At 45.8% G+C, this 144,179-nt stretch overlaps 1 long non-coding RNA gene across 1 annotated transcript; it reads left to right on the top strand.

Annotated features, from left to right (window-relative positions):
- The first annotated feature begins 14,474 nt into the window (after nt 1-14,474).
- Nucleotides 14,475-58,839, top strand: LOC146784248 (uncharacterized). The gene is made up of 3 exons (XR_014970646.1): nt 14,475-14,954; nt 50,403-50,585; nt 58,419-58,839. It is a non-coding gene; the product is annotated as an uncharacterized LOC146784248 (long non-coding RNA).
- The last annotated feature ends 85,340 nt before the right edge of the window (nt 58,840-144,179 follow it).

Raw genomic sequence — 144,179 nt, forward strand, 5'->3', positions numbered from 1 at the left:
TTTCACTGTTTCTTTTGAGGGAAAGACCGCATTTTGGGGGTCGTCCCAAAGGTCTCTTAGTCCCAAACGATAAAGTAGCAATTTTATAGACCTCAACCAGTCTATCTTATGAAAGGAATCTTTTTCAATAATTTCCTTTAGACCCAGAGCATAGTGATTAAGCTCCTCGGTTGACCATACCCTACACCAGTACAGCAATGGACGCAGATAGGCTGTATCTTGTAGAGATTTCAAACCGAGGTCCCAGAAAGGGGTAGTAAGGGAGTGCTTTGCAGGACACCAACGACTTTCCGAATAAACTCGTTCTCTATGGCATTCAGGCGTTGTGGATTTTTGCCATACCCCCATAGCTCAGACCCATATAGAGACGAGCTACGGATCTTCATCGAGTAAATCTCGAGGAGTGGCCCAATTGGTTGGGTCTGCGAGGTTTTAAATCGTTTCAAAAGGAAGCCTGTCTGGTGTTGGAACTTCAATAATGACAAATCTATTTGGCTGTTCCAACGCATGTTTTTCTGTAGTGTTACTCCCAAATATGTAAATGCATCGACCTGTTCTAAAGGAGATCCATTCATAAGGATTGCACCTTTAAAAGATCTACAAGATTTGCTAGGTTTAGGGCCATTAAGCACCATAAACTTAGTCTTGGCAACGTTTATTTCCAGTCCACGCAATAGGCAGAACTCTTCAAAGCGCCGCAGGGTGAGCTGGAGGCCACTCGGGGTTTTTTAAATCAGCAGAGTGTCGTCCGCGAACATGAGGACTGGGACACGAGTACCAGCCATGGCCGGGGCATCCGAAGGGACCCGGGAGAGGAACTCGGCCACCCCGTTTACGAAGAGCGAGAACAGGGTTGGTGCCAAAACGCAACCCTGCCGCACTCCCCGCTCCACGGGGAAGGTATCTGTAATCTCTCCCTGCCGTCCCCACCGAACCCGGGCAAAGTTGTCCTCATGCAAGCGAACAACCAATGCCAGCAACTCCGGTGCCATCCCCAGCCCCTGAAGCACTCGCCACAGCCTACCACGCGGGACTAGATCGAAAGCTGCCCGCAAGTCGACAAACACTGCATACAAAACCCCTTTTTCTAAGACCACTGTCCTCCAATAGAGAACCAAAAACCTGAAAACCTGGTCTATGGTACTGGTTTTAGGGCGAAACCCAGCCTGGAGAGGACTCAGAATGTTAATGGCCTCCATCCAGGATTGGATTTTGCCCAAGACCAGCCGGCCCATAACTTTTTGTATAGCATCAATCAAGCTAATGGGCCTGTAATTGCTAGCCAATGATTTATCCCCTTTTTTATATATTGGGACAATTTCTGGGCCTTTCCAAGATTGGGCAATGGCCATGCCTTGGGCAATAGCATTAGCTAAGTGGGTGATATATAAGCGCCATCTTTGTCTATCATACACAAATACATCAGCAGGAATGCAATCCATTCCAGGTGCGCGACCCTGGGTTACCATATCAAGCGCCCTGTCGACCTCCTCAGCGCTAAAGACAGGCTTGTTATAAAAGACCCATTCCTGATGAGACAGGCTAATATCCTCAGCGTCTTTTGCATATTGGGTCTTAAAAAACTCTATCCAAGAGTTCTGGGGAACATAATTATGCGGACTATCAGTTATTTCTCCCCTTTTCCATTTAAAAATATCCCAAAACTTTTTCTGATTTTTGTCGGTACATGCTGCCTTGAGATCTTGCCACTCACTCTCTTCCCATTCCTTTTTGGCTTTCCATTGGGCCTTCCTGTAATTATTACGGGCTATCCTGGTCTTGTTCAAGTCTTTGGATTTAAGTGCAAATCCTAGCTCTTCCCGAGCTTGCTTGCAGGAGGCATTAAACCAACTCTCCTGTTTTCTTCTAGACACTTGTTTTGCTAAAAGTGGTCTGCAAAAGTAGGTTTTAAGTTTAGCAAAAAGTTTGCCGTGTATATTCCCGACTACTGTATGAGACTGACTTTTGGTGCAACCTACCATCATTAGTGCCAGCGCCTCTTCGAGATTAGACTTTATGCTATCTATAAGGTCAGGATGCTCTACTACTTTATTCCACTTGAGGTGGCGTTCATCATTTGATAAAGCAGCAATCGGGCCTTTCATAACAAATGCCCCATCCAGTCTATCTCCCAAACCCAGTTTGAAAAGAGCTACTAGTGGATTGTGATCGCTTTCTATCCGAGGTTTTATCACCATATCCACAAGGGTATGCCACATCCTTAAGTAGACCAAAAGGTAATCTATGGTGCTAGCCCTGATACCGTTATCGTATGTTTTACTCCTCGTCCTGTCTGACACGGTTCTGCCATTAGCTGCCCTCAGTTGGTTGACCAAGCAGAGCCCTTTCAGGTACAGGGCCGCCTCTGTCCACTTGCTGACTGGAGTTATCTCAAGCTGTGAGACACCCCATCTAAGGTCCTCCTCCTCCGTTAGGGACAAGTCATGGTGCCCTAATGGCTCAAAAATCGTGTTGAAATCACCCGCTATCAGCGGGAGCACATCAGTGGGTCTGGATTCAACGAGGGAGTTTAATGTTGATAACACCTCCGATTTTTTCCCACCTGGTAGACCCCTAGCATAAACATATATATCAATATGCAAGTTCGATGGGAAATTTAATCTAATTCCCAAAATGTCAATGTTCTGAGTTGGGATAAGTTGGATGTTACAATTTAAACATTGTTTAATCCAGATGACCAGGCCTCCTACTGGCCGACCCTTAGGCCTTTTGTCTGCTGGGACAAAGAGATTCAGATAACCTAACCTGAATACAGGCTCTATTGACCATGTCTCCTGAAAGAGACAGATGTCATGCTTGCCAATAAAATCTGACCATAGGGATGATGCTAATTTGAGTCCCACACCCGCCACATTCCAAGATAAAAACGTTGTGTGACCTACAGTATTAGACACCCCATCGACACTCCCTGCATTTAGTGTAGGAGGAGTAACAATACCATGCGGGGAAGGTAAATTACCATCATTGCTTAATATTTTTTGTCCGAGCTCGGGACGAAGGCCCTGCTCCGCAACCCTAATAATGTTTGTTAGGGCGAGCAGCGCGTTGTCATCACTGTTGCTATCTGTTACGGACAGCTCTCCCTGCTTTTTATCCTCCTCTAACTCAAAAACTACATGTGCCTTTCGGGATTGGGATAACCACTTCTATCTTTCTGTCAATCGCAATCCATTAACACAGATTACACATCAAATCGATTGATAGACCTTATGTCCCCAATAGGGCGACCCTTAATCAGAAATCCCCCACGTGTTATCCCAGACTGAGGCAAAGGTGCGGGAGCATAAAAATAAGACAATGGCATGGTACAAATTAAAGATGAGGGATCATCATCATGGGGCCAACCGCAAATATGTTCCACACAGCGTCTATCCCTAAAATTAATGATAATACAGTCCCCCTTTGTTGTCTTAGGTTTTCTGCCCACCCAATTTACTCTCCTGGCGTACAAGATTTCAGCACACGTATTGGCCGGCAAGGGACGCTTAGCATTAAGCCAAAATGTACACTTGTTCTTAAGATCCCAATACGTTTCCCTAGTCCCAATCGCCAAGGGTGGAACCCCAGTTAGGACCACCACATAGGGGGCAGCCTCTGGGGGGAGATGTATATCAATAAGACCCGACGAAGCCTGCGCTAAAGACTGTACAAATATAGGCTGCTTATCACTTCTGACTGCACCAGGCCCAGCACTATGGGGTCCGTCACGAACTGGATGATGTTCTTCTCTTGACAGATAGTCGATCGCCGGGGTAACCTGCGGCTCCTGGGGAACTGCCAGGTTAGTGTTTACGGCAGCACTAACTTGGTCATTAGTAGTGGGTTTGGTCTTACTACGTTGACCTATCTCACTAGAGCATTCCCTGTGAGAGCTGGATCCCCGTCTGCCACCCCGTGGCTGGGCCGAGGCGAGTGAAAGTTCCATACACACAAGCCTGCTTTCTATAGAACCCAGCCTTTCGTAGATAGGATCACATACGTTTTTTAAGATACATTCCAATTTTTTCCAAAACACTGGGTCCGTATCTTTCATGTAGCCATTCCCCACAGATGGTGATGGATTTACCCTCTCTTCGATTGTTACGAATTGGGGACATGGAGCTTTATCCTTACTTGGGACGGGAGCGGGACCAGACTTAGCATTTTTCCCCACCACAGTCTGTTGGTTTCCCCTGCGTGTTTTTTTCGAAGTTAGACCTGAATGCTGTTGAGCAAGACCCGCTTTGATGTTACTAGCAGAACGGGTCTTAATGCTTGATAAGGGCTTAGGTTTTGGGACCGAATTACCAGCAAGCGAAATATCGGCAATTGCACCCAGCATTTCAGACAAAGGTGAAGTACATGTTATTATGTCACCGTTGGACTCCTCTACCAAGGAAGATATTGAGCCTGAAGAATCCAACATAACAGTCTGTTGGCACGGTGGTGATCTTACATTAGCCATATTTCCCAGGGAAGACCTCTTATCGCATAGAATGTCTAGTGATAGTCTTTTTTCGGTTAGTTCTATATCCTTGGCTAGCACTGATTGGACTCGCACAAGGAAATTATCTAGGGTTCCCATTAGGGCGCCCCCAGAAGATTGCATAGTTGTCCCATCCCTTTTTGCAGGCTTATCCATTGGTAAATGTGTACTTGCAAACTCAAGGGACAAATGACCCTATTTCTTACAACGTACGACCACGCCTTTACCTAGATTTTCCACACACTGACCTCAAGCGACAAATGTTAGAAGAAGGTCCCGTTCCGTTCTCTGGCGTTCTCGGACGGGCTCAGACGGGCCCGCCCTTGGCCCGGGCTTCGCCCGCGCGTGTCCCGCGAAGCGGGGGCGGTGAGGAGTTTTATAGCGTCTGGGCGTGACGGGAAGAGGACACAGCTGATTGCAGTTGCGGGGCTGCTGGTCCTCGCAGTCCCGTGCTTGGTTCCTTCCCACCGGCAACTTGCAAAGTTCTCCCGTGGCAAATAAATCAGCTACTCCAATGCCAGGACTCAGGATAGTTCGTTGATTAAAATATTGAAAAGCGCTCTGGCTCTCCCTTCACGAACGGCTCCCGCGAAGCGGGGGCCGTGAGGAGCTTTATAGCGTCTGGGCGTGACGGGAAGAGGACACAGCTGATTGCAGTTGCGGGGCTGCTGGTCCTCGCAGTCCCGTGCTTGTTTCCTTCCCACCGGCAAATTGCAAAGTTCTCCTGTGGCAAATAAATCAGCTACTCCAGTGCCAGGACTCAGGATAGTTCGTTGATTAAAATATTAAAAAGCGCTCTGGCTCTCCCTTCACAAACGGCACTATCATTAGGACTACACATTTGTTATTTTACACGTAACCATTATATATTTTCCATATTTCACGGTTCCTTGTAATACATACGTTTTATACCCTGATTTTTGTGCAATACTATTTGCAAAACATGAAGTACATGCTTTTTTACTCGAAAATGTAATGCCTTCCCAATAAACTTAAAATGGTTATGCACTGCTGTGAGAGAAATGGGGCAATATCATAATTTACAACTTTACAGCCAGTTCCCATTTTGTTAACTCTAGGTTAATTTTCTTATGTAAAACTACACACTTACGTCGAAGTCAAACTTGTTTCTTTCTCTCCAAATGAAAGAAGGTTGGGCAAAGATGCACTCTGCAGCTGAAATTCATCATGGGAATTAGCGCTGGCAGCCACATTAGTGAAGGAGCTGAAGCCACATAAAAATTAAATTCTCTTCTAGTAATGGTGAGCATTGGCAGCATAAGACACTTCTGCAGGATTAGATAGAGATAGCCAGGAGACCTGGGAGTCGACCCATGCATTTGTGAAACTGGGTGCATGCCCATAACCCTGCTGCACTCATTTAAATGGGCTCCAGTAGCTCCCGCAGGTGAACAACACCTGCAACCTCAGCCAGTGTGGAGCTCATGTTCCTTCACCTGAGCAGATGCCTGGTGCTCTCTCACAGGAAGGTAGAAGGTACAGCTAGCAGTATAGGGGAGTATGCAGAGCTTTTGCCCACTGAGGGGACCATGATTTGAGGGTATCATGATTGGAGTCTTTCCTTTTCTTAGTGGTGATACCAAACCATACATTTTTATTAGCACACATGCACTAACAGAGGATCCTGCAGGAAATCTCTCCTAATGCACCACTTAAGTTAAGCTGCTCTCACAAGCTTTATGCTTTACTCCTCCATCCACTCACTTTGGAATTTGTCTACTTCAGATAAGCCAGGGAAGTGAATATATAAAACACCAAACTCCTTCAGTATCGGAAGGGTTTACCTTTGGTGTTCCACGTAAAACACAATTTTGAATAGGACTAGGTTACCTTTTCCAATTCTAAAACATAGATGCCAAGTGGATCTGTCATATGTACGACACCTTCACTCTAACCCAGTGCTTAATTTACCTTAAAACAAAAGTGTGCTAGTGACCAACATGTTTCTTTGGAGCTTGGTATCTGCACCATTCATAGCCAGCACTACCCAGTGACACAGTGAAAGGCAGACTTCTGATGAAGGGAGCAAAAGAATGGGGGAAATGTGCTGTAAAGTTCACTTTAGTCACAATAGTCACACCTTCTTGCACACCTTCAAAATGGTCACCCAGGCCCTCATTAGCAGCAAGCTGGACTACGGCAACACACTCAATCAGAATTACTGTCTAACTGCTAGAAGACTTCAGACTATACAAAACCCAGTGGCAAGACACACTCAGGTTTTCTCTCATGCTCACATCATTCCGCACCTCAAAGGTCTTCACTGGTTTCACATTCACTAACCCACAAACCTAAAACTACTCTCACCCGCATACAAAGAGCTGTACAACCCCATCCCACCTACCTCGATATCAGCAGCAACATCAGTACACCCACCAGACACCTCTGCTCAGCCGGACTCCTGCTCGCACACATCCCCTGCATACACAGAACCAGCCTTGGTACTTTCACCTGCCTCATGCCCAAAGCCTGGAGTTACCTGCCCCTACGCATTAGACCTGCCTTCTCATACTTGAGCTCCACAAGAAACTGAAAACTTGGCTGTTTCTGAGGCATCTCCTGTGTCACTTGTTGTCTGTGGTCTTTTCCATCTCCGTCACACTCTCCTCTCATTTGTTTCTCACTTTTCTGTCCATATTCTCAGACATGTTTAATTTTCTTTCACTGCTCTCAACCTTCTCTCGCTGTCTCTCTTTTTTCGCTTCTCTCAATCCCTTCTCCCTCACTGACATCCTCACTCCCTCCTTCTCCTCCTCACTCCCTATCAGAAACAGGCCATGTGCAAGATTAACCCAGATGAGTGGCGTGATACTCCCAGAGAAATTAAGCTGGTCCTGGTTTCTCAGTCCCCACAGAACCAGGGGCTTTACATTATAGGAATGAATGCTGAAAGTGCTCATACCTTCCTGTGAACTGGCTCACCTCAGGGCTAAACACTGTCTGCAGTAGAGCTGAGCTGCATACTTGGAAGAGCTCAGCTCTGTCTGCCCAGGGCTGCAGCATTATGTATGCAGGAACTCATCTCCAGCTCAATGAAAGAAATTACCTGTGGATTCAAGGTCTCCTCTCTAGATGCTCATGGGTTCATTACTATGTATGCAGGGACTTGACTGCATCTGGGCTGGAGCTCTGCTCTATCTGCAGAAGAATCAGTCAATCAGGGGTTTATAAAGTGCTCTACTCACCCAAGAGGGTCTCAAGGCGCTGGAGAGGTGGGGGGGGTGCAGCTCCGGGTCAGTCGAAGAGACAGGTCTTGAGGCACTTCCTGAAGGTTTGCAGAGTGGGGGAGTGTCTGATGTTGACTGGGAGCTCGTTACAGGTCTTTGCTGTGACGTAGGAGAAGGCTCTTCTGCCTGCTCTGGTTCTGCAGATGCGTGTGGTCTCTGCCAGGGCGAGGTCGGCGGAGCGGAGGTTCCTTTTGGGTATGTGGAAGGAGACTCTTTCATTGAGGTAGTTGGGTCCGATGTTGTGGAGGGTTTTGTAGGCATGGGTGAGTAGCTTGAAGGTTACTCTCATCTCGATGGGGAGCCAGTGGAGGTCTCGTAGGTGCTGGGTCATGTGCTTGTGTTGTGGGGTTCCGAGAACGAGTCTGGCTGCGGTGTTCTGTAGGGTTTGGAGCTTGTGTAGCAGGGTTTTGTTGATTCTGGCGTAGAAGGTGTTGCCGTAGTCCAATCTGCTGGTTATGAGTGCGTGGGTGACGGTCTTTCTGCATTCAGGGGGATCCACTTGAAAGTCTTGCGGAGGATGTGGAGGGAGTTGAAACAGGTGGAGGCGACGGCGTTGATCTGGCGGGTTGAGGTGAGGCAGGAGTCTAGGATGATGCCGAGGTTCTGGGCATGGTCAGTCGGGGTGGGTGGCTGTCTGAGGGCAGGGGCCACCAGGAGCTGTCCCACGCAGTGGGGGAGTGTTAGAATCCGGGTTCTCTGGTTGGCACAGGTAGGTACTTGTGTCAAGCAGGGAACCTTTCCTCTAGTCGGAGTAAGGGGGTACACTCCAACAATAACCCCTGCTCACCCTCTAGGTAGCTTGGCGCGAGCAGACAAGGCCTATCTCAGAGCGTTTAGGTTAAGCATTTGTGAACACACACACAGTAACTCAGTGATAACCCCACAAATGGACTCCACACTGGGATATATAAAAATAGCACTTTATATATATAGATTAGGCTTAGCACAAGACCAGATAACGTTTAAACGGCTCACAATACTTTTTACAAAAAGAGTTTTTTACTTTAGCGTAATGTTAATGTTCTGTGCGCTTCGTTCCTTTCAGTATGCTTCGTACGCGTCAAAAATAGGCCTGGGGAACGGGTCTTACACGCACTGTAGGCGCTTCGGGATGAAGCGTACACCCTACGGTGCGAACAGGCACAGTACCTTTGTCTTTGGTGAGTTCGTCACGAATGCTGCGTGACATCAAGCGCGATGTACGGTGCGTTGTCCTCCTGGTGCGGTGCGTACTACGGTACGTTGGACCTTGGGTGTGCAGAGCTTCAGGGGACGGTGCGTAGGTACGGTGCTTTTAATGTTTGTCACGGCGTTCGCGCCATACCGTGAGATCGGCAATCTTGAGTTGAAGTGCTAGACACAAGCGAACAGTACGCTCTGCTCAGGGGAGACGTACGCGACTACCGTACGCACCGCAGCCTTCCCAAAGCAGTGGAAAGGAGTGTACGCTGGGCAGTACGGTTCGTAGGGGATAGAAGCAAGTACGGTTCACAGTCCTTCCGTTACGGTGCGAGCTACGGCTCGTAGGGGCCTGTTAGTCGTGTTGCTCAGGCCGGACGATACCTTCCTTTGCGGTGCGAGCTACAGCTCGTAGAGGGGCCTTAGTCACTTTGTTCGGGCTGGACAGCTTGGTGCAGGCTTCCAGGGGGGGTACGCTTCGATCGTCGGGGCATACACAGCAGTTCGCTTCAGGATTACGGGGAAAACAGTCAGTTTTCTGGTGCGCTCTCACGGCGGTGAAGTCCACTGGTCCTGGGACTTCGTTCAGGGGGCAAGCTCACTCACAAGCCCTTGGAGATCTTTAGCACAAGTAAAATAAAAGTTTCTTTGGTCTTTTCTTCCTCTTCTTCAGCAGCAAGGCAACCACTGCAGGCCAATCCCCCAGGTCAGGGACAGTACTTCTCCATGCAGCTTTCCCGGTTCCTCCTCGTCGGACAGAGGTTTCTTCTTGGCAGGACAGGATCTGATTTCTTAGGAGCAGGGCTCCTACATTTACACACCATTTCTTTTGTTCTTGCAGGCCAGTGGGGCCCTTGCCTAGTTCGGTCCGGTTTCTGAGCACTTTGTTGACATGATGCAGGCTTCTTCTTTCAGCGTGCAGGGCAGAGTCATCAGACGCTCCACAGGGGGTGGAGCCAGCATTGTGGTGGCAGAGCACATCCCTATTCAGAGTCCAGGTGTAATCCTCCCACCCATCTATATGTCAATCTCTCTATTCACCACCAGGCTACCTAGCCCTGCCCCTCTGGGATTCCCCAGCCCTGTCACTCACACAAGCCAGACAGCAGATACACATCAGCGCAGAGGCGGGCTGAAATGGTTAGGCAAGCAAGTTAAGGGAAGGTTTAGGGACTGGCAAGTGGGTGCACTTGCCAGTCAGCATGACAGTACCAGACTGGACGCAGGTTCTGCAATGGCAGACCTAGACACATTTTACCAGGCCGCTTCTGTGGGTGGCACAACTAGTGCTGCAAGCCCACCAGCGGCATTTGTATTTACAAGCCCTGGGCACTCCTGGTGCACTTTACTGGGGTCTGACAGTAAACCAAATAAGCCAATCATGGAATCCAATCAATATAGCAATTTACAATAGGGAGAGCATATGCACTTTAGCACTGATCAGCAGTGGTAAAGTGCCCAGAGTCATAAAACAGCCAACAGGTCAGAAAAAATATAGGAGGAAGGCAAACAAAAAAAGTTCAGGGATGACCCTGCAGAAAGGGCCAAGTCCAACAGGGAGGGTCCGAGGACGATGACCTCTGTCTTCTCCGAGTTCAATTTTAGGCAGCTGTTGCTCATCCAGGCTGCAACATCTTTCATTCCTTTTTGGAAGCTGAGTCTGGTGTCGTTGGGGTTCTTTGTGAGAGAGAGGATGAGCTGGGTGTCGTCGGCGTAGGATACTATGCAGAGCCCATACTGTCTGACGATGGCGGTGAGGGGGGCCATGTAGATGTTGAAGAATGTGGGGCTGAGCGAGGATCCTTGGGGTACTCCGCAGTTGATCTCAGTAGGTTCGGAGAGGAAGGGAGGCAGTCTGATCCTTTGGGTTCTTCCGGAGAGAAAGGAGCAGATCCAATCGAGGGCGTTACCCTGTATGTATACCGGCGTCGTGGAGTCTGGCTGCAAGAGTCCAGTGGGAGACCGTGTGGAAGACTGCGTAGAGGTCTAGTAGGATGATGACTGCAGTGTGGCCCTGGTCGAGTAGCATGCGGATGTCATCGGTGACGGCAAGGAGGGCGGTCTCGGGCTGTGATTGCTGCGAAATCCGGACTGGGAGGGGTCAAGGATGGTGTTTTCTTCAGTGAAGGTGGTCAGTTGGGTGTTGATGAATCTCTGTGTGACTTTGGATGCAAAGGGAAGGAGAGAGATGCGCTGGTAGTTTTTCAGGTCCGTCGGGTCGGCCGAGGGCCGAGATTGAGTTCAACTCTACAAGATGGTGAGGTCTGTTGAGCAGTTGGCAGAGCTCCCCTGTCTCTGTATGCACAAGAACCTACTTCTCTCTGTGTAAGAACTCGTTTCAATGAGAGTGAAAGTGAGACTGTGTTTGAGAGTGTGTTTGAATAAGTGAAAGTGAGTATGATGGGGTGAGTGAAGGAAAATGAGTGTGTTAGAACGAGTGACTGATTGGAGGTTGTGAGAGGGTGGGGAAGTGAGAAGTGAGTGTAGCTGTCAATGGTGCAGCAGTTGCAGTTGTACTAGGGACCAGCGTTAGTGAGTGTGTGAAAGTGTGTTAGCAAGTGAAAATGAGAACCAGTGAGTATCAGTACATTTGTGTATGAGTAACAGTGAGTGGGAATAAATATGAATGAGAATGTGCAAGTGAAAGAATGTGAATTAGAGTCAGTGAGGGCAAAGAGACTAAGACCGAGATTATCAAAACTTTCACACAATGCAGAACAGCACCCAAAGTTGCTGCTTTGCGCGAGAGGGAGAGAGACGGAAAGCGCCATATGTACAAAGATTTGGCACTATCCTGCCCTCTCCTTATAGCTGGCACACAATTAGGCGGCCAACCACCACACAGACATCTGTTTGAGTCTTAGCATAGGTTTTGTACAAGAAGGGTGCCGTCCCAGCACAAAATACTATGCTTTGTCTAACTTTAAAACTATTCCTACTTCACATGTGTGCTGTACAGTGTAGTACTCATGCAAAGTGGGAAAAGTTATGAGAAATAAAAGCATTTCTCCTTTTTAATGCCTGTTTTCAAGTAGTGGCGTTTATTTTTGGTGCAATGCCCTGTCTACTGTTGTTAGTAGATAGAATTTTGCATCAAGAACCATGGGTGTTACCACCCATATAACACTCCCTTGACACAAAGTAAAGAAAATCAGCGATTTGCACTGCTTTTCATTACTTTCAGGCAACTTTCCAGTTTTGCATTGGAAAGTAAATAAAAAAACACATTTTGTGCAGGTTTGTGTCCCTTTTAAGATGCAAAACCAGCACAAAATGTTTGGTAATCTGGCGCTAAATGTGATAGGAAGTGAGTATGAGTGAGGCAATATTTTTTTTTGAGGCCATTACGCCCTATCACTTTCAAAGGTTACCAGCAGCCACTGACGCCAATAATAATCTACGAGATGTGGCATTATAGCCTGAGTTGCTGACTTTGGAACTGGGGAGTTTGAATCCCAGCGTCAGCCCAATATCCTGTGATCATGGGCAAATCACTAAGGGCCTCATGTAGGTAGCCAAATACCGGTCGGTAACGGCCGATTTTCGGTAATTATACCGTTACCGACCGGTATTTTGGCTTTTGAGATGTAGGGGGACTATTTCTGTATTCGGAATTTACCGAATCGGTAAAATTACCGATTCGGTAATTTTACCGATTCGGGAAATTCCGAATACAGAAATGAGATGTAGGGGGACTGTGTGGTGTGTGTGGGGATTCGTTATTTACCACCACTAATAGTTGGTGGTAAATGACGAATATGTGTGTAAATGCAATATTTTGCCCGTAGATGTGTGTTTGCTATTTCTGCCTTGTTTGCTTGAAAGCACAGGAAGATGGCAGAGATTGCCTGTGAAGTGCAGACGCAGTCTCTTACAGCAGGGTTGGTGGACATGCATTATCTCTCTTTCAAACAACGGTGATCAGTAAAGCTCACCACCTGGCAGAATTAGAACCCCCACTGTGAGGTCTTGGTCCTGGATGTTGTCAGGGCCGGACTGGGAGCGAAAACCGGCCCTGGCAAAGTGTTCATCTGGGACCTCCTTCGCCTCCTTTGAGGACATTGCAGAAGCACGATAAGATGAAGGGGGAAACAGCCTTTACCACGAAGCATTTTCTACGCATTACGTTTACAACGATACACTTACCTCGTAAACGTCTTCACAACGCGTAATGCTTCAACGACCATCTTCACCACGCAAGCAACGTCAACACGGAACAACGTAATCGTAATCCGAAAAAAAACATCAGTCCGTTTTCAGTGTCGGCGGAGATCTGCGTAAAAAAGAAAAAAAAGAAGAAAGGGGGCTTGGGGGGGTCTCCCCCCCAAAAAAAGAAAAAGCGGAGTAAAGGTAAAATCGAGGTAACGGCAAAGCGTGGAAAACACATTCCGTTGTAACGCATGCGTGGTAAAGGCATGCGTTGCAACGGAATGCGTAGTAACGACATATATTCGATCAAGGTGTCGGAAAAAGAAAATGTTTGTTCTGATGCCCTCTTCTCCAGCCGTACTTCGCCCAGGCTTTCCCTGGGACAGACACCCACACAGGGGCGTTGCGCGCCTACCTCCATGTAGGAGCCAGGTTTATGTGATGAAAAGGAGATTTAGAATATGAGGGTATGGATATGGACCACGTTCCTCTCTAATGATCGGACATTGATTAGGATGCATGATAGATAATTGTGTGAGCAGCTAGGAGGTAGGATACTCCCTGAGGGAACCTGTGAAATTGATGCTCGATCCGGCTGAAAGAGCAGCAGCAGAAATTTAGGATGGGCTTGGAGAGACACCAGGAGGCAAGGAATTGTTTAATCGGGTCTTGGGTGACAATTCTTATAAGTGCTGCAGTCAGGTTGTCAGCAGAGTGTGTATGAGGGGGATGTCGCCGAAGTTTCATCAACTTGCACCAGAAGGCAGGTTAGTAATTTACAAGAGTTAGGCTGCGTAGGAGATAGATGGAGAGAGAGGGTTAGAGTACTTAGCAGGACATTGACAAGTGAGTGAATGCATGTAGAGGAATAGATTGGTTAAACGAGATTGTGCAGTTATTGATGGGAAGCACTTGCACACAAAAATAGAAATTCAATTTTGGGCGCGTGCATGAGCTGAAGTGATGTTTTGTTATGTTATGGTATGTGATGGTATGTGATGTGTATTTGTATAGTGCACAACTCACCCAGCAGTATATCCTGGTGCTGAGATCCAACACTTGTTTCATTACTTGCAATTGCCCAAAATGTCTTTATTCTGCTTTTAGGGCCACGAACATTATTGGAAGTCTGGGCTTCAATCTATTCTAATGAATGCTACACTAAAGCCCATCCCATTGTATTCAGTGCCCCTGTGGAAACAGACACAACTAAGCAAAACGTGGCCCCTCACCCTCAGCAGACATACAAAAAGAAGAGAGAGTTGCCAATTGTCCACCAACAGGAGATTGAACAAATGGCATCAGCAAAGCTGCGCCCTTTACTATCCACAGAATTACATGTGTGAATTTCACCATAGGTTCTCCAGGTGAGCAGATAGCATTTTCTCAATGAATAGAGTCAATAGCCGGGTGATGAAGCGGGCGGCAGAGTTCCACGCCTCCGCTTAGCCCCACGTGATTGCAACCCGGCACCCAGCAATGGCGAATTCTAGCGATCCCTGAGGGCGGAGTGGAGCTGCTTGATTCTCGGCAGATCTGCCGAGCAGGATTTTCGGCGTTTTTCCGGCCGTTTTCCGGCGAAATCTACACTGGCGGTACCGGCGGTGAGATTCCTTTGATCCGCGGAGATACACGGGGGCTTCAATAATGGCGTGTATACCGCTGTGGATGTGGCAGCGATAGAACGGCAGAGCTGTGGCCTGATTGTTGGGAAAGAATGGGTGTTTTTGCGAGCAGACTCATTTGACGAAGTTCCTTTGGCTGCAGTGACTGGGATTGGAGTGGCTGGACAGGAGATCACCAAGGGGAAGGCTACAAGGATGTAGAGAGCAGTACATCTAGAGGATTTCTGGCCACAACGGAGGACACCCCCCCCCCCATCTTGATATAAGGTAGCCCTTTTTTTTTTTTTTTTTTTTTGGGGGGGGGGGGGGGGGGAAACTGACTTTGTTTGACATTGGTCTCAGGACCATTGTTATTTTTAAGTGCCAAGATGGGAAAATTACTAAATGCACGTTTAAAGGCCAAAACACGTCGAGCTCTTGCTAAAGAGGCGACTCGAATGGTCAACAAGGAGAAAGCCCGTAATTAGGCAGGCTCAGATATTTCAAGCTCTGATGAGGAGTCACTCCTTGATGTAACATCTACACCAGAAGCCCTGGTAGAGACAGTTAAAGAGACAAAATTGACAGTAAATAATGGTGTATCTCAGCAGATTGCGATACCTCCAGAAAGCTCAAAAACGCTAGGCGAAGCAAAAGAACCAAAGCAGTTTGCGCTGTTCTCTAAAAAAGCCATCTTGCAGCCCTCCCTGGTATGTTCAAAAGCACCACAAAAATCTTATGGTATGGAGGGACCAAGTTCAGCACCAGTATTGACAGTAGGAGCTATTTCAAGGGGGCAAAGAGATGTACAAGCCACCCCGCGGGGGAACTCTTCTCCAATGGAAAGACCATCTGTGGATGGATGTAAGATCCCAACAACCTCTGCGCTGGGGCTAAATGAGAGAGGCTCGGGGGGAACCCTAGAAGAAACAGCAAAAATATTTGAAGCACTGGATCAGACCGCCAATACCCCCGTTTTTCTTGGTAATCCAGTTCTTCCGGATGACAGTACCACTGAAACACTGTGGCATGATCCTCAAACAAACCCTGAGGTTAATAGGAATGATACCATAGCGGATGATAGCATCACTGAAACATTGTGGCAAGATCCTCAAACAAATTCTGAGGTTAATAGGAATAATACCGTAGCCCACGACCTATCTCCTCTGACTGGTAATAGTCCTAGACGGCAATTCATCGGAGAAGGTAAGATGGATATTAAGGATATGCTAAACTTGATATTAGAAGAACTCCGCGAGCTGAAAACATCACAGAAAACCGAGTTAAATATCGTCCATGCCCGTCTGGAAAAAATTGAAGATGCAATGTTAGGTTTTCCAATCAGACTTCAAGAGGCGGAGGCAAGGATTTCGGTACTGGAAGATCAAATGACGATTGTAATGAAAGAAGCAAACGCTGCAGTGAAGAGCAAAAACTTCCTCGAGAATAAAATGGAAGAATTAGAAAACCATTCACGGAGATCTAATCTACGATTAGTCGGGATTCCAGAAGGAATGGAGGGCTCTCAAACTCTGCAGTGGGTTGACGCATTTATAAAACAAAAAGTTATTCCAGAGTTTGAGGGCGACCTCACTATTACAAGAGCCCATCGAGTCCCAGCTCGCCCTTTCCCCAATTCCACGATGCCGCGTACAATACTGCTAAATTTTGCTGATTTTCGAATCAAGGAAAAAATATTGACTAAAGCAATACAACAGAGGCAGTTTTCAGTAAACGAAAATGTAAAATGTCGTATTTTTTCTGATATGACTGCGACCGCGGCTCGGAGAAGGAAAGAATTTGTTAAGATGCTGTGTTTGTTTAAAGCCAGAGGAGCTCAAGCAACCATTGCTCAGCAATCCAAATTGAGAGTATTGATAAGGGGCAAGTTTTATATGTTCTCTGATTTGGGGGAAGCACAGAAATTATTGAATGAAATCTCAGAAGGTCCGGCATCTTAGGCTTGATCGGTCTAAGATTAAGACTTTCTCTTTGATTCAAGAAAGAAGGGAGAAGGATAGGAGGGAAGAAAGGAGGAAAGAAGGGGAAAAAAAGAAAATGATGAAAAATAAATTTGCTGGGATTGCCGGGATGTGTGATCACTCGGGTGTAACAACAGGACACCCAGAGAAGAGGAGGGTGGGGGATGTGGTCAGCGTGGTTGGTGGGGAGGATTCCACATTCAGAGGGGGTTATAAGGGAAGGGTTAAAGGGTGTGGGGTATAAAACAGGAAAAATAGAGCAAGTGCAAGTGCAAAGTGGCAGTTTTTATTACAATCAGATGTTTGAGATAAATATAGAAATACAGAATTTCAATGGCAATTAATAAATGCAAAATCTTATCAGTCAATATCAACGGGATGTTGAACAAACCAAAGTATGGGGCCCTGATGAAGTGGTTGATATCCTGCAATCCTCAAGTAATATTTTTTCAGGAAACCCATCTAAAATCAAACTCTCCCAAAGTATATATACCCAGATACTTCTCATATGCATTTTTTGCATCAGCTGGCTTGGCCCAGAGAGGTGTAGCAATCTATTTTTCAAGAAAACTACCCTGGAAAATATTAGAAGTCCAAAGAGATATACTGGTGAGATGGATAGAGGTCTCAGTTAAGATACAAGGGCAGATTATTAATTTTGTAAATTATTATGGACCAGTGTCAGACGATACGATCAGTCTGGTCAAAATAAATGGGCTTTTAAGAGGAGCTTCGGGGCAGCTTATATTGGGAGGGGATTTTAATTTTATACAAGACTTAAAGAGAGATACATCTAACAAAAACAAAAAACAACTAAAACCAAAAACTTTGAAAATCATCGAAGCCTTGAAACAAGAATATCAGTTAATAGACCCCTGGCGTGCTAAAAATCCAGAAAAGACAAAATTTACTTGTCATTCATATCGTTTTCAAACCGCTTCTCGGATCGATTTCTTTTTGATATCGAGATCCCTCCAAATAGTTAAAGTAGATAATGGCTGTAATCCCTTTTCAGACCATGCAAAGGTCGAGCTTGAGATTCTGTTGGAGACCGGGAGCAGAGAGCGACCCAGGTGACAACTGGACCGCACTCTGCTCCAGGATCAAAAATGGGTCGAAAGTTTGAGGAAATGGATTGTAGATTATTTTAAAATCAACGAAGGAACTGCGGAACCTTTCTCTATATGGGGTGGATTTAAGGCAGCTGTACATGGACAGAATATTGCCTATACAGCTGCTCAGGCAAGGAATCAGAGATCAAGGATAGATACATTAGAAAAAGCAGTTGAACAGGAATATGCTCTACATCTACAACAGCTTCCTAATAAATTTGAGCAGGTGAGAGCTGCTCTTAGAGATTTTTTTTTATTAGAGGAAATCAACAGCTCAAATATGTATCAGCAAAGGGTATATGAAGAGAGTCAGCTGGTAGGAAAGCTTCTGGCTAACGCTACTAGGAATAAACAGGAGGCAGCAAAAATAGTGAAGATTTGGAATCCCCACAATGGCAGAGTAGAAGAGGATAGAGATGAGATTTCACAGATTTTTCTACAACACTTTAAAGATATATATTCCACAGAGTATTTAGTGGGGGAGGAGATAATCCGAGAATATTTTGCAAACATAGATCTTTGTAAACTTACAGAAAATCGAATAGAGCAACTCGGAATGGATATAAAGCTAGATGAAATCTCAATATCGATAAAAAAAACAGCGGGCGCAAAAGCATGTGGGAATGATGGATTCCCTATCGAATTCTATAAAAGTTTTTCAACAGAACTATTAAAACCCCTGCAAAGGCTATTTAATTTTATTTAACAGGGAGGGTTAATACCCACAAGCTTTAAAGAATCAATAATTGTGTCTTTTGTAAAAAAAGATACAAATCCCGAAGATGTAAACTCCTATCGGCCAATAAGTCTTTTAAACTCGGACTATAAGATTTTTATGAAAATATGGGCCGAGCGTTTTTCCTTCGCTGCTCAGGAAACCATTCACAAAGACCAGACAGGATTTATAACTGGACGATTTATGGCAGCCAATACGGAATACCTAATACAAGCCCTGGATTATTTTAATACTACTCTAACTCCAGCATGTATCATAATGGTAGATGCTGAAAAAGCATTTGATTTAGTTAATTGGTCCACTTTGTTTTTAGCCCTTCGATATTTTGGCTTTCCAGTCCAGATAGTAAATATGTTACGAAATATTTATAAGGGGGCGACGGCCCAGATTTTAATAAATGCAAAACAAGCGGGATCAATATCAATAAATCGTTGGACAAGACAAGGCTGTCCCCTCTCGCCATTACTTTTTACGTTTTTCATCGAGCCTCTTGCAGTCAAAATAAGAAATAACACTGGAATTTTACCCCCCATCCTTCAAATGACTAAACTGAAGTTATTTGCAGACGATATAGTTTTATATCTGAAGCCCAATAAGGAAAATATAGAGAAGGTTTTAAGAGAATTTAATAAATATGAGCAAATTGGGGGGTATAAAATAAACTCAAATAAGACCGAAGTTTTGGCTGTGAATATAGATATTGATTCCCTTCCTCCAGGCTTGAGGCTACAAGCAGCCAAACCAGATCCAATTAGATATCTCGGGATCTTCGTAACCACTCAATATCATCAATTATTCCATCTAAATTATATTAAAATGAAAAATAAAATCAAGAAGCTATTAGATCAGTGGCTGCTAATCCCCCTTTCGATTATAGGCAGGGTTTCACTAATCAAAATGTCTATTGTTCCGCTATTAGTGTTTTTATTCAGCAATCTTCCTATTAGAATTAATATATCTTTTTTTAAAGAAATAGAGATGATGTTTAGGAGTTTTATCTGGTGAAATAAGGTATCTAGGGTTATACGAGCAGTGGTTCAACTCCCAATCGCCCAGGGGGGGCTTGCCCTACCGGATATAAAAACATATTATGAGGCAGCCTTCCTAGATATAGTGGCAGGACTGATAAGACCAAAATCCAATAGAGATACTTTTTTTTTTGGATAAAATGATGTTGGAAGCCGGCTCTCAACTTTGTGTATTTTTAAAAACCTCTAAATGTCCAAAGAAAGTTAGATATAAGACAATAGGAACTTATTCATTTAGACTTCAGTCCTTTTTTTAAAAAGAGGGCTCCTCGGGGCTGCAATATTTAAGTATAGGGGAATGCTCATGCTTAGGTCTTCGAATTAGATACAATCATTTAATAAATTAGGCAAACTATGGATTTAAGGAGCTAAGACACTTTATTACCCAAAATAGATTAGTTTCATGGCAGGAAGTTACAGCAAGAGCTAAAAGTCCCAATCTACCTATTTTCTTCATATATTTGCAGATTGTTTATTTTTTGAGTAGTATGGAAGGCTTTATTAACCCAGTAAGCAATCGAATGGCAGCCCTGTATGGGGCAGGAACGAAGGGTATGGGAAAATGGTATAAACTAATGCACAATCAAGGTCATATACAATTAATCGATAAACATTTAGCTAAAATAGCTAATGAAACACAATGTGTTTTGTCAACCAGAGAGTGGGAAAAAATATGCCATCTTGGAAATAAAACCCTGCGTGCAGCTAATTTTAAAAAGATGGCCTTTTTATCTCGATGGCTGGCCTATATGACTCCAGAAGCTTTGGGGAAACGGTATGTGGAAGTCGAAAATCGCTGCTTTAGGTGTCATATTAATGGTCAGGGAGGTTGGCATCACATATTTTATACATGTTCCCAAATCCAACCCTTCTGGGAGGCAGTCTTTTTAGATATAAATTTGGCAATTGGAAAGAGACTACAGCCTGAAAGAGAATCAGCCTTGTTTGGTATATCCAAGGAAAATATGTTAATGACCAAGGCTGAAGAAGTATTTTTATATATCTCTTGTACTGTAGCTCGATCATTAATATTGCAGAACTGGAAGTCTAGAGATGTACCCTCCCCATTGAAATGGTATAATAAAATGAAAAGGATTTACAAATTCGAAAAAGCATATGGTAGCAGAGTAGGAGCTCTCAAAAAATTTGAAGTGAATTGGAGATATTTTGAAAATTTAGAAAAGGATAAAGGGGATTAAAACGAAAATGTTTTATATGATTATTTAAATGGACTCAGTCAGCATATTTATAAGTATTTGCACTTTACTTGTGGAAATAGTATTCATTAGATATGAAGAGTTAATAAGCATCTTGCACTTTCTATGGCTATTGCACTTTAGTTGAAATTTCTGTACACTTTTGTCAAAAAGGAAAATTGAATATGGCAGTATAGAGGTTATTGAATACTACTGAGAGTCCCTCTTCTTCATTGTTTTTTCTGTATTGTTAATTGTACTTCAAACATCTAATTGTATTTTAACATCTGATTGTAAAAAGAAATATTTTATTGTATGCCATGCTCAATAAAAACATATAAAAAAATAAAAAAGAATAGAGTCAATAGCCAGTGGGGTCACAAGGTGTGTGTTTAAATACTAGGTGCCCACTTTTATGTGTAAAACAGCTCAGCTGCACCAGCCAATCCGACATGCACATGTGTGTGTGTGAATCCTCCCGTCCACCCACCCAGGATCAAAAGTGAGCACAGGATCCTCTCATCCAGCTCTCCTACTCTCAAGATCCCCTCCACACACACAACTCTGTTATCAAGCCCCTCTCTGGAAGCTGACAGAACTCCTTACAGGAAGCTGTGCATCCCACACCCTGGAGATACAAATACATGCACAACAGAGGCCTTCTCACTGAAGGCTGGGGCGCCAGTTCACAGTTGTTGAGAGAACTTTTGAATCTGGTCTGCTGGACCTCCTCGCTGGAGAAGGACAGACCACCTCAATGAGGACTTGTGCGACCTGTTGAATGCGTGTCGAGAACCTGCTCACCATAAACTACAAGATCTCTTCACTGAAGAGCTCATTACTGAAGGCTCCCTTGTTAAAATGAATAAAATCGCATAATTGATACTGAAAATATTCCTCAGAAAAAGTGCAGCAGGCTTTTAGGTAGGCCTGGGAGTCATTTTAATTAAACTGGAGTAATCGGAGTAGTTTCAGTAATTCCACGTTACTCTCTGACGCGTTACCAATAATAACGTGATTACACCCCTCGTGTAATTAAGAGTAATGTAGGGCGGAATAGAGAGTGTTAGTGGCTACTTGCTCTTCTGTTTGTGCTCTGTTGCATTTAGCACAATTTTCATAGCGCAAAATGCCAGAAGTAAGATGGGAGAAAATCTTACCTCAAGTGCACATTTAGCGAGCACAACTGGCTGCTCATGTTCGCTATATATGGTGGGGTGTATGCTGCATTCTTTATCAGCGCAAAGTGCATCCACATGTTTATTTTGGATATGAGGGGGCATTTTTGCGCTACGGAAATAGCACTAAATGCAGAATTACTTTTTCGCAGAATTCTGCATAATCTGGCTGAATATTTAGGTAATTCCATGTGATTACGCTACATGGAATTATGTGTGATAATGCCCCCCCCCTACTTTTAAGAAAACAGTACTGCACTGTATTTAAGAAGAGTGTTCTGCAAAACAATTCTGATAGCATTGCGGCATATTTTACTACATTTAGTCAACCAAATGCCTGCAGGGGCCTGCATGCTACAGTATATGATGTGGTAAACACTCAATAATTGTAAAGAGAGAATATGTGAAAAGACGCTTAACACTGTTTGCGATTCCCAATGGGGTCGCAAATTGCGAGGCTCATGAATATTAATGAGCCTCTCACAATTTGCGAGCCCATTGGAAATGACAGGCCCTCCCAGAGATGGTGGCCTGCTGGGCTCAGCAGACCACCATGTCTGGTACTGCTTTTAAATAAAGCCGTTTGTTTAAAATGCAGCCCGATTTCCTTAAAGGAAAATGGGATGCATTTAAAATAAAATAATGAAATGTTTTTGTTTCATTATTTAAGGGTAGGTAGTGGTCCCTGGGACCACTGCCTGCCCTTAGAAAATATTTTTAAAGACAGTCACAAAGTGGAAGGGGTCTCCTGGGGACCCCTTCCAAATTGCGACTAGATTACCCCCCCCCTTGAAGAGAGTGGTAATCTGCAAGTGTTTTGCGACCACAATTGCTGTCACAAAACATTCATACATTGCTTTGCGCACGCAATTAGGAAGGGAACGCCCCGTCCTAATAGCGACTCGCAATTCCTAAATAGCGAGTCGCAAATAAATTGCGACTCGCTATTTAGGAATTGTACATGGCCCTGGGCCTCTTTGCATGCGCAAACGGGTCGCAAATCCATTTGCGCATGCAATTTAGGGTGGTACACCTGGCCCAGAGACACTCTGAGAATGATCGGCCTTACCTTTGGTTACTTGGAAAGCTCCGTACACTTGAATAACATCAAGAGAAAAAACAACCATCGAGTCCCATCCGCTCAAACAACTTCAGCCTCATTACACTTCCAAAACAAACAGAACATTCTCTGTGACTGCTCCTTCGCATGTGGGTCAATCAACTCCCGCACATACACGACTGGTTTGCAGTAAAAATACTGTGGGGAAAAAGGTTGTGTGAAAAATGTAATCTACTGGAAAAAAATTAAAAAGGCTGTGGCTACAAAAAAAAGAAAAATGTCCTGCTCATGGGGCAAAGGTATGTATACTGGGAATAGCAACGAGGGGGTGAACTCCTGCAATAGTAGAGAGGACTATTTAGAGTTGGGAAGGGACCTTGGGACTAGTAAGAGTTGGTAGGGTTAGGGCATTGGTAGTGTTAAGGGGTAGTTGGGTGCTTTTAGAGTTCAGGGGAGGGTAATGTTACAGGGTAATAAGGGTTTTTTTAGGGTTCAAGGAAGGGTAGCATTAAGGGGTGATTTGGTGTTTTTAGGTTCCAGGGATGAGAACGGTCAAAGGGTAGTATGGGATTTTTTGGGAAGGGTAGTGTTTAGGGGCAGTACTAGTTTTAGGGTTCAGGGAAGGGTGGCAGAAAGGAGAAGTACGTTTTTAAGTTCCAGTAAGGGAAGCATTAGGGGATAGTAAGGCAATTCTGTTTCAAAAACAGAAGTCAAAGCCACATTATCTTCCATATTTTTTGAAAAATGATTTCCTACACCATCTTTAATCCCAGTTCTTCTACCAGCATCTACTGTGGGGGAGCATACAAGAGTTGAAGTTGCTGAGGATTCTGGACCTTTTCCATAGGTAGATGAAACACCTGAACTGAAGCCAGAAGGACATAGATTAAGAAATGCATTCTGAAAGGGGGTGTTTGCCATTTCTGTTCTAATATGAGGTTTCCTGGCTCATACCTTCCTTCCTCCTCATTACTGACAATGTTTCATTCGCTCTCTGCTCACTGAATCACAAGGACCACATGTGCACTGTGATATTCATTAAGTTCTTCTCTGTAATGGAGGACCCCTACAAGGCAGCAGTGCCTCACTTCTGGGCAAAAAAGTATTTGAAGAATTTAATTGAGAATTTCCTGACTTCTTCAAGATTGGCTCTTTCCTCCTTTATTTCACTGACCAATTTTCCATATGTTCCTGTTGGCAAGAGGGGTGAATTCTCCCTAAGGAGACAGCATCCAGCAGCTACTCTTACCCATCCTATCCAGACATATGCAGCAAAATACTCCTCTGTCCTTGATTAAGGATCTTCAATACTTAATAACTGCTTTGAAACACAGATTCGATTGTGCTGGACTGCTGTACATCATTAAAATGCAGATTTAGTTTATATCTGATATTCCCTTAAATATTCTTAAAGCAACGTCTACATGAGTTCTATCTTCAGTCATGTTTGGCTCTGTATTAGGCATGCAGAATGAGCTCAGAAGTCATTTTATCTTAAACACTCTTTTTTGGTCAATGTCGTTTCAGTTCCTGCCTGAGGGATTCAGTCAAACAAGGAACTTAGGGTCTCCTTAAATCCTATTTGTGAATTGATATCCCTCTTCTGTCAAACATTCTCCTCTTTGTCCAGCCTCAGGGAGAAAGTACTTTAATGGCAGGGATAGAGGATGTAGTACTGGATCTGACACAAAGTGCAATAATCCTCCCTCTTGAGAATTATGACTGATAGCTATGCATCAGTGACTCACTGGCCCCCTTCATCCTCTCTGGTGTGGAACGGACTGAAGTTTGTCTACAACTCTTGAATGCAGGACACTTCAAACCAATGGTTCCTGGACATTGTGAGAAATTATCACTCAATCAAGCTTCTCCAGATCCTCCTCCTCACTGATTTCTGTCCACCCTTTGGCCCCAGAGCCGGGGTTCAAGATCTCATCCAAAATGGACAATCCCTGCAGTCCCTCCAGAGGAGAAAGGGGCTAGGGGTCTATTCCATCCAGTTTTGTGTCCCCAAACCATCAGGGGAGTTTCTGTGATGATCAGAGTAAAGAATAGTGCATATTATCCACAAGTCTACCAATTTCCTAACGCCCCCAATCCTGTTTGTTCTGTAGACATTGGTGATGTAGGATAAGGGGAAGCAAGGTTAGGGTAGGCAGTGATCAAAGTTGGTCCGGCACCTTGAATAAGAAAGTAAGGAGTACAACACTTCCTGTAAATTAATGAACTCATTTATATCACAATAAACACTTAAAACTATTCAAGGTAACTCCAAAAGCAGATACTCTTCCCATCATTACTCCTGAAGGCAACTTGGCCCAGGTGGACACTGGAGATTGGCTCTTACTGGTGAAACTGCAAGAATAACTGGGGTGAGTTAAGTAGTCATCAGTTACACAAGTGCCTGAATGAGGAGGACAAAACACAAAAAATACACACGAATGAAGGTGGCGGTGAGGAAACTAGTTGGTAGTGGAAGAACTCAGTACTTACGATGCTGGCAGGCATAGCTTAGAATGCAGCGCTGACTCATAAAATGTTAGAACCCCTTTTAACCCAGAAGTGAATGACAACCATTTGCATTGGGAAATTAGTCATTTACGAAATGGAGGCCACAAATAGATGGGAACAATTCTGAATCAGGATGAACTCTATCCATGCACAAGACAGACAGCGCGATGGGCAAACAATCTCCATCGCTGACCTAGTGCCCCTTGCCAACATCCCCCAAATAACTGAGATGCATAACATGTTGGGGTGAAGATGGGAAGCAGCTTCCAACTTTCTGCCAACTTTGAAGTCCCCATGAGCCCTGGTTGGTTCTGACACTCTTGTACCGTTACAGACCTGAAGGAGGTAACTAAGTTTGTTCGAACAATCTCTTTCAGAATAATGCTCTTCAATACATCAATGCAGTTGTCCAGTGGCGGTCAGTGCAGGTAAGTGCGGTGGGCGGTGAGGTGTAGCCGGGGGGATGAAAGTGACTTACGACGGGACAAGGAATATAAAATTAATGAATAAGTAAAACCACTTACCTTGTGCTCGGCGATGGGGCGAGTGCAAGGTAAGTGGTTTTAATTATTTATTAATATTATATTCCTTATCCTGATGTATTTCACTTTCAAACACCCACCCCCGCTCCACCACGCTTACCTGCATGGACTGCCACTGCAGTTATCTCTTCAGGTGATACCATGACATCCATACATCTTTAGGATGCTTTCTTCAGTTCCTGACTAAAAAAGATCCATCAACACCTCCTACAGTTTGCTATGCAAGAGGATCGTTTCCCATTTCAGGTCTTTATGGGTGGCCTAAAATGTGCCCCTTGAGTGTTCACAAAGGCTCTCACTCCTTTAGTGGCAATCCTACACATGAAGGCACCCATATATATCATTATCTGACTGACTGGTGGATCCACTCTTATTCCATCTGCTTGTCTAGACAATTTTTGGGTATATGTCCTCCTCCAGGAACATGGGTTGCTACTTAACATAGACAAGTTTCATCTCCAGCCCAGCCAATGACTAGAGTTCATTGCTGGGTGTTTGACTGGTTCATTGGCAATGATTTCCTTCCTCCTCATTGGATTCAAAAGTTACAATCTCATTTTTTCAGTCTGCTGCTATCCCCAACCGCAACAGCTTGCCTGTAGTTATAGTTTTAGGGAGATATGGCACCATCACTATTTGTAGTGCCATGGGCACATTTCCATATGAAACCTTTGACTCGTCATTTCCTTCTTCACTGGCAAGTAGAAACCCTGGGCTAGATACTCTGGTCCCTGTATTCAGGACCATCACTCAATCTCTTCATTGGAGGCTTCAAAAAGGAAATCTGTGTGGGGTGGTGGTGACTGACTCCCTTTTGCTCCTCTCATTGTGAGAACTGACGCCAGCTTAACTAGTTGGAAAGTGAGTCATTTTTTCATTTTCATTTTCATAAGGCTTTATTCGGAGCTTAAACACAAAGTCCATAAAAGCAAAACAAATACACAACAAATACATTAATCATAAAACCATAATGGAAAGATTACAAAACAGATTGCATAGTTAAAACATTTAAAAATGATTAAAAAAGCATACTGGGCCTTGCTTTGATAGCTTGTAGGAGGAAAGTAGCAGTAAAAAAGCAAACATCAGGGTAAGGTTTAAAAAGCAACTTCATAGCATCTTGTACACTCCTGATCGCTGATTAAGTTGTCCACAACCACAGGGGCCCAACACCATGGGCTAATACCGGACGACATACAAATAAAATCAATTACTGTATTAGCATTCCTTCCCGTGAAAGTGGGAATAATTACACCTGAGGAGTTAACCTGGTTAACCAGTATCTCCATGTCATAAGTAGTTAGAATTTTATTCAAAGAAATACCATAGGAGTTATGAGGAAAGTGGGGGACACCATCCCCACAGTGGTTAATAAAACCACACACCCTTTGAGCAGCAAAGGGGCACACCACTGTGTTAAAATCCCCTAACCAAATGATATCAAAGTCAATATCAAATTTGGTTATGATGTCTTCCATGGCAGACTCCAAAGCAAGTACAACCTGATACCTCGAACAGTCAAAAATATTATTATAAAAATTAATTAAAAGGATATTTCTACCCTGCTCCTGTTGAAGCCATAAAATCTGGGAGTGTGCACCAACCAAAACATGTTTCTTAACTTTGATGGGTATTTCTACAGAAATCAGAACCAATAACCCACCCTTTCCCCTGCCCGACTGTGAGGCCACGGCAGGTAGATGAAAAGAAACAAAACCATTATAATTGATTGGGTCCACACACCAGGTTTCCTGAAAGCATACAATATTAAAAGTATTAATGAACTCTGTCCATCCCAGACAGATGTCCTTTGATGAAAGTCCCGCAATGTTCCAGCATACAATCGAACAGGCACTCTGTCTACAGGATTTGGATAAGGGTATGGGGCTAGTAGGAACAGGGGGGACGTGATTACAAGACTGGACCCCAGTCTTGCCAGCCAAATGGACCCAATTCTCACTATCACAACAACTAGGCTTCCTGTTGGTATTATCCGAGGGGTTATCGTTACCACTGGTATCTACTGTATCTAACACCCTCAGAATGACGTCCCCTCCCGTGCCTCCTACGGCATCAACAACATCCTCTGTTTTAGACAGGGCTGGCTCCAGTCAATCATTACAATCCAGTCCACTCAGGGCTTGAAATCGGTTTGACGTGGTAATTTTAGAACCAGGGAAGACATTCGTATCTCCTTCTCTTGTCCCAGTATGTTCGACATTAGGATGATAGTTAAAATGCCTATAAAAATACCCTAAGGGCCGAAGAGATATCCCTTGATCCTGAGAGGAGGATGATTGTGCTCTTAACAGGGCAGTTGAGGCAAGATGGGGGTTTCTAAAATTAACCACAATACAATCACCCCCACAAGTCTTACGCGAGCTACCAATCCAGTTAACTCTTCTTGTGCTTAATATATCCTTTGCTAAAACAACTGGGAAACCGCATTCCCGATGCAGCCAATCCACAGTTTTGTTCTTCAGAGAAGCATGGGATTCACTATAATTACGGCCAGTCTCACTTACTGGGGGGACATTGGTGAGGACTGCCACAAATGGGGCACAAGCTGGGGGCAAATCGGGCCTGGGGATACCAGAGTTTTTAGCACTAGGTCCTAACTGGTTCTCGGGGGCTGGGATACGTAAAGAGCTATATTGTCCTGAAGTCTGCAAGGGGTCTGGAGCATTTCTCCTCTCCTCACAATGTTCTCCAGATGGGATCTTGGGAGGGTTGGTCTTAGCCATTGGTATGACTACCTTAGAAACCCGCGGGGGAACATGACTACTTTCTAGAACCTCATGAGTAGCTTTAGTACCAATACTGGCATGAAGGTGCGATTCTAACAGGCCTCCTAGTCTGACCACTTCGTTAGCTACCATGTCAAGTTTGTTCAATAATGGTTTAACTAATAGATCAAACTTAGCGTCTATCATGCTGATTAAAAGGTCCAACTGCTTACTATCTAAGGTGACCGGATTACTATCCTGCACTACGCTGGGATCACGAACAGAATTAGTGGGTAAAGGATCAGCTCTCTTAAATGATCGCACCCCCCCCGGGATAGATTTCGCTTTTGACATGGATTAATAACTGGTGCAGCCCTACAATACTTTAATCAAAATTAACAGGCGATTACCAGCCCTTACGTATTACCCACTTGGGAGATGTATTCTCACGGCAAAACACTATATACTCAGCCCGCTGGTACCTCTGTACAGATCAAGATGTCCACGGCCCCCACCAGCCCCCTCCTGTCCCGGACTGTCACAGACTGTCCGCCCTTTGTCCGGGCTTCGTCCTGGGCGTCCCGCGTCGCGTCCCGCGCCGGAGAGTCCAGTGATATTTAGCGGAAACGGAAACCAATAGGCGGATAGGCGGGCCGCTGCACAGCTGCGGACCTCACGGACTCCTGGGACCTGCAGTCCCGTCTGGCAGCTCCTCACCAGCCACAGCAACACAGCGGGTTCACAGCACAGCCCCACCAAGGGCGACAGGCACGGTAGGTCAAAGCCCCCACCAGCGATGCGGGACCCGCGCTAGCGGGTTCCGCGAGGTCTTTTATTTGCTTTGATGGCGGATGGGCGGGCCGCTGCACAGCTGCGGACCTCACGGACTCCTGGGACCTGCAGTCCCGTCCGGCAGCTCCTCACCAGCCACAGCAACACAGTGGGTTCACAGCACAGCCCCACCAAGGGCGACAGGCACGGTAGGTCAAAGCCCCCACCAGCGATGCGGGACCCGCGCCAGCGGGTTCCGCGAGGTCTTTTATTTGCTTTGATGGCGGATGGGCGGGCCGCTGCACAGCTGCGGACCTCACGGACTCCTGGGACCTGCAGTCCCGTCCGGCAGCTCCTCACCAGCCACAGCAACACAGCGGGTTCACAGCACAGCCCCACCAAGGGCGACAGGCACGGTAGGGCAAAGCCCCCACCAGCGATGGAAAGTGAGTCAAGGTGAAGCTTCCTGCCACGGTCTCTTTGTTCCAGAATGGAGGCCTCACACTCCTTGAATTTTTAACCATCCTAAAAACACTCCTGCAGTTTTCCCTCTTCCTGAGAGGACTTGCTGTTCTGATTCAAACAGACAATCCGGTGGCAAAATGTTACAAAACAGAGAGAGGGTGGGGGGTTATGTTTCCATTCCATATCCGTGATTGCTCACAGGATTTTCTCTTGGGCTTAGAGTTATCTTCTTGCTCGAACAGCTAGCTACGTTCCAGGGTGGAGAATGTGAAGGTAGACTTTCTGAGCAGAATATTTCCATCCTCAATAGATTTTCACAGAGAGGGGACCTATTTGGGAGGACGACTCTCTGCTTCTGGGTTCCCTAAATATACCTTGTTTTGCAAGCTCAACCAACTCTTCACTTCTCCTACTCTTCTCACGTGGTATCTAAAGGCCTTCAGGATATGTGCTCCATTCTCTCCCAAGCCTTGGGGTCTTCTATATGCATTCATTCTTTTTCCCTTGCTCCAGAGGATTCTATTTCGAATCAGGAGCGAAAGAGCTTGGGTAATCCTGGTGGCTCCAGCTCGGCCAATAAAGAGGATTGGCTTCTTAATGGGAGTTTGTGGCTTGGTTATATCACCTTTATCCATTCCACAATCAATACAGCATTGTACTTAATGCTCCTAAAATTAGCATTAGAACTCTTTTCCAGATTGTATTCTGTTAAATCTTTAGATCATCTGCTTCCCACAGGCTTGGTTTTGGGAGCTGGACGGCACAGCCACCAAATTCCACTGGGAGGGTCGGAGACCTCGCATAGCACTAACCTGCTGCCAGATCCCGCCCTTTGATGGGCACATGGGGATGACCAATTTATATTTATATTACTTTGCGACCCGCATCCTCACATTGCATGATTTTGTTCAAGGGGATGGTCTGACTCGGCCTACAGGCTCGAGCTGAGCGAGCTGGGCCTACCCCAAATTCAATCTATGATATACGGAGGGTCCATATCTTACACTTTACCGGGGGTGACACGCACCGTGCTTCTGGCCTTGCGGGCATCATTTTGCCAGACCCAATGGACACATAAATTAACATAACACACGCCTCTCTGGCACGGTACTTGGCTCAGGGAGGTTAGTGGGCTGAAGGGATTTCGGTCTTGGGACCCTATAGGGATCTCCCAGCTCGGGGATGTGTGGGCCAGAGGCCACATACGCTCCTTCCAGGACTTACAAACCAGGTATTCCCTACACCTGTCACAATTCTACAGGTACCTGCAGCTGCATCATGCTCTCCACTCGCAAATATTAGACGGCACAGCAATACCAGAAAACAACCCACCCGAGGTGCAGATTATGCTTGGGAACCTGGGGAAGGTGGGAATCTCCCAAATTGACTGTACATTAACCAAAAACACCCCAACCACACTAGACAGGCTCAGAACCCAGTGGGAGGGATGGGTGGGTCCACTGGAGGAGGAGCATTGGAGGGATGCACTAATGGCGCCTAAGATGGTCACTGCATCGGCTAGACTCCGCCTGATTCAATTGTACTACCTGCACTCCACCTACTTAACCCCTGCATGCCTTCACAGGGCAGGCCTATTTCCAACTGCCTCCTGTATGCGCTGCGGCCAAGACCAGGCGGATTTCTTCCATATGGTCTGGGCATGTCCCCAGCTCGCACGATTCTGGGGGGGCATTGAAGAGGAGCTCACAGAAGTCTTGGGTTGGAAAGTCCCCCATGACCCATGGCAGACGCTCCTGGGGATCACAGATGGGCTGGATGGGTCCAGAAATGAGAAGCTGTTTTTTAACATGGCTATGGTTGTAGCTAAGCGGGACATAGCCGCCAACTGGAAACGTCCTACTCCGCCTAGCCTCAAGAAATGGCGGGAGGGGGTAGACTGGTGTGCTACACAGGAAAAACCTAAGTATAAAGCGCGGGGATGCCCGAAGAAATACTGCAGGGTGTGGGGCAAATGGTTGGGTACTGTGGCTTAAACTTGTGTAGCCTGATAAATGTCTGAACCATGTAAGACTTTACGGGGTCATGCGGAACAATGTTAAGCATTCAATCGAGTGGGAATTGTTGATCCTATTGTACTGTGCTATATTGCTGGTTTTTGTTACCATGTCTAAAAATCAATAAAATTGTTTATCAAAAAAATCTTTAGATCAATTGAAATGTGACCTTGTGGTGTTCTGTACTTACGTAATGATGCCATGTTCTGGAATTTGTAGATGGCTGCTATGAAAGAATTATAGGGCTGGGGATTTTTACTCCGTTGGCTGTTGGGTGTGGCTGTGGCTGGGGTCTCTGTTACCTATCTCCTAATAAAAAAGTTTACTACAACCTATTTGAAGACCTGCCAGCTTTCTTCAGGGAATTTAACATTGGCGACGAGCGACGTTCTGCCTGCAAGCTTTTATGCCAAAGAAGCTGAAAAGTTACATCTGAGACCCCTCCACTATGATTTACACAATGCTAAATTTTTGGGTGAGTGGTACCCGAAATTCAAGTCTTAAGGAGGTGATCCTACCGGTCAGGAGATATTTTTAATAATTTTGGGCAGCTTTTGTCTGTGTGGCCCCTTGTGATAACCAATGGTTGTCTGGTGGCTCAAGCATCTGGGAATTTCGAGAACACACCATATGATGCTGCAGAGAGGCGTGAATGGTGTCTCCAGGCAACAGAGCTAAACAAAATATGCTGTGATGGAACGAGACAGCACAAGGAGGCTTTTACACGCTGCAGCAACAAGGTCTATGTGGAATGCCTCAACGTTGCTAGGCAATGCCCCGTCAGCGCACATAAAGCATCGGCATTGCTGGGCCATGTCATCTCTGCACCAGGAACCAATCAGACGTGCTGTAGATGTGTCATGCAGTGCACCAGGTCACGCACCCTCAGCAGTGCGTCAGCGGCACACAGATACAGCATCATTGTTTGAAACGTCACCTCGTGCACCAGGAAGTGGTCGCCCTTTTTCACAGCGTTTCCGCAATGGTGAATAGAGTGGTAGCCACAGTTTGCTGAGAAAACAGAGCATATGAGAAGCTTGCTGACGAAGTGCAGAGAGTTTATCTGGTGCCAGTAGTGTGAGAATTAATCTGAAAGTGCGAAGTCCTGTCTAGATAGGGCTCCAAATCTGGGATGTTTTGAGCCCAGGGATGAAACCTATGTGATGACTGATGCCAGCTCAAAAGGACTGGGAGCAGTTCTAATGCAGAGATCTGATGCAGCCGGATTCTTGTCTACCTTACCATTATCAAAAATCCTCTCAGGTTGCCAGGATCTTTTTATCTGCTAAATAGTGTAGAGGGGAGAAAATCCAATTCTTAGTACATAATCAACAGGATCAAATCTCAGTTCAAAAGGACCACTGACTCCAAATCAACATTTTTAGGATTTTAGTACAACCAAGAATAACTGCACATAAAAAACACCTCAATACAAGGTGAAGAAAATAAATGGGCACTAAAACAAAAGACAAGCTACGCAAGAGTCTCATTCAACTCAGACTAAGAAGAATAATCAATTCTAATAACATCAAAAATGAGATGATTAGTCCAGTCTCTACATTAGAAGTCATTAGCCTAAAAGGAAAACAGTTAGTCTATCCCTACTCCATTTCTAAGGTGACATCCCTATTTAGCATTTCCCCTCCCAGGCAAGAGAATAAAAGGTGTCAGAAGTGAAGACTTCCTTAGAAGTACACTCACTTAATCAGAGCTCGCTCTATGATGCTCATTCTAGCTTCCCATCCAAACCTCAACTGCTCAACCCACGGGGCACTGTCCCTAATACAAAATCCCAAAAACATAGAACACGCCCTTTGGCACACCTCTTCAGCCAGGTCTTCTTCCAGTCCTTTTCCAGTGGAACTTGTACTCCATCCAACGACGGTTAGTTTGACCTTGGGTCCCAGGCACCTTCTCCGCTGAAAGTATCATCCTTAAATTCCAGCGTACTCCCCTATTGGCTTTTCGTACCATTCTAACTCCTAAAACAAAGACCTAGTCTCTCTAACGAGCTAAATGTCCTTGCACCTGCAACATAAACATGAGAATGAGAAACTTTTCACTTCTCTAAGATTTTCCATCATCCTGAAACCCAAAAGCCTTAACCAAGGGAAATCATTTTCGGCCTACAACATGTAGCTAACTTAAGAAACAAACAGGCCTTTCACTTTAAACATATATGCAATCAGGCCTTTACATTGTTAAACACAATCCTAATTCACACTTTAAGCATTAGTTTCATTACTCTTTATACGTGAATAAGCAAACTACACGTGCAAACTTTAATATGGTGCACGTTAAACCTAATTCATTGCATTACATGAAAACCAATTATCATGCATTGACTAAAATCCATTGCAGTGAACTACGACATTACTCTTCATAAAAAGCATGGTTATATTTCTAATCACACCTATGTTAAACAGACTCTAGTGATACATTTTTTGTCACACCTAAATACTACTTTGATTAATACGTGGGTGCGGACTAACAGTGAATATAATGCACCCCTACAAATTTCAGAGTAACGTGGCGCTCTATCAGATCCAAGGGGCAGCACAGGACCATATTGTTAATATCAAGAGGGTTGAGAGGAGTGGAGCCTAACTACTCAGTAATAGAGAAAGAGGTATTGGGAATCTTTTGGCCGGTAAACAAGTTAAAGAAATGTCTTTGGGGGTGCTGGTTCAAGATTAAGACAGATCATAAGCCCCTCAGGGAGGTATTCCTAAAGAAGGGAGTGGATTGTGTGTCCCATAGGATTTACAAGATGGTATCTGCCCTCCAAGAATTTGAATTTGACATATTGTATGTGCCCGGTGCCAATAATTTAATGGCAGATTGCTTTTCAAGGATGTGTGACACCAAGGATGAGGTTACAGAGGAGGGAGGTTTCTTTGGTGGTGAGAAGTGTGAAGAGGAGGTGAATGTTTGTCTAAATACTGATGGGATTATATAGGAAGAAGAGCAGAGGAAAGACTTAATGGATGATATGGTGTTGTAGAAAATTATCAGGATGATTTCTGGTGGTTGGTGTGGTAAGAATGAGTGTGAGGAGGGTCTTAGAGGATTTTGGCAGGATGATTTGGTTGTTGTTGAAAGTTTGTTGGCGAGAGTAAGTAAACTGGTAGCCACAAACAATTTAAGGAAGATATAGGTGGATAATGTACATGCCAGTCATATGGGTTAGTCAAATCCAATGAAAGGGTCATAGAGGGCTATTGGTGGCCGGAGATGGATTTCATGATTGAGAGGTAGGCGAGGAACTGCATACAGCGTGTGTGCAGTGATAGGGAGTTAAAGGGCAGAACACAACCCATGGTCTTGCGACAACAAGCTTCTGGTCCGTGGGTAGATATAGTGTTGGACATTCTTGCCCCCATGAAGATCAAAACATGTGCTAGGTAGATCCTGGTCTGCATTGACATGTTCTCACATTAGCCTGAAATCAAAATGGTGAACTCTGTGGAGTCTGGGGTAGTGATAAATTTTCTCGAGGAGTTATTTGAGAGGGGGCATATTCTTTTGATGCTCCTTACAGATAATGGAGTGCAGTTCACTTCTGGTGTGGTGGAGGAGTACTTGAAGGTAAAAGGCATAAAGCACAAAAAAGCACTGCAGTACCACCCAGAAAGTAATGGTGTTGTGGAACGGTTTATAAAAGTGTTAAAGGAGAGTTTGCAACATGCTGGGGTGAGTGGTGTGAATTGAGAGTGTGAGCTCAGGAAGAAGGTGCGTGGATATTGCCTCTCCCCACACTCTTCTACGGGTGTCACACCTTTTCAGCTGTTCTGGGGTAGGTTTGCTAAAAGTGAGATGGTCCCAGTGTGGGTGAATGAGAAAAGAGCAGAGGTTGATGATCAAGTAGGCAAGGTGGAAGGGTAGAAGGAGGGAGAAAAAGAGAAAACGGTGAGAAGGAAAAATGTTTATGATGCACGGAAAGCGGTCAAAAGAACGACTGTGCAGGTTGATGACTGGATAAAGAAAAAATCTCCAAGAAAGGAAAGTAAAATCTCCAAGTTTAGCCAGCCCTTGAAAGTTATCAAATTGTTTAATAATGCTGTGAAAACGAGTGATCACAGAATCTGGAACCTGAACAGAGTGGGCAATTATCATATGGCCGATGGTGGGTCTTTTTGTCCTCGAAAGGCATCTCCTCTATGTTCTTGTGGTGCACAATCAAGGGAAAGTCATGTGGTGAGAACACAACACATCAAGAGGGTGCCTCTTCGGCCAAAAGACTGTGTTCAAAGCTTTGACTCAGCTTGTTGTTGAGCGTGCATTCTAAAGGTGTACATTCTTTTTGCAGTATTGTTAGATTTACTTTTTGACTTTGTTTCCATTCTTTTGTTAAATAAATGTTGGGTGAGGGAGGTGATGTGGTGTTCTGTGCTTATGTAATGATGCCATGTTCTGGAATGTGTGGATGGCTGCTATGATGGAATTACTGGACTCGGAATTCTTAGTCAGTTGGCTTTGGCTGTGGCTGGGGTCTCTGTTACCTATATCCTAATAAAGAAGTTTACTACAACCTATTTGAAAACCTGCAAGCTTTCTTCAGGGAACTTAACAGACCTGCTTTGTTCTCTTGAATTTATGGAGGTTGTTTTTCTGCTATGTTTGTTGGTCTTTTCATTGTGATACCAATTGGCTGCATTTAGAGCTTCCATTTCACATCAAGTAACCTAAGTACTTTGGCTAAACAGCTGTCTAGATTCTTCTAAAGCTTTGCTCTATCTCACCCAAGGATATGACCCCTGGTCCTTCTGAGTAGCTTCCTGTTGTTCTTCAGTCTGCTTTATATTGAACCTTTATAGGAGGTTCCACTTAAGATTTAATCTGCAAAAACTGTGGGGCATATTCACAAGGAGCTATCGCCGAATCAATGGCACTTTATCGCAGCCAAAGTCGTGATAAAAATACCTACCCATTTACAAGCTGGTGTAAACAGCCCAGAGCACCAGTTTACCCGTGATAGCAGCCGCAAAAAACATCGCCACAGAGGACCCCTGCAACTATCGCTAATGAGATGCAGAGTGGGTGTTCCCGTGCCAAAGACCACGACAACACCACACCTCAACATTCTCAACGACCAGCCAGATCTGCTATAAAAACACAAAACAGGCGATAAGCCGCGTTAGCACCAGGAAATCTACACCTGCTCTGACCTAGTGTAAAGTCGGATGGCAGCCTGCACCACAAAAGGCAGCAAAGCCCAGGGCCACATCGAAAGGGCAACAGATGCCATGGAGCCACTCACCAAGTGGTCCGGACACCCAAGAGGGCCACAACACCCACCACCACCACCCCAGGACCCCAACCCCCACCCGGAACACCCCCCCCCCCTCCCCGGACCACCACAGACGCAGCGCATACAAAGATAGAGGACCCCCAGGAAGCATACCAGCCGCACAGACCCAACATCTGACAATGTCACCGTCCACCACAGGCTGAAAGGGACAACCATCCTACGCATCCTGACCATCATCGCCTAACAGGCCTACAGCACCAACACAGCGGACAACCAACATCCCACCCCACACCAAGCTGCTGGCTTGGCTGCACCTGTTGGCCCCTGGCACCCCCCAACCAACACCCGCCAGAGTCGGAGGAGTCTCACAGCCAGCCACACCCAAGTCCCCCACACCTGTCCTGGACATCACCATCACCCAGGTACCCCAGTTTCCATACGTCCAACACAATGCGCAGGTCACGCTGGAGACCAAGCAAGGACCATGCGCCCCAGCAGGATGCACGCACGTGTTGGCGCAACCCACAGCACACATGTCCTACCTGTGCCCCCAGGTGACACAGCACACAATCACCGCAACAGAAAGCACACGTCCCACCCCAATGTGCAGGCAACAACAGAACCCTGTGGAACCCCCAACAATGTCGCCTTCAAATACACAGCCAGTGTACATGATTCCTTCATCCTCCGACCGTCCATCATCAACCAGCGTACCCAGGATGGCAACAAGGGAAATGCACAGCCCCTTGGCAAGTTCCAAATGAACACCCCACTCACCTCAACTCCACAATGATGCAAATCACAACTCTGGCAATGCACACATCACAATATCACAACCAACATGCGCAACAATATGCCCACCCACCAAACACGACAGAACAACTCACAATGGTTACCTGGCCAAGCAGTGAACATGAGTCATCAACGGCATGGCACCTCAACCACACAACAGCCGAATGTGGGGAGAGGTGGCAACCAGGCATGTGTGAAGGATGCAGTAGTACCATGATTGGGAAAGTACACAATGCCAAGAGTGGCAGAGATGTGCTGGACAGACCGCAGTATGCAGCACACACCCATATCCATGGCGACATACACCTCTGGTGTATGGAGTGTAGTGGACAGTGGACGCAACCATGTCAGCACAGCGAGTGGGTGACATCGCGGAAATCTTGCCTGTTACGCCCCCCCCCAAGCGTAACCGGAGTGGGATGGCCCGGCCTATGCCACGCCAGCATAGGGTTGTGAATAAAAAGCACGTAGCCCTGGGCGTGTTCCTCTTCCGGAAAGCCCAACATCTGCCAGGGCGGCACCTCTCACCCTGCCACGAGGCCGACATCATCCTCATGAGCGGAGTTGCCTGCGACGCAGTGCGCCTGCCGGACCCTGGCACGCTGGACCACGAACCCGTCAGGGCTGCCCCTGCGCAGCCAGGCCTCACTGATCACCTGCCGACACCGGTGTGTGCTAAGGAGGGCCCACCACGTGCCAGCGCAAGCTCCAGGCCCGAGTCCCGCGACCTTGGCAGCCTCCTCAGACCATCACGGCCTCCACGACACAGGCCCGCTTTAGTCCTTTTTCGTTGATGTACTCTACTGCTGCCTCAGGCCTACTCCTCGGCCCAGTAAGTCACATATGTGAAACTGTGTACTGAGTCATGAATGGCAGTGGCCCCAAATCCGGCCCAGCGGCAACAGCACCAGGCCCCACCCGATCAGTGAGGCATAGTTCCATATGGGCTACTGGCGACACATGGTGCCACTAACCCTGTTTAACGCCAACCGGCGACACGTGGTGCCAATAAACCTGTTCAACGCCAGCCGGCGACACATGGTGCCACTAACCCTGTTCAACGCCAGCCAGTGACACGTGGTGCCACTAACCCTGTTCAACGCCAGCCGGCGATACGTGGATGAGGGACCAGGACTACCCTGCCGACCAGTAGGTCCCACATCCAGCACCTAGGCGCAAATCACGAAGGGCAGAGTACACACCAGTGGTCGCACGGAGAGGAGTAAGAGGAAGATGCGGCTCAGTCCGTATGAAACCGGGGTCACATACACGGAGGTGTTCGAACACATGGTGCAACTGAACCTGAACTACGCAGGCCGGTGGGGTCATCCAACCTATGCCGGCGACACTCGGTGAATGGCCCGAGCTGACCACTGCCTCAGGCCTACACCACGGTCAGATAGGTCACACATATGAAAGTGAGTCTTGATTACACCATGGCAGTGAACACCATTTAAGGCATAGGACAAGTCACTATACTCACTTCGATGTGGTGCCAACAAGTCTGTGCATGGCATCACAACCACATGTGGCTGTGGGCCTATGCGGACTGCTGCCCTCGGCCCACACTGCATGCAAGTGGGTCACAGATTTGGAACTGAACATCGGTTATTCAAAAGGCAGAATACATATCATCGCACGCACGGAGAGGCGTAAGAGGATGCCGCGTTGCAGTCCGGAGGGAACAAGATTATCGTTACGGAGGTGATCGAACACTACCGACAACTGCCCTTGTGTCACTAACTCTGTGCCTCGCCAGCCAACCACACGTGGCTGTGGGCCACTGCTGACCGCTGCCTCCGGCCTACACTGCGTTTCAGTAGGTCACAGAGTCTTGATCTGGCAATGGTGGAGTTCATGTCAGTGTACCGGCATCATCGCAGACTGCATCCCCGCTCAGCACCTGTGCCATTAAGTCTGTTCCCCGACATTCATGGACACTCCATGGTCGTACATTGGTGGCGTTTGTGTCTATGGACTAGGGGCTAGTTTACATCCTCATGTAGCTGATACTGAATTGTTGGTGAAAATGAGGGTTGCGCTTTCCACTCCCCCATTTGCTGCTTCCAGATAGCATCAAACCTCTGCATCATGCCCTGGAGGACACCTTCCACTGTCCCCCGCAACATACACCTCGTACATTGATGGGGACACGCCCAGGTCGCATGGACCATCTGACTGCACCGCAAGTCACCGTCCCGTGGCTGGGTGCCTGTGCTGGCCGCAGTGTATCCAGGGCCACTAACTCTGTGCTGGTCAGGTCTGGGACCCCTTCTTCTGATATATTGGATGACCTCTGTGACGGTGGTCTTGGGGTCATCAACGCCATGTGTCTGTGGCCCTGCGCTGTCCGCAGCCTCCAGCCTCAACTGCGGGCCAGCAGGGCCCACAAATAGATATGTGTCCTGACCGGCCCAGACGTCGCATCACTGCAGGAGGCACACGCCACCACCGCAAGGACTACCTCCAAACGTCATCTGCCAGAGCTGAACCGGTGGTCCAGACAGACCTTCGGAGTTGCTCAGGCCTGTCGTGGATGCCATCATCAGCCAGATACTCTGCTCAGCACTCAAGGTGCCAGTGACTCAGTGCACCGCAGCCATTGTCCGTTAGTGATTGAGTTTTGTGCTGTGGAGATGTTGCGCAGCAATGTCACCTCATGCAGTGGGGAAGACCTGGGACTATGATGAGGAAGATGTGTCAAGTGTGCAGACGGGAGGTGGCACAGACAATGGGAGGGCAGGAGGCCACATCCCCAAGGCAGGAATGCAGAGTGGAGGTGGTAGTCAAGCTACACACCCGGAACCATTACTGGGTATTGCGCTGTAGACTGCGGACGCAACTGTCACCTCAGGCAGTGTGGGAGACCTGGGACATTGATGCAGGTGTAACACACCCCACTGCATCTGCATCAGGACTAACACGAAGGGACACAATCCTAGCAATTCCTTCACAAATTCCTTCACATGCATGCGCTCATCTCTATTGCCCCTACCTCAGTGCACTGCAACTCACGGAACCTCCTGACTGAACATTGGGTGACCTCTGTCCTTACTCAGGCTCCCTCCATGTTGCTGTGCAGTTGACTATGTTATGCATGTGTTTGCTGTTTCCGTTGCACTGGTGTCCAATGTTCAAGTTGTTGCCAGCACCAAGAATTCCGTGCGACTGGCTTACACTCACCCTACACTCATCCAGCACAGGCGTCACTGTACATGTGGCCCTGCCAATAAAGGGGCCGGGCGCACGTGCCCGTAGCCAGTTTGACATGATATCTACGTGTGTCCCTGTGGTCTTGTTGTATGCATGAGGGCCCTGGGCGCTAGGACATTACAGTGTGCTGTGTACATCGGATGCAGACATGTCACCGCAGGCTGCGGGTTGGAGCTTGGACATGTAGCTTTGTCGTCACCCACTCAATTGGTAAGGGGAGTGGCCAGGGCCGTCGTATGCTGCGCCAACGTGGGTGTGTGACTGCTATTTGTGCCCCCCTGGGCGTGGTTCTGTACTGTGAATGTGCATCTGCATGTGTCTCTATGGCAGTGTGGGCCTCCTATGTGGGTGGTTCATGAGGGTGATAGACACCAACGTATGTGTTCTAGCTTGCCTTCCAAGGGTTCGGCACCCACCCCCACTTGTTGGGCAACCTCCTTTTGGCGGGCTGACACATGGCATTGGTGTGCCTTGTGTGGGTGGGTGAAGTGTCGTGAGCCAGCTGTGCTTGCGGGTACTTCTTGCTGTGTGGTCTGTTGCACGGGCTGTCTACTCCTCTGAGTAGCTTGGCTGGCTTGGTCCTGGTGGGGGGTTGCGTGGGATATCCATGTGCTGTTGTAGGGCGTCGGTGTCGACGGTGTGGTGGTCCTCTCCGGCATCACAGATGTGTTGTCTTCTGTGCTCTGCTGGATGTGTTGTGTGCCCCTCTGCAATGTGAAGGGGAGTTGCATGTGGACATTGTGTTGCTAGTATGTTGGCGCATTGTTCTGGTTTACATGCAGACTGTTTGGCAATGTACATTGTAACTGTTTGGGAGGTGCTGGATTTTTCTGCGGGACAGTGTACATTTGGACTACATGACGGATGTGAGGTTGTACGCGTACATTTCCATTTCACAGTTTCCTGCTCTGTCAGATGTAGTAGGCATGTTTCTGTGCATGTGCGGAGCCAGTTGTGCCCTCTGTTCTGTTGTGTCGGCTATGCGCATTGTACCACGTTGTCGTCGATGTGGGTGTGCTGTTCTTGGTATGTGTGTGTGCTGCAGTGTGCCAAGGGTATGAGGGACATGATCCTGGGTGATTGTGGGTGTGCAGTGTGCTACGCCTCGTTGTGCGTGTGTTTCATTGTGCCCATCTCCCCCCGTCCACCCAGTCCCTGTCCGTTACTCTCCCTGTTGATGTTGTCAGGTCCTCTCGAGCTGTGTCTGTACTCCCTACTCCTTGCACCATCTCCACACTGATGACTGTGGCCTGGGTTGCCTCCAGCTCCTCCTGTGGTGCTGGACTGCCACCTCCTGTCGCCGTTGCTGCTTTCTTGTTGGCTGCGGGTTTGTACCTGGTTTAAGTTGTCACGTCATGCCGGCACCTCTTGGCCTCCTCCGTTGGCCTATTTGACACTCCGGCTGCATTCACGATGGTCTGCTTGTGGGTCTGTTGCTGGTAGTGTTCTGTCACCTCCATGAAGCTGGTCTTGTTTTCCTGCGGTCTGCACCCCGTCTTCCTCTCCCTTTTCTCCTTGGCCTTCCTCGAACCCGTTGTTCCTTGCTGGTGGTCTGTGGGGCTTGTGGGGTTTGACTTGACCTCTGCACTGGGTCAGGGTGCATTCATGTTGCAATGTGCTTTGGCTTGTTTCTGGTGTGTTGTTTCTGTGGTTTTTGTAGTGCATTTTCCTGCCAGACGCGTGGGATTTGCAGGCCTGTGGCTGGTTTTTGCTACTTTTTGTACAACGATTGGCCTCATCGCATGAATTTTCGTGTTCGCTTATCGCATTTTTGCAGCACGGCGTTGATTTTCATGCTGACATTTGGCGCGTTATCTGGTGACTATCGCATGCTACCGCCTTGTTGTGAATTGCACGTTGACATGGGGTTATTTCCCCACGATGGGCTGCGATATTGTAAGTTGCGTTACGCTACTCTTGCGGTAGTTATCACACGTTCTTGTGAAAATACCCCTGTGTTTTTATAGCAATCACATCTTTCCACAGACTAGAGGAAATTGGGGCTCTAATTCTCTTATCTTTATTTACGCTTTCCTGCAGTGGGTCTAGTCTTACATCTGACTCCTGAGTTCCTTCCAAATGTGTTTTCTGATTATCATTTGAATCAATAAATTGTCTTTCCCTATTTGTGTCTTACACCGTTATCAGATGAGGAGTGTGCCATACATTCTTTAAATATTCCTGAAGCCAATGCAAAGCCGTACTTTGCGGTGCTCTACTGGTAGTGAAGTACCAGATGAATAATATGTGTACTAGTACAATGGCAGGAAGAAGTCCTATCAGTAGGAATATATTCCTGGAATACCCATCTCCGACCAGAAAAAAAAGAGTCCATATTTTTTATTAAGGGCTCTCACCTACACAGAATGAGTGGCGTGCTTCATCATTGAGTCCTATGTCTGGCACCACTATTGTGGCCGGGCGGGCTGAGCCCCACTTTCGAAGGGAGCACGTTGACGGTATGTTGAAGCCAATAAAAGCTTCCCCTCACATCCTGCCCTGTTTTTCAAAAACAGTCAAAGGTTCCCTACTAATAAAAACCATGTGGGTACACCTTAAGACTATTTTAACTTTTCATCTACATCCAGACCCCAAATAGGCCCTTAGGACTACTACCGCTTGTAGCCTATAGAGAACAGTTTTCAATCCTGTAAGAGAGCTCCGTCGCAGGAGTGCACTCAAGTCTGAATCAGTGGATCCACACAGTGAGAAGAATAAAACACAAAACCAAACAAAACATCAGCCCCTGAATGCAGTATTTCTGCACCCAAGATTATCAACCAGTTGTTTGCCATGCCTCTTCCTGTCACTCATGCCCGCGGGGTTTTCACTTTTAACAAGCGGTGTGTTCTCCACTAAGGCAGAAGAGCATTGCCCCACTGCTCTCAGAGCAGTGAAAAAAATAAAAATAAAATTATAATAACAGCGTTATCATCATTGTATTTTTAACAGCATTATTATCATTTTAATTTTTGTACCGGCTACTGGGGTATGTTACGGTGGGCAGGGCTAGGGTCAGAGGGAGGAGGAGTGGCTTGTGCACCGTGAGTGCACATGACAGTTTGGCCGGCATTCTTGGACCGACCAAACTGTCATGCGCACTTAGAAATTCTCCACCTGGCTGTGTTTCACAGCGAGGTGGACAACATGCCAGGTGGAAAATATGCACAGGCTCCCAGGCACTGTCTGAACGGCCAAACAGGCCGCTCAGACCAATAAAGATGCTACTGTCATGCTGATGACAGCAGCGTTTTGATGGGCTGTGGGGGGCCTGTGTGCTGCTGGGAGCCAGGAAGAGAAGAAGACTGAGGAGAAGCTGCGGCCGTGATCAGGTAAGAGTTTTTTTCATCCGCCTCACCACCCTGTTCCGTGGTAGCCACCACTGCTTTTAACCTGCTACTGCCAACGGGGCTCTGGGAATGCACCACGTGTTTGAGGTTTTACCAGAACTGGTAAATACCCAAGGTGATATCAGCTGCATTCTCTGGATGAATTTCAACAGGTCAAGCCTTTATTGGTGAAATATCAGTTAAGCACTAATGTTCATATATTATGCCCTATTTTGGTAGAGGTGGGTGAGCCACTGAAAGCTCTAGCCAGGCTCGAGCCTGAAGCCTAGCTCTGGCTCAGCACTAGGTCCTGCTAGAATCTCAAGGTCATGATGAGCCGAGCTTTCATGTACCTTGTGCCTACCTCCATCCTTGTTCTGGGATGTTGCGTTACCGCCAGAACTGCGGACTTCGGAACTGGGAAGCCAGGTTCAACATGCTGTGATTCAGGGCAAATCACTGAACCTTCCCTTCCTTATAAAAAATGAATGGTGGCCTTCTGTAGTGATCCAGCGTGTAAAGTGTTTCTTATGGAAAACGCTTCAATGCCTGCGAGTCGTGTTCATGATACATAGAAACTGCAGAAAATTAATAGAGGTAAAAACGGTCTTGGCGTAAGGGAAGACAAATAGATGACCATTTACTGGCTGTTTGGTACAAATTGAAACCAGAAAACGTGGATAAATCGCAGCTTCTACTCTTAAATTGTGTGATCTTAGGCAAATATTTTATTTCATCAAAACTCTTTTTTCTTCATGATTGTGTACAAAAGCACTATCAAATAGGTGCGTTCAGAATGCCATTTTTACGGAAGCCTATTGTGTTTGATTTAATACACTATAATGTTGCTTCATAATAATCTGAGCCATTTTCAGAGTTTGTATGGCATTGGTTTTGCCTATTTCACTTACGGTTCATGTTTAAAAACTTTCACTTAAATAAGTACTCTTCAGAGTAATCTCAAAGGTTCTACATGTTAAAGAAATGCACTTTTTATTTTTGAAGAGACTTTATCATATTTCACATGATGTTTGTTGTATGATTTACATTGCAAACATTTTCGGGCTCGACTCGTTCATGGGCTCGAAGAGCGAGTCAGACCCTTGGCTTGGCTCAGCTCTCCTTGTTAATTTGTTGGCTTGCCCACCTCTACATTTTGGGGGCAAATCTTGGTAATGGAGAACATTTTCTCACGCGATAAAATCTTGATTTTATTTGTCTGCGATAATTATAAACAAGTGTGTCAACAAAAGGGAGGAGAGAAAGGGGTGGGCTTTTTTTATTGAGGTCCTGCACATAGGCCCTAAGCTATGACAACAAAGAAAGATGTGCAGTTCCTACAAAGTGGAAGGTCTGGGGGAGAAGGGTTATCCCTAACCAGACTCTCACCAATGGAATGTGAGTGCACAAGGGATGAGGGTCCCTTAAGGGTGGAACTAAAACCCTCACACACCCAGCAAGCTAGATGTCATGCTTCATCATCTGGGTTTGCTCCTCGTCGGGTCGGCGGTGCAATACCCGACGGGCACCCATAAAGGGGCTCTTTACCGGAGATCTTTTGTTCCCTGCCATTTGGTGCGTGCGTGTGAGGGCCCGTGCGTGTAGATGTGTGTGAGTGAGTAAATAAGGTTGGTTAGTCTGAAATACGACTTTATTGACTCAGTAAACCACCTTATTAAAAAGGTTGAGTGGCGTTAAAGCTAAAGTGCTCACAAAGGGAGGAGTGGCTAGCTGCGCTCTACTCTTCTGGTCAACATGTTTCGCGCCCAATGGGTCAGGAGGATCCCTTGGCGCTTCGTCAGGACCGGTGATACAATAGTGATATGTGCAAGAACTATCTACAGTGTGGTGTGCTAGGGTGGGTGTAAAATGACTACCCACCCACTACTGGTTCCCCTATTTGTCTGTATTCTGATATCAAGGGGGTAACCTAATCCTAATATAAAAACCTCATCATCTGGTACATGGCGCGTCGTCAAGGGGAGAAACACATTTGTTTCAGTTTGTAGTCCCCCTGGAGGTCCGTTAACCTGCCCACCCTTAAGGGACCCCCATCCCTTGTGCACTCACATTCCATTGGTGAGAGTCTGGTTTCGGATAACCCTTCTCCCCCAGACCTTCCACTTTGTAGGAACTGCACATCTTTCTTTGTTGTCATAATTATAAACAAGACACACGGACACTCATGATGAGGCCCTCTTGAATCAGTTAAGTAAACCATTGATTGTACTGTTTGTTTTCTTGTGATGTTTGTTAATATGTATGTTGACCGTTTCAAAGGTTTGGGAGCCGCCAAAATTCCACCAAAACGCTTCCTCCTCATCTCGTTTACCTTTACGTCACCCCGACATCCCTCCCCGAGCACCTTTCTAATTTGTAGGTTCCGTTGTTGTAATTCGGTGGCCATAGAACGTCTGGGAACGGGAAAGGATGAGGGGGGGGGGGGGGGGGGCTGCTCCATGGCAACCAATTTCTCCGGTCAATGCTTGTAATTGGCTAGTTACTCGGTCCACTCAGCCAATCCAATGTGAGACACTCCAGGTGAAGGAAGCGGGTGCAGCGATGACCACGGCACCTAAACTGGATGAACCCGCTCCATACCACCCTCTCTCTCCCTGCCGCATACTGGGAAGGAGCGTGGTGGTTTTGGGAGTGCAAGGACCAGTGTTATTCCGCAGACATGTCGTTGCTATGGGAAAATTGGGTTTTCCATGACAACTGCGTTCTATTCTTAAACTCTTTTAAAGCAATAAGACTGGTAAACACTCTGTGCGGCGCTAGAGAGAGCTAATGGACAGAGAAAGAAGTAGCACATCTTACACTGGCTCAGTGTCAAGGACATCAGTCTCGAAGTACACGGTCGCCTATTGAAGTGTGCCGGCTCGCTCTCCATGGACACCACGAATTGGGCTCCTTCTTAAGAGTCTCACCTCACAAACTCCAAATTGCTGAAGAAATTCCAATAGTGCTCGGTATTCCCCGCGACATTCAGATTTTGGTGTGGGAGGCATGTTATGCCCCATTCCTGGGCCAAAACTTGTAATAGGTAATAAATAATAAAGCATACAATAAATTCCCATAACATTGGAGTTGGAATTTATCAATGTAATATCAATGCAATAATTATCCCATAAAAAAACGGGTCCACTGGTAACATGGGTCTCGGTGTCTTCTGCGGTGTTTTCTGGCTCAGGGTTTGTGCCTTCTGCTCTGTGACTTGGCCCACTACCCCTCTCTGCAGGTGATCCGCTCTCTATCATATTTCCCACTGCCCCTCATTTGGGGGCATATTATCAAGCACAGCGTTATAATTATCGCCGCTTTAGCGGCAGAAAACTGCAGCTAAAGCGGCGATAATGGGCTTGATAATATGTCGCAGAGAATTCCCATAGAAGCCCATGTTGACACCAGAATGCGGGATATGCTGTATTCACAAGAATGCGGCGCACCCCTGCATTTTCCCTAGTGCTGAGTTCAGCTGGCTAGCGCCAACGCAGGCACACTTGCAGCGTAGTGCAAGGGTGTCTGCGTTGAGGCGAAGATTGTTTATGTGCAGGAAGGTTCCCCTGCCTGCTCATAAACAATCTTCAAATGCCGTTAACTTCTATGTGTGCTGCCTAATGCAGCACACATAGGAGTTGCAAAACAGCATTTTTCTAAAATGATTGTTTAAGTGCAGGAAGGGGACCTTCCTGCACATAAACAATCATAGGCAATTTGCTGTTTCTATGTGTGCTGCACAAGGCAGTACGCATGGAAACAGCAAAAACGAGGAGAAACAAAGCATTTCTCCCCATTTCGCCTGTTTAAGACCAGGTTTTTCCAGGTCAATTTTGGCGCTGCCTCCTATTTACACTGCCCTTGTAAATAGGGAGCAGCGTCAAAATCAATGGGTGTTGCAGTGGAACGGCCACCATGACACCCATTGCCTTCCCCTTTCACGCTAAATACAGAGTGAATGGGTGCTTTATATACAAGGCATTGTTAAGCCATGTTAAGTGGCTTAAGGCTGCCTTGTAAATAAGACGAGGCCGCTATCGCCATCACAACGTCACTGAAAGTGATGTTGTGGTGGCCATAGGGGCTTGTAAATATGTCCCTTTGTGTTTCATACTCTCTATCATGATGCCCACTCTCTCACACTTTGTGTCTTGATGGTTCCAGTGACAAAGTGAGCATGGGACTGACGTGTTGACATAATCGTCGTACTTAGGTAATCACACTGAAATATACAGCTTATGTCGGGCTTCACTTGAAACAAGTGGCTATTGCAGAACACTGACCACATTGATAGCATTATACAAAAAAGTGATGGGTGAGATCCATAAATTAAACTCAGCCAATGATAATTATTTAGGCCGCATAACAATCCCTAGATTGTTTCCTTGGGACTCCCCCCCCGACCCCAACAAGCATTTGGTGGGTGCCCTGGGTGAGCACAAGGGCACCCACCTTTAAAAATTGCTGGCCCCAGGAGATGGGGTTTGGGAAGGCAGGCAGCTCAGCCCCCATCTCTTAATATTTTAGAAATGGCCTGAGGGATGGGGTCCCCAGTGCCCAACAAGGCTCGGGGGGGGGAGGGGGCATGGCCCCCCTCACATTTATGTAAATGGGTGGAGGATTGCAGTCCCCAGGGCCTAACAAAGCTCGGGGAGGAGGCCACATGCCCCACCGCCCCTTTAATTTTAGTAACGGCCCTGGGAGGATGGGGTCCCCCCACGTCCTAACAAGGCTCGGGGAGGGGGACAGCGCAGCCCCCACCCCTTTATTTAAATAAGTAGCCATAGGGGATGTGGTCCTCGGTGCCTATCAAGGCACCGGAAGGGGGAGCGCATGACTCCCATCCCCTTATCGAAATGAGTGACCCTGGGGGAAGGGGTCACCAAGGCCTAACAAGACTTGGGAAGGAGTGCTGCGCTGCCCCTCTCCCCTTTATTTTCAGTATTGGCACTCGGGAATGGGGTGCCCAGGGCCAAACAATGCATCAGGAGGGGGCCACGTGTCCCTTCCCCTATAGTTTACATATCGACGTGTAAGTACCATATTACTTTTCCACCTAATTTTATATGGCCTGTGTCCAGCTAAGCAGTATAAGTATTTACAAAACACATGTGCTCCTAATGCAATATAGGTGTGTAGAGGTGCTAATATGGATATCAATGTGTTTGTCAACAAAAATGAACTATTGTCATTATTAATAGAACCAGCAGTTCTAAACGCTACATCCACCTCGGCAGGCTAGTACCTGGTCAGGCAGACCCTGCGACCTAGGCCCAGGATTACTGATTGATGGGTGACAGGTGGGAGGGTGAATAACTGGCAGGCAAACACTCTGGCAGGAAACTTTTCATCTATTCCACAGGTAGGTGCAGCGTCATTACAATGGTCGGGGGAGACTGCCCCAATAAAGCACACATGGCCAGTGGGTTTACCCCTCCTAAAAACAACATAATGTCAGATGCCTCATGAGTTAGAAACACTTAGCCAATCAGGGCCTGGAACACATAGTGATCACAAGCTACCCATGCTGGACATACTGAGACACAGCCACCACTGGCCACACTGTGTCCACGCAGGTCAAGACCCACCTGTAGTAACCATTGACCATTAATTTATGTCCCTTAAGCCAACAACCAACATTCCTCATCATATGTGGTATGCCAGAAAACTTTGTTTGCTGTTGTAATATTGTTTATAAAGTGACCGCAAACTCGATGTAAAGTGACAGTCTTTAGACCTTGTGCCTTTAACTGTTCTCCCAGCTGAACTGCTTCATTTAACAAACTGTTCATGTTTTGCCAAATGCCTCTTGTCTTCTGTTTTTGAAAGAAACATTTTGGCGAGCCAGGTAGGAGGAATTGGGACCTTGTACCTGACTGCAGCCGAAGGAAAGTGCCCTGTCCAGATGGATTCACTCTGCGCAATGGCAAAGGTGGGCAGACACTGCAAATGATTGGAAGTTCTGCTGAATCTATGGGGCGGAGAACTGTCCTGAAGCAACTGTCACAGACGGTAAGAGATTACATCCAAATCTGAAACATTGTCTTCTAAAGCATTTGGCATATGGTAAACTAGGTAGAAGTGTATAAATATAACCCAAGCACCCTGCCACTGGCAGGTTCTAGCATATTACCTATTTTATATTCCCAACTATATCAGTCGTAAGGCAGCCCCGGAGACGTTCCCATGGAAGTCACCTTTGTTCGATAGCTGACCTCAAGTTTAGGTGAATATAGTGTATTATTATGTATAGCCCTTCATAGCTCCCAGGGCACTATTTTTGTGATACACTTATCCTGATAGTGCGGAGCAGTCACCCCAGTCTCATAGTTTTCTAAAGATACAGGTATCAAAAGAGATTAAAGGGAGGCAGTGCTAGAATTGTGGGCTATCTTTGAAGACGCTCAATCCGATAACCCTACCACGCCGACAGAAAGCAAGGCATCAGCACCTAACCCCCCATATGCTTTGATGGATATGCTCACACCCGCTTTCCCTGCATTAAGATATTCAAACCTGATAGTAGTAGAAGCCGACGAATCCCCCAACGGAAGAAAGTCAGACAGGTCCAAGCCCGAGATATTTAAAAGCAAGTGAGTCCATACACCACCAGCACAGTCCGTGTTTCCAGTGGCGGCTCCTCGAGGGAGTGCTGCGGGGTGGGCGGGGGGTAGTAAACTCCGGCATGCGGCCGAACGGAGTTAAATAACTAAATAAATAAATAAAACAATTTCCATTGCGCACGCTGCATCGCTGAGTTGGCGTTGCAGCGCGCGCAATGTAAATTGTTTCATTTATTTACTTAACTCTGTTCGGCTGTAAATCCAGAGTTTACTACCCCCCACCTTGTCCCTCCCCCACCCCATTCCACCACCCTGCAGCATTCCCGCGAGGAGCCGCCACTGCATGTTTCTAGGAAAGGTCCCCGGAAGGTCAACTCCCTGTCCAACACACTTGACACACCACACCTCAAAGATGGGTTAAATACGCATTCTCACCAGGCAAGACAAGTGCAAAAAGATGTCAGGGAAGTTTGTGGCGTTCCTTGACTGTTACTCAGCGAGCTCAGGAGATGATGGGAACACCAGTCCCCCGGGAACCAACGACAAGGGTAGGGCCACAGGTTTTACCCAGGGAGCCAAGGAGGGTTCGTAAAGCGAATTTGTGGGTGAAGCCAGACTAAGCCAGCATGCGACTCGGAGCAAAGGGAACAGGCCAGACGATGCGAGGAAGAGAGACACGAATAGAGGCTTGAGAGAGAAAGGACACACAACAGGGAGGTTGAGAGAGGCCACAGGGCAGTGCATTTTCCCCATGAGTAAAGCGTAGCCAGGTACGGAGAGCTGCGCTCGGAAGAATCAGAGGTCGAGAAAAGGCTGTTAGCGGGGCTCAGAGCCACATCCCTCATTCACAGGAGAGGGGATGACTAAGAGATAAAAGCCTTGTACTTACTGGCAATGCAGAAAAAACAAGATGGTACCAGTGCGCTCACACAAGGGGAGCAGCAAGTATCTGCGCTGCTTCTCATGAGTGCACGACAAAGGTAGGCAAACCCGAAGGGAAATAATGGAGGGCAGGCAAAACCTTTGTGCACCCATCTTGCAACATGTTAGCGGAATAGGCTGAGGAGAGGAACCACTATGAAAGGCCTTGCCCGAGGTAAGGGTAGTTTGAGCCTAAGGACATGGCAGTGGCGGAGGAGTGCATCAGGTATAAGGGAGGAAACCCTAAGTGGGACTTCTTGTACATGCAGTGTTGCCTTGTGAGGTGGGAACGCTATGTCGAGGGTAGACCCATGGACTCAGCTAGCGTGAGAGTGTGCCCATCACTGCAGAAGAAAGCAGCTGGGATATATACATGCTCTGGGCCCAGATTGATAAAGAGAGGTTGAAAACCAAGTTACCGCCTTTGATGGATGGGGCAGGGAAGTGGATTACATACTTTGAGAAGAACACCACAGGTAATAACCTAGCAATAGGAGACATTATGAGTCTGCTAAGCAGTCTAATTTGGGATCAGACTTATACAGGACTTACACGGTGATCTCCCAAGCTCACATTCCAGCAATCACGCTAATAGATACCCAGCAACACCGAGCCGCATTTAACATGCACTAGTACGGGATCTGGAACGCCTTGAGGGAATTATTCCCCAACCACCCAGATGTAGGACGGTTAATGGCAGAGACCAAGAAGCCAGAGGAAAGCATAAACGATTTCCTGAGTAGAATGAGGGAAAGATGGGGACAGGAAACCAGACAACCGTGGACCGATATAGGCCCCAAGTCACATTCTTCTACTGTATTCTTAAGAAAGGGTTACCCACCAGGATACAAAGCGAGCTGGATAGCGTAGTGTGGCTAGACACCAAAGTCTGCTGGGAGATACAAGCTCACATATTCCACTACCACAAGAAGCAAGAGAGGGATAGAGAGAAGCAGGAGCAGGCCCAAATAGATACAGCAAAACTTGTTCAACAAAAATTGAAAATGACCACCCTGTTGGGGGGCAGCCATGGCTGCAACCGTACAGATGGCACCAGTCACAATGGAGGCTCCACCGCAAATCTCTAGAGAGTACCAGACAGGCAGTCCAGGAGCATGTCCAAATTATGGTAGTGGAGCCAGGAGGACTGGTCGCAACCAGACCCTAGAGAGTGAAGCTATGGCCACAGGAGAGGTCATCTGGTAGAGAGGTGCAGACAAAGGCAAACCATAAGCAGGAAAAACAGAAGAGGCCAGTAAATCAGGGATAGCTGCCACAAACTGCCACTAACGCTCCTCTTCAGTAACAAAAACATGGCAATCAGAACATGCCCTACGCTCAGCTGCAGGAGGTCTGCTGTTCGCCTCAAACCCGCACCAAGGTTCTAGCAATTGGGCAAACACGTGGCAGCAGCAACAGCAACAGACATGGAACTAAGTGCAACAGGGACTGGGGCCACAACCACAGCAGGGAGGTAGGGGAGCACCTTCTCACAGTCACAAAACAACAGTAAAATAGGCCCCCTGCAGTAGATGAAGACAGGAAATAATAATATCAATAGCCCCCACAGTAGCTCATCTCCCAATAGGAAAACAAACAGCACCCCCTTCTCCTTTCCAGTACAGAAAATACTACAGACAGTATTTGGGGGGGGGATCTAAAAGCTTTACTTATTTCCAGGAACTCATGGTTATTGTGGACCGTGTCGATCAGATATTCCCAACAGATCCAGGTATCAGCGATGAGTCCATGGGAACGCAGAGTAGCCAGGTTGCCCAAAGACTAGCCTCCACTCTGCTGGCTGACTCCACAGGGAAGGGTTGGCTGGCCACCCCCTAGGGGCAGGGCAGACTGACAAGGGGACGAAGGGAAAAACCCCCCCACAAAATATCAGTGTAGAGAGTCACCCAGATCCCGCAGCCAAAGTGTAATGGGACGTACTACAATCACCAGGCCAAGGCCAATAGTCCCCCTTTCCTCGGGCCTCGCGCCCAAGCTTGATGTTTCCTTCACGGTGTGCACTTCCAACTGCACCCCTGAATGGCTCCAAAAGCCTCAGTTGCTAGATAGGCCTCCCTCTCAGCTATGAACACCAATGTTCGTCTCGTGCCTAGGATGGCAGGACTTTAGAAACTCTGCCGGCACCCCCACATGCAGGGTCACCTGGTCCGGTAGATCATTCTAGAATTATGGGAGGGGGCCTCCAGGACTGGCGTTTTCTAGACAATTTTTTTAGTCTATGTCCCCCTAGTGCCTGGGGGTCGGTGTTGGCTCCATTTGTGAGCGCCATCTGCTGGGCATTTGGTGTCCCTCGGTGATACAAAGCTTTCATTCCTTCTCCTAGTTTTGTGAAAAAAGTCACATTTTTAGACTTGGGAAAAACTTCTGGTCACCCTATCTCAGCATAATGATGAGCTTGTGACTTCAGTCGGGGCTTACTGAGCCTTCCTTGGCGGTGTATGGCCCAGGGGAGAGGGGGATGCCAGGGTCAGAGGTCTCCAAATCTCTAACCCCGTTCCAGAAGGATCGCAGGACAATGGGTGTACCCCGGGCTAGACTCAACCCCCTTCCTGGGCATAGTATGCTCACATTGTTCCAATTCTGCAAGCACCATCCAGGAAACAGATGGGCTAACTGCTGACCCCATGGGGACATTATAGTGGAGGGGAGAAGAACCAGAGAGCAGCCTCGGACCCTCTCCCCGTGGGGCAAGGGAAAACATTGAATGGTGCGGCTCAAGATGATGACAGCACTGAGTTCGGCCTCAATTCAATCAAGAAAGAAATGCAAGCCATTTTCGTCATGGTAATGCAGCATTGGTATGTGCTGAACTTAATGACAGCAATGGAGGGAGAGTTCTGCGCCAAGACAGGTGCCGCCTGTTACACATTCATCCCAAGGAACGACATGGATAATGGAACATTGACACTTGCCATCCAAGCACTGTATAATCTACACAGAAGCATGCACGAAGAAGGAGGTGCCCCTGGCCAGGAGTGGTTCTCAAATTGGTTCTCTTGGCTCCCATGATGTCTGTGTAGATCACTAGGATGGGTGGAGAATTGTGCTACAGTTTGGCAGGGCCCAATCTTAATGTTGGCACGTGCCTCACAAATGGCTAAACCCACGAGCCATTGTAGGGTACAATTTTAAATAGTTGGAGGGTTGTGCCTTCTTGATTAGTGTATTGTAGAAGGAATAATTTCCAACGTTCATTAGTAGGTTTCAAACCACTGTGTTTATTCTCTCCCTCCCTCCATTGCTGTCATTAAGTTCAGCACATACCAATGCTGCCTTACCATGACGAAAATGGCTTGCATTTCTTTCTTGATTGAATTGAGGCCGAACTCAGTGCTGTCATCATCTTGAGCCGCACCATTCAATGTTTTCCCTTGCCCCACGGGGAGAGGGTCCGAGGCTGCTCTCTGGTTCTTCTCCCCTCCACTATACTGTCCCCATGGGGTCAGCAGTTAGACCCATCTCTTTCCTGGATGGTGCTTGCAGAATTGGAACAATGTGAGCATACTATGCCCAGGAAGGGGGTTGAGTCTAGCCCAGGGTACACCCATTGTCCTGCGATCCCTCTGGAACGGGGTTAGAGATTTGGAGACCTCTGACCCTGGCATCCCCCTCTCTAATCAATAAGGCACAGCCCTCCGCCAACTATGTAAACATGTATATCACTGTTGCCAGTAATCATTGTGTTTTTATTGGTTTGCTGGGTTATACAATTGGGGATCACCTGCAGTAAAAACGCAGTCCACAAACTAGGCAAAATGCAAGCAATTAGGAAGGTTGATGTAGACAAAAATGAGCATAGGGTATAGCAGTATGAAAATAAAATAACGGTTCAAACGCATAAGTTAGATAGTGTAGTAGAGGAGGGAATGTTAATGTGGATATCAATGCATTTGTCAATAAAAATGAACTATTGTCCCTATTAATAGAATCACCTATTCTAAACTCCACATCTACCTCGGCACGCAAGTACGTGGTCAGGCAAGCCCTGCGACCTAGGCCTGGGATTACTGATTGATGGTTCACAGTTGGAGGGTGCATAGCTGGCAGGCAAGCACTTTGGCAGGAAACTCTTGATCTATTCCACATATAGGCGCAGCATCATTACAATGGTCAGGGGAGGTTGACTCAATAAAGTACACATGGCCGGCGGGTGTACACACTCATAAAAACACCATAAAGTCAGATGCCACAGGAGTTAGGAAAATAAAGCCAATCAGGGTCTAGCACATGTACTAATAACAAACTCCCCATGCCGGACATCTGGTCACAGTCACCAATGACCACACTGTATCCACGTAGGTCAAGACCCACCTGTAGTAACCATTGACAATCAATGTATGACCCTAAAGGCAGCAACCAACATTCCTCGCCATATATGGTACGCAGGAAAACTTTTAGTACTGTTGTATTATTTTATATAAAGTGACCGCAAACTTGATTTAAAGTGAGACAATCTTCAGACCTTGAGCCTGTAACTGTTCTCTCAGCCAAACTGTTTCATTAAAAAAACTGTTTTGCCAAACGCCTCTTGTCTTCAGTTCTTTGCAGAAAATCAATCCCAAGCAACAGAGGTATTAAACATGTTATATAAATCTTTGTATTGAAGAATAAGTCTGTGTGTATGTGACAGTTGACTTGTGTTCAAATATGTTCAAAGTCAGAAAGGAAAAAATCCCCCTTGAGGCAGTGATGGACAACAAGTGACAACTTACACCAAAGCATTCAATCACCAGAATAATACACCAAAACCATCCGTAGGCCAAGTATTACAAATTTAAAAATATTTATTCTCATTAAGACAGGATCAATTAATGATACAGTCATCATTGGTAATGTGAATTCCTATGGTTAAACAGAAAATAAAAGCTATGATCAAGTAATAAAAAAACATAAAAAGTTAAAAAACACTTCCAGACCAAATGCATATATCATGAATTGGGGAGAACCATACAAGAAAAATGTTTTCTTGTCAATCTAGAAGGCACAGACATTAGATCCAGATCATTCATTTTCCTTGAAGGAGTGATTCCAGATACTTGATTTATTTGAATGACAAATGTCTTGACAATCTACAGTCTGGCTTCTTAGTGTTGCGTCGACGCGTTTCGGTGGATATAACTGATTAGAAACCACCTTCCTCAGGACATGAATCAATTTCTCCCAAATTAACTCTTTATAAATTCTGGTGATTCGTACATCCACTCATTCATACTCCATCATAACCCGTTTACATTATCTCTTATACCTGTATCCGAGATACAGTGCACCATCGGATAAAAATGCAGGTAAGAACCTTGCAGAGTTTCGAACAGGGGACAAATGTCACTCCTTGGAGCCGTATTTAGAGACTGGCTTCAAAATCTATGGGAGAGAGAACCCTTATTATATATTAGAGACATACAAAGACCCAAAGCTAAAAATACGGGCTCAGAGTTTGTCTGCCTACCATATATGAAGAGCTTCTCTGGATTTAGAGCCCATTGGAGAATGCGAATATATCTGCAATCAATTTTAGAGAAAATGCTTTTTAGTGTGATGACCACTTAAGCACTTCTAAACACACTTATAAGTACTATCATAATGATTACCTTCAGTTTCTAAAATATAGGGCCTCAGGGAACATGTTCTTCTTTTCCAGTGTTTCAAGAATAATATCATTCAGAGAGCAATTTCATAAAAATCCTGGAAAAACAAATAAACGAATAAACAATTTCCCTAATATTCCAGACTTACATAGATCTCCTAAAATTATGTGAGACAATTCATTTGGCGCTGCTTTACTCATCAATATGCACTGCTTGGATTTATAAGCAAAAAAACCCTTGCGCCGTATTTCTCTAATCATTTAATGCCACAAGGGCAATGTTGGCTATACCAGCTTCATAATAGTAAAAAAAAAGGTTATCCGACTAGCGGAAATCCCGAATATGGATTAGGCATCACATCGGCTGAATTGGAATGCCCTATACAAGCATACAATAGCTCACCCTACCTCCTTGAAATATTAATAAGGAGTTTCTAAACTATAGTGGCCCCCTAACTACATCTAAAATAAAGGAGGCAATAACATATACAACGGCAATGCAAACGTTGTGAAAAACCATAATAGGGACAAAAAGTTTCACTACAGCGGCAGTTGAAAATACACGAAATCACCAGAATATAAACACTGCTTACCATTTTAGTAAAACCCTCCTCTCTTGATGGGGGGAGATACTAATGAGGGTTAACGGCTAAGTGTGTTATTGCGATTGAAATATTAGAAGAATGCAATATTATTGTGTATAATGTGATGAGTATACCTCAATGGCTAATTGTTTGTCTTTATTGATTTTTTTAGATATTGTATTTATAAAGAGTTAATTTGGGAGAAATTGATTCATGTCCTGAGGAAGGTGGTTTATAATCAGTTATATCCACAGAAACGCGTCGACGAAACACTAAGAAGCCAGACTGTAGATTGTCAAGACATTTGTCATTCAAATAAATCAAGTATCTGGAATCACTGCTTCAAGGAGAACGAATTATCTGGATCTAATATCTGTGCCTTCTAGATTGACAAGAAACATTTTTCTTGTATGGTTCTCCCCAATTCATGATATATGCATTTGGTCTGGAAGTGTTTTTTAACTTTTAATGTTTTTTTATTACTTGATCATAGCTTTTATTTTCTGTTTAACCATAGGAATTCACATTACCAATGATGACTGTATGATTTATTGATCCTGTCTTAATGAGAATAAATATTTTTAAATGTGTAATACTTGGCCTACGGATGGTTTTGGTGTCTTATTCTGGTGATTGAATGCTTTGGTGTAAGTTGTCACTGCCTCAAGGGGGATTTTTTCCTTTCTGATTTTTTCCTTTCTGACTTTGTCCATTTGATGCCCTGTCCCCCTTTTGGAAAATAAGGGCTCCTCTCATTTTATTGTTGGTTCATTATGTTCAACACAAGTTTGTTTGGTACTGCAGAAAAAAATTCCAGCAGGGCAAATATTTTATATACTACATACCAAGCATTGTATGGTATGTAGTATATAAAACAAAAAAGGGGACACTGTTCCAAAGCAGGGTCAAGAAAAATACCCAAAGAGCCTAACAGTACAAAGAAAAAAAGTATCATAAAAAGAAGAAGTCCTAAGTAGGGTGGGCCCATAAAATGAGGGAAGGAACATGTCTTGCCTCTTGTTGCCCTCACACACCCCGAGAGGTGTCATGTTTCATCATCGGGCATGTGCTCCTCGTTGGGCCGGCGCTGCAATTCCCAACGGGTCCCCCGAAGGGTCACTTTATCGGAGATCTTTTGAGGCATGCCGGATGGTGCATGAGGGTGTGCGGGGTGGGTCCTATGTAGGGGTAACAAAAAGTACGTGCAAAGTGAGTTAAAACTGGCAAGGGGTAACCTTCTAGAGGTTAAAATGATTGAATGACCCTCTTGGCAGTATAAAAAACTCTAAATAAGAGTATCATCCCAAATGGCATCATATGCCTAAGTATCAAAAAACGGCCAACATGTTTCGCGCCTCTGTCGCCGCTAAGGTCATTGGCGCTTCTTCAGGACCAGGATATAGGAAAAATAGTGAAGTGCACGTGATATTAAAAGAACCAAAGATAAATAACCAGAATGCATTTCAGGGCGGGCCTTTGTGCTGCTCCTGATCAATACCTAGGACAAAGAAATAGAATAAATGATAAAAAGAATACATAGGACGAGCATTAGACTCGCTTAATGCAACGTAGTGTGCCACAATCGTGTGCACAACCTGCCAATGTCAAAAGAAAAGAGGAAATAAAGAGAGACACAATAAGGAATAGGGAACTACCTCTTTAAACTCCACCCCAGCAGAGGTATAGTGGTGGATCTACTAATAATAAAAATTGTATTATAGAAAGGTGTAGGACACTCCTATAAGTAAAACTACTACACAACCACGTGTGAGGACACCCTGTACTTACTATAAATCAGAAGGATCAGGGTCCAGCGTGTAACACATGATGGTAGAGATCCAGCAAAGTGTTCTTGCCTCCCGTAGAAACTGCCAAGAGGGTCATTCAATCATTTTAACCTCTAGAAGGTTACCCCTTGCCAGTTTTAACTCACTTTGCATGTCATTTTTGTTACCCCTACATAGGACCCACCTCGCACACCCTCATGCACCATCCGGCATGCCTCAAAAGATCTCCGATAAAGTGACCCTTCGGGGGACCCGTTGGGAATTGCAGCGCCGGCCCAACGAGGAGCACATGCCCGATGATGAAACATGACACCTCTCGGGGTGTGTGAGGGCAACAAGAGGCAAGACATGTTCCTTCCCTCATTTTATGGGCCCACCCTACTTAGGACTTCTTCTTTTTATGAAACTTTTTTTCTTTGTACTGTTAGGCTCTTTGGGTATTTTTCTTGACCCTGCTTTGGAACAGTACCCCCTTTTTTGTTGTTATACCAAATGTGGCCACTCTATCTGACCCTCCTCAAGCACTGACCCAGAAAGATGTTAATTGGGATTGGGATAGCAAACCAGCTCAGGCATTGCAGGAGAACAAGAATGTTCAACTCCATTATGCAACCATGCAATACTTCAGCCCCAATGAGGCCGATGGAACTGATTGTGGATGCTAATCTAGCGGGGCTAGGCGCAGTGTTACTGCAATAGAAGGAGAGAGGAGAATAGGTTCCCATAACATTTGCGAGCCGAGCCCTTACAGCAGTGGAGACCAGATATGCCCAAATAGAAAGAGACATTGGCCATTCGGTGGCATTGAAAACATTTTCACCTCTACCTCTGTGGTCAAAGGCTTCAAGTGTTCACAGATCACAAACCACTAGTTCTTCTTTTTGCAGGTATATCTCAAAATGGACCCTGAGGACTGAGAGATGGGCTGTCCAGCTCCAGCAGTACTCCTCTGACATCATGTACCGGCCCAGGGTAAATAATCCTGCTTATTATCTGTCACCCCATCTAGTGGCTTGGGATTCTTATGAACCAAGGGAATATGACCCGGGTGCTGAGGGGTTCGTACAGATGGTCATGCCCTCGTGCACTGTCCATAGAGGATATCGTGAAAGAAACAAAGTCCGACAGCAGCCTTATGAGGGTAAAAGAATCACTGTGAGGACGCCAATAAACTAATTTTCTTGCTGGCAGTCATGGACTGACGGTGGAGGAGGGAGATGCCAGAACACAACTGTGGAGATGTAGGGGTGAGCTGAGTGAAGGTGAGGATGGGTTCATCCTCAGAGAACATCAAATAGTCATCCCTTTTTGAACTAGCCCATCAAGAACATAAGGGAATTGCCAAAACATAGGCCCACATCAGAAGCAAAGTACGGTTTTCAGGGATGGGTCGGCAAATGGAAGAAAAAGTCAGGAGCTGTCGATCCTGCATCCTCACCTGCGGCTCCTGTGATAACGGACGCTGCCAGTACAACACCCTGGTTGTCCATGAACATGGACTTTGGAAGCTTCCCGGACCACCGACTCAAACTCTTGGTCATGGGCAGTCACTCCAAGTTCCCGGTGGTGGAACTTGTCAGATCTACCTTGTTCAAATGTGTGAGACCAGATCTAGACCCGATATTCCACATTGCTGGGGCTGCCAGACAAAGTCAGAACAGACAAGGGTCCCCCATTTCAGGGCCAAGATTTTAAGGACTATTTGCATAACCTCAAGTCTGACACAGGAAGATCACATCTCAATGGCACCGGGCCAATAGTGAGGTGGAAAGGTTTCTGCAGACACTCACTAAAAGTACTCAGAATTGGAATGGAAGAAAGAGAAGATCTCTGAAGCTGTTTACAATGATTCTTGAGGGCCTATCGCTTGATCCCACACAGCACAAAAGGGTGTGCACCTAGCGACCTTTTGATGAAGCGGTTGGGTGAGATGTGCTGCCCGCAGGTCATTTGTGGACACCTGTGGCTGTTGATTTAACCACTGCACAAAAAACGAGACAAGTCAACAATGAAAAAGCGAGGAGGAGCCAGAGAGCGGTAGAACCTCACATCCAAATAGGACATAGAGTCATCATTAAAGAACTCCACCCAGGGTGGAAATATGGCACAGCCTTTGAGCGAGGGACTTGGGAAGTCATCAAAGTCCAAGGGACCATGATAACGGCCAGGAGAGGAAATGCCAAAGTTTCGAGAAATGTATCATGGTTAAAGAAAACAGAAGAAAGAGAATCTGGTACCCTAGAGGTGGGTGTAGCTAATGAACGAAATGACGTTGCCATGGAGAATACCCTGGTTAATGGGAGGGAATATACCACTTGAGACTGTGCCCAGAATGACCACAGTGCCGCACCCCTGACACCAGGGTAAGGGGAAGTTCCAGCGACCCTCTAATCCGAAAGAAACTCTTGTGGTCATCCGTATGAGCTGAGATCCAATACACATTACAGTCAGCTACTGAGAGTCTTTATGTGCTGAGCATGAAGCATTGGTATATTATGAACAATGCCTTATCTCACTGTCTTCGTTTTTTTTCTTTTTTACTTAAAGGTTATAAGGGATGTATTTTATATACATTGTGGCCTGCACACATCCAAATGGCCAGGCTCACCCCGAGGGTTTAAATAAAGGGTGCTGCAACCATACGGGTTAAACGCGTCACAACCCTACCAATGTGTCCAGTATCTATGTTGCTGAGTGCCTGCAGGCCCACAAGCGGCCTATAATATAGTAATTACACCTGATGTGACAGGTGGGTCTCACCGTTTAGGGCAAGAAGAACTTGATGAAGTTGCCCAGCGTGGGCTAGAATTAAGGTGCTGTCTGTGTGAATCAGTCTGTTAGTCGCCAAAATATGCTGTGTCCCCGCAAACAGAAGGATGGATAACTAGTATTGTAGAAGATGGTTTCTTTTATTCCAAGTGAAGGGCAGAACAGCACAAGACATCTCTCTCAGTGATGGTCCCAGGCTCAGCTGTAACTGACCCAGTCTGGAGCTCTCACAGGGGGAAGTCAGAATACAAATACAAACATTCTAAAGATACACACCCATAACAAGATGGCATTCAGACATTGTGAGATAAGTAATGATCCACCATATGGTAGGATTCAAGGTTATAGCATAACACATTATGTAATATGTGCCACACTGTGCAGTTGACATCTTAACACAGCACACAGCACCCCATTCATGGGAGTAACATAGAAAGGCTTACCCTTGTTGAGTTTATTACTTATCCTCAACTATTCCTCAAGACTAAGCGTGGACAACCTAAATACTCAATTCAACATTGTTCCTCGTTATTAAGAGCATTTATAATAAGTGGGGAATGGTAAAAAGCTGATAACTATAGCACACTAATACACTATTTTTCAGGGTGCTCTGAAAGTATACCCTGTGTTACTTTAAATACCCTGAATATGTAACATGCTGGTTGTTAGGGATTTATCCGGCTCAATTGGTTACTTAATCAGGGAGAAAAGGAGAAAGGTGGTCCCATTATTAATACTGTCATATGGCTTAGTCACTAACTGTTGCAACAAAGCGAAGAGTAACCACGGAAAGTTAATAAGCAGTGGCTGCAGGACTTAATACCAAAAATAATAATAGTTCCAAAAGGCTTGATTCACAAACTGCACTTTGTAGTACGTTTTGTAGTGTGACGGTAATTTTCCTCTCCCCAACTGGCCCCTAACCATTTGGGGACTGAGCTCTGCTGAGTGTGTTGACATATAGGACATTGCATAATTACAGTTTTAATCAAATCTATGGGAATATGCATCCCTCTATTTTCTGGCCACCTGTTAGTTGCTTTCTCTCCCAGGTGTCCACATTTTTGGTGTGCCTACTTAGCCATTCCCACCAAATCAGAATCCTGTCTCACCACTTCTGCCTCCGAGATTTTAGCCTATTCATCTGTAAGGGAATTAAATGTTTGTTCTAGTGAACCAGTGGGACAGTAGGAATCTACATGATACACAGTAAATGTGCTTTGCGGTACCATTTTCCAGATCTCTTGCTACTTCCCACCCAAGTATCTCATTTGGTATCTGTGAATCTGCCTTTGTGTTTTTGGAACACACCTCAAAAAGTATTGATTCAAACATAAAACAATAGGACACACAAAAAACGGAACTCAGCACTCTCAAAATGAGGCAAATTGATTTATCACTGTATCTTTAAATTACACACTTAGAAAAGGTCTCAGCACTCTCAAAATAGGGCGAATAAACTTATCAAGGTGCTTTCAAAATACAATATATGTATTTATTAATACTGCACTTTTAAAAAGATTAATGCACTTTGCCAGATATTTGAAAACAATGGAGAAGTGCACTCCCAAGTTAATATAATGTCAATAAAGAAGCTCGATCAGTGTCTTCGTTGACAAAATATATAAATCAATATTTCAAACAATCCATGGGATTTGCGCAAAGCATCAGCCAACGCGTTTCATTCAAAGGTTGACCTCCGTCAGGGCTGAAAGAAGTGTAACATAGATAACATAAATACACCAATTATGTGAAACATGGAATACAAAATTAACCAAACCGAACAATTACCCTATGTCTGCACAAGGCAAGACACTGGAAACAGACTTATGGTGCATAACAAAAAGACATGATACATTGAGTGGGTCATGACGATTACAACTACAATACTAAACATCTGGTCTTATCTGATTATTAGTTACAAAACACTAAAGGAAACAATGAGGGTTTGAACAAACAAACATAACATAAAACAGTTAATAAAATCTGTTGTTACCACATGCGTTGGCAACACTGTAATTACATACACATAATTCCTCATTATATGAGTATATAAATGTGATCCTAGTTGATTGAGAATGGAGAATAACTAAGAACAACTGTGTCCGAGTTATATATATGTGTATTACTAATATAACCCAGATTAATAAATAGGTAAAAAAATGTGGACACACAGGGCCTGTCAGTGAATTAGGAGTTTTCAAAAATTGCCACTTTAGGTAATAGATATGTCAAATACATGTTTTCTGACATTTAGGTAATGTACTATGTACTTGCCCAGTGCGATAATGGGCAAGTGGTGGAAAAAAAAGTGTCACACAATCCATAGAGAAATAAAGATTGGTGTGGGGGGGATGTGCCTGTAGTCAAGAAAATCAGGATCCCACCCAAGTATATTTGTGATGCAGCTCAACTCTATTCAGTACTAAGTTCAAAATGTGGATAGCTGGGACGTGACCACAATTCGCCAGTGGTTGAGAACAGTCGCATACACAAGTGGACAAACCCATCACATAAAGTATAAGATACAGTGATCTGAAGCTCACTAACAGTCCCGTTATTAAATAATCAAATCAATCGCATAATGTTTAAGATAGAAAAAATCTGGTCCGTACATACCAAGCGTAGCAAATGGTGAATATAGCGAGTATTGTGCTTGTATTAAAAGGATCTACGTGTCCAATCTGATCCGGACCCTGGTCTGGAATAGTGTCAGGTGTTGTCGATCTTTAGACTGCATGTGATGCATGGGCCTGCTTGATAAGGGCCTGTATAGTATTCCTGGGAAAGACGAAAATCATATATAAAGGGATGCACAATCCAACCAGTTAAATGTATACTGAATACTAACGCATGAGAATTATCTGCGATGTGGGGAACAATCATGGGACAGACCGTGAGTTCTAAGCAACCTGCTCAAAAGCTGTCACTCATAAGAGATGTCACAAAAGGTACAATCTGTACAGACTCTCTGTACCAAAAGAGTAGCTGCAATGCATGGAAAAAGCGGTACCTGCAGTAATGTATAAATAGGCATGATATTCTAGAAACAACGGAAAAGTGTGACCACTAATTACGTGAGTGTGGCATCCAGGGCAGTGAGAAAGGCTTTAGTGCATTGTCACCCTGATGCAGTTGATGGATGCATCAGAAAAGATGGGCAAATGGCATAAAGATGTAAAGTCTAAATCACCACCAAAACAAGTGATGACCCAATGGTGCAAATAACGCACCGAAGGGAAATCACATACGTGACAATGCCAGACCTACCTCTCATATCGCTGGGTTACTCAAACTAATACAAAACCAGAAGAGAAAATGCTCCCGAGCATGGCCATGACCTCCGCAAGAAAGATAATAAATGTTAGTGAGGTTAAAAAACCATTATCACCGCTGCGTGTAAAGCCCTCGCTCTCACCTGTCAGTTCGAATGGCACACGATGGACGGGGAACACGAGTCAGGCGAACAATAAAACAGCCTCCCGAGGGGGATGAACAGGCAACAAATGTTGCAGAGTGCATGGGCGCTTACCTGCAGTCTCTCCCCAAGGTGTATCGGCTCACGTAACAGCATCCGTGGAATGGGCGAAGTGGCCGGTATATAAAGGAATTCAGGAAGCGCGCGAAGCAAGTAATTGAAAGTGCGCGAAGAAAGACTTGAATGGCAAGGTGCCAGCTGGATGTGCTCCGGGTCTACTCTCAGTCCTGCGTGTCAATCACATCAGGAAAGCTGATCGTATTGATGGGCCTTCTGTGTCGAAATACTATAGCAACAGCGACGCTGAGCATAACGTGAACAGGAACAACAGACTCCAAAACGTAGCCTATAGAGTAATTTGCAGAATGCGCACATGGAAGAGTTAAAAAGACAAACATTACACCAAATGTGACAAGAATCAAAACTGAAGCATAAGGTATGAAAATCATAAAATGATAGAAGGAAATAGTCAAATGAAAAAGGAGAAAAGGAAAAGTTGGTATATGTAAGTTGCGATCTATGAAAATGAATGTACTCTGCCACGGGATGAAAAATGGAAATATATACTAACCTGCACACGGCCCAAGAAAAAGCAGTGCCTAAGCATCCCCAAGGTACAAGTGATAGCAGCGGTCTGCGACAGGAAGAAGCGGCAGGCTGACAGTACTGGTGGCGCCATGTGAGATAAATATCCCTAAGGCTGATAAAAGTGCTTCTTATGTCTAAAAGTTTATATGTCGAAGCGGCGATCCATAAAATTGAATGTGCTTAGCCACGTGATGAAAAATGAAAATATTTAAGGGCCTACAAACGGTCCAAGAAAAAACCCGTGCCTAAGCGTCCCCAAGGTGCGAGTAATAAAAGCGATCTGAAACAGCGAGATGCGGCCAGCTTACAGTAATGGGGGCGCCATATGGGATCAAATATTCCAAAGGCAGATAAAAAGTACTTCATATGTTTAACCCCCTACTCGAATGAGCACGAACATATGGTGCCGTTCTCTATCCGTCCGAAGTATATAGACGGGTTGATTTATTACAGGGGGCAGAACCGAAAGGACAATAACGCCGAACCCCCGCGTGTTCCACCCTAAATGTTGAATGGGCCACAGTGGGGATGAGAGGGAGCCATAATAATAGAATGGAAAGCTTCCTACGTCTGCGCCATGCCTGTGGTTGCTATCAGACAAAAGGGGGCGAAGGTGTGCATTGATGCCTGGTGGGGTGGTATGGCATACATGTCCGGCTGGAGTATAAAAGATAGAGAATCATACAGGCCCATCTGTAATGGATGGTGGCAATGTGGAGTGCTTCTGCCGATCACGAAGACTATGTGTTAGTGACTCGAAAGAGGACCAGAATAAGGTCTGATGGCCAATGATGTTTTTACTGGTGGTGGTCACAATGTATGTCAGCGGTCGTAAAGACTTGTGATCTACTGGCTCATCCAGAGCGAATGACCGTAAGAGCAATGGTGGAGATTCAGAATGAGTCCAATAATCGTGGTAAAAAATAATGAAATTCATTATCTGTGTTGTGCCCTTCAAGGACAGACTGGAGTCTACAAATCCATTTGGATTCAGTTTGGCGTAATGTAAGCTCTCTGTTGCCCCCCCCGGTTGTTGGGGGGTATGTGGTCGATACCACAAAACTTGAATGACATATTGCCCTTGTGTGTGTTGTGATAGTGTTCAGTCATTGAGTATCTTGTGTCTCCATTGATGAGTGCACGGCGATGTTCCTGTATTCTTTTCTTAAGCTTCCGGACCGTGCTACCCACGTATACCATGCCAGCAGGGCATTACAAGGTGTACACTATGTACTGGGTATTGCAATTTATGAAATGCCTGATCTTGTGTGTTTTGCCTGTGTTATAGCTAAACTCTTTGCATTTATTTTGACCAAAGGGGCACACATTACAAGTGGTGCATGTGTGAAATCCAGCCGGGGCTGTTGACAGCCAGTTTGTGGGGGGCTTAGTGGTGACATAGCTAGGACATAAAGTTCTCCTCAGTGTGTGGCCTCTTCTGTAGACAAGCGATGGGTTCTCATTGATACATGGGCGTAGTTTGGGAATGTCCCATAGAAGATGCCAATGTTTCCTGAAGGCCTTAAAGATTTTATCACTGTGTGCTGTGTAGTTGGTACAAATGCAATCTTCTCTCTTGTTTGGCCTATCGCTTGTCTGTTGTTCCTATTCTTAGATGTGGATTGTAGGAGAGTATGTGTTCCAGGAAGGTTGAGTACCCTTCGTTCTGCTCTGTTTAAGGTGTCGTGATTGTAGCCCCATGTGCGAAGTGTGTTTTGATGTCCATGATGTTGTCTTTAAAGCCCTTATCTTCACTGCAGATGCGCCGTGTTCTGACCATTTCCCGATAGGGAATGTTTGAGATAACTGAGCTAGCATGTGCGCTGGTCGCATGTAGTATGCTATTGCAGGAGGTAGCTTTTCTGAATAGTGTGCTATGTACCAGACCTTGTTTTACAAAAAAATGGATATCTAAGAAATCTATGTGTTCGTTATGGTGGGACATGGTCAGCTGCACGTTATAGGGGTTGTCATTCAGATAGGTGAGGTACTCTTTTAGTTCTATTATTGGCCCGGCCCATTGACAGATAATGTTGTTTATGTACTTCCCCCAGAACACGATGTGTGTTGGCACGTTGGTTCCAGGCATGCTCCCTCTCATACCAGCCCATGAAAAGGCCGGCATAGGAAGGAGCAAACCTGGAACCCATGGTTGTTCCCTGTAGTTGGTGGTACCACCTTTCGTCATGTTTGAAAAAAGTGGTCAGGATTAGCTCAATCATGTCCATGATCATGAGGTTGTAGGAGTAATGATCTGCCCCTTCTTTATACAGGTAGTGGCAGACTGCCAACATATTGAACTCTCTCCGGATACACGTATATAACTCTACAACATCTTGGGTAACAAATCTTAGTTTAATTGACCATGGGAAACCATCAAATTTGATCAGAATGTCCTTGCTGTCTTTTATATACGAGGGAAGGTTGACTACATGCTTCTGTAGTGTAAGATCTACAAATTCTGAGAGTCTTTCCGTTGGCGAACCCACCCCTGAAATGATGGGTCTCCCAGGGGGGAACCTGTCTCCTTTGTGCACCTTTGGTAGAATGTAAATGCATGGGAAGCGTGTGTGGTCAACATGTAGATAGTTAAATTTGTCATCGGTAATTAAGCATTCATCCCTCCATTCAGTTTACCTCCCATTTATGACAGCCTGTAGTTCACCCATGGGGTTGTGGCCAATTGGTGCGTAACATTGCTGGTCACTAATTTGTCTAGAGATTTCCCCCATGTAGTCCCCTATATCCATCACCCCCACATTTCCCCCCTTATCAGCTTCCCTTATTACAATGCTGGTGTCTTTTTGTAATCTAATCAGGGCCTCCATCTCTGTTTTGGAAAGGTTGTGTGGTTGATGCGGTGTATGCCTTGTATGGTTGTCTAACTTGTGTAACTCCTTGGTGATCATTTCCCCAAACTTTTCTATGTTAGGGTGGTATCCAATCTGCGGGACAAATTTGGATTTATACCTAAGACCAGTGTCTTGATGGGGATTCTCAGTTATGTCAAGATCATGCAAAAGGGTACGCATATCTATCATCTCATTGTTTTCAATTGAGAGAAGTGTCTGAACTTGGCGTATTTCCTCAATATCTGTAACAGATGTATTAGGTACATTAGTGACAACTGCTAATGTTTGCTGTGAAAAAAAATATTTTAATTTGAGTACACATAGGAATTTGTACAGATCAATGTGGACATCTACGAGGTCCCCAAATTGTGTGGGACAAAAAACCCAATACCCTTTTCAAAACATTGCATTCACATTTGTCCAATTCTCTTCTAGAGAGGTTGATGATATTTAAATCTATTTCTGAAGGAGTTGAAGGGGAAGACCCCAGGCGCTACATCATAAAGTTTCTAAAGGGGGCCTTTCCTGATCAGTCTGAATGGTATTGGGAGCACGAAATCCAACAAGCTTATCGCTTCCTCCTTACGCTTAAAAAACAGTCAGGCAATTCCATTGACTCCACAAGGCCACGAGCGTTCCTGTTTTTTGGGGGGAATTTTCTATTAAGGCAGCTAATGTTTGATCAAGCCAAACAGTACTCCCAGAAATCCTTTGAAGGGGATATCCTTTTTTGCCAAACCAGACTTCTGCCACATTACCGTGGAGTGAAGATGGCAACTTCGACAACTAATAACTCCATTCCAACAGCTGGGAGCCCAGGTCTTCCTTATGAACCCAGCCAAATTGAAGGTCATCCTAAACGGCACATCACGAGTTTTCACGTCAGAAATCAAAGCACAAGAGTTTCTCACCGAACTTAAAACTAAGAAAACGCCAAAGTAAATAAATGGACATTAGGATGGCATTAAGATGGGTACAGCTAAACTTTTGAATAGCATTTAGGTTATCTTAAAGCATAACACAACTAAAAAGATCTCTTTCCATATTTTTGCTCTCTTTCTTTTTCTTTTTCTCTCTTTTTTTCCCTCCATCTGTAGGATTTATCTCCCTTATTTTCCCTCTGCGATAATACGCATAAACCGCATACCTAATCTGAATATATTTTCTTGGCAAGGCAAAGGTGACGGAGTGTTACAACAGGCTCTATCATTCAGGCAATTCCTGATTGCTCACTTTCAGGGGGGGTGGCGGGAGGGGCAGGGGCAAGGGTTGGGTGGGGTGGAGGGGGGGCTGCTCAGGAGCAAAAGGCTGAATCTAGGCTAGCTGTTTTTATGTTGTCAATGTGCTTAATCTCTAATTGTTCTTTGCGATTTTACACCAATGGTATACACAGAGTGTCTTATAGTGAGACATATGCCTCCCTACGGCTCATTCTGAGTCTGTTATTTTGTTTTTTGTTGTGTTTTTTCTACACAGGTATTGTGACTTATGGGTCCAACAAGTTAAATATGGTCTTTTCACATACAATGCATAAATTATATGTGCACCCATTTATAATGTTCTTTACGAGGAGAATCTTTTTTTCTAAACACTGATGAATACAACAAATCTTAAGATCCTTTCTCTGAACATCTGTGGGCTAAACGACATTCGAAAAAAGCAAAAGGTAGCCCAGAGTTTACAGTTATCAGGGGCTAATATAGTTTGTCTCCAAGAGACACACATAGAAGGCTCTCAATTGTATCTTTTAAATAGCTTAGGATACAAAGGTATTGGGGGCACCACACAAGGGACCCGTACCAAGGGTGTTGCAATTTTAGCATGTTATAATTATCTCCCTCAAGTTACTCAAATTAAATCTAGGAAGATGGATGCTTATCGAATGTCGCATAACCCCGGCATTCACATTTACCCTGTGTTCTATATATGGGAGTGTCTTGGATGACCCTAGTGTGATTGACCAGGTTTCAGCTGAATTAGTTCATTGGCCCCTCCCTGTCATCTTACGTGGGATATTAATATTAACATATCATCTAATTGGGGGTCTAATTCTCAATGCATTCAGACCACTCGTAAACTCAAAGTGCTTCGAGCACTTAAGAATCTCCGAATATACTCATGGGCTGGTGGATGTATGGTCTTATTTATACCCAAATTTCCCTGGATTTACATTTTTTTCTGCACCCCACAAATCTCTTGCACGCTTGGATTTTTTTATGGTTTCTTCTTTAATTCACTATAGCGAAATTGAATTGCTTCCCTGTATTCTGTCTGACCATAACCCCTTAAGGCCTTAATATTCGGGGGTTGATAACACGAAAGGAAATTTAATCCTGGAGCTTTGAAAGAGCACTTTTACAGGATGAAGGCTACTAGACTCATATGAAACAATGGATTAAGACCTTCCTTGATAACAACTTAGGCACAGCTCCCATTATGGTAGTCTGGGACACGCTAAAAGCCTGTGTTCACGTGGAAACTTTACAATTTTCACTTACGAAAAATAAACAAGAGAAAGCTCAGCGGATGGAATTACAAGTTAAATTAGCAAAAACTGAAGAAACCCTTATATCAGTAATTCAATCCAAGGGTGAGATTGATACAGCTCAATTGGCTGTGGCTGCCGCCAGGGCAGAGATTTGTTCGGTTCTAGCTGATAAAGCTGCCTCCAAATTGGCTGCAGCATGAGAAAAAACATATGAATGCAGCAAAACAATTGGCCATCAATTGGCTATGAGAACCAGGCTACAAGTTTCGGCTAGCAAAATTCAAAAAATCAAATCATCTGCAGGAGTTATAACCAGCGACCCCGATGAAATTAGCACAGCCTTCTGCGGATTCTTCAGGGATTTATATTCTGAGGGTGCGGACGAGCAATCTGACTTCAGTAATCATCTAGATACCTACCTAGAGTCGATTACGCTGGCAACACTTAGCAGAGAAGAACGAGAGCTACTTGAAACTGCTCCATCATGGAAAGAAATCACTAGAGCTCTGCACAGCCTACCAGATGGGAAAGCAACCGGGCCCGACTGCATCCCAGTTGAATTTTATAAGGTTTTTCTCCCACAAATTAAAGATATCCTTAATGTAGTTGTGACTCAAATCTTCCACTGTGTTTCCCCTCCTCAATCATGGTCTACCGCCAAAATTATAGTTTTTCCTAAAAAAGATAATCCTGCAACAGAAATGAGCTCTTATCGTCCAATCACCCTTATTAATGGTGATTCGAAAGCTTATTCCAAAATCTTTGCTTCACGGCTTTCGGCAAGAATTGAAGATCTAGTATCCAGGTGGCAGCACGGATTTATCCCGGCCAGGGGTCCCAATGAACATATCCGGAGGCTCATTACTCTGCTTGACGCCGCACAGAGCTCGGGAGACCCGATTGCTGCAATATTCTTAGATGCTGAAAAAGCATTCGATCGGGTCTCCTGGAACTTTCTCTGGGCGTCATGCAGAGAATGAACTTTGGGTCGAAAGCCATTCAGGCCATTAAAGCATTATATACTACCCCTATGACTAGGGTATCTATCAAAGGGGGACTGACCGAACAAATTAAAATTACTCGAGGGACCCGTCAAGGCTGCCCCTGTTCTCCACTACTTTTTGCCATCTATATTGACCCATTTATTAAAAAACTAGAAGGAAACCAGATTATACCAGCAGTGAGTAGATTCGGTCTAGAATCTAAAATCATGGCCTATGCCGATGATCTGGCTCTGGTCACGCCGGATCCAAAGAAAGCCATTGCTGAAATTGAGGCTGAGGCTCACTTATTCGGCTCCTTATCCGGATATAAATTAAATAAAGGAAACACCCAAATTATAATTAATAGCAAAGTCGCCTGGAATGACGGAAGAGTAGTGGCCAAAGCCAAATACCTGGGTATTGACAACTCAGCTGACCTTATAGTCAGTCAGAACATGGACCCTCCTATCCTAGATACAAAGAAAGCCTTGAACCGTCTCAACAATTTACATCTTTCTATAGTTGGACGATGCAATTTGCTGAAAATGATTTTTTTCCAAAAATACTATACTTATTCAGGGCTATACCCTTAGAATTTAACAAATCGACACTTTCAAGGTTTGAAAAGTTTTTCTCCCAATTTGTATGGGCATTTTCTCAACCTAGAAAGCACTTAAATATTTGTCGTTACCTCGGGATAGAGGGAGATGGGCCCTGCCCAACCTAAAATTATATTATTGGACTACCGTTTTACAATCGTGCCCTATACTGTTACAAGACTCCCCTCCAACGCCTGCTGTCAGTCTCCCTTCACCTTTTGAGCTTCTGCTCGGCCCCGATGCTTGGGGCTGTCTGTGGCGACAGCTGGAACTGGGATACTACACAAGAGTTAAATTTAAGACCCTTTTAGGTGTCCATAACGTTTTTACAGCTTTGCATACATTTCTTGGTATCGGCAGATTAAACTTTTATACTTCTACAATAAATAACCCTAATCTACCGGATATTTTTAGTACGTCGTACTTTCAAATTTGGTTAGATAATGGAGTAAAGAAATTAGGAGATCTTTGTTCAGCTGACGAGGTTTTGCCTTTTAAAGATCTTCAATTTCTCTATAATTTGGATAACAGGGAATCTTTTAAATATCTAGCTATCAAATCATTTTTCTCATGGAAGACAGGGGGTCCTTCAGGCTTCCCTAAATGCGAACTGTTTGAGAAACTTTGCGGAAATACACCTCCACGCATTGGAATTATTTATAACTTTCTTAATGCCCGATGATCTGGCTATAATTTCCTCCAAGTGGCAACAGAAACTGAACATCACTAATGATGATTTCTGTTTCGCACTTAAGGCCACCCAAAGTGATTTGTTATCCTCCAACCTGCAGGCACGGTTTTATAAAACTTGTTTTTTTAAATATTATACTCCCTGTAAGATTGTGAAGTGGGGTTCCGGCAAAGGAACATACTGTCCTCATTGTGCTGAACACAAGGCCGACTCAATTCACATGTCCGCTACGTGCTCTAAACTAAGACCTTTGATAAATAAAATCCAACACTACTTGGGACAGATGCTATCTCACAGCTTATTTTTAACACCTGCTACCATAACGCTGGGCACATTAGACTGTTGCAGGGATTCTGCTCATTCACAGAACTATGCGCAGGAAACCAGGACGTCAGTGAATTGCGGTGTACCAAAAACTCACCTTAGTACCCAGAACCCCCTATCTGACTAGCATCAGTGTCTCATTCGTTCTCCGTATCATCTCGAAGCTATCAATGATTAGACAACCCAGAACATTTGACTTACAGTACTCTCAGGAATGGTGGGAATTAGAACTACCTGTTCGTTATTATTCTCATATCAGTCCACAACAAGAGTAATCAGAGACACAGTAAAGTTTAAAATGTTTATTTTATAAACTACGTGTACTAAGATGCAGTACTTTGGCTAACATAAGCAGACAAATGATTAATAAATAAAACCATCAGCATTGTTACAATACTATAGAAAATGAAGGGAGAAATCATATTACAAATGATAGTGGAATACAACCATCCTCCCTTCGCTAGTAAGCTAGTATTATTAGACTAATAGAAGGTCTCTAGGTTTGAGTGGGGAACCCCATACCGTAAATATCAGCTTAGGTGAATCACATCACAGGATCAGCTTTGCTCTGTGTCTGGAAAAAGTCTTCTCCAAAGTGTGTATCTCATGCATGCAAACTGCAATATTAAAGGCGCTCGAATTTCAGATATTTGCAGCTGTGTGCGTGTTATCGCTAGAGCGTGGGCCGATCAACCTGAATTCAAAAGCATACATTGTTTGTTGGCCCTGACTGTTTCTGCACATAATGTTCAGAACAAGGTCGCGGCGCACGTCTAGGGATGGGAACAACAGACCGTTCTCATGTGAAGAAAAAGCAAACAAGCAGTTTTCATATAAAAACATCTATCTGCAGTGTTGTGTGCAAAAGCAGCAAAAGTGGCAAGATGGCGTTTTAACTTCTAAGACGCTTATGCTAACATAGCAATGTGTGTACCTGGAACTCCGTCTCCACTACAAGGCACAATAGAGAGAAAGAACGGAGGAACCTTAATATTTATTGCTATGGCTGTCCTCAGGTTGTGCATCGCGTCTGCCTCGTTGGATCCTAATCCCCCACTGTTTACGCATTGGTTAGCCCGCTGTTATTCAATTTATTCGCTAGAAAAGGCAATATACTCTAAAAAGGGACACAGATAAAAATAAAAAGGATTAATCATCTGGGGCCATCTTTCTCACTGGCTTAATTTACCTTCTCTGGAAACAGGCGAGATTAGCGATTAGTTTATCCATCTCGTCAAATATGCACAAGTCACCTTTCTTTCTTATGCACCAGTCACTTCTGTATAGATCTTTTTAACAATATCTTATAATGTCTAAACTGCAGGGATGCCTCACTATTTTTAGTGAAGTACTGTTGCACTGGTCACTTTACTTATTGTTTTTTAGTAATGCTGATCAAATTAATCTTTTTTTCTAGTAACGATTTGCTGAAATGTGATCTATTTGATGTTTCATATTATTAATTTTGATATTGATATTTATACATAAAATACTACTACAGCTATGTTTTTAAGATTCAGCACTAGCCATATATATTCTCAGCCTCTGGGGGGGAGGGGGGTTTGCTACACTCTGTACAAATGTTGCCATTGTATTGTATTTTTTTTCTTTCACTGCAATTGAAAAAAGAAATTAATAAAAAGAAAGAAAACAAATGTAAAAAAAGAAGAGAATTGGACGAATGTGAATGCAATGTTTTGAAAAGGGGATTGGGTTTTTGTCCCACACAATTTGGGGACCTCATAGATGTCCACATTGATCTGTACAAATTCCTACGTGTACTCAAATTAAAATAATTTTTTTCACAGCAAACACCAGCAGTTATCACTAATGTACCTAATACATCAGTTGCTGATAGAAGAATTGAGGAAAAACGCCAAGTTCAGACACTTCTCTCAATTGAAAACGATGAGATGACAGATATGTGTGCCCTTTTGCATGATCTTGACATAACTGAAAATCCCCATCGAGACACTGGTCTTAGGTGTAAATCCAAATTCGTCCCGCAGATTGGATACCACCCTAACATAGAAACGTTTGGGGAAATGATCACCAAGGAGTTACACAAGTTAGACAACCATACAAGGCATACACCACACCAACCACACAACCTTTCCAAAACAGAGAAGGACGCCCTGATTAGATTACAAAAAGACACCACCATTGTAATAAGGGAAGCTGATAAGGGGGGAAATGTGGTGGGGATGGATATAGGGGGCTGCATGGGGGAAATCTCTAGACAACTTAGTGACCAGCAATGTTACGCACCAATTAGCCACAACCCCATGGGTGAACTACAGGCTGTCATAAATGGGAGGTTAACTGAATGGAGGGATGAATGCCTAATTACAGATGACGAATTTAAATATCTACATTTTGACCATACATGCTTCCCGTGCATTTACATTCTACCAAAGGTGCACAAAGGAGCCAGGTTCCCCCCTGGGAGACCCATCATTTCAGGGGTGGGTTTGCCAACGGGAAGACTCTCAGATTCTGATCATATTTGATGGTTTCCCATGGTCAAATGAACTAAGATTTGCTACCCTAGATGTTGTAGGGTTATATATGTGTGTCCGGAGAGAGCTCGGTATGTTGGCAGTCTGCCACTACCTGGATAAAGAAGGGGCAGATCATTTCTCCTACAACCCCATGATCATGGACATGATTGAGCTAATCCTGACCAACAATTTTTGCAAACATGACGAAAGGTGGTACCACCAACTACAGGGGACAGCCATGGGTTCCAGGTTTGCTCCTTCCTACGCCAGTATTTTCATGGGCTGGTATGAGAGGGAGCATGCCTGGAACCAACGTGCCTCCCCCTGGACCAAACACAGTGTGTTCTGGGGGAGGTACATAGACGACATTATCTGTCTATGGGCCGGGCCAATAATAGAACTACAAGAGTACCTGACCTATCTGAATGACAACCCCTATAACGTGCAACTGACCATGTCCCACCAGAACGAACAAATAGATTTCTTAGATATCCATTTTTTTTGTAAAACAAGGTCTGGTACATAGCACACTATTCAGAAAAGCTACCTCCTGCAGTAGCATACTACATGCGACCAGCGCACATGCTAGCTCAGTTATCTCAAACATTCCCTATGGGGAAATGGTCAGAACACGGCGCATTTGCAGTGAAGATAAGGGCTTTAAAGACAACATCATGGACATCAAACAACACTTCGCACATAGGGGCTACAATCACAACACCTTAAACAAAGCAGAACGAAGGGTACTCATCCTTCCTAGAACAGATACTCTCCTACAATCCAAATCTAAGAATAGGAACAACAGACCAGGGATAGGCCAAACAAGAGAGAAGATTGCATTTCTTACTAACTACACAGCACACAGTGATAAAATCTTTAAGGCCTTCAGGAAACATTGGCATCTTCTATGGTACATTCCCAAACTACGCCCATGTATCAATGAGAACCCATCGCTTTTCTGCAGAAGAGGCCGCACACTGAGGAGAACTTTATGTCCTAGCTATGTCACCACTAAGCCACCCACAAACTGGCTGTCAACAGCCCCAGCTGGATTTCACACATGCACCACTTGTAATGTGTGCCCCTTTGGTCAAAATACATGCAAAGAGTTTAGCTATAACACAGGCAAAACACACAAGATCAGGCATTTCATAAATTGCAATACCCAGTACGTAGTGTACACCTTGGAATGTCCTTGTGGCATGGTATATGTGGGTAGCACGGTCCGGAATCTTAAGAAAAGAATACAAGAACATCGCCGTGCACTCATCAATGGAGACACAAGATACCCAATGACTGAACACTATCACAACACACAGAAGGGCAATATGTCATTCAAGGTTTGTGGTATCGACCACGTTCCCCCCAACAACCGAACAACCGGGGGGGCAACAGAGAGCTTACATTATGCCAAACTGAATCCATATGGATTTGTAGACTCCAGTCTGTCCTTAAAGGACACAACACAGATAATGAATTTCATTATTTTTTAACATGATTATTGGACTCATTCTGAATCTACACCCTTGCTCTTACGGTCATTTGCTCTGGATGAGCCAGTAGATCACAAGTCTTTACAACCGCTGACATACATTGTCACCACCACCAGTAAAAACATCATTGGCCGTCAGACCTTATTCTGGTCCTCTTTCGAGTCACCAACACATAGTCTTCGTGATCGTGAGAAGCACTCCACATTGCCAACATCCATTAAGGATGGGCCTGTATGATTCTCTATCTTTTATACTCCAGCCTGAGACGTATGCCATACCACCCCACCAGGCATCAATGCACACCTTTGCCCCCTTTTGTCTGATAGCAACCACAGGCATGGCACAGACGTAGGAAACTTTCCATTCTATTATTATGACTCCCTCTCATCCCCACTGTGGCTCATTCAACATTTAGGGTGGAACACGTGGGGGTTTGGCGTTATTGTCCTTTCGGTTCTTCCCCCTGTAATAAATCAACCCATCTATATCCTACGGACGGATAGAGAACGGCACCATATGTTCGTGCTCATTCAAGTAGGGGGTTAAACATAGGAAGTACTTTTTATCTGCCTTTGGAATATTTGATCCCATATGGCACCCCTATTACTGTAAGCCGGCCGCATCTCGCTGTTTCAGATTGCTTTTATTACTCGCACCTTGGGGACGCTTAGGCACAGGTTTTTTCTTGGACCGTTTGTAGGCCCTTAAATATTTTCAGTTTTCATCACGTGGCTAAGCACATTCAATTTTATGGATCGCTGCTTCGACATATAAAGTTTTAGACATAAAAAGCACTTTTATCTGCCTTAGGGATATTTATCTCACATAGCGCCACCAGTACTGTCTGCCTGCTGCTTCTTGCTGTCTGCTATCACTTGTACCTTGGGGACGCTTAGGCACGGCTTTTTCTTGGGCCGTGTGCAAGTTAGTATATATTTCCATTTTTCATCCCGTGGCGGAGTACATTCATTTTCATAGATCGCAATTTACGTTTACCAACCTTTCCTTTTCTCCTTTTTCATTTCACTATTTCCTTCTATTTGTCGTTTTGTTTTATGATTTCCATGCCTTATGCTTCAGTTTTGATACTTGTCACATTTGTTGTAATGTTTGTCTTTTTAACTCTTCCATGTGCGCATTCTGCATATTACTCTATAGGCTACGTTTTTGAGTCTGTTGTTCCTGTTCATGTTATGCTCAGCGTCGCTGTTGCTATAGTATTTCGTCACAGAAGGTCCATCAATACGATCAGCTTTCCTGACGTGATTGACATGCAGTACTGGAAGTAGACTCGGAGCACATCCAGCTGGCACCTTGCCATTCAATTCTTTCATCGCACACTTTCAATTACTTGCTTTGCACGCTTCCTAAATTCCTTTATATACCGGCCACTTCGCTCATTCCATGGATGCTGTTCCGTGAGCCGAGACACCTTGGGGAGAAACTGCAGGTAAGCGCCCACACACTCCGCATCATTTGTTGCCTGTTTATCCCCCTCGGGAGGCTGTTTTATTGTTCACCTCACCGTGTTCCCCGTCCATTGTGTGCCATTCAAACTGGCAGGCAAGAGCGAGGGCCTTACACGCAGCGGCGTTAATGTTTTTTTAACCTCACTAACATTTATTATCTTTCTTGCGGAGGTCATGGCCATGCTCGGGAGCATTCTCTCTTCTGGTTTTTTATTAGTTTGAGTAACCCAGCGATATGAGAGCCAGGTATGGCATTGTCACGTATGTGATTTCCCTTCGGTGTGATATTTGCACCATTGGGTCATCACTTGTTTTGGTGGTGATTTAGACTTTACATCTTTATGCCATTTGCCCATCTTTTCTGATGCATCCATCAACTGCATCAGGGTGACAATGCACTAAAGCCTTTGTCACTGCCCCGGATGCCACACCCACGTAATTAGTGGTCACACTTTTCCGTTGTTTCTAGAATATCATCTCTATTTATACATTACTTCAGGTACCGCTTTTTCCATGCATTGCAGCTACTCTTTCGGTACAGAGAGTCTGTACAGATTGTACCTTTTGTGACATCTCTTATGAGTGACAGCTATTGAGTAGGTTGCTTAGAACTCACGAGCAGATAATTTTCATGCATTAGTATTCAGTTTAAATTTAACTGGTTGGATAGTGCATCCCTTTATATATGATTTTCGTCTTTCCCATGAATACTATACAGGCCCTTAGCAAGGAGGCCTACGCATCACATGCAGTCTAAAGATCGACAACACCCGACACTATTCCAGACCAAGGCCTGGACCAGATTGGACCTGTAGATCCTTTTAATACAAGCACAATACTCGCTTTATTCACCATTTGCTACGCTTGGTATGTACCGACCAGTATTTTTCTATCTTAAACATTATGCGATTGATTTGATTATTTAATAACGGGACTGTTAGTGAGCTTCAGATCACTCTATCTTATACTTTATGTGATGGATTTGTCCACTTGTGTACGCGACTGTTCTCAACCACCGGCGAATTGTGGTCACGTCCCAGCTATCCCCATTTTGAACTTAGTACTGAATAGAGTTGAGCTTTATCACAAATATACTTAGGTGGGATCCTGATTTACTTGACTACAGGCACATCCCCCCCACACCAATTTGGATTTCTCTATGGATTGTGTGACACTTCTTTTTCCACCACTCTCCCATTGTCGCACTGGGCAAGTACATAGTACATTACCTAAATGTCAGAAAACATGTATTTGACATATCTATTACCTAAAGTGGCAATTTTTGAAAACTGTTAATTCACTGACGGGCCCTGTGTGTCCCCATTTTTTAAATATTTATTAATCTGGGTTATATTAGTAATACACAGATATATAATTCGGACACAGTTGTTCTTAGTTATTCTCCGTCCTCAATCAACTAGGATCACATTTATATACTAATACAATGAGAAATTATGTGTATGTAATTACAGTGTTGCCAACGCATGTGGTAACAACAGATTTTATTTAACTGTTTTATATTATGTTTGTTTGTTCAAACCCTCATTGTTTCCTTCAGTGTTTTGTAACTAATAATCAGATAAGACCAGATGTTTAGTATTGTAGTTCTAATTGTCATGACCCACTCAATGTATCATGTCTTTTCGTTATGCACCATAAGTCTGTTTCCAGTGTCTTGTCTTGTGCAGACATAGGGTAATTGTTCGGTTTGGTTTATTTTGTATTCCATGTTTCACATAATTAGTGTATTTATGTTATCTATGTTACACTTCTTTCAGCCCTGACGAAGTTCAACCGTTGAACGAAATGCGTTGTCTGATGCTTTGTGCAAATCCCATGGATTGTTTGAAATAAAGATTTATATATTTTTGCAATGAAGACATTGATTGAGCTTCTTTATTGACATTATATTAACTTGGGAGTGCACCGTTCCATTGTTCTCAAAGTTCTGTATATTTGCTTGGCAGTTGGCATCCTACACCGGCGGGTGCAGGAGCAGAGTGTGCACACCGACTCTCATCATATTATTAATCCATTACTTGGGGATCACATCGAGGAAGTGCGGCAACTGGAGTCTGCTGTTGGTTCTTTACTTTCATTGCACTTTCCCAGATGTTAGATGAAAGGAGTCAAATATAGATAACATGTACTCAAAGCAAGAAAACATATGACATATGTAAATGAAGCAAGAAAACTTATAGCATATATACACAAAGTAAGTGATAGAAATACACCACCGATAGAGTGTCTTTCAATATTCTGGGCAGCACAACTGGGAAACCCTCACAGTCAGGTAGAAGTCTCGATTGGGATCACCAATGGTCCCTGTGGCAACGTGTCAGCTCCATAGCGAGCTTCTGTTTGAGAGCCAAGATTCCCCGTCTTTAATACCTTTACTAAATCCAAGGAGAGATTTCTAGAAACCTCTCCCCCTTCCGTCTGTTTTAAAAACCAGGCTGACCATACCAGTCTGTGTCAAGGTGATTCAGAGAAGCTGGGCAGGTCCCCGTTTTTGCTCTGAGGCAGAGCTGTACATTATGCACATTCCTCTGGCAAAAACAATCTGAACCCTGTGAATGATACCAAGTACGCATCCCACACGATATGTTCCAGCTTACTCTGCACGGAGAAGAATAAAAACAGGTGAAGAGCAAAAACATCCCCTCCCCAACCAGTAACTGCATGAGAGTCAGTTATAAAAAATGGAGTCAATGGTCAATGTATCATTCCTCATAGCATCACATCCCTGTCAATTGGTTCCCGTAAATTTTAATAACAAGTCTCATATTTTTAGAGCATAATAGTAAATCTAGGAAGAACCGCTAAAACCGGCTATTTTGACAAGTAAAAGGTAAAATAGTCTGCTCTCCTTCTTCACCTATGATCAAGATGCCACCAATGTAGGGTTTCCAAAGTGTAATGTGTTGAGGATACCATTTTTTGGGGGAGTAAATGTAAATGATCTCTAAATGGTGCAAATAATGGGGCAAAAGTGCTGCCCGTATAAGCCTCAGTAACCTGTAGATATTGTTGATTTACGAATAGGAAGAATATTTCCTTCATTGCCAATGTTGCACATTCCAAAAATGAAACTGGTAGAAGTCATGTACTCATTGAGTGAAGAGCGCCATAACCTCTCCATAGTCTGAAGTGTTTCATGTTGAAGAATCCTCATGTACAGGGACTTTATGCTCAGTTCTATCAGGAAGCGTTTGGTGACATCGAATTGAACATCTTCTAGTCATCTAAGAACCTCTTTGGTGTCTTTAAGATAGGATGGCATCTGAGCAACATGAAATCTCTTAAATCAGTTGAGTAAACTGGGAGAGATATTTTAGGACAGACCCGATCACTGACACAATGGGTCTCCCAAGAGGAGGTCGCTGTTCTTTGTGTATCTTCGGTACGACGTAGAAGTATGAGATCCTTTGTTAACAATTCAGTAATTTCACCTATTTTTTTGTCATCTAATTCCTGTTGAAGGCTTCCTCGGCCAATTATTTTATATATGCCTGTAATAAACTTGTGGGGCCTCCAGAAATCATCCAGTAATTCAGACCATCATTGAACCAGTGTAAACATTAATCTGTGGTGCTCAACTAGACAATGGCACCTCCTTTATCAGTTGGTTTGATCATGATTTCTGGGTCAACAGCTACGTTCTTCAAAGTCAACATCTTCATTAGATAAAAGATGTGGTCGGTACCTTCTCAAAATCCTTTAGTACTGCTTAGTCGAATATGTTGACCTTCTAGTGAATATTCCATGGAGGAAGGTTAAAAGTATGATTGTTTACCTTGTGTTCTGTTCCGTGGGATAATTCACTTCACTGGATCCAAAGATAAAGAGAGTTTTAGACCTGTGTTTTTGCTTCTGACCTCCTGTTTTTGACTGTGTGCCGAACTTCGTGTTTGCTGGTTTAAAGACTCTTGGCACATTACCACTGCTGACTAGTGCTTAAGTGCATGTGCTCTGTGTCTTAAATGGATTAGCATTTGGCTTGTCAATGACTGACATATTTGATTTACTAATAAGTCTCTAGTACAGTGTACTGTATGTGCGGAGGGCCGGTAAATTAAATGCTACTATTGGGTCTTCCGGATGTTATAATAAAACTGGCTGATAAAGGCGGTGGCATTTTCCTAATGGACAAAAGTGGTGGCTCCTCCGCTAAGGCGGAGGAGCGTTGACCCACTGCCAGGAGCAGCAAAGAAGGAAAAAAAATGATAATAACATAATGTTATTATCATTTTATTTTGTCTTCCTGCTCCGGCAGTGTGTGAGGGAACATGGCAGAGCTGCAGGGGGGAGTGGTAGAACACTCCTATGCACAATGACTGTTTGGTCGGCCCTCTCAGGCTGCCCAAATCATTCATGCACACTTCCCTGTCCTCCATGCCGTCTGGATTACAGCCTGCATGGAGGACATGCCCACCCCTCCAGCCCCTGGTTGAGAACTGTGTCTCGGCGCTCAGACCAATCACAACGCTGCATTGCAGCATTTTGATTAGCTTAGGGGTGAGCTGCCTGCTTCCTATTCCGACATGGAGTCATACCCAGGCAAGCAGGAGAGAAGACAATGGACCCGGTAGTGCCAAGGTACGTTTTTTTGTTTGTTTTGTGATTTTTAAAGCAAGTCGCAACCCCCCCGCGCGCTTTATTACTCTGCCTTTCAGATAATACTGAGTTCTACAAATTCAGAGCCAGAATTCATAATGACTTGAGGCCATGTCAAAGCCAATAGTAAGAACTTAATAATACTTGCCAATGTACAACACAATGCACATTTGTGTACCACTGCTTATAGCATCACATACTTCATCTCTCAATGTACAACACAGTACACATTTGTGTGCCACTGCTCATAAAACTGCAATTCGAGACCAAAAAGTACATTCCACACCTCTCTCTCTCTCTCTCTCTCTCTCTCTCTCTCTCTCTTTCTCTCATGCTTTCAAATGCACATCCCACACATTCTGTTCTTGGCAAGGCTGTTCTACTGTGACAGCTCCCACTTCAAAACTACGAGAAGAGAAACAAGGAATATGCAGGACGTTGTACATTCAGGCTAGGATAAAATAACACACCAAAGTCAATTAAAATGATGGTAGTCAGAGGTCATCACGTGGTGTCAGACCACAAGAGTGCCTCTAGCACTACACGCGGCCGCCACTCCACCCACGAGCCGTGCCGGCCACCCCTGATGGACAAATCAAAATATAGAGAAGATCTACTCCGACAAGTAAATGTTAATGATCATTACAAACCTCTTGTTAAAACTCCCACAGCAGAATTGGGCAAATTGGGCCTTCAAGAGGGATGGCTTAGTGAAAAGGCACCAGCCTTTTTTATTAAGATGATTCAACAATATTGGCAATATATATTTTACCTAAGGTACATAAGAATTGGACTGATCGCACGAATTCTACAGATTGACCACCATAAAGAAAGCTACTAAGTCAGGGAGTAAAATTATATACACCCTATACTGCCCAACGAACAGACCCAAGAATATGGTGACACCTCTAGATAAACACCCTCTCACCGTATTAACATGGAATGTAAACGGCTTCGGAGATAGGATTAAAAGGGGCCTAGTAGCAAGATATATTATACGCCTGCACCCAGATGTAGTGCTACACCTAAGAGACACATCTGCAGGGCATGAAAGCAGATTCCTCGGCAGAGGAGCATACATGGTATTGGCCCATGCAGACTACACATCGGGATCTAGAGGAGTGGCGATATTGAATACAAAATCGCCCCCCTTCCATCTGTCACGTACATGGACAGATCCACAGGGCACCTATGTGGGAGTGACTGGGACCCTTATCTGTGTGTATGCCCCACCGAAGATACAAGCACGTACAGTTTCCAAGGTGACAGAGATCCTTCTGGATTCTTCAACCTCACTTCACGTGATGGGGGTGACTTCAATGACGTTATGCACACACCCATGGATTGTACGGGGGACAAAACCAGTTGACCACGATCACACCATTGGCACAATTCACGGACACAATGGGCCTGGCAGACTCAACTAGATCAAGCAAAAACCGTCCAAAAAAACTGTTCGAACTCATCAAGTCCCAAGCTAACAATCATCCTAACCTCTCCTCTCCGGGTCAAGGGACACTCCTGAACTGCAAAGAATTCACTGTTTTCTTCACTGATAAGTCTACTAAGATTGAGATGGAATTAAGCTTGGCCCGTGATTACCTCCCGAGTGGTCCGCTGAACACCCTACGTCCTTCAGTGTCGACTAGCGCTGACCCTTCACAACCCTTCCTCCCCAAAAACAATGCATCTTGGAGTCTGTTTCAAACCTTGGATGAACCCACTATATGCAAAATACTGTTGACGTTGAAACTTCCAATCACTACAACGACCCTTTGCCATCGAACCTGTTCCCTGAAGTGAGATTCTCCTTACTAACACTCTGGACGACGATCGTCAATGCTTCTCTTATGCAAGGTACTATTCCGGATTGCCTTAAATCAGGTTAAGTTACCCCGATCATAAAGAAACCAAATGCTGATCCCACGGACCTTCCTAACTTTCGCCCAATCACCAACATCCCCACCTTAGCAAAACTCCTGGAGAAATGTGTGCTCGCCCAACTCTGTCATCACATCGACCACTTCCAGCTCCTGGACCAATACCAATCTGGTTTTCGCCCAGGTCACAGTACAGAGTCGGCGCTAACACACATCGTGGATGATGCGCTTAGAATGCTGGATCACAATGAATCATGCCTATTGATCCTTCTTGACCTCTCGTCAGCATTTGATACTGTCAAACACGATCACCTAATTGACCTCCTGGAACATAGGATGGGGCTGTCTGGGCCATTTTTAAACTGGTTCTCTTCATTCCTTCACAACAGATCTCAAAGCTTCAAGATGAACTACTCCTTGTCACATCTTGCAAGATTCAGCACTGTCCCCCACGCTCTTTAACCTGTTCATGGAGCCTCTGACAGAAATTCAAAAATCATCCAGCATTCATTATCAAATCATCCAGCATTCATTATCATATATACGCGGATGATACCAAACTATACATGAAGATCGCCTTCCCCGAAGACATTCAGTCCCTCAACTTAGTCCTGCTGGAAACACAAAGCTGGTTGACAAGTAATCACCTGAAGTTAAATGCTCTTAAAACGGAATTCTTACTGATCTCACCCCACAACCAATCCCATGTCAAATATTTGAAAAAATCAGCCTTTCCAACCCCAAATCTGTCTTGCAATATTAAAAAAGATACCATCTCACCCTGCTCCAGCAAATCTCCAACTGACCTAATACCAAGCTGTGACCACCTACGCATAACCGAATCCTGAAATACCACGGACGATAAGGCAGTCGAATCCAAGGGTGTATTCCATATGATACTAGGGATAGATAGCTGTTTGCGCAACCTTTTCCAGACTAAATAAGCCGCCTGGATAATTTTGAACCTGGTCTTTTTGTAGTAGCTTGGCTCCAACACTTTTAAGAGTAACCCTTGTGCTGATTCTCCCAAGCACCACTCATATATAGACGGGGAGAAGGCAGGGTCCAAAACTGCCGTCTTACCCCAAATCAAGACACCCATTAATTGAAATAACAAGGCCGAGTAATATAAATAAAAATTTTGGAGAGCCAGACCACCACGTTCCACTGGCAAGTAAAGCCATTTAATTGCCCTTCTAGAGCGGCGGTAGCCCCAAAGGAAGCGTGAGCACATTCGTTCTATTCTACAAAATAAAACATTCGGAAAAAAAATTGTAATGGCCCGAAACAAATATAAAAGCTTAGGGAAAATGGACATTTTCAAAACGTTGCCCCTTCCATATAAAGAAAGATGCAACCGATTTATTCGCTCCAAGGTTTTATTTGAGGAAGCGAGTATCGGCTCCACATTGATCCTCGGAATATTTTGGGTTTGAGGTGAGATAATTATACCCAAATACGTTGCCTCTGTAACCACCCCCACCTCGACCTCCAGTGGCAGTCCGACCTCTGAATGCAACACTTGAGTCTTCTCCAAGTTTAATTTATAGCCGGACACTGCGCCGAAATTCTCAGTTATAGCCTCGATTCTCGGCATAGCTCTATTCATATCTGATGACAAAACCGCAAGATCGTCAGCGTATGCTAAGACTTTAACTGAATATAGCTGCGTAGTTACCGGTAGAATTTCCATGTCAGACTCTAAACTTTCAATAAGGGGATCTATGAATAAAGCAAACAGGAGTGGGGAACAGGGGCACCCCTGCCGAGTGCCCCTGTTAACCAAAAAGCTCTGTGACTCCTCTCCCCCCAGCCGAACTATTGCACTCGGGGTGGAGTACATCGACTGTATTGCCCGTATATACCCGTCAGGGAATGACTTCCACCTCATTACTGCCCATAAAAATTCCCAGGAGACCCTGTCGAATGCCTTTTCGGCATCCAACAGGGCCACCCCAACAGGGACACCCATCGCCTGGGCCCAATCAAATACGGAGATAAGTCGCCTAACGTGGTCCGTGGTCCCCATCCCAGCGATAAACCCATGTTGTTGTAATGAGACTAGAGGGCTCTTGTCATTTATGGTGTGGAGATTCTTCTGTGCCGCAGCGGCTTGGAGCGAGTTGCGGAATACGCGGTGTCTCCGGCGGTGCTTCCCAGGGTCAGTCAGTGGTGACTGTGGAAACCCTGGGAGAAGCATGGCAGGGAAGAATGTGCCTTCGCGATTTGGCCGCAACAGAGGGGCCGGGCAACCTGCTGGGACTACGGCGAGAACACGGCAGGCGGCAGCGGGGGAGAAGCCGGCTGAGAAGGTGGCTGATAAGGTCGGTAAGGTCCCAGTCAACCGGCAGGAGGCAAATAGCTCACAGCAGGCTCCCCAGCTAGCAATCCCAGTCCCTGTGGTGGCGGAGTTGGAAGGGGATACTTCGGGCTCAGCACATCATATACCAGCGATGTTTAAATTAAAAGGTAAAACTCGCGGAGACGCAGCCTCACCCAGTGTGCCAAGTCTGGGCGAGGGGGGGCCACAGCAGAATTTGGGCACTCAGGAAGCACAACAAGCGATACGAGTGACTCCGGCTATTCTAACTCCGCCAAGTCCTGGAAAGGGGATTCTGAGAGATGGAGTCCAGGAAGGATTAGAGCAAATAAATATGGAGGTGGAACTGACAGCACAACAGCCGCAGCGGCAGAATAAGGAGGGGAGGTCAAATATCGCTGTCCAGAGCGGGGCTGGTACTTTATTATCAGAACTTAATGCAAAGACTGGAAGCATAGTGCCGCCGAGAGAATTATGTGATTTGCCAGATAAAGTTTCAACTGTGGAGGACTTCTTCTCTCTATCCGATAGGTCTTCGGTAGACAGCGCTGTACAGGACTAGCTGGAAGGGGCCAGCACGGGGGGAGAGGAGGAAAATCTGGAGGAGTCTGTGGATCTATCGGGCCGAGGTGATCAGGTGCCCAGAAGAGGGGCAGGGAGGGGTTCAGAGGCCTCTTCTGCCTGGGATGAACAAAATTCGCCTAACTACGCTGCTTCTGTCATATCGGGCGGAGCTGCCCCTGCTTTACAGGTCCAACCAATGGGAAAAAGTTTAACACCAGCACCAGAAGAGATTACATTAGCTACTATTTATGACCTAATTATGACTCACAGAGCAGAGACTCAGGCCGGGTTAATACGCACTCAGAATGCATGCAAACAACTGCAGAATGCTGTCAGACGAGTAGCTAAGACTTGTTCGGATGTGGTTATAAGGATGAGCGAGGCTGAAACAAGGATCTCTACGTTAGAGGATGAACTATGCGCTCAGAAGGAAACAGTGGGGTCTCTTAAGACATACAGGGATGACCTCCACTGGAAAATGACGGACCTCGAAAATAGGTCTAGACATAATAACCTGAGAGTGCTGGGTGTGCCGGAGGGGAAAGAGGGCTCTGATCCGTTAAGGTTTATGGTGGAGCTACTATCAGAGGCGTTCCCAGAGTTGGGGCACTGGGACTGGCAAAGGGAAGTCCAAAGGGCACACAGATTCCCATTTGTACAGAAGAAAGGACAAGTGTCAGCGTTCCTAGGGCTATTTTGATTTCATTGTGCAACTTTAGGGCGAGAGAGGAACTCTATGATTTAGCACGGCCAAATAAAAGGAGAAGTGCCAAGGGCTGCGAGTTTTTTGTCCGACCGGACTTTTGCCAGGACACCGTTGAGCAACGGTGGAAGCTTAGACAGCTTATACCAGGGTTTCAAGCTAAGGGGGCTCAGGTGTTTCTCCAAAATCCAGCTAAACTGAAGGTGGTTAAGGGTGGTCATAGTCAGTTTTTTATATCAGAGATTAAGGCAAAAGAATATCTTCAGTCAATCTGATTATTTTATATGGCTTTATGCCTTACGCCTTACGCCTATAGATTTGGAGGCACTTTGTTAGTATGTTCAGGGTATTTAGAAGGGGTTATTGCAGGCCTCTTACATTTTCATTGTGAGGGCTCTTTCTGGGTTATTTAATGAAGGTGGGGGCAAAAGGATGAAAGGTATGGATTTATGATTGAGTCCCTGGGCTGTAGTTAGGTGGACAACGTTTGTTTTTTCTTTTATTAGGAAGGTGGGTCTGTAGAGGTGAAAGTTGGGCACTGCGCTTTATCATCACTAGGGAAGTGATTCCCAATGCTCTATGAGGGTGGAACAGGGGGTAAAGGGGAGAGTAGGGCTGGTAGTTTAGGGGGAGGGCTTGGGGGGCTGGGAGGGTGGGTGTGGGGGATGGTGGGTGCAGGGTGTAACCGATTCAGCGAGGAGCATAGACTATATATTTTATATTCTATGTCAGACCGCTTTAGCTAAAGTTTGCAGATACATATATGTTAGGATTAAAAATTGTATCATTCTCTGAAAGAAATCAGCTGTATCAGTTGTATATATGCCATGCAAGCTGCTTGTTGAAACTTCTCTGGCGGGTGAAATGTCATAATGCTATGTTTCTAAGATCAAAACATGGAATGTGATACGGAAGTAGGATGAGGAAATTAATATGTTGTACGCTTAATATCTGTGGTTTGAACGATTTTAGGAAAAGACGGGTGTTGGCCAGAATTATATATTCAAGTTCGTGGGATCTTCTTTTTTTGCAGGAGACGCATATTGCTTGGTCCAATAGGGCCTGGCTCGGGTCTTTAGGGCTCGAACTTTTGGCCTGCACAACGCAGACAGTTAATGCTAAGGGTGTAGCGATACTTACTAAAAGAGGATTATTGAAGGTCAAGAAGTATAAAGTCGATAATTTGGGACGCTGGGTAATGATGGAGGTAGTGGTTTCTCAGCAAGTTATCACATTATGTTCAATATATGGCCCAAATTTGGATGACCCAGGTATTTTTCAACTGATTAACACAGAATTAGCATTATATCCACATCCTATGATTGTTTGTGGTGATTTAAATATCCATCTTCACTCGCAGGTAAATTTAAGGATAGCTGAATCCTATTTTGGTAGGAAGCCGCGAGGTTTTAGGAGCTTGCAGGCGTTGGTCCAGGACCAAGGGTTATATGACGTGTGGGCGAAACTTAATCCAGGTCAAGACGGCTATACATATTTTTCTGCCCCACATGGGAAGATGGCACGGTTAGATTATTTTTTGGTTTCTGGTGCTGTTTTACCGAGGGCTTCAATTAAGATACTTCCTAAAATTATATCGGATCATAATCCGGTAGTTCTGGAGTTCGACTGTATGGGTTTAATGGCTAGGACCACAAAATGGACGTTTGACAGAAAGCTTTTGCTTAATGAGGATTACTGTATCTGGATGGACAAATGGATCCCTGAATTTATCCAGGCGAACATAGGGTCAGCTAGGATAGATATTGTCTGGGACGCATTAAAGGCGGGGATAAGAGGGGAAACACTAAGATTTGCTGCAAGGAAACGTAAAACAGAGCGTCTAAGGGCTATAGATGACTTAGCGGCTCTCTCTCGGCTGGAGCAAAAATTAGTTCAAGAAATAAATTGTGTAGGTAGGGTTAAGGAGGTTCAGGCTGAAGTTGCTGCCTGTCGGGCGAAAATATATCAAGGCTATGCGGATGTGGCTGCTGCCAATTATCAAATACATAGGAGTGAGCTTTATGAGTACGGAGAAAGGGTCGGGAAAGTTCTCGCTAACAGATTACACCAAAAAGAGGTCCATTCTAGGATAGTTAAGATTAAAGATGTCGATGGGAAATTGGTGGAGACCCCCTCTTTGATTCAAGATGCTTTTAAAAAATATTATGAAAAATTGTATACGCCAGAACCAGTAGCAAGTGCAGAGAGGTATCTAGCGGGAAAGGTTTGCTTGGGGTTAAAGGAAGAGGATAAAGATGCACTGTCGGAGGGGGTCTCTTGGGAGGAGATCGAAACTGCTATGCTGTCGTTAGCATCAGGGAAGGCGATGGGATCGGACTCGATCCCTTTAGAGTTTTATATCAAATTTAGGAAGACGCTAGAGGGGATAATGACTTCAGTTTTTCAAGCGGCGTTTGTCGGGGTCCCCCCGGCTTCTTGGTCTCAAACAGTGATATCGTTTTTTAAAAAAAGGGAAAGGATCCCCAGGAGCTTTCCTCATACCGACCGATCTCTTTAATAAATGCTGACAATAAAATCTATTCGAAATGTCTGGCAAGGAGACTGGGGGAAGTTATTGGCCCTCTAGTCTCATTACAAGAAGTCAAAGGACTCTTGATGAAGAAATTTCTTCCTTAGCCTGGCTCCTTCATCTGGTTCTGGGTCCATACCCATTGACTCTGGCCCAGCCACCTGGTTCACGAGTTTCTTGGACAATTCTAGACTGTGATTCTGTCGCGCTGTCGATTCTGTTGTGTCAATTTTTCCCTCAGGATAATGTTAGTTACTTTTAGACTTTGATTTTGTTGCCTTGCTTATTCTGTTTTGTTTGCCTATAACCATTGTGATGCATAATATGTAAAGCGCTCTGATACCCTCGGTGGTCATGTTTGCACTATATAGAACCTTCAAAATAAAAATAAATAAAGTCTAAACAATACTCGTACTACTCAGGGGCACATACAGTTTACTCCAGATTAGACTGCATCTTCCTCCTGAGGGGGTAGGAGGGTGAGCTCAGTAAAGCGGACTATCTTGCCAGGGGACTGTCAGATCACTCCCTACTACACATACAAATAAGAAGTAGAAACCGAGATTCACACCCACAATGGAGACTTAATGCATGGGACCTGCAAAAGGGGAACATACTAGGAGGCATAAGGGCAGATACGGAAGTCTTCTTTCCAGAAAACATAGATACGGTAGACTCAGGAGCCACAATATGGGATTCATACAAAACAGTCCTAAGAGACAGGGCTCAAAATTGTATAGCTTGGGAGAAAAGAAAGGAGCAGGAAGACCTAGCAAAACTAGAGAAGCAGGGAGCCCCCTAAGCAATTAGACAGCTGGCCGCACTAAAACAGAAGTATAAAGACACAGCTTGGGAAGCCACCAAAGCACAGGCAATAGCTACCCTCCAACGATTATATGATGTGGTAGAGAAAGCAGGGAAACATTTAGCCTGGCTTAGCAGAAAAGAGGTGGAATCCAGATGGATAGATTGTATTACAGACGCACAGGGATTGACCCACTCTACTGATGACCAGATAGCGGAGACCTTTGCTACATATTATAGGGACTTCTATGAAACCTGCCCCCTGAGCAACCCGTCTGGAATCAAAGCCTATCTGGTCAAAGTGACTACCCCAACAATAGACGCCACGGGCAGATCTGGGTTGGAGGGGGAAATTTCCATTATGGAAGTGAAAGCAGCCATTGCTAAATTACGCCTTGAGAAGACCCCAGGACCCAATGGATTACCAGCCGAGTTCTACAAGCGACGCACTGACCTCCTCAGGCCCCATCTATTGACCCTTTTTCAAGCAACAAGGGCTCTCGTCAGCTAGACCTATGCATGGCCACAATTATACTGACACATAAACAAGGAAAACCAAAAGACAGATGCGGATCTTATCACCCAATCTCACTTCTTAATATGGAGGTGAAGATACTGGCGACCATCCTATCCACAAAACTACGCAGTGTCATAACAACACTGTTGCATTGTGACCAGTCGGGATTCATGACAGGTCGGGCTACCAGATGGAACCTCCGTAGAACCCACATTTGGATGATGGCGGTAAAAGACCAAGATACCCCACACCTGTTATTGTCACTACAAGAAGAAGGCGTTTGATGCCGTCCATTTGCCCTTCCTAGAGGCAGTCTTTACCAAATTTAGACCTCCTTTATCAGTTGGTTTGATCATGATTTCTGGGTCAGCAGCTACGTTCTTCAAAGTCAACATCTTCATTAGGTAAAAGATGTAATCGGTACCTTCTCAAAATCCTTCGGTACTGCTTAGTCGAATATGGTGACCTTTTAGTGAATAGTCTATGGAGGAAGGTTAAAAGTATAATTTTTTACCTTTTGTTCTGTTCCGTGGGAAAATTCACTTCACTGGATCCAAAGATAAAGAGAGTTTTAGACCTGTATGTTTTTGCTTCTGACCTCCTGTTTTTCACTGTATGCTGAACTTTGTTTTTGCTGGTTTTACCACTGCTGACTAGTGCTTAAGTGCATGTGCTCTGTGTCTTAAATGGATTGGCATTTAGCTTGTCAATGACTGACATATTTGATTTACTAAGTCTCTAGTACAGTGTACTGTATGTGTGGAGGGCTGGTAAATTAAATGCTTCGATTGGGCCTTCCGGATGTTATATTTAAACCGGCTGACAAAGGCGGTGGCATTTCCTAATGGACAAAAGTGGTTGCTCCTTCGCTAAGGCGGAGGTTGTTGCCCTCCTGGTACATAGGATGGGGCTGTCAGGGCCATTTTTAAACTGGTTCTCTTCATTCCTTCACAACAGATCTCAAAGCTTCAAGATGAACTACTCCTTGTCACATCTTGCAAGATTCAGCACTGTCCCCCACGCTCTTTAACCTGTTCATGGAGCCTCTGACAGAAATTCAAAAATCATCCAGCATTCATTATCAAATCATCCAGCATTCATTATCATATATACGCGGATGATACCAAACTATACATGAAGATCGCCTTCCCCGAAGACATTCAGTCCCTCAACTTAGTCCTGCTGGAAACACAAAGCTGGTTGACAAGTAATCACCTGAAGTTAAATGCTCTTAAAACGGAATTCTTACTGATCTCACCCCACAACCAATCCCATGTCAAATATGTGAAAAAATCAGCCTTTCCAACCCCAAATCTGTCTTGCAATATTAAAAAAGATACCATCTCACCCTGCTCCAGCAAATCTCCAACTGACCTAATACCAAGCTGTGACCACCTACGCATAACCGAATCCTGAAATACCACGGACGATAAGGCAGTCAAATCCAAGGGTGTATTCCATATGATACTAGGGATAGATAGCTGTTTGCGCAACCTCTTCCAGACTAAATAAGCCGCCTGGATAATTTTGAACCTGGTCTTTTTGTAGTAGCTTGGCTCCAACACTTTTAAGAGTAACCCTTGTGCTGATTCTCCCAAGCACCACTCATATATAGACGGGGAGAAGGCAGGGTCCAAAACTGCCGTCTTACCCCAAATCAAGACACCCATTAATTGAAATAACAAGGCCGAGTAATATAAATAAAAATTTGGGGAGGCTTGGGCTGTGGCCCGCACCGCGAGGCGGCCGGCCGCGAGGAGGAGCAGAGGTGGACTCGCCTGCTACACGGAGGTCAGTGGAGATCGGACTGTGACTCGACCGCTGCGGCGCTTGCGGCACCCGGCTGCTGTGTGTTGCGGCCTCTCTGCGGCCTTCTGAAGGAACTGTGAGCGCCTGACCCGCTGGGGACCCCTACAAGAACTCCCGGTGGACTGCCGGCCAGCACGTGTAGTGGTGTGATACAGTGCATCGCCCTTGTGCCTGCTGCCTTTATTCTGACTTCGGTGCTGGCCTGTGGGGAGCGTCGCTTTGCCGGGGGCTGGCCGGGGCTGTGCCTCCCCTGGGGCAGCGGGCGCTTGGGCGCCTCGGGCAGCGGCAGTCGCGCTGTGGGGGCGATCTGAGCAACTGGCGACCTGGAGGGGGCGTCCCCGCGGTCTTGGGGCTTCGGAGACGCTTGGTCTGGTGATATCTCGGCCCACTGCGGCTCCCGTGGGTCTGGCGGCGCCATCTCCGGGCCCGCCCTGCACGTGGGTCTGACTCGCCAGCGGTAGCCCTGTGCCTGCATCGGCCGGGAGTGGTCACGGAGACGGCTTGGCACCATGGGAGGGAAGGGCCACCGCAGTGGGGCACAGGCGAAGCTGGAAAAGTACGCGTTCTGTCAGGATCAGAAGCAGTCCCCCCCGGACAAGCCTGCGGAGTACACACTGGCGGACATCATGGCCACGCTGACACAGATGCAGGCCTCGATCGGCACTATTTCCACGGATGTCGCGCTCCTCCGGGCGGATGTCGCCAAAATTAACTCCAGACTGACTGAGGTCGAGGCCACCACGGAGACCCTCACGCGGGGCACGGCAGACCACCACAAACGCATACAAGCTCTTGAACTGGTGCAAAAGCAGCTGCTGGCCAAGTTGGATGACCAGGAAGGCCGGTCCAGACGCAACAACGTGCGGGTCGTGGGTGTGCCTGAGAGTGAACGCGGCCCGGCCTTAGACCTTTTTGTTGAAAAACTGATCACTGAACAGCTAAAGCCCCGCGGGCTCTCCAAGTTCTTCTCGGTGGAGAGGGCGCACCGGGTGCCGGGTGGGAGGCCTAGGCCTGGGGCCCCCCCGCGCCCGATCCTGGCCCGCATTTTCAACTTCCGCGACCGGGATGCTATCCTCCAGGCGGCGCGTGCCGCCCCCCCGCTGCGGGTGGACAACGCTAAGGTCACCCTCTATCCGGACTACACTGCGACAGTAGTGCGGCAACGTAAGGACTTTATGGCAGTGAAGGCTGACCTCCGCTCCCGAGAGCTGAAGTACTCAATGTTGTATCCAGCGAAGCTGCGAGTGGAGGCGGAGGGGCGCACATGGTTCTTCACGTCGCCGGCGGAGGCCTCGGAATGGCTCGAGGGGTGGCGTCCGGCAAGATTGAGGGGCAGGGGGGAGCGCGCCCCGGGCGGCCTTCCCGCCTCTCACGAAACCCTGGACGTTGAGGAATCAGGCGCAGGTGACGAAGTGCCTTGAGGCATGGTGCTGTGATACGACCGGACTATTGGACGCTTGGCGACCTGGGGCCTTGCTGCGGCTGTCGGCCCGTGGGGGCCTTGAACATACATGAGGCTGAGGTCTCCGGACCCTTTTTCTCTTATCTGACAGTCAGCTGCTTGAGGGGACAAGCTTACGGTGTGGGGATTGGCGGCTGTACGCTGAGCGGCTTCCCCCCCATACGCACGTACCAAGTTTATGGGAACTAAGCACTCTGCTGAGTTGGGGTGGCGGGTAGTTGTGAATCCGCAGGGCAGGGAGGCAGGGAGGGGGGTGGGGGGATGGGGATTTCGTTTGACTGTTGGTTTGTGTTTTGTTTCAGGTTCACCAACCACTCAAGGGTGCATTCGGCTGACTGGGCAGGTACAGGTACGCAGGGGTGGTGCACGGCAGGGCGAGTTTCACACACCCTCCCTTAGAGATGGCATCACATAGCTTGACCCGGGCGACCACAGACACACTGCCGGGTGCCCCCGCTCAGCAACGTTCTCCTTCTTTTGCGGTCCTCTCCTGGAACGTTAATGGATTGGGAGACAAGATCAAGAGGGGGCTAGTGCTGCAATACCTCAAACGCAAGGGACCCGCGGTGGCGCTCTTGCAAGAAACACACCTAGTGGGTACGTCCACCAAAGCCCTGGATAGATGGGGGTTTAAGATGGCGACACATTCAGAGTTTACGACAGGATCCCGAGGGGTGGGCATACTGGTCAACAAGCGTTTTCCCCTGATTCTTCTTGACTCTCGTAGGGACGACTATGGCCGCTTCGCGGCACTCACCTGCCAATGGGAGGGGAGGGTATATAATCTGGTTACCGTCTACATCCCACCGACACTACACCAAGCCTCCTTCAGGGCACTGGGTGAATTCCTTTTGGCGCTCCCGCCTGGGGAGCTCATCATGGGTGGGGACTTCAACGCAGCCATGGACCCTACACTGGACAGGTCTTCACACAGGGCGCTCGGGGCCGACGCCTCCACTCTCGCAGACTTTACTACCGCGCTTGGCTTAGTGGACGCATGGAGGGCATATTGGCCTGATGAGAGACAATACACCTTCCTTTCCGGGGTACACCATACCCTCTCACGTATCGACTACATCTTCACCTCACCGGCCGGGTACAAAGGGGTGACCGAGGTGTCGCACCTCCCTAGGGGCATCTCAGACCACTCGCCGGTGGTCATCACGTTTGCGTCCGGTGACCCGTGTAGGCGCACGTTATTCCCGATCCGCCCCGGATATCTTAAAATCCCTAAAATCGCAAAGACCCTCAAAACGGCGACCAAGAACTATTTCGCCGAGAATGCTAAGTCCGTCGGGAGCGCAGCAACCCTCTGGGAGGCCTTTAAAACCGTCCTCCGTGGCCATGCCATCTCCATCATTACGGACCACACGAAAACCCAGCGGCTCGCTGTGCTGGAGCTGGAGCAGGCGATAGTTGAGGCGGAAGCATCCCATACATTACACGGGGATGGAGATTCGGCACATACACTCCGTATGGCGCAGCAGGAGTATAGGTCCCATCTTTGGGAGGGGGCCCGTGCTAGACAGGTAGCGACCCAACACACCATCTACGAACTCGGGGACAAGGCGGGCAAACTCCTGGCGTGGTTGGAGAGGGGGGACCGAGCGTCGCGGTGGGTGGCGCGGATTCGCCTGGGCGAAGGGGACTTCACCTCGGAGCCCCAGCGAATAGCGGGGGCCTTCGCGGCCCATTATCAATGCGTCTATACGCCCGAGGCCTCCGCTACCGTTGCGGACAATGAGCTCTTTCTTAGGGACATCGCTATGCCTAGGCTGACCGCCTCGGGGGCTGAGGCCCTGGAGGCTGACCTGACGGCTGAGGAGATCACGCTGGCGATCTTGGCCCTTCGCACGGGTAAGGCGATGGGGCCTAACGGAATCCCTATCGAATACTATAAGCAAAATTCCTCTCTAGTGGTCCCTCACCTATTGGCCATGTATAGGGACGGTCTATCGACTGGGATCCTCCCCCGTGATCAGAGGATGGCTACAATAGTGGTGATCCCGAAACCCAACAAGCCACCGCACGAATGCTCTTCTTATCGCCCGATTTCGCTGCTTAACGCCGAGGCGAAGATTCTGGCCAAGGTACTGGCAACACGGCTGCAGCCTTACCTCTCGACCCTAATACACCCTGACCAGTCGGGATTTATGCCCCACCGGAACACCGCTTTGAACCTGCGGCGTCTACAGGGCATCATTGCTTGCCGCTCCTCGATCGAGGAAGATGCGGCCATACTGTCGTTAGATGCGCGGATGGCGTTTGATAGAGTGGAGTGGCCTTTCCTCTTCGCCGTTCTCCACCACATGGGGCTTGGCCCCAGGATTTGCGCGTGGATTCAGCTGCTGTACACTCAGCCGCTTGCACAGGTGGTAGTAAATGGCCGCGTCTCTGACGCCTTTCCTCTGGGTCGGGGGACTAGGCAGGGTTGCCCCCTCTCCCCGCTCCTCTTTGCTATGGCTCTCGAGCCCTTGGCGGCGTGGGTGCGACAGGATCCGATGATCCGTGGCCTTAGGTGGACGATGGACTGGGAGGATCGCATATCCCTTTATGCGGATGATGTGCTCCTCTATCTTGCCTCGCCGGCGCGCTCTATCGCCTGTCTTCTCAACATATGTGAATCGTACGGGCGCAGGTCCGGATACGAAATAAACTGGGAGAAATCCATTTTATATATGCTCCGAGGCTCCCCACCTCGGCTTCCGCGAGGCTGTAACATTCTAGTAGCTCACGAGGGGTTCAAATATCTTGGCGTGTACGTCACTGCCGAACGGGACAAATTTGTCGCGGAAAATCTGATGAAGCCCCTCCAACGGCTTCGCACCGACGTCAAACACTGGCGCGCCTTGCCACTGACATTGCTTGGAAGGGCCTCGCTCTTTAAGATGCTCGCCCTCCCGAGATTCCTCTATGCGTTACAAAATACCCCCTTCCCCATTGCGCCCTCTTACTTCACGGCAGTCAACGCTGAGATCACTCGTCTTCTTTGGGAGGACAAGTCGCCTCGTATTGCCCTCCACAAGCTTACCAGCGGCTGGTACGATGGGGGGATAGCCCTCCCAGATCTTAAGACCTATTACTGGGCGTCGCACCTCATGATTTTCATCCAGTGGCTCCATGTGCCGGGGGACGACCCCGCATACCGCATGGATAGACAACTACTCGGCCCCGGAGGGGTGATGGGAGCCCTTTACAACCCAAAAAGAGGTCGCGTTCCGGCGGGGCCCGCAGCCCATACCCTCCGGATATGGCACGCGGCGCAGCGGGCGATGGGCTGGGCTGGGAGGATTACCCAGGCAACGCCGCTTTGGGACACTAGGCAGCTCGGGGTACTTCGCACTACCAAGGGATTCCACCAGTGGGATCTTATTGGTATCTCCAGGGTTGGAGACCTCTGGCGTAAGGGAGAGGTGGTCACTTTTGCCCAACTGCGGGCGGAGTACGACTTGGCGGACACCGAACACTTCCGATATTTACAAGTCCATCACGCTCTTCGGACGGCGATTCCACATGGGACTCGGCTCCCTGAGTCATCGCCCTTGGAAGACCGGCTCCTCATGGAGCATCTGCTCCAGAGAGCGACGTCCCTGACGTACCGGAAGATAATAAATAACCGCCCCGACCCTTTTTCCACCCTTAAGGGGAAATGGGAGGCAGAACTTGGAGAATTTGATGAGACGGACTGGAGTTCCGCGCTCTCGTCCCCTAGGGAAGTGGGCATATCTTCCAAGCTAAGACTGGTCCAACTTAAAATTCTGCACCGCACATACTATACCCGTACCCTCCTGTTCAAACTCCACCGGGTGGAGTCCCCGCTATGTCTCAGGAACTGTGGCCTCGAGGGGACCTTCTTGCATACCCTCTGGGAGTGCCCTGTCGTAGCGACTTATTGGAAAGGGGTGTTGCGTATTCTTTCCCATGTAACCAAAATTTCCACGCTGCCGGAACCTCGGCGATGTCTCCTTAATGTCTGGGGACAGACGGACCACAATAGAGTGACCCAGCTTTGGGTGACATTGGGGCTCATGCTTGCGAAACGTAATATAGCCCAGAAATGGGGATCGGGGCAGGTGCCTACCCTGACGCATTGGATCCGAGATATGGACCTTGTAATGGTGACTGAAAAAACTGTGTATGTTCATAGAGGGTGCCCCAGGAAATGGTCCCAGGTCTGGGGTGGATGGAACGTCTACAGGGGGAACATCTGTGAGCCCCCACCGGATGCAGCAGATTCGGACCTCAGTGACCATGACTAGTGGCTCCACCGCTGGCGATGAACAGGGAGGGGAACGATGGTCTGATATCTTCGGGCTGTTTATTTCTCTCTGTGACACCTGTACTGCCATTGCAGCGATACCTCGAAACCTTTGTATGCCATGCCTTGCACTAAACGAGTGGTGTTTATTTTTTGTGTTGTTGAGAAACTCAATAAAAATATTTCAAAAAAAAAAAATTTTGGGAGAGCCAGACCACCACGTTCCACTGGCAAGTAAAGCCATTTAATTGCCCTTCTAGAGCGGCGGTAGCCCCAAAGGAAGCGTGAGCACATTCGTTCTATTCTACAAAATAAAACATTCGGAAAAAAAATTGGAATGGCCCGAAACAAATATAAAAGCTTAGGGAAAATGGACATTTTCAAAACGTTGCCCCTTCCATATAAAGAAAGATGCAACCGATTTATTCGCTCCAAGGTTTTATTTGAGGAAGCGAGTATCGGCTCCACATTGATCCTCGGAATATTTTGGGTTTGAGGTGAGATAATTATACCCAAATACGTTGCCTCTGTAACCACCCCCACCTCGACCTCCAGTGGCAGTCCGACCTCTGAATGCAACACTTGAGTCTTCTCCAAGTTTAATTTATAGCCGGACACTGCGCCGAAATTCTCAGTTATAGCCTCGATTCTCGGCATAGCTCTATTCATATCTGATGACAAAACCGCAAGATCGTCAGCGTATGCTAAGACTTTAACTGAATATAGCTGCGTAGTTACCGGTAGAATTTCCATGTCAGACTCTAAACTTTCAATAAGGGGATCTATGAATAAAGCAAACAGGAGTGGGGAACAGGGGCACCCCTGCCGAGTGCCCCTGTTAACGAAAAAGCTCTGTGACTCCTCTCCCCCCAGCCGAACTATTGCACTCGGGGTGGAGTACATCGACTGTATTGCCCGTATATACCCGTCAGGGAATGACTTCCACCTCATTACTGCCCATAAAAATTCCCAGGAGACCCTGTCGAATGCCTTTTCGGCATCCAACAGGGCCACCCCAACAGGGACACCCATCGCCTGGGCCCAATCAAATACGGAGATAAGTCGCCTAACGTGGTCCGTGGTCCCCCTCCCAGCGATAAACCCATGTTGTTGTAATGAGACTAGAGGGCTCTTGTCATTTATGGTGTGTAGATTCTTCTGTGCCGCAGCGGCTTGGAGCGAGTTGCGGAATACGCGGTGTCTCCGGCGGTGCTTCCCAGGGTCAGTCAGTGGTGACTGTGGAAACCCTGGGAGAAGCATGGCAGGGAAGAATGTGCCTTCGCGATTTGGCCGCAACAGAGGGGCCGGGCAACCTGCTGGGACTACGGCGAGAACACGGCAGGCGGCAGCGGGGGAGAAGCCGGCTGAGAAGGTGGCTGATAAGGTCGGTAAGGTCCCAGTCAACCGGCAGGAGGCAAATAGCTCACAGCAGGCTCCCCAGCTAGCAATCCCAGTCCCTGTGGTGGCGGAGTTGGAAGGGGATACTTCGGGCTCAGCACATCATATACCAGCGATGTTTAAATTAAAAGGTAAAACTCGTGGAGACGCAGCCTCACCCAGTGTGCCAAGTCTGGGCGAGGGGGGGCCACAGCAGAATTTGGGCACTCAGGAAGCACAACAAGTGATACGAGTGACTCCGGCTATTCTAACTCCGCCAAGTCCTGGAAAGGGGATTCTGAGAGATGGAGTCCAGGAAGGATTAGAGCAAATAAATATGGAGGTGGAACTGACAGCACAACAGCCGCAGCGGCAGAATAAGGAGGGGAGGTCAAATATCGCTGTCCAGAGCGGGGCTGGTACTTTATTATCAGAACTTAATGCAAAGACTGGAAGCATAGTGCCGCCGAGAGAATTATGTGATTTGCCAGATAAAGTTTCAACTGTGGAGGACTTCTTCTCTCTATCCGATAGGTCTTCGGTAGACAGCGCTGTACAGGACTAGCTGGAAGGGGCCAGCACGGGGGGAGAGGAGGAAAATCTGGAGGAGTCTGTGGATCTATCGGGCCGAGGTGATCAGGTGCCCAGAAGAGGGGCAGGGAGGGGTTCAGAGGCCTCTTCTGCCTGGGATGAACAAAATTCACCTAACTACGCTGCTTCTGTCATATCGGGCGGAGCTGCCCCTGCTTTACAGGTCCAACCAATGGGAAAAAGTTTAACACCAGCACCAGAAGAGATTACATTAGCTACTATTTATGACCTAATTATGACTCACAGAGCAGAGACTCAGGCCGGGTTAATACGCACTCAGAATGCATGCAAACAACTGCAGAATGCTGTCAGACGAGTAGCTAAGACTTGTTCGGATGTGGTTATAAGGATGAGCGAGGCTGAAACAAGGATCTCTACGTTAGAGGATAAACTATGCGCTCAGAAGGAAACAGTGGGGTCTCTTAAGACATACAGGGATGACCTCCACTGGAAAATGACGGACCTCGAAAATAGGTCTAGACATAATAACCTGAGAGTGCTGGGTGTGCCGGAGGGGAAAGAGGGCTCTGATCCGTTAAGGTTTATGGTGGAGCTACTATCAGAGGCGTTGCCAGAGTTGGGGCACTGGGACTGGCAAAGGGAAGTCCAAAGGGCACACAGATTCCCATTTGTACAGAAGAAAGGACAAGTGTCAGCGTTCCCTAGGGCTATTTTGATTTCATTGTGCAACTTTAGGGCGAGAGAGGAACTCTATGATTTAGCACGGCCAAATAAAAGGAGAAGTGCCAAGGGCTGCGAGTTTTTTGTCCGACCGGACTTTTGCCAGGACACCGTTGAGCAACGGTGGAAGCTTAGACAGCTTATACCAGGGTTTCAAGCTAAGGGGGCTCAGGTGTTTCTCCAAAATCCAGCTAAACTGAAGGTGGTTAAGGGTGGTCATAGTCAGTTTTTTATATCAGAGATTAAGGCAAAAGAATATCTTCAGTCAATCTGATTATTTTATATGGCTTTATGCCTTACGCCTTACGCCTATAGATTTGGAGGCACTTTGTTAGTATGTTCAGGGTATTTAGAAGGGGTTATTGCAGGCCTCTTACATTTTCATTGTGAGGGCTCTTTCTGGGTTATTTAATGAAGGTGGGGGCAAAAGGATGAAAGGTATGGATTTATGATTGAGTCCCTGGGCTGTAGTTAGGTGGACAACGTTTGTTTTTTCTTTTATTAGGAAGGTGGGTCTGTAGAGGTGAAAATTGGGCACTGCGCTTTATCATCACTAGGGAAGTGATTCCCAATGCTCTATGAGGGTGGAACAGGGGGTAAAGGGGAGAGTAGGGCTGGTAGTTTAGGGGGAGGGCTTGGGGGGGCTGGGAGGGTGGGTGTGGGGGATGGTGGGTGCAGGGTGTAACCGATTCAGCGAGGAGCACAGACTATATATTTTATATTCTATGTCAGACCGCTTTAGCTAAAGTTTGCAGATACATATATGTTAGGATTAAAAATTGTATCATTCTCTGAAAGAAATCAGCTGTATCAGTTGTATATATGCCATGCAAGCTGCTTGTTGAAACTTCTCTGGCGGGTGAAATGTCATAATGCTATGTTTCTAAGATCAAAACTTGGAATGTGATACGGAAGTAGGATGAGGAAATGAATATGTTGTACGCTTAATATCTGTGGTTTGAACGATTTTAGGAAAAGACGGGTGTTGGCCAGAATTATATATTCAAGTTCGTGGGATCTTCTTTTTTTGCAGGAGACGCATATTGCATGGTCCAATAGGGCCTGGCTCGGGTCTTTAGGGCTCGAACTTTTGGCCTGCACAACGCAGACAGTTAATGCTAAGGGTGTAGCGATACTTACTAAAAGAGGATTATTGAAGGTCAAGAAGTATAAAGTCGATAATTTGGGACGCTGGGTAATGATGGAGGTAGTGGTTTCTCAGCAAGTTATCACATTATGTTCAATATATGGCCCAAATTTGGATGACCCAGGTATTTTTCAACTGATTAACACAGAATTAGCATTATATCCACATCCTATGATTGTTTGTGGTGATTTAAATATCCATCTTCACTCGCAGGTAAATTTAAGGATAGCTGAATCCTATTTTGGTAGGAAGCCGCGAGGTTTTAGGAGCTTGCAGGCGTTGGTCCAGGACCAAGGGTTATATGACGTGTGGGCGAAACTTAATCCAGGTCAAGACGGCTATACATATTTTTCTGCCCCACATGGGAAGATGGCACGGTTAGATTATTTTTTGGTTTCTGGTGCTGTTTTACCGAGGGCTTCAATTAAGATACTTCCTAAAATTATATCGGATCATAATCCGGTAGTTCTGGAGTTCGACTGTATGGGTTTAATGGCTAGGACCACAAAATGGACGTTTGACAGAAAGCTTTTGCTTAATGAGGATTACTGTATCTGGATGGACAAATGGATCCCTGAATTTATCCAGGCGAACATAGGGTCAGCTAGGATAGATATTGTCTGGGACGCATTAAAGGTGGGGATAAGAGGGGAAACACTAAGATTTGCTGCAAGGAAACGTAAAACAGAGCGTCTAAGGGCTATAGATGACTTAGCGGCTCTCTCTCGGCTGGAGCAAAAATTAGTTCAAGAAATAAATTGTGTAGGTAGGGTTAAGGAGGTTCAGGCTGAAGTTGCTGCCTGTCGGGCGAAAATATATCAAGGCTATGCGGATGTGGCTGCTGCCAATTATCAAATACATAGGAGTGAGCTTTATGAGTACGGAGAAAGGGTCGGGAAAGTTCTCGCTAACAGATTACACCAAAAAGAGGTCCATTCTAGGATAGTTAAGATTAAAGATGTCGGTGGGAAATTGGTGGAGACCCCCTCTTTGATTCAAGATGCTTTTAAAAAATATTATGAAAAATTGTATACGCCAGAACCAGTAGCAGGTGCAGAGAGGTATCTAGCGGGAAAGGTTTGCTTGGGGTTAAAGGAAGAGGATAAAGATGCACTGTCGGAGGGGGTCTCTTGGGAGGAGATCGAAACTGCTATGCTGTCGTTAGCATCAGGGAAGGCGATGGGATCGGACTCGATCCCTTTAGAGTTTTATATCAAATTTAGGAAGACGCTAGAGGGGATAATGACTTCAGTTTTTCAAGCGGCGTTTGTCGGGGTCCCCCCGGCTTCTTGGTCTCAAACAGTGATATAGTTTTTTAAAAAAAGGGAAAGGATCCCCAGGAGCTTTCCTCATACCGACCGATCTCTTTAATAAATGCTGACAATAAAATCTATTCGAAATGTCTGGCAAGGAGACTGGGGGAAGTTATTGGCCCTCTAGTCTCATTACAAGAAGTCAAAGGACTCTTGATGAAGAAATTTCTTCCTTAGCCTGGCTCCTTCATCTGGTTCTGGGTCCATACCCGTTGACTCTGGCCCAGCCACCTGGTTCACGAGTTTCTTGGACAATTCTAGACTGTGATTCTGTCGCGCTGTCGATTCTGTTGTGTCAATTTTTCCCTCAGGATAATGTTAGTTACTTTTAGACTTTGATTTTGTTGCCTTGCTTATTCTGTTTTGTTTGCCTATAACCATTGTGATGCATAGTATGTAAAGCGCTCTGATACCCTCGGTGGTCATGTTTGCACTATATAGAACCTTCAAAATAAAAATAAATAAAGTCTAAACAATACTCGTACTACTCAGGGGCACATACAGTTTACTCCAGATTAGACTGCATCTTCCTCCTGAGGGGGTAGGAGGGTGAGCTCAGTAAAGCGGACTATCTTGCCAGGGGACTGTCAGATCACTCCCTACTACACATACAAATAAGAAGTAGAAACCGAGATTCACACCCACAATGGAGACTTAATGCATGGGACCTGCAAAAGGGGAACATACTAGGAGGCATAAGGGCAGATACGGAAGTCTTCTTTCCAGAAAACATAGATACGGTAGACTCAGGAGCCACAATATGGGATTCATACAAAACAGTCCTAAGAGACAGGGCTCAAAATTGTATAGCTTGGGAGAAAAGATAGGAGCAGGAAGACCTAGCAAAACTAGAGAAACAGGGAGCCCCCTAAGCAATTAGACAGCTGGCCGCACTAAAACAGAAGTATAAAGACACAGCTTGGGAAGCCACCAAAGCACAGGCAATAGCTACCCTCCAACGATTATATGATGTGGTAGACAAAGCAGGGAAACATTTAGCCTGGCTTAGCAGAAAAGAGGTGGAATCCAGATGGATAGATTGTATTACAGACGCACAGGGATTGACCCACTCTACTGATGACCAGATAGCGGAGACCTTTGCTACATATTATAGGGACTTCTATGAAACCTGCCCCCTGAGCAACCCGTCTGGAATCAAAGCCTATCTGGTCAAAGTGACTACCCCAACACTAGACGCCACGGGCAGATCTGGGTTGGAGGGGGAAATTTCCATTATGGAAGTGAAAGCAGCCATGGCTAAATTACGCCTTGAGAAGACCCCAGGACCCAATGGATTACCAGCCGAGTTCTACAAGCGACGCACTGACCTCCTCAGGCCCCATCTATTGACCCTTTTTCAAGCAACAAGGGCTCTCGTCAGCTAGACCTATGCATGGCCACAATTATACTGACACATAAACAAGGAAAACCAAAAGACAGATGCGGATCTTATCACCCAATCTCACTTCTTAATATGGAGGTGAAGATACTGGCGACCATCCTATCCACAAAACTACGCAGTGTCATAACAACACTGTTGCATTGTGACCAGTCGGGATTCATGACAGGTCGGGCTACCAGATGGAACCTCCGTAGAACCCACATTTGGATGATGGCGGTAAAAGACCAAGATACCCCACACCTGTTATTGTCACTGGACGCAGAAGAAGGCGTTTGATGCCGTCCATTTGCCCTTCCTAGAGGCAGTCTTTACCAAATTTAGACCTCCTTTATCAGTTGGTTTGATCATGATTTCTGGGTCAGCAGCTACGTTCTTCAAAGTCAACATCTTCATTAGGTAAAAGATGTAATCGGTACCTTCTCAAAATCCTTCGGTACTGCTTAGTCGAATATGGTGACCTTTTAGTGAATAGTCTATGGAGGAAGGTTAAAAGTATAATTTTTTACCTTGTGTTCTGTTCCGTGGGAAAATTCACTTCACTGGATCCAAAGATAAAGAGAGTTTTAGACCTGTGTGTTTTTGCTTCTGACCTCCTGTTTTTCACTGTATGCTGAACTTTGTTTTTGCTGGTTTTACCACTGCTGACTAGTGCTTAAGTGCATGTGCTCTGTGTCTTAAATGGATTGGCATTTAGCTTGTCAATGACTGACATATTTGATTTACTAAGTCTCTAGTACAGTGTACTGTATGTGTGGAGGGCTGGTAAATTAAATGCTTCGATTGGGCCTTCCGGATGTTATATTTAAACCGGCTGACAAAGGCGGTGGCATTTCCTAATGGACAAAAGTGGTTGCTCCTTCGCTAAGGCGGAGGTTGTTGCCCCACTGCCAGGAGCAGCAAAGAAAGGAAAAAATAAAATGATAATAACATTATGTTTTTATCATCTTATTTTGTCTTCCTGCTGTGGCAGTGTGTGAGGGGACATGGCGGAGCTGCAGGGGAGGAGTGGTAGAACACTCCTGTGCGCAATGACTGTTTGGTAGGCCCTTTTCAGGCTGGCCAAACCAGTCATGCGCACTTCCCTGTTCTCCATGCAGTCTGCATTACAGCCTGCATGGAGAACATGCCCACCCCTCCAGCCCCTGGCTGAGAACTGTGCCACGGCACACAGACCAATCACAATTCTGCATTGCAGCGTTTTGATTAGCTTAGGGGTGAGAGCCTGGCTGCCTGCTTCCTGTTGCGACCTGGAGTCGGACCCAGGCAAGCAGGAGAGAAGATACTGGACCCGGTAGCATCAAGGGTAGTGGTTTTTTTGTTTTGTGTTTTTTAAAAAGCAGGTTGCCCCCCCCCCGCGCGCTGTATTACTCCGCCTTTCAGATAATACTGAGTTCTACAAATTCCACTTCCACATGGTGGCTCAAACATGGCGGAGCAAAATATAAAACACAACAACACCTAGAAAAGGGTTTTACTTTACAAAATGCATCAACTCTGTTTTTAGAATAAGGCTTGGAGTTTTATTTATGCAATGCTCTCTAACAAAAAGGTTTTCCCAGATGTCAAATGAACCACATTCAAATGTATATAGAGATATATATTTATATGCAAGAGATAATAACACACTTGGTAAATGCAACAGTTAAATGCATGAATAATACTAATGAATAAACAAGATGCAAATAGTTCTGGACGTCCTGCAAGAAAAATCATTAAGATACATACACTAAAGACATCAAATGATTACTTTGGATGTGCACTCTGACTCATTCACACATCACAAAGAAAACACCTCAAACGATCAAAGCCACTGGCCACACATCACAATGGCAATAATCAAAATTCAACACTTCACCTTAACCCACTCCAGGCCGGGGGATTTTAACAGTCGGGGATAAGAGCCTCAGCAATCAGTACCGAAGTAGACGTGCCTGTCCCCATTCGGACTCCAAAATTCCAGTTTCTAAGTCAAGCACGTTTGATGCCATCCATTGGCCCGTCCTAGAGGCAGTCTTTACCAAATTTAGTTTGGGACCAAAATTTAGGAAGTGGGTGGTGTTACAGTACGAGTGAATGGGTGAACTTCTAGCGACTTTCCCAAAGGGTGTGGGACGAGACAGGGATCCTCCTTGTCTCCCCTACTTTTTGCTATGACAGTGGAGACCTTAGCCTGCCAGATCCGACACCACTCAGGGATACACAGCTTTAGGATAAGTCCAGAGGACACCCTGGAGGAGAAGATTTCCCTATATGCAGATTACATTTTCCTCTTTGTCACACAACCCGAAACCACAATCTCCACTCTCTTCCACACAATAGATGTATATGGGCAAAACTCGGGTTATAAAATAAACTGGCATAATTCAGTGATCGATAGCCCAGGCCAGGTGGCTGAATGGCCCGTCTCCTAAGAGAGCTACAGATAGTGGACAACAGATTCACATACCTAGGTATATTCCTTACCACGGACAGTGATTTATGTTGCCAACATAATATTAAACGAATATTGACAACATTTAGAGAAGATGCCCAAAGGTGGAAAACACTACCCCTCACCATAATGGGACGAGCGGCTATGTTCAAAATGATAACCCTTTCACAATCCCTATACACAATACAAAACACATACCATCCTCTCCAGCGAACAATATTCTGGGAAATAGAGACCGAACTACGCTCGCTCCTGTGGTTGGAGAAACAACCAAGAATCGCACTATAAACACTACAATGGAACCAATATAACAGGGGGCTATCACTTCCAGATGTAGAAGCATATTACTGGGCAGAACACCTAACATCAATCAACGACTGTATACACACAACGGGCAATCACCCAACATACAGATTAGAGAGGCAGACCATGCATCCACGAACATTCCTACATTACGTTTATGGGAATGGGACAAGTTACATCGCAAACATTTACAAAGCATGCCTTTACAACGTGGTTTTTTCATCGCAACATCCATTACAACGCAAGATTTTACAACGCATGCCATCATAACGCATTTTTAGAAACTACACTTACAAGGCATTCCATTACAACGCATACCATTACAACGCATAATACTTTTAGGGCAACAGTAGTGTAAGTGTTGGATAGCGCCATGAAACCGCTTGGTGTACGTGCGCTTAATAAATACTTTTAACATAACATAACATAGTGTAGGGGTAAAAACAGTAGGGTAAGTGTTGGATAGTGTAGGGGTAAAAATGCCTATGTCCCATTACTTACCTTATAATGCGTTGTAATGGCATGCGTCGTAGTGGCATGTGTTGTAATGGCATGCGTTGTAGTGACATGCGTTGTAATGGCTGCGTTGTGATGGCATGTGTTGTAAAGGATGTTGCATTGTAATGACTGCGTTGTAAAGGTAGTGCGTTATAATGACTGCGTTGTAAAGGTTGTTTCCCCCTTTATGGATGTAACGGCTCCAGAGAACTGCTCCCAGCCCCACAAACCACTATAGAGGCATGGGGTAGGGAAACCAAAGCAATGGGATGAAATCACAAAATCACCAGGGAAACGCCATTGTGGAAAGGAACCTGGCTAATGGAAATGAAAATCGGAGGGGCCGGCCCCGACCTATTTGTGGAAGAGCTCATACTTAATCACCTCCGACCCAAGGGCCTAGGGAAATTTTTCACTATCGAAAGGGCCCACAGAATCCCCGGGGGGCCGCCCAGGCCCGGAGCGCGCCCGCGCCCCCTGATAGCACGTGTCCTTAATTTCCGAGACAGAGATGCGATCCTCCAGCATGCACGTACCGCGACCCCCCTCCGGTATGAAAACGCGGATCTCACGTTCTTTCCTGACTTTACTCAGTTGGCTCAGAGACAACGTCGAACTTTTTTGAATGTTAAGAAGAGACTCAGGGAGAAAGGACTCAGGTATGCAATGTTGTTCCCGGCTCTGCTCCGAGTAGAAGCAGAGGGTCGCGCCTGGTTCTTCGACAACCCTGAGGTGGCCTCAGACTGGCTAGATAGCCGAGCCGTCAATAGAACCAGAGACAGAGAAGGAGAAGGGGGTTCAGACATGCAGGACCGGGGATAATATTGGGGGGATATGTCTGATCCTAATAGCAGTTCGCCTGTGCGTGGGTGGCGGGGGCCCTGAGCGTTAGAGTCAAAGCACAATGTTAATTTAAAGCCTGGGATGACACCATGTCAGAGGTCCTTGATCTGCAAGCTTAGGGGATGGGGGGCTGGAGAGTTGATATTTTTCCCCTCCTTTTTCTACATTTAGTTAACTTTTCGGGGAGACAGGCACTCTGCATGTTCAGACTGGGCAGTTCTAAGCCTAGTGGGCATGGTCGCAGGGTGGGGGGAGTTGGGAGTTGGGGGAGGGGGGAGAGGATGGGTGAGACATGTTCGTTTAGTGTATTGTTTGCTAAGTTGAATTTTTCGACACCATCTAATAAATAGGTAGAGCCCAAGCGACTCCACGGAAGAAACAGCGATGAGCTCTAAACAAGAGATAGGGGTCAGAGTTCTAAGCTGGAATGTGAATGGTTTAGGGGACAAGATCAAGCGGGGCATGGTCAGTCAGTTTCTCAGAGGACACGCCCCAAATGTCATTCTTCTACAGGAGACGCACCTGGTCGGTAACAAGTGCATGGCCTTGCATAGGGGAGGCTACAAACTGGTCGCACACGTGGGATTCACCTCAGGGTCAAGAGGAGTGGGAAATTCCTTCCCCTTCACAATACAGACCACTTGGGCGGATGCACGAGGCAGATACATCGGGGTCTCGGGCCAGTGGGAAGGTAGGACAGCCACGCTTGTATCCATCTATGTCCCGCCAGGCCTGCAGACAGACACATTCAAAGATGTTAGCACGATTTTCCTCTCATTCCCAATTGGCCCACTGTTTCTAGGTGGGGACTTTAATTCAGTAATGTCTGGGGAATTAGACAAATATCCGCTGCGAGACATTAGGCCAGCGCAGAGATGGCTGCAGAACTTCACCGAATCAATGGGATTGGTAGACGGGTGGCGTACAGTAAAGACACAGTACACCCACGTTTCGGGCTCCCACGGTAGTCTTTCTCGCATTGATTATGTCCTCGTCTCAGCAGTGCATACACACACACTCCGGGAGGTACGTCATCTGGGACGAGGTATATCAAATCACTCCCCAGTATGGCTTAGAGTAGTGCTTGATTACGCGTCTGTGGGACGCGTGGCCCCGATTAACTCATGGTACCTGAAAGACCCTACCATTAAGAAGAACATTGTGAAAGCCACTGATAATTATTTTCTAGATATCGAGGGCACGGTCGACTCCGCCCAGACCCTGTGGGAGGCCTACAAAAAAGTCATCCGGGGAGAAGCGCTATCACTAATAGCAGGAAAAAAGAAAGAAAGGCAGGCAAATTTAGAAAAGGCGGAAGAGGAGGTAACGAAGGCAGAAGAAGAGCTAGCTCAAGCAATAACCCCCGATAAATTGCACCGCCTAAAATTGAGGCAAGACGAGTTCAATAGCAGATCATTACAGCGCGGTATACAGCGGATCTGGTAGCTTCACTGAAGAAGAGAACAGCGAGCTGCTCAGAGATATTGTGCTGCCCGTACTCTCTGACGATAACAGGAAATACTTGGAGTCCCCAGTAACGGACGAGGAGGTGGCACAGGCAATCAGGGGGATTAGCTCAGGGAAGGCAACCGGGCCCAACGGTATCCCTATTGAGTTGTATAAACTGAGGTCAAACAAACTCACTACGTATTTCCGAGCTATGTTGCAGGAAAGTAGAGGTAAGGGTATGCTCCCCTATGATCAACGAGTGGCCAATATAGTGGTTATATATAAGGAAGGCTAGCCCAGGACCTGCTGTGCCTCTTATAGGCCAATCGCACTGCTAAACGTGGAACCTAAGGTCCTGGCAAAATTGTTGGCAACGCATCTGATCAAAGTAATCAACACCTTAGTTCACCCTGACCAATCAGGCTTTATGCCTCGGCGCAATACTGCTCTTAATCTGCGCCGTCTGCATGGAGTGCTCAGCAGATCTCATACTAAACTAGAGCCAGCAGTGGTGGTGTCATTGGACGCTACTATGGCGTTCGACATGGTCGAATGACCCTATCTATTTGCGGTCCTCAACAAGCTGGGGTTCGGCCCAGAGTTCATGGGCTGGATTCGTCTCCTTTACTCCGCCCGATGGCCCGAGTAGTGGTTAACAACCGTAAATCCTCAGATTTCCAATTGAGCAGGGGCACTCGCCAGGGATGCCCTCTGTCACCACTTCTCTTTGCATTAGCGGTGGAACCATTAGCGGCCTGGATTATGCAAGACCGAGTCATCCGAGGAATGAGGTGGTCCTTAGACTGGGAGGATAAGGTATCCCTATACGCGCATGATATCCTTCTCTATATGACTTCCCCAAGGGATTCATTGATCGGTCTCCACGATATACTGGCGATATTCGGGAGATACTCCGGATTCTCCGTCAATTGGTCCAAATCCGTAATATATGTTCTCCAAGGCGACCCACCTAAGATTCCACCGAATTGCCCGATCCAGAGAGCGCCGGAGGGCTTCCGATACCTCGGTAACTATGAGACGCTAGATCCGAAACTACAATTTACCCGTAATTTAGATCCCCCCCTACAAAGGCTTAAGAGGGATGTTGCGTATTGGAGATCCCTTCCCCTGTCCATGTTGGGGAGAGCAGTACTTTTTAAAAGGATGGCCCTGCCTCGTTTTCTGTATGCGCTTCAAAACACAATGGACCCAGTACCAGCTTCCTATTTTAAGGAGGTGGAGGGTCTCCAAAGGGAACTTCTCTGGGACGGCAGACCCCGCATAGCATTCTCTAAACTAACTCTCAACTGGTACGACGGGGGGATCAGCCTTCCCGATCTAAGGAAATATTACTGGGCTGCCCAGCTCGCGGCCATTAATCATGGAATCTATGGCCGCCCGGATGACCCCGGATATGCTATGGGCAGGTGGTTACTCCCGGGTGGAGACTATAACAGAGCCTTATATGCTAAGCCCCGCAGACTCCCACTGACTGGACCTACAGCACATGCTATCCATACTTGGCATGTAGTCAACAAATATCTACATTGGGACAACAAACTCACTCTGGCTACTCCATATTGGAGCTCTGAGAGACTAGGGAGCCTCTGGAAATGTAAAGGGTTTGACAAGTGGGACCTTATTGGTATCTCGCGTATCAGAGACATCTGGGGAGAGGGAACAGTCCTTCCATTTACTTCACTCCAAACTCAATACAGCTTGGCGGACTCTGAGTACTATAGATATCTCCAAATCCGACATGCGCTGCGTACCCAGATTCCAAGTAACACAAGGCCCCCTGACGCCTCCCCCCTGGAGGATAGATTATTGGATGGTCATCTGCCGGAAAAAAACATCTCTCTCATATACAAGAAACTTATCAATCACATGGTTGATCCATTACAGGCCTTTAAGTGGAAATGGAACAGTGATGGGCTGGAACTTGACGAAGAGGACTGGCAGGTGGCGGCTTCATCCCCACGAGAGGTCGCAATTTAGGCAAGGCTGCGATTAGTGCAACTCAAAATACTCCACAGGACATATATTACGGGGCCTTGCTTAGTCCGGATGGGAAAGGCAGAGAGCGGCGAGTGTAGACGAGGGTGTGGTGAGGTAGGATCCTTTTTCCATATACGGTGGGACTGTCACCATGTGCAATCATACTGGAGGGTTATACATCACACACTGCGGGAGGTATTAGGGGTAAACATGCAGCCGGAGGCGCGTCGATGTCTCCTGAATGTCTGGGAACCCACAGACCTTAACTCCTACACAACACAGTGGGCAACTCTGGCCTACATGATTGCTAAACAGAACATAGCGCAGCAGTGGGGTGCAGTCCAACCGCCCCAATTGAGGAGATGGGAAGAGGACCTAGACTGGTGCATGTTCAGAGAAAAATCAGTCTATGTGGCCAGAGGGTGTCCCGGGAAATGGAGAAAGGTGTGGGGCGCCTGGAATCAATATAGGGGAGACATTTGTACCCCGCCTAGTCGCCCGAGCGAAACTGGAACTCTCGACACCCCTTAACCTAATCTGTATAATAATCATGCTGTCTATCGAAAGTCACTGTTGATAATGTGTAATGATATGGTCGCTCGCCTGTATTGGATGGATGTGTTGTTGTCGAATTGTTTAATAAACAAAAAAGAAAAAAAAAAGGAATGCAAAAAAGTAAAAAAAAATGGAAGTGGCAGGTAAAAATAACAATGCGCCGAATGGGGTAGGCAAATTAAGAATTACAAGATAAAAAGACCTGGGTATGATGGAAGACGTGGATTGAGAGGCAGCCCTGATGCACCCTAGGGAAGTCACAATCAAGTCACAACTGCGTCTTGTTCAATATAAAGTCCTCCCCAGGGCTTACATACGATTGGGCCAGACTACAAAGAATTGGGCGAGCTGCAGATCTAAAGTGCCATAGATGTGGACAGGATCTGGGGAATTGCTATCACACAATATGGGACTGCCGGAATGTACAGATCTACTGGCAGGGGGTCATGTGAGAACTCAATAAAGTAATGAAGACGAGCATATATGCCCAGACCCGAAATTCATACTATTAGGGATCCCGAATGACATAGACATAGATAGACCACAATTTATACTCTGCACATCAGGCCTAGTAGTGGCGAAAAGAGACATAGCTTGAGGCTGGGGAGACACAAACACGCTGACGATCCACGAGTGGAAAATAGGAATGGATATGTACATGGCAGCAGAAAGGGTCGCATATAAGGCCAGAGGCTATCTGAAAAAATTCCATAAGATATGGGATAGCTGGAGGAAACACTATGGACTGAACACGATAGATGACACAAACTAGACGCACCACAGAAGGAATAGAACAGATACCTATACACAAACATACAGGAAGGTAGTGACACGCTGAACAAAGGAGACATAGACTCTACACTGAAGGCTTGGGATACAGGAGAAACACTATTGGAATGTTATAGACGTATTCAACCAAACTATATACTATGTATGAAGGTAGTACATGTAAAACAAAAACCTTGAGGTTTTCAGTGTATGACACTGTGCGACAGCAGTTGTGTTTTATTATTGTTTAAAGAAAAAACAATAAAGATATATAGGAAAGTAAGATCTGTTTTTATGGTTACCCCCACTTTTTGCTTGATGTAATGCTGTTTCTGACTAGTCTGACTGGGATTCTGCTAATCAGGACCCCATTTTCTGTGGTTTCTCCCCTAAATTGGTTTGGTAAGTACTGGCTATATCCCAGATTGGACACTGGTGTAACCTTATCAGTCTTTAGTATATGGTACTGAGGTACCCAGGGCATAGGTACACCAGGGGTCTCCATGGGCTGAAGCAAGTATTATGCCACCCATGGGAGACGACTCAATTTGTAACTACAGGCCTGCCATTGCAGCCTGTGTAAGTTGGTGCTAACACCACTTACGGAAGATATAGGTTTACCTATATCAAAGGTCACTGCACTTAAAACCTATAAGTGAGCCCTAAGGCTGGCCTTACAATCCTGAAGGCAGGGTGCTCGTTTCTTAGTGTGAGGGTTCACCTGCATGAGCAGGACGCCCCTACAGCCCACGGAGTCCATTCTCCTGGGTTGTAAGTGAGACAGCCATATGACTGGCTGTAACAAACCCAATCATGTTTGGTATCAAACATGTTGGAATCATACCTCCCACACCATAAAAGGTGTGGCAGGTATGATTCCATGCAAACATGTTTGAATCATACCCCCACACCGTAAACGGTGTGGGAGGTATGATTCCATGCACCGTAAAGCTCCTTTGGGAGGCCCTCAGTGCTCCAGGTACCAGTCTTCCAGACTCGGACAGTAAGCTAGAGCTGCTGCCGGCCAGAGCCATGTTTCTGCTGTCCTGCTGCTGAGCCAAGCTTAGGCAGGGGTAGGCAGAACAATAGGTACCCTGTCACAGGGAGGTGTGACCACCTCCCAGACAGGGTATAGTGTATTGGTGCAGGGTTGGGGCGCTTGCCAGCACCACATAGTCTGCGTGCAGGGCTCACTTGGTTCCCTCCATGCATAGTCCAGATCAAACCAGTTCAGGGAGTCATTGGCTCCCGCTCTGGCGCGAAACTGGACAAAGGACAGGGGAGTATCCTCCACCTTATCCAGCCCCTCCTTAGGGAGGGACCCCTTAATCCTCCCAACCCTTTCGTTACGGTATTTAGGGCTTACCTGTGGGTGGGTCCCTAGATTTGTCATGAGACAAGATACATTTCAGACACCACTTCTTCTTCAACCATCTGGACACTCTGGACTTCACTGGACTTTGCTCTGGGCATCAAGGATGCAACCGGGAAGACTCCTGCTGCCCCTGATTTCGTCGCCCTGCTCGTCTCCTGCAATGTCCATGCCTGTGCGCCATACAGGAACCTTCCAAGGCCTGTGGGCATCCTGTTGTGTTTCGATTTAGATGCCCGTACATAGGTTTCCCTGAATCATGTCCTTTTATAAGCACAATTCGCATTGCCCTTATTTAGGCATAGAATCCCTGTCCTTATTAAGGCATTAGCCATGCTAACCAAATACAGGCATGGTCACCTACATCCGTTCATCCCACATCACAACGAGTTCTTAGAAACCAGACCCTTAAGCCATCGGTACTTTCCCTAGCTAGGATTATTGATTTCTCCAAGAACTAATCTATTATGCATGAACTACTATTCCTTAGGGGTTCATCCATGACGTCTTCCTCTGCCTGACTTTACGTCAATGCTAGCATTCCTAAACACCTGCCAGGTATAAATATACCTTCCCTTACCACTGCACGGCTCGGCACAACTTGACTGCATGGTTCGCCACGGAAAGTTCGGAAGAGACCAGGTCCTGGCCTGACTTACTGACCAGATGCTGTCATCCCTGCTTGCAGAGAATCCAGCTTCCAGTGTTCTGACTCCCTTCGCGGGGTGTTAGAGATTGAGACCCGGAAAGAGATTCCCTCCTCTCTCATTCTAAAGGTATGGAGTTGACTAGAACCTAGAGGGACTCTTGGCATACAAACTTAGTATATACCATACTATAGAAAACAGCACCTACTTCTTACTGTGTTCTACGCTTAGGTTAGGTACACTGGGGTAGAACTATTTAGAAGCATCAGATGAGTATTCACTTTTTAGCCTGTATTATTTATGTATGTATATATGAATATATGTCATAGCTAAAAGACAATGCTATTGCAGTATTATTTCTTCTTACTGCTTACTCTGTGCGTATTATATCGTGCTTACTGTCTAATGATTTTAACAGCTCATATCTCTTACACGAGAAACAAGACTGTTCAATAAATCCTTTTATTGAAACTCCCGTCTATCTATTTCTGTGTAACTCTGGAGAAACTAAGCCTGCACGATTGACAGAGTGAAACTGTTATCTATTATTTCCACGATTCTGAGACGCGTTCCGATTCTAAAGGAAACAAAGTTGTCATGTTTATGCGGTGGTCAGAAACTAATCCCTTCTTGTTTATTCGAGAAGTTTCTAGTGACCTCTGAGTAGCTGGCACACACAAGTGATTAAGTTTAATGTACTCGATAGGAGCATACTTACCTTAGTACTATGCAAAAGCTATAGTGTTTATTATTCCAATGCGCAGAGCCTATAAGGAAAATTGGAACTACACTACAATCCAAGACACCTGAAGAAATCTCCCTTGAAGTGAAGGAGTCACTTCCCTATATCTGCAGGCTCCACAACTAAGCTGACTGGTCGGCTGATCCTGAGATCCCACGGACTCCGAAAGGCTCAGCAACACAGGTGGGGGTTCCTCACATCCCTCGAGGCCTTCCCTGTCCTCTCACAGAGGCCAGTATCCCTCGTCTAAGCGGCAGGAACAGAACCCCTGTGCATCGACTTGCAGTTGCAAAGGCTTGTTGATTTCCTTCCACCAAGATATTCTAGCTCCAAGTAGCTCCAACCTCAAGCATCTCCAGAAACCAAGATCTTTGTCCTCACCACATCACTTGCACCGTGGGTCCACATCTTTGGTGAGCTGCTCAAGGTCCTCTCGCAACTCCAGTGCCTTCAGCCTGTGGGTCCTCTTGACGGTCATCTTTGAATTCTTTGGGCTCTCTTGATTTCTCGGGGCCTGCCCTGACTCCCCTGCTTGTGGTGAGTCTCCTGGACCGTGCTGGTCCCAACATTGCACCTTCTTCAACTTCCACACTGGTTGCAGTTGCCAAGGCTTGTTGGTGGTCCCGACGGACACCGACCCCTTAACTCTCGACATCTGGTGTGGAACAGCTCATATCCGGCTCCTGGTCATCCACAGCATCGCCTGGTTCGCACAGTTGCAGTTTCAAGGTCACCGTCAGCTTCCCTGCAACACTCGACATTGGTGGGCATTTGTCTTCCGTGCCTCCTGGTCACTCCTGAGTGGCATAAAGTCTGTGCCCTCTGCTTGCAGGTTCTTCACATCTTGAATCCACCTTTGGGTTCCACCAGACACTTTCACCTTCTCCAGCAGCAGCATCTTCCTGAAGTCCTTCATTGGGTTGGACAGCGGTTTCCGATGCCACTTCACACCTATGCACCCGGCTTACCTGGTGTAGGTATCCTGGTTCCTAGGGTATCCACAAGTGGAGTGGCTCTCCAACCTTCTGTCTTCCGTGGGGTTTCTTCAGGGTCCACTGGGAAGAGTCCTCCTTCTTTAAAATTGCAACTGCAACTTACCATTGACTTGCCTTGATCCAGCGGTAGTGTTCCCGCTCTGAAAATGGCCTCCGTGGGGCTCCTGGTTACTTACCTTGGGTGCTTCCTTGGGTACCCGGCACTTCTACGTCTTCTGGGTATAGTCTTGACTCAAGTCGTGGTTCACATACCACTATTTTAGTATATAGTATGGTCTCCCCCTGGTGCCCACTGTGTATTTTGTGCTACTTACTTGTTTCTAAGTATTGTGTGCATTGTGAATATCTCCGGATAGGAGATATCTGTATGTGTTAGTGGGTGTCTTATAATAAATACATATTTTTATAAATACACTGTGTGGTTCTTTTTTACTTAATCTATACCCATGAGATTATGTTCTGGTAAAACAAGCGGCTTTGCACTCCTGGACTAAGCCTGAAGGCTGCTCTCCACAGTTACCACTTAGAGAGGTTGTCTCAGACCACTAAAATCATCATAAGGGTTGTCTGGATTGGTGCAGGGTGCCCACTTACATAAGTGTGCATCATATACCAAGCCAGCTTCTCACAAGATATTTCCACAACAAAAAAAAAACAGTTCCAGGCAGTTGATGTGCAACACAAGTTCTTTCCCTTACCATATGCCTCCCATTGAGACCTCCCCGCAACAGGCTCCTCAGCCCAGTCTGCTGGTGTCCGACTCTATGACCTTTTCTGTAGTCGATCCGAAGATCGCTCTTCCATTCCAGGCTGCAATGTGGTTGATCCACCACTGGAGTTCCATCCTGGCTTCCTCCATCAGGGAGATGATCTCTGAGTATGTTAAGCCTCTCCTTAGATGTTGAGCTTTTAGTCTCTGGCGGGCCCTGTAGAGTAATGGGCCCAGGAAAATGGCCTGAATTGATGAAGAGAGAAGGCCCACTGTCCTGGACAGCTGTTGCAGCGAGATCCTGTCTGTCTGAAGGACTTGCTTGAGTTCCTTCTGTACCCTGGCCACCTTCGAAGTTGGTAAGCTCAGGGAGGCAGAGGCTGAATCTATGTAAAATCCTAGAAAGATCATCTGCTGCGCCAGTTTCAGTTCCGACTTTTGCCCGTTGCTGATGGAACCCAGGACTTGGAGCAACGTAATTGTCATGTTAAATTGCGGGTAAGCTGCACCAAAGACTGATCCATAATCAGGATGTCGTCCAGGTAGATAATCATTCTCACTGAGTGAAGCACCTTCGTGAAGAACCATGGAGCCGAAGACAGGCCAAAAGGAAGCGCTTTAAACTCAAAGATCTGGCCTTTGCATGAGAACTGGAGAAATCTCCGATAAGGGAAGATGGGGACTGCTAGGTAAGCGTCCTCCAAGTCTAACCTGACCATCCAATCCTCTGACAGGAGGATGTCCCGGAGCAGAATTATCCCTTCCATCTTGAAGTAGCGATAGACCAGCCACACGTTGAACTCTTTTAGATTGATGATGAGTCCAAAGCCTTTGTCCTTCTTCTCGACCAGAAAAAGTGTGGGTGGAATACTGATCTGCAAATGTCTCCTTTTTTCAGAAGTTCCAAGACCTCGGGATCTATGAGACATTCCTCTTCTGCCGAAAAGACCAAGGGTTTGAGGCGCAACTCATGAACAGGGGCGCCATAGAACTCTATCTGGAAGCCTCTTACAGTCTGAAGAACCAAACGGTCTGTTGTGATCCTTCCCCAGTTGTGCGCTAAGTGCAGAAGCCTCCTCCCTAAATCTTGCAGGGAAGAAAGGGCAAGCCTTACCAGAGGCTCCCCCTGGAGCGTTGGCGCCTCCTCTGTTGGCTTGGTTACCTTTTCCTCTGCCGGAAACTCTGCTGGGGTAGGTCTCTTGACGGTCATCATTCCAGCCATTGTTCCATCATTGCTTGCCTCTGGATGGACCTTGCTGGTAAATACGGCCGGAGGAGTAACCCTTGCCTCTTCCGGCCCCAGCAAAAACCCGCTCTGAGAATATTTTTTGACGGAGGCCTGGGCCTTATCCAGGGTGGAAAAGGTAGTGATGAACTTGTTAAGCACTTTAACAAAAAGCTCACCAAAGAGTAATCCTGCGATACAGGTCCCTCTTCAGAGGTAGCAAGGTCTCCTAGTTTGGGGTCGATCTTTATGAGGAGGGACTTCTCTCCGCCGCCAAGGCACAGTTCACATTGCCGAGGACGCATATCGCTCTATGTGCCCAGCCAGTGACTATGTTCTAGACATAGGGGTTCCTGCAGCCTTAGATTGTTCCGCCATCTGAATAATCTGAGTCAAGGTACATACTACATCCAGGAGTTTGTCCTAGCAATTTCTCCAGGACCAATCAGTTCTCTTTTTGGGATCCCTTATATATTTTGAGAAGAAAGTACATAACTATTCATCAATCTCTGGCGTGTTCGCCACTTTCCCCTTAAGCGAAGGACTGAGACATTCCCCCTGAAGTCTGGTCCTAACTTCCTCTTCCAAGGGCTGGCAGATTTTCCCCGCCACACACTCTGCGACTTTGGTGTCAGGGGTCCACTTTGACGACCTGGGGTGATATATTTCTGAAGGGTTGAAAATATCCAAGTTGCCCCCGTCCCCCTATAGGGACTCTGAGGCGTGGGATCCCAGGCGCCAGGGCCACCATTGGGGTCTTTATTTGGAATGAAAGTGTTGCAGTTTTCTACAGGCTCATCTTTCTCCCTGCAGGGTACATGTTTCAGCTTTCGCGCACTTTTCTGGAAGGCTTCCCTGAGTCTATCAAATCCTTCTGAGTGCCCCGCGTCACACTTTGCATTTTATTCCCCACCTGGTGGCCACTAGGACCCACCTCCACCTGATTGGGATCGTTGAACATCCCGGGATGCTTTTGGCCAACCTATCCACCTGATCCCTAAGGGGGGCCAGTACCCTAGAAATAGCCTGTGACAGAGCCTGGTCTACCGCAGTTGGGAGGCGTTGGTGGGGCCATTCTTCCTCTACCTCATCGAATGAGGAGTAAACATGGTCCCTAGATGAGTACATATTATTTGAGGGTGTGAGCACACCAAAAAAACGCCCTTTAGAATTTAATACGGGCAGCCCCCTCGCCGGTGCTCCAACTTCTAAAAGCTGTTCGTATAAAGGTCAGCAATACTTAAAACCGCCTCCAGGTGGTGCTGCGGTTACCCGACCATATAGGGAAGCTCACCGTGTTGCGGTGTCAGTGCGGCGAGGGTTAGTCAGGGAGAGGACCGGCCCAGAGGCTCAGAAGCCCTAATCTCTAATCGTGTGCAGAGTACCAGCGAGAGCACTCGATGGAGCTGCCTTGTTTGGGCACTGCGCGCCTCACAAACAAAACAACGCACGGATGCCTAACTGAGAGGTCCACTACAGAGGGATGCAGAAGCGCTCAGGCAAAAACCTACAGCGCTGAACAGGGGTCAAATATAATTATCAAATAAACAGTGAAAACACCTTCTAAATATATACTACTAATATGTCAAATGAGACAGGAATGATAGGAATGCACTTAACAGACGAGCAATGAAGAAAGAGGAAGCGGAAGGGATGTCACAAGCTTATATGCGATGGACTGAACTCTGATTGGACTATGGTTACCATGGAAACTGCACCCCTATGGTTGATGGGATGTGTAGTCTGAATGTTCTACTGTTTTTGTTTAAGTTCTTTTAATTCTGCTGTGAGAGTAATGTGATGAAAGAATCCATAATCCTAGTTTACGGGTCTGACATAGATCTGACATTCTGAGTAAAACATGTACTTCTAACTGCAGCAGCACCTGCCAGTTGATTCCCATGTTCTACTGCAGCCTTTCTGAGTGTTCTAAAGAACAACTATACCGCTAACAGCCTTACTTATGACAAAAGTGTATCACAACTGAAACCATCTTGATTGAATCAAACTGGTAAAACTTTAAACATTTAATTTAGAGAGGAATAGAATGAGAAGGTTCATTTTGTCATAGCCATGACTGTTAGTGCTGTAGAAAGCAAAACTAGGATACATTATAAATGAGTTCTCAAATATCTTTCTCTTCTATTACATTAAAACATTCTGACATGCAGACTGAAACATGCACTTTCAACCCCAGCAGCAGCCAAACAGTTAACTCCCTGGTGATCAGCAGCTTTACCACAGTGTTCTAATGTTCTACATTTATGCCAAAAGTGTGGCACATCTGAACGTCGTCTTGATGGATTTGAAGTGGAAAACAGAAAGCATTTTCTACTGAGGATACTGCAGTAAATGTTGAAATGACAAATTTTCTAGCTAATGTATAGGAAAGTTTCAATTGCATTAAGGACACAGAGGTGAGGATTAGGCATTTCTTTCTTTACTTTAATTATATAGCAATAACTTTGAAAGAACATCTTTAATAAAAAATAATACCACCAATACTACAACTCCCATCAACCAATGGGGAATAAGTGACAATAACAACAGTCCTCCAACACATCACATTCCAGGTCCATATATATATAGCCATGACATCCCTTCCTGTTTTTCACGCTAGAAAGTTAACCCTTGGAACTCCCCCCATTAAGTCTTTTGATCATTACGTAGTAACACTAACATTATAGGGTTCCATCTAGAAAACTCTTTACTGAAATTATACATGGCATGTACAATAGTATCAAAGAAGCATGTGTAGGTAAACATAATATACCAGCAACAGAGATTGCAAACAACTATAAGCCATAATATGTCTTATATTGCCAAGCTATATCTACCATTAGACACATTAATTTCGGGTGGGAGCAAGGTCTGTGACCTGCAGATCTTCGGGAGGGATAATCCTCACCTCTGTGTCCATAATAAAATTTAAACTTTTCTTCAAATTAGCTAGGACATTTTTCATTCTAACTCAGGATCGTAGGCGAGGATTATGCATGTTTAATACTTACTCCACCACCTGTCTTGCTCCGCCTTTCAGATAACACAGAATCTCCCACACGGTGGCTCAAACACGGCGAAGCAAAACATAAAACACAACAACACCTAGAAAAGGGTTTTACTTTACAAAATGCAAAGACTCTCTTTTTAGAATAAGGCCTGGGGTTTTATTAATGCAATGCTCTCTAACAGAAAGGCGTTCCCAGATGCCAAATGCACCACATTCAAAGGTATATAGAGAGATATATTTATATGCAAGCAATAATAACACACTTGGTAAATGCAACAGTTAAATGCATGGCTATGAAATACAAGAAGCAAATAATATGAGATAAAACTCAAGAACATATACTGGACGTACTGCAAAATTTAAGAAAGATATATACACTAAATACATCGAATAATTACTTTGGATGTGCACTCTGACTCATTTACACATCACAAAGAAAACACCTCAAATAAACAAAGCCACTGGCCACGCATCCCAATGGCAATAATCAAAACTCAACACTTTACCTGGTGCAAACACTGCATCTTAGCCCACTCCTGACTGGGAAAATAAACAGTCGGGGATAAGAGCTTCAGCAACCAGGGTTCCTCTGTACCAATGTAGACGCGTCCGTCCCCATTCGGATTCCAAAATCCCAGTTTCTAAGTCAACAGCCTCAGCTTTATAATCTCAAAACACACACTAGAAGGTTTGAGAGTCTTCCCCTCTGCACCAAGGAAACTTACTGGAACTGGCCAGCTTCCAGGCAATCATTCCACAGCATTCTCGCATGTTCCAGCCTTTATCTTAATGAAGCTTACGAAAGCCTTCCTGGGTACTTTAAACAATCTCTCACAAAGCAATCCTTGAACATAATCAACTCAAACAACTTGCAAGCCTGTCTGCGCGCAGAAAAAGCTCAAGCAAGGCAGAGTCAGAATTCAGGATGACATAAGGCCATGTCAAAGCCAATAGTAAGAATTTCAATAATTCTTGCTAATGTACAACACAATGCACATTTGTGCACCACTGCTTATAGCATCACATACTTCATCTCTCAATGTACAACACAGTGCACATTTGTGCACCACTGCTCAAAACACTGCACTTCGAGACCAAAATGTACATTCCACACCTCTCTCTCTCTCATGCTTTCAAATGCACATCCCACACGTTCTGTTCTTGGCAAGGCTGATCTACTGTGATAGCTCCCACTGTAAGACTGCAAGATTATAAGAAAGAAACCTCTAAGAGAAACAAGGCATATGCAGGACTTCACACATGCAGGCTAGGATAAAATAACGCACCAAAGTCAATTAAAATGATGGTATTCAAAGGTCATCACATGGTGTCAGACCACAAGAGTGCCTCTAGCACTACACCAACAAAGCCTCTGCTTCTGCAATCGGTTTGAAATAGAATTTCTTAAAAGTCGACTCAGATGACCAATCTATGGCATTCATAATATCTTCCAGTCTACCAGCTACCTGAATGGATTTTGATGCCATGGCCCCCCTAGTGGAATGGGTGCCAAACTTCCGGACATCTATGACTGCCTCTGTCATGATCCATCTTACCCACCTGATAATAGAAGGAGATGATACCGCCCTGAAGGGTTTCTTTATTGCAATGATGAGCTGTCTCACCCCTGCTGGCCCTACCTCTGCCGTATGCCTTAATACATCTGACCACACAAAGTTTGGGTGTGTCTGGAAAAGCAGGATATGATACCAACCTGGTATCTAGAGACAGTAAAAGTCACTCCCTCTGGAGTAAAGACTCTAGCTGAGATATTCAATGCCCTCACATATGAGACCCCTTTATAGGAAATCAGGCACAAAAGCATTGCCAGTTTGGCAAATAGTTCCTTCTGAGAGAATACTCATTAGCCTGCCAAAATGTATTACAATATTAAAATCCCATAATCCTGAATATCTAGGCTCCGGAGGTTTTGTTAACCTGATCCCTATCATCAATTTTCAAATACAGGGGTGTTAACCCACAGACAGGAACATTGTTGAGAGGGGGATGACCCATCGAAATGGCAGATCTGAAAGAATTCACTGTGCGGTAAGCAAGACCTGAATGAGCCAGCTGTGGCAAGAAATTCAAGATATCTGTAACATCTGCCCCCATTGGATCCACATGTCCCTCCAAACACCAACAGTTCCATCTGTTCATACTAAACGATACCGCTTGATGGTTCCCGAGGCCCAAGCCTAGTTGATGAATCCTGCAGCATCTGCTGAAAGCTGGTTATTTTGCCAATGTCACTGGAAATCCACCACGCCATGAGTCTGAGATGTCCCTGCAGTACCTGGGGGTGTGGGCAACATAGGTAACCCTGCAACATCAAATGGAAGAATGGCAGTGCTCCTTCAACGTTGGAAACCATGCTTGTGATCTCCAGATAGGAGTCACCAATGTCAACGACGCTTTCTGACGCCTGACTTGTGCTGCCACTCTGAGAATCATCAGAAATGGGGGAAAGGCATACATCCGTCCTGATGACCAATCCTGCAGGAAGCGTCCACTGCCGCCACCCCGGGATCTGGTTTCCAACTGACATACTTGGGCAGTAGATAGTTCAGTCTGGACGCAAAGAGATCCATGTGCCAAGGTACCCGTCTGTCCATGAGAGCTGTGAAAATTCTGCAATACAATTGGCAGGGGCTGTTGTCTGTGATATACCTGGAGTTCCAATCCGCTAATTTGTTCTGCGCCCCCGGCAGATATTCCGCTGTCAGCGAGATCCGTTATTGCAGGCAATAGTACCAGAAATCCTTCGCCAGATCTAATCGGGCCATCAGCTGCGTGCCCCGCAAGGTGCTGATGTACTGAACGGCAGACATGTTGTCCATCCTCAAGAGGATGCTGAATAAGACATTGTCCCTGGTCAGAGACTTGATGACAAAGGACCCTGCTAGGAGTTCTGATTAATTGACATGGAATGCTAATTCCTCTTCCATCCATCTGCCCCCTGAATAGAGATATTGCCGCATCTGGCCACCCAGCCCCGACGGCTGGTGTCCGACTCTATGACTAGGTCCGGAGTGGATCCAAAAATCGCCCAGCTGTTACAGGCAATCCACCACTGCAGTTCCATCTTGAGCTCGTGGTTGAAGGGCACTAGTTACGAATACGTAAGCCCCTTCCTGATGTGTGCTGCCTTGAGGCGTTGTAGAGCTCTGTAATGCAGAGTCCCTGGGAAGATGGCCTGGAGTGATGTAGACAGCAACCCCACTATCCTGTTGCTTCTCAAGACCCTCTTCAATTCCTTCTTTATTATGGGAACCTTCATTTCCGGGAGACTCAGAGTAACCAAACTTGAGTCTATCATGAACCTTAGAAAGGACATTGTGTGAGTTGTATTTAATTCCGATTTCTTATCAGTGATCATGAACACCAGGTCTTGAAGGAGCACAATAGTCATGTTCAGATTGTCAACTAGTCCGAGATTTGTCCATCAAGAGTATGTCATCCATATAGATGTTCATCCTCATCCTCTTGTCCTCAGAAATTCGACCACCGGGCGCAGAGGTTTGGTGAAGCACCATGGTGCAGAGGAGAGACCAAACGGGTGGGCTTCCAAGAGAACTAAAGGAAATGCCTGCAAGGAGACAGCCAGATATGCATCCTTGAAGTTCAACTATACTACCCAGTCCCCCATCATGAGGATATCCCTCAGGAGGTGAAGACCCTCCATTTTGAAGTGGCAGTACACCAGCCACTCATTGAACTCCCTAAAACACCTAGAAACGGCCCTGCAGACATCCTGGCCAAGGGTGCAATTTGCAGGTGGTATTACACCCAAAAGGGTTTTTAGGCAACATTTTCCTAGTAGAGAAAAATGACAAGGGATTCGACCCATCAGCCTAGTGGTGTTTTAGGCCCTCGTTCCATCTAGGGTGGAAAAATGCATGTGTGCTCCAAGTGAGGCCCTTTGAATGTGAGTGACGGTGGGAAGGGGGGCGGGGGTGGTGTATCCCATTATCACTTTCCCAACCCCCAGACTGCAGCTCATGGTACAGCACATACTGAACGCATGTGAGAAGATATGCAGCACTATTCTCGTGCCCCGCTGTCGGTACACTGCCCAGGGGCACAGGCGGGTTCAACAGAAAAAGAGCCCCCATCGCCGGAATCCGCATAGTTCTCGCTTTCTGGCCTCCGTTCAGTGGCGTCACAAAAAATGATGTCCAGCCCCTACTCCCTGCAGATTGTGATGAGGGGCCCCTGACTCTGCCGAACAACCCTGATATTCATTGACCCCCGACAAAATGAGGCACTGAGTCCTGAAGGGTTGGGGCCTTCTGTACCCTCGGACATGCACGCATGTTTAGTTTTTTGCCACCCTCCCCCTTTTGCCGCCCTAGGCACCTGCCTAGCCTTGCCTAATGGTAGAAACAGCCCTGAATGTCTGCTACCTCACTGCCTAAAAGACTCACCTCTGGAACTGAGAACATCAAGGGCCTTGGGTGTACTATTTGCAGACGGGAGCCCAGGAATTCTATGTGAAACATCCCTACAGTTTCCAGAACCCAAGGGTCTGTGGTAATCTCCCTCCATCTTGGGAAAAGGTAGCCTGATTTTAACTATTTCGTAGTCCTTACCCATATTATTTTCCTTGTATTCGGGAGGTGCCTGGCTCCCTGCGCTTAGCAGCGCCATCTCGCAAGGGCTATGCCCTATGTTCAGACCGATTGGTCTTTTTAATTGGTTTATGTTTTATGCCATTACTTCCTTTTCTGTTAATTAGGATTTGCTTTACCAGTAGTTGCCTACCAGCAGGGGAGCCTGCTAAAGGCAAGAAGGGATTGCTCGTCCCCGTTTTGCTTTCTGTTTTTCCCTCACAGTTTTTAGCTTTACCGCTCTAGGGCAGATTGGCAAGGCCCCCTGACATGCCCCCCTTCATCCAACAGCTCAAAATGATGGCTGCAGCACGTCCGCACAGCTTTGGGAAAATGCAGCCTGATTTTAACTATTTCGTTGTGTTTACCCATATTATTTTCCTTGTTTTCGGGAGGTGCCTGGCTCCCTGCGCTTAGCAGCGTCATCTCGTAAGGGCTACGCCCTATGTTCAGACGATTGGTCTTTTTAATTGGTTTATGTTTTGTACCGTTACTCCCTTTTCTGCTAATTAGGATTTGCTGTACCAATAGTTGCCTTCCAGCAGGGGAGCCTGCGATAGGCAACAAGGGGTTGCTGGAATCCTGTTTTGCTTTCTGTTTTTCCCTCACGATTTTTTGCCTTAACACTCTAGCGCTGAGTGGCCACACCCCCTGACATGCCCCCTTCATCCTGCAATTCAAAATGATGGCCACAGCGCATCCGTGCATTGGTAGCGTATTCGGCGCGCCAAAGGCAAGGCCGTCTGCGCCCGTCAACGCTGGGAACACGACCAGTGCCAGCCCCCCTGCCCGTTTTACATCAGATTTTGGGCCAGATGTACGTAAATAGCATTTTGCGATTCCCTAATTGCGAATCACAAGGATTTGCAATTAGGAATTTGCTAAATCCAATGTATGAAGGTGTATACTACACCCTCTGCGATTACTATGTGGTCGGAAATGACCTACCTCATGAATATGAAGGAGGTAGGTCGCAATTAGCGACCCCTTAAGAATCACAAAAATCACGAGGATGGTGGTCTGCTGAGATCAGCAGGCCACCATGTCCATGATTGCTTTTCAATAAAGCAATCTTTTTCTTTTCTGAAGCAGCCCATTTTCCTTAAAGGAAAACGAGATGCTTTACAAAACAAAAAATGAAAAGATTTCTTTTCATTTTTTAAGAGCAGGCATTGGTCCGTGGGACCACTGTTTGCTCCTAAAAATGGTTTTACAAACATTCACAAAGGAAAGGGGTCTCTTGGGGACCCCTTCCCCTTTGCAAATGGGTTACCACCTTCTTGAAGTAGGTGGTAAAATGCAAATGTTTTCAGACCGCAATTGCGGTAACAAAACATTCATACATACCTATGCGATTCGGTATTAGGAAGGGACACCTAAACACGCCCCTTCCTAATATCGAAACACAAACCCATTTTACGATTTGGTAGCAGGTTACTGAATCGCAAAATTATGTTTGCTGCATCGGAAAAGCAATTTTTGCGTTTGCAAACAGGCAGATTCTGCGACTCTGCCCATTTGCGTACGCAAAAATGCTTGATACATCTGGCCCCCTATCCCTAAATACTCTTATACAAAAGAAGCCCTGTTAGCGCTACATCAAGCAAGTAAGTCATCAGACTGGAGGATTCTGCAGCCTGGAGATTATTCTAACAACAAGGTCTGCACAGCCTGCAAACTGGCCCTAAGTAATCTAAAAATAAAGGAGAAAGCTCCTCTTAACAAAGAGTTGATCAATAAACAAACTGCCAAACTCATAAAATGTCTGCTTGTTAACTCCAGATCACTAGTTAAAAATAACATAGATTTGTACATTTTTATCAAGCAACACCTCATCGATGTAGCTTTCCTAATGGAAACCTGGCTAAACTCAGCCTCAGGACCAGATATTACCCAGGCCCTGCCCTCCGAATACTCCATTCTTAGGCTAGACAGACCGGTGCATAGAGGACGGGGTATCACAATCATTTTTTAAAAGGTTTTTTCCATTAACTGCATGCCTTTCCCCATTAATGTGGACTACGAAGCACTTACTATTAAACTAAACTTAAATACTAAAAATACTCTAAATGGCATTCTTATTTATCGTACTCCAAAGAACAAAATCCAATTCTCTAAATTTATTGGCACCTGTCTTGAATCTAGATTCTGTCACACAAATTTCACCATCCTCTGTGATTTTAATTACCATTTTGAAGACACTTCCGACAAGGAGGCCTGTTATATTATAGACATAATGTCCAGTTTTGGCATGAAACAAATCATCAGCTGCCCCACCCACAAGGCCGGACACACTTTGGATGGAATCTTTACAGACCCCCCATCTCTCACCTTCAGCAAAGCTCTCCCTCTCACAGAAAACAATCAGACCTTGGCACAAAATAATCCCTGAACAACTTAATAACATCTTATTATCCTCCCCACCAGCAATTGGGGTTGACTCAGAAAGTTTGGCAGCAAACTATCATGCATGGCTCATGAATGCCACAACTCTTATAGCCCCCTCTGCCAAACACATAAACAACAGAGGAGCACCCTCAGAACCTTGGTACTCAGCGAATCTTAAAACAAAAAAAAAAGGTGTCGCAACGTGGAACAAAAATGGCGTAAGCATTATTCTGCATCTGACAAAACTGAATATAGCAAGGCCCTTTCCAAATACAAGGCCATGATTCTGACAAAAAAAAAATCTATTTTACTCAAAATATTGAGACAGGCAAAAAACTCTATCAAAGAACTATTGAATACAGCTAAATTTTTATCAAATCCACCTGACCCAGTCAATGATAATATAAATCAATCTTTCTGCGACACGCTTGCACACACCTTTCAATCAAAAGTTTTAAAGGAGATTTCGGCATTTACCGCCGGGATACCATGTACTACCAGGTTTTTAAGCCATAGGCAGCCAGCAGAAACCCTGAATAATTTTTCTCCCCTTACCACCGAACAAGTGCTCCCTCTTATTTTCGGTACTAAATCTGGATCACCGGACAATCCCTGCCCTCCCAAGACTCTTCATCAGGTTGCAGAGGTAGTGTCAGCGCAGTTGATCCACATATATAATGAAATCATCAATACGGGAATTTTTGTCGGTATTCTGGAAAAAAAGCTTCAATCCTGCCTATGATAAAAAAAAAGTACCTCATCATTCTCAGATCCCAAGAATTATCTCCCCATTTCACGCTTGCCCCTTCCAGCCAAGCTGATGGATAAAGCTCTAAATCTTCAGCTATCGGATTTCACCAATGCACATATTCTACTCAATGCTGACCAAATTGGTTTCCTCAAAGAGCACAGTACCGAAACAGCCCTTATTATGGCAGCAGAGAATATAAGAACCATCACTGACCGAGGTGACAGTGTGGCTCTTGAGTTAATAGATTTGTCTGCGGCTTCCAATACTGGTAATCAAAAGATCCTCATCAAAACACCTGCACGATCTGGGCATCAGAGACACCGCTCTATCTCTACCTAGCCTCTTTTCCATCTGAGAGGGAACAGCTAGTCACCATAAATGGCTATATATCTCAATCCTTAACTCTTCCATACGGTGTCCCCAGGGTGCATCCCTGAGCCTCACTCTTTTCAATCTTTGCATTATTCCATTAATCAAACTTATTAGGAATATCGGCTTCAAGGTGGAGTCATACGCTGACAACACCCAAATATTAGTATCAGTGTCTGATAACCTTGCCCTGACGGCCGAAACATTTTGAAACTGTGAAAACTGCCTTAGTCTCAACTCGAGCAAAACTGAGGTCGTGCTGTTCGGGAAAAACAGCACTTTCTGGTCCCTGGACTGGTGGCCACCTAATCTCGGCCCTCTTCCAACACCAGTAGAAAAAGCTAGGGAACCTTAGAGTAATCTTTGATAAGAGACTCAGGTTTGAACACCAAGTTAATCAAATTGAATGTGCGGTGTTCTTCCCTCTAAAGATCATTAGGAAAATCAAGCCTTTCATTCCATCTCACCTTCAAAAACTGGTAGTTACAGCACTCATCTTGTCTAAACTAGACTACTGTAATGGACTATATGTTAATTTACAACAGAGATTGTTGAGGAAACTTCAAATCCTACAAAATGCGGCAGCTCTCCTTATTTTTAGCATTCCCAAACATCAGGCAGCCTCTCAGGCTCTACGGGAACTTCACTGCCAAAAGTGTGGCACATCTGAACGCCGTCTTGATGGATTTGAAGTGGAAAACAGAAAGCATTTTCTACTGAGGATACTGCAGTAAATGTTGAAATGACAAATTTTCTAGCTAATGTAAAGGAAAGTTTCAATTGCATTAAGGACACAGAGGTGAGGATTAGGCATTTCTTTCTTTACTTTAATTATATAGCAATAACTTTGAAAGAACATCTTTAATAAAAAATAATACCACCAATACTACAACTCCCATCAACCAATGGGGAATAAGTGACAATAACAACAGTCCTCCAACACATCACATTCCAGGTCCATATATATATAGCCATGACATCCCTTCCTGTTTTTCACGCTAGAAAGTTAACCCTTGGAACTCCCCCCATTAAGTCTTTTGATCATTACGTAGTAACACTAACATTATAGGGTTCCATCTAGAAAACTCTTTACTGAAATTATACATGGCATGTACAATAGTATCAAAGAAGCATGTGTAGGTAAACATAATATACCAGCAACAGAGATTGCAAACAACTATAAGCCATAATATGTCTTATATTGCCAAGCTATATCTACCATTAGACACATTAATTTCGGGTGGGAGCAAGGTCTGTGACCTGCAGATCTTCGGGAGGGATAATCCTCACCTCTGTGTCCATAATAAAATTTAAACTTTTCTTCAAATTAGCTAGGACATTTTTCATTCTAACTCAGGATCGTAGGCGAGGATTATGCATGTTTAATACTTACTCCACCACCTGTCTTGCTCCGCCTTTCAGATAACACAGAATCTCCCACACGGTGGCTCAAACACGGCGAAGCAAAACATAAAACACAACAACACCTAGAAAAGGGTTTTACTTTACAAAATGCAAAGACTCTCTTTTTAGAATAAGGCTTGGGGTTTTATTAATGCAATGCTCTCTAACAGAAAGGCGTTCCCAGATGCCAAATGCACCACATTCAAAGGTATATAGAGAGATATATTTATATGCAAGCAATAATAACATACTTGGTAAATGCAACAGTTAAATGCATGGCTATGAAATACAAGAAGCAAATAATATGAGATAAAACTCAAGAACATATACTGGACGTACTGCAAAATTTAAGAAAGATATATACACTAAATACATCGAATAATTACTTTGGATGTGCACTCTGACTCATTTACACATCACAAAGAAAACACCTCAAATAATCAAAGCCACGCATCCCAATGGCAATAATCAAAACTCAACACTTTACCTGGTGCAAACACTGCATCTTAGCCCACTCCTGACTGGGAAAATAAACAGTCGGGGATAAGAGCTTCAGCAACCAGGGTTCCTCTGTACCAATGTAGACGCGTCCGTCCCCATTCGGATTTCAAAATCCCAGTTTCTAAGTCAACAGCCTCAGCTTTATAATCTCAAAACACACACTAGAAGGTTTGAGAGTCTTCCCCTCTGCCCCAAGGAAACTTACTGGAACTGGCCAGCTTCCAGGCAATCATTCCACAGCATTCTCGCATGTTCCAGCCTTTATCTTAATGAAGCTTACGAAAGCCTTCCTGGGTACTTTAAACAATCTCTCACAAAGCAATCCTTGAACATAATCAACTCAAACAACTTGCAAGCCTGTCTGCGCGCAGAAAAAGCTCAAGCAAGGCAGAGTCAGAATTCAGGATGACATAAGGCCATGTCAAAGCCAATAGTAAGAATTTCAATAATTCTTGCTAATGTACAACACAATGCACATTTGTGCACCACTGCTTATAGCATCACATACTTCATCTCTCAATGTACAACACAGTGCACATTTGTGCACCACTGCTCAAAACACTGCACTTCGAGACCAAAATGTACATTTCACACCTCTCTCTCTCTCATGCTTTCAAATGCACATCCCACATGTTCTGTTCTTGGCAAGGCTGATCTACTGTGATAGCTCCCACTGTAAGACTGCAAGATTATAAGAAAGAAACCTCTAAGAGAAACAAGGCATATGCAGGACTTCACACATGCAGGCTAGGATAAAATAACGCACCAAAGTCAATTAAAATGATGGTAGTCAAAGGTCATCACATGGTGTCAGACCACAAGAGTGCCTCTAGCACTACACCAACAAAGCCTCTGCTTCTGCAATCGGTTTGAAATAGAATTTCTTAAAAGTCGGCTCAGATGACCAATCTATGGCATTCATAATATCTTCCAGTCTACCAGCTACCTGAATGGATTTTGATGCCATGGCCCCCCTAGTGGAATGGGTGCCAAACTTCCGGACATCTATGACTGCCTCTGTCATGATCCATCTTACCCACCTGATAATAGAAGGAGATGATACCGCCCTGAAGGGTTTCTTTATTGCAATGATGAGCTGTCTCACCCCTGCTGGCCCTACCTCTGCCGAAAGCCTTATTACATCTGACCACACAAAGTTTGGGTGTGTCTGGAAAAGCAGGATATGATACCAACCTGGTATCTAGAGACAGTAAAAGTCACTCCCTCTGGAGTAAAGACTCTAGCTGAGATATTCAATGCCCTCACATATGAGACCCCTTTATAGGAAATCAGGCACAAAAGCATTGCCAGTTTGGCAAATAGTTCCTTCTGAGAGAATACTCATTATCCTGCCAAAATTTATTACAATATTAAAATCCCATAATCCTGAATATCTAGGCTCCGGAGGTTTTGTTAACCTGATCCCTATCATCAATTTTCAAATACAGGGGTGTTTACCCACAGACAGGAACATTGTTGAGAGGGGGATGACCCATCGAAATGGCAGATCTGAAAGAATTCACTGTGCGGTAAGCGAGACCAAAATGAGCCAGCTGTGGCAAGAAATTCAAGATATCTGTAACATCTGCCCCCATTGGATCCACATGTCCCTCCAAACACCAACAGTTCCATCTGTTCATACTAAACGATACCGCTTGATGGTTCCCGAGGCCCCAGCCTAGTTGATGAATCCTGCAGCATCTGCTGAAAGCTGGTTATTTTGCCAATGTCACTGGAAATCCACCACACCATGAGTCTGAGATGTCCCTGCAGTACCTGGGGGTGTGGGCAACATAGGTAACCCTGCAACATCAAATGGAAGAATGGCAGTGCTCCTTTAACGTTGGAAACCATGCTTGTGATCTCCAGATAGGAGTCACCAATGTCAACGACGCTTTCTGACGCCTGACTTGTGCTGCCACTCTGAGAATCATCAGAAATGGGGGAAAGGCATACATCCGTCCTGATGACCAATCCTGCAGGAAGCGTCCACTGCCGCCACCCCCGGATCTGGTTTCCAACTGACATACTTGGGCAGTAGATAGTTCAGTCTGGACGCAAAGAGATCCATGTGCCAAGGTACCCGTCTGTCCATGAGGGCTGTGAAAATTCTGCAATACAATTGGCAGGGGCTGTTGTCTGTGATATACCTGGAGTTCCAATCCGCTAATTTGTTCTGCGCCCCCGGCAGATATTCCGCTGTCAGCGATATCCGTTATTGCAGGCAATAGTACCAGAAATCCTTCGCCAGATCTAATCGGGCCATCAACCGCGTGCCCCGCAAGGTGCTGATGTACTGAACGGCAGACATGTTGTCCATCCTCAAGAGGATGCTGAATAAGACATTGTCCCTGGTCAGAGACTTGATGACAAAGGACCCTGCTAGGAGTTCTGATTAATTGACATGGAATGCTAATTCCTCTTCCATCCATCTGCCCCCTGAATAGAGATATTGCCGCATCTGGCCACCCAGCCCCGACGGCTGGTGTCCGACTCTATGACTAGGTCCGGAGTGGATCCAAAAATCGCCCAGCTGTTACAGGCAATCCACCACTGCAGTTCCATCTTGAGCTCGTGGTTGAAGGGCACTAGTTACGAATACGTAAGCCCCTTCCTGATGTGTGCTGCCTTGAGGCGTTGTAGAGCTCTGTAATGCAGAGTCCCTGGGAAGATGGCCTGGAGTGATGTAGACAGCAACCCCACTATCCTGTTGCTTCTTAAGACCTTCTTCAATTCCTTCTTTATTATGGGAACCTTCATTTCCGGGAGACTCAGAGTAACCAAACTTGAGTCTATCATGAACCTTAGAAAGGACATTGTGTGAGTTGTATTTAATTCCGATTTCTTATCAGTGATCATGAACACCAGGTCTTGAAGGAGCACAATAGTCATGTTCAGATTGTCAACTAGTCCGAGATTTGTCCATCAAGAGTATGTCATCCATATAGATGTTCATCCTCATCCTCTTGTCCTCAGAAATTCGACCACCGGGCGCAGAGGTTTGGTGAAGCACCATGGTGCAGAGGAGAGACCAAACGGGTGGGCTTCCAAGAGAACTAAAGGAAATGCCTGCGAGGAGACAGCCAGATATGCATCCTTGAAGTTCAACTTTACCACCCAGTCCCCCATCATGAGGATATCCCTCAGGAGGTGAAGACCCTCCATTTTGAAGTGGCAGTACACCAGCCACTCATTGAACTCCCTAAAACACCTAGAAACGGCCCTGCAGACATCCTGGCCAAGGGTGCAATTTGCAGGTGGTATTACACCCAAAAGGGTTTTTAAGCAACATTTTCCTAGTAGAGAAAAATGACAAGGGGTTCGACCCATCAGCCTAGCGGTGTTTTAGGCCCTCGTTCCATCTAGGTTGGAAAAATGCATGTGTGCTCCAAGTGAGGCCCTTTGAATGTGAGTGACGGTGGGAAGGGGGGCGGGGGTGGTGTATCCCATTATCACTTTCCCAACCCCCAGACTGCAGCTCATGGTACAGCACATACTGAACGCATGTGAGAAGATATGCAGCACTATTCTCGTGCCCCGCTGTCGGTACACTGCCCAGGGGCACAGGCGGGTTCAACAGAAAAAGAGCCCCCATCGCCGGAATCCGCATAGTTCTCGCTTTCTGGCCTCCGTTCAGTGGCGTCACCAAAAATGATGTCCAGCCCCTACTCCCTGCAGATTGTGATGAGGGGCCCCTGACTCTGCCGAACAACCCTGATATTCATTGACCCCCGACAAAATGAGGCACTGAGTCCTGAAGGGTTGGAGCCTTCTGTACCCTCGGACATGCACGCATGTTTAGTTTTTTGCCACCCTCCCCCTTTTGCCGCCCTAGGCACCTGCCTAGCCTTGCCTAATGGTAGAAACAGCCCTGAATGTCTGCTACCTCACTGCCTAAAAGACTCACCTCTGGAACTGAGAACATCAAGGGCCTTGGGTGTACTATTTGCAGACGGGAGCCCAGGAATTCTATGTGAAACATCCCTACAGTTTCCAGAACCCAAGGGTCTGTGGTAATCTCCCTCCATCTTGGGAAAAGGTAGCCTGATTTTAACTATTTCGTAGTCCTTACCCATATTATTTTCCTTGTATTCGGGAGGTGCCTGGCTCCCTGCGCTTAGCAGCGCCATCTCGCAAGGGCTATGCCCTATGTTCAGACCGATTGGTCTTTTTAATTGGTTTATGTTTTATGCCATTACTTCCTTTTCTGTTAATTAGGATTTGCTTTACCAGTAGTTGTCTACCAGCAGGGGAGCCTGCTAAAGGCAAGAAGGGATTGCTCGTCCCCGTTTTGCTTTCTGTTTTTCCCTCACAGTTTTTAGCTTTACTGCTCTAGGGCAGATTGGCAAGGCCCCCTGACATGCCCCCCTTCATCCGACAGCTCAAAATGATGGCTGCAGCACGTCCGCACAGCTTTGGGAAAATGCAGCCTGATTTTAACTATTTCGTTGTGTTTACCCATATTATTTTCCTTGTTTTCGGGAGGTGCCTGGCTCCCTGCGCTTAGCAGCGTCATCTCGTAAGGGCTACACCCTATGTTCAGACAATTGGTCTTTTTAATTGGTTTATGTTTTGTACCGTTACTCCCTTTTCTGGTAATTAGGATTTGCTGTACCAATAGTTTCCTTCCAGCAGGGGAGCCTGCGATAGGCAACAAGGGGTTGCTGGAATCCTGTTTTGCTTTCTGTTTTTTCCTCACGATTTTTTGCCTTAACACTCTAGCGCTGAGTGGCCACACCCCCTGACATGCCCCCTTCATCCTGCAATTCAAAATGATGGCCACAGCGCATCCGTGCATTGGTAGCGTATTCGGCGCGCCAAAGGCAAGGCCGTCTGCGCCCGTCAACGCTGGGAACACGACCAGTGCCAGCCCCCCTGCCCGTTTTACATCAGATTTTGGGCCAGATGTACGTAAATAGCATTTTGCAATTCCCTAATTGCGAATCACAAGGATTTGCAATTAGGAATTTGCTAAATCCAATGTATGAAGGTGTATACTACACCCTCTGCGATTACTATGTGGTCGGAAATGACCTACCTCATGAATATGAAGGAGGTAGGTCGCAATTTGCGACCCCTTAAGAATCACAAAAATCACGAGGATGGTGGTCTGCTGAGATCAGCAGGCCACCATGTCCATGATTGCTTTTCAATAAAGCAATCTTTTTCTTTTGTGAAGCAGCCCATTTTCCTTAAAGGAAAACGAGATGCTTTACAAAACAAAAAATGAAAAGATTTCTTTTCATTTTTTAAGAGCAGGCATTGGTCCGTGGGACCACGGTTTGCTCCTAAAAATGGTTTTACAAACATTCACAAAGGAAAGGGGTCTCTTGGGGACCCCTTCCCCTTTGCAAATGGGTTACCACCTTCTTGAAGTAGGTGGTAAAATGCAAATGTTTTCAGACCGCAATTGCGGTAACAAAACATTCATACATACCTATGTGATTCGGTATTAGGAAGGGACACCTAAACACGCCCCTTCCTAATATCGAAACACAAACCCATTTTACGATTTGGTAGCAGGTTACTGAATCGCAAAATTAGGTTTGCTGCATCGGAAAAGCAATTTTTGCGTTTGCAAACAGGCAGATTCTGCGACTCTGCCCATTTGCGTACGCAAAAATGCTTGATACATCTGGCCCCCTATCCCTAAATACTCTTATACAAAAGAAGCCCTGTTAGCGCTACATCAAGCAAGTAAGTCATCAGACTGGAGGATTCTGCAGCCTGGAGATTATTCTAACAACAAGGTCTGCACAGCCTGCAAACTGACCCTAAGTAATCTAAAAATAAAGGAGAAAGCTCCTCTTAACAAAGAGTTGATCAATAAACAAACTGCCAAACTCATAAAATGTCTGCTTGTTAACTCCAGATCACTAGTTAAAAATAACATAGATTTGTACATTTTTATCAAGCAACACCTCATCGATGTAGCTTTCCTAATGGAAACCTGGCTAAACTCAGCCTCAGGACCAGATATTAGCCAGGCCCTGCCCTCCGAATACTCCATTCTTAGGCTAGACAGACCGGTGCATAGAGGACGGGGTATCACAATCATTTTTTAAAAGGTTTTTTCCATTAACTGCATGCCTTTCCCCATTAATGTGGACTACGAAGCACTTACTATTAAACTAAACTTAAATACTAAAAATACTCTAAATGGCATTCTTATTTATCGTACTCCAAAGAACAAAATCCAATTCTCTAAATTTATTGGCACCTGTCTTGAATCTAGATTCTGTCACACAAATTTCACCATCCTCTGTGATTTTAATTACCATTTTGAAGACACTTCCGACAAGGAGGCCTGTTATATTATAGACATAATGTCCAGTTTTGGCATGAAACAAATCATCAGCTGCCCCACCCACAAGGCCGGACACACTTTGGATGGAATCTTTACAGACCCCCCCATCTCTCACCTTCAGCAAAGCTCTCCCTCTCACCTGGTCTGACCACTCAGCCATCTTATTCGACATTAGTATTGGAAATCCAAACCCCACTGTTTCCTTTTCCTCACAGAAAACAATCAGACCTTGGCACAAAATAATCCCTGAACAACTTAATAACATCTTATTATCCTCCCCACCAGCAATTGGGGTTGACTCAGAAAGTATGGCAGCAAACTATCATGCATGGCTCATGAATGCCACAACTCTTATAGCCCCCTCTGCCAAACACATAAACAACAGAGGAGCACCCTCAGAACCTTGGTACTCAGCAAATCTTAAAACACAAAAAAAAGGTGTCGCAACGTGGAACAAAAATGGCAGAAGCATTATTCTGCATCTGACAAAACTGAATATAGCAAGGCCCTTACCAAATACAAGGCCATGATTCTGACAAAAAGACAATCTATTTTACTCAAAAAACTCTATCAAAGAACTATTGTATACAGTTACATTTTTATCAAATCCACCTGACCCAGTCAATGATAATATAAATCAATCTTTCTGCGACACGCTTGCACACACCTTTCAATCAAAAGTTTTAAAGGAGATTTCGGCATTTACCGCCGGGATACCATGTACTACCAGGTTTTTAAGCCATAGGCAGCCAGCAGAAACCCTGAATAATTTTTCTCCCCTTACCACCGAACAAGTGCTTCCTCCTATTTTCGGTACTAAATCTGGATCACCGGACAATCCCTGCCCTCCCAAGACTCTTCATCAGGTTGCAGAGGTAGTGTCAGCGCAGTTGATCCACATATATAATGAAATCATCAATACGGGAATTTTTGTCGGTATTCTGGAAAAAAAGCTTTAATCCTGCCTATGATAAAAAAAAAAGTACCTCATCATTCTCAGATCCCAAGAATTATCTCCCCATTTCACGCTTGCCCCTTCCAGCCAAGCTGATGGATAAAGCTCTAAATCTTCAGCTATCGGATTTCACCAATGCACATATTCTACTCAATGCTGACCAATTTGGTTTCCTCAAAGAGCACAGTACCGAAACAGCCCTTATTATGGCAGCAGAGAATATAAGAACCATCACTGACCGAGGTGACAGTGTGGCTCTTGAGTTAATAGATTTTTCTGCGGCTTCCAATACTGGTAATCAAAAGATCCTCATCAAAACACCTGCACGATCTGGGCATCAGAGACACCGCTCTATCTCTACCTAGCCTCTTTTCCATCTGAGAGGGAACAGCTAGTCACCATAAATGGCTATATATCTCAATCCTTAACTCTTCCATACGGTGTCCCCAGGGTGCATCCCTGAGCCTCACTCTTTTCAATCTTTGCATTATTCCATTAATCAAACTTATTAGGAATATCGGCTTCAAGGTGGAGTCATACGCTGACAACACCCAAATATTAGTATCAGTGTCTGATAACCTTGCCCTGACGGCCGAAACATTTTGAAACTGTGAAAACTGCCTTAGTCTCAACTCGAGCAAAACTGAGGTCGTGCTGTTCGGGAAAAACAGCACTTTCTGGTCCCTGGACTGGTGGCCACCTAATCTCGGCCCTCTTCCAACACCAGTAGAAAAAGCTAGGGAACCTTAGAGTAATCTTTGATAAGAGACTCAGGTTTGACAACCAAGTTAATCAAATTGAATGTGCGGTGTTCTTCCCTCTAAAGATCATTAGGAAAATCAAGCCTTTCATTCCATCTCACCTTCAAAAACTGGTAGTTACAGCACTCATCTTGTCTAAACTAGACTACTGTAATGGACTATATGTTAATTTACAACAGAGATTGTTGAGGAAACTTCAAATCCTACAAAATGCGGCAGCTCTCCTTATTTTTAGCATTCCCAAACATCAGGCAGCCTCTCAGGCTCTACGGGAACTTCACTGGCTACCAATTCAGAAAAGAATGACCTTTAAGGCCCTTTGCATTGCCTATCGGGCCCTGCACA

Source organism: Triturus cristatus, chromosome 11, assembly GCF_964204655.1.
Source record: "Triturus cristatus chromosome 11, aTriCri1.1, whole genome shotgun sequence".
NCBI classification, from domain to species: domain Eukaryota; kingdom Metazoa; phylum Chordata; class Amphibia; order Caudata; family Salamandridae; genus Triturus; species Triturus cristatus.